At 45.9% G+C, this 121,896-nt stretch overlaps 4 protein-coding genes across 16 annotated transcripts; 1 reads left to right on the plus strand and 3 right to left on the minus strand.

Moving 5' to 3' along the window:
* The first annotated feature begins 2,692 nt into the window (after positions 1 to 2,692).
* CSF3R (colony stimulating factor 3 receptor) lies at positions 2,693 to 49,996 on the plus strand. Of its 3 annotated transcripts, XM_058196154.1 has the most exons (17): positions 2,700 to 2,840; positions 3,758 to 3,880; positions 7,646 to 7,745; positions 7,865 to 8,167; positions 10,999 to 11,122; positions 11,384 to 11,568; positions 12,580 to 12,734; positions 13,050 to 13,200; positions 13,817 to 13,893; positions 14,598 to 14,811; positions 29,500 to 29,688; positions 30,794 to 30,895; positions 32,827 to 32,973; positions 36,952 to 37,092; positions 40,900 to 40,990; positions 42,391 to 42,472; positions 48,013 to 49,996. In XM_058196154.1, exons 3-17 carry the CDS (start codon positions 7,676 to 7,678, stop codon positions 48,523 to 48,525), a joined length of 2,544 nt encoding a protein of 847 aa, XP_058052137.1. In that variant the 5' UTR covers positions 2,700 to 2,840; positions 3,758 to 3,880; positions 7,646 to 7,675; the 3' UTR covers positions 48,526 to 49,996. The 3 variants fall into 3 exon arrangements, with proteins under 3 accessions (XP_058052136.1, XP_058052138.1, XP_058052137.1); XM_058196153.1 differs by lacking the exon at positions 3,758 to 3,880 and having other exon boundaries at positions 2,693 to 2,840; XM_058196155.1 differs by lacking the exon at positions 3,758 to 3,880 and having other exon boundaries at positions 2,693 to 2,840; positions 7,868 to 8,167.
* A 12,098-nt stretch (positions 49,997 to 62,094) lies between these two features.
* On the minus strand, positions 62,095 to 83,394 carry DCDC2B (doublecortin domain containing 2B). 7 transcript variants are annotated; one of them, XM_058195726.1, is made up of 11 exons: positions 81,901 to 83,394; positions 79,637 to 79,694; positions 77,423 to 77,499; positions 75,876 to 76,007; positions 71,085 to 71,231; positions 69,364 to 69,403; positions 68,458 to 68,511; positions 66,870 to 67,047; positions 64,778 to 64,881; positions 62,748 to 62,810; positions 62,095 to 62,246 (listed from the first exon to the last, which is right to left on the minus strand). In XM_058195726.1, exons 1-11 carry the CDS (start codon positions 82,473 to 82,475, stop codon positions 62,211 to 62,213), a joined length of 1,464 nt encoding a protein of 487 aa, XP_058051709.1. In that variant the 5' UTR covers positions 82,476 to 83,394; the 3' UTR covers positions 62,095 to 62,210. The 7 variants fall into 7 exon arrangements, 2 of the variants coding, with proteins under 2 accessions (XP_058051709.1, XP_058051710.1); XM_058195727.1 differs by lacking the exon at positions 64,778 to 64,881; XR_009156600.1 differs by lacking the exons at positions 62,095 to 62,246; positions 62,748 to 62,810; positions 64,778 to 64,881 and having other exon boundaries at positions 66,971 to 67,019; positions 69,364 to 70,701.
* A 145-nt stretch (positions 83,395 to 83,539) lies between these two features.
* Positions 83,540 to 89,197, minus strand: IQCC (IQ motif containing C). Of its 2 annotated transcripts, none has more exons than XM_058195728.1 (5): positions 88,817 to 89,197; positions 87,198 to 87,341; positions 86,372 to 86,684; positions 86,033 to 86,151; positions 83,540 to 84,145 (listed from the first exon to the last, which is right to left on the minus strand). In XM_058195728.1, the coding sequence occupies exons 1-5, from the start codon at positions 89,009 to 89,011 to the stop codon at positions 84,107 to 84,109; spliced, it is 810 nt and encodes a 269-aa protein (XP_058051711.1). In that variant the 5' UTR covers positions 89,012 to 89,197; the 3' UTR covers positions 83,540 to 84,106. The 2 variants fall into 2 exon arrangements, with proteins under 2 accessions (XP_058051711.1, XP_058051712.1); XM_058195729.1 differs by lacking the exon at positions 88,817 to 89,197 and adding an exon at positions 87,913 to 88,801.
* A 529-nt stretch (positions 89,198 to 89,726) lies between these two features.
* CCDC28B (coiled-coil domain containing 28B) lies at positions 89,727 to 105,485 on the minus strand. Of its 4 annotated transcripts, XM_058195996.1 has the most exons (7): positions 105,350 to 105,478; positions 101,781 to 101,858; positions 101,109 to 101,294; positions 99,355 to 99,524; positions 95,510 to 95,664; positions 92,606 to 92,628; positions 89,727 to 90,950 (listed from the first exon to the last, which is right to left on the minus strand). In XM_058195996.1, the coding sequence occupies exons 3-7, from the start codon at positions 101,264 to 101,266 to the stop codon at positions 90,896 to 90,898; spliced, it is 561 nt and encodes a 186-aa protein (XP_058051979.1). In that variant the 5' UTR covers positions 101,267 to 101,294; positions 101,781 to 101,858; positions 105,350 to 105,478; the 3' UTR covers positions 89,727 to 90,895. The 4 variants fall into 4 exon arrangements, with proteins under 4 accessions (XP_058051979.1, XP_058051978.1, XP_058051977.1 ...); XM_058195995.1 differs by lacking the exon at positions 101,781 to 101,858 and having other exon boundaries at positions 105,350 to 105,485; XM_058195994.1 differs by lacking the exon at positions 105,350 to 105,478 and having other exon boundaries at positions 101,781 to 103,961.
* Between the last annotated feature and the right edge of the window lie 16,411 nt (positions 105,486 to 121,896).

Below are 121,896 nucleotides of genomic sequence, written 5' to 3' on the forward strand. Positions count from 1 at the left end.
TTAAAAATTTAATGTATGAATGTTAGTTTTTTGAACTATACCTTGTGTTTGCTCCCGGAAGTCTGGGGTGGAAGGGGGTTTTTGAGGGAGGGGGGAGGGAGGGAGGATGGGGGGGGAGAAAAATTTATTTCTTTTTGTAAAACTTCAAATTAAAAAAAAATATCAGTTCAGAGATCGTTATTTCAGCCAAAGAATTGTTTCCCCCTTCCGTCACATGAAACATTTCTATTTGCTAACAACTCTTGGACACCTCTGAGGATCGTACCCAAGGCTTGGAGAAATTGCCCATAACTTCTCCATCACACATTCAAGAGATTAACGTTATCCACAATACAATTTCTGCATTGTATTATCTCATCATCTGGGGGGGGGGGAGCACATTTTAAAAATCAGAGTTAAAAGAGTGTAGCTAAAAAATCTCTAGAGTGATTTCTATGAATCACTCAGGACAAATAACAGAATAACAGAACAGAATAACAGAAGACTTGGAAAGGACCTCAGAGGTCCCCCTTTTGTCCAACCCCCTGGTAGGAGCAGAGTAGTTCTAGTGACTTGAAGCAAATCAGATCAATGGAATACATGCTGTCTGCACACCCCCAATTTCAACAATCGTCAGTGAACGAGGAAGTGTTTTAGATTACACGTAGTCCTTGACTTACAATCATTTGTTTCATGACCGTTTGAAGTTACAACATACTGAAAAAAGTGACATGACCGTTTTCCACACTTACAACCATTGCCGCGTGCCTGTGGTCACATGATCAAAATTCAGACCCTTAGCAACTGGCTTGTATTTACGATGGTCGCAGCGTCTGGGACTCACGTAATTGCCTTCTGTGACCTTCTGGCAAGCAAAGTTAATGAGGAAGCCACATTCACTTAATAACCATGTTACAGCAGTGGTTCACTTAACAACTGTGGCAAGAAACGTTGTAAAAGGGGACAAACTCACTTTTTTTTTTTTTATTAATTTACATTTATATCCCGCCCTTCTCCGAAGACTCAGGGCGGCTTACAGTGTACACTTAACAATGTCTTGCTTAACAACAGAAATTTTGGGCCGAGTTGTGGTCATAAGTCAAGAACTAATTGTATAAAACTGAGGTTCAATTTAGGCCTGCAAATTGATGGACTCTGGCCTTCAGGTTCTGGGAATTGCTCCTCCAAAAATGTTGAAAGTCCCATTTCTGTAAAAATTTACAGAATTTTTTTCCTTTGAAATTGTGGGTAAGAGAGGACCCGAATATCTTCTGCATGTGCATTTTTTTCAGTTTGACATATCGGGGCAATATTTAAACCAGCCCTCATTTCTCCAACATTCTGTCCAGCTGCCTGGTGTTTTCTTTCCCTTCTGTGACCGGCGGTCTAAGAGAGATTGTCTCAAAGGGTCTGGCATTCCTGCCCCTGATCCACGGGATCTTGGGAAAGACCTTTGCCCTAAAGGTCTTGTACAGAGTTCGCCTGATGAACCCAACATTTCCTTGGCCAGGGCACCAGCTGACTAGCCCCGAAGAGTAGTCAATGAGGACTAGCTTCTTTTCTCTCAAAGGCTAGTGGAAACCACTCCTGCCTGCAAAGAGCGTACCAGCAAGTTATGTAATAAACAACCTCTTGTTCAGGAAGTGAAAGTTTGCCGGTCGTGTGGAATTGGGCAATGAGCTTGTTTTTCCCAATCACGACCCATCCTTTCCACTGAGGGCCCTGAGGAGAAGGGAGGCTTCGCCTTCTCTTGCCTTCTGCAGCCACAGCTCTCTCCCGGCAGGACAGGGGTCAGCTTTGCATCTTGCCTCTGAGTAACGGCTTTGCATTTGAGGGCAGCCGAGGCTCCATTCACACGACAGACGCAACCAGGTTTCTGAATTAAATCTTTTTTCTAGACTGACCAGATAAGAATCAGAGGGACCCGATTCTCCCAACGTCTAAAAGAAATAAAAACCTTTCGGTTGACACCTACTGAGCCAGGGCAGATGGGCAGAAGCCTCGGCTGGATCCAGACTTCTCTTGGTTAAGGGTGTCATTTGAACACAACCAAGTTATAGGTGGTCCTTGACTTACAACCGTTCATTTAGTGACTATTCAAAGTTACAACAGCACTGAAAAAAGAGTCCTAGGACCGTTTTTTACACTTACAAATGCTGCAGCATCCCCGCGGTCACATGATCAAAATCCAGACCCTGCCCTGTGATGACCTTTTACAACCTTCTGACAAGTAAACTCAATGGGGAAGATAGGTTCACTTTACAACTGTGTTGCTAACTTAACAGCTACAGTGATTCACTTAACAACTGTGGCAAGAAAGGTAGTAAAATGATGCGAAACTCACTTAAAACTGCCTGACTTAGCAACGGAAATTTTGGGCTCAATTGCGGTCCTAATTTGAGGACTATCTCTCTTCCGGTCATATTTTTAACCTCTGTGAAATATTTGGGCTTTTGAGGGAAAGGACAATTCCAGCCCACCCGACCTCTTCCTGGGCACTAGACACGTGGCTCCCGATTTCTGAGCAGGCCCAGCCGGTGGGGGCCACAAAGGTGTGGATTGCTCCACCAGTGACGCTGGGCCAGGCTCTGTGAAAGCCGAGAGGGAGGGGGGAAGCCGAAGGAGGAGTGTGCGCACCCCTTGTGTGAGCTGGTCAGCCACAGAGTTCCTTCCTTCCTGAGAGTTGGGCAGATAAAAGCTTTGAGCAGCATTTTGCAATCACCTTGCTCGGAGAGAGAGAGAGAATAACGACAGCTTTTGGCGTTGGGAGGATCATTTTTCGTCCAAGGGGAAGTGGGGCGGCTCACTGGCAGAGGAGTCCTCTCCAGGGAGCAGAGCTGTGGCACCTGAGCTCGCCGAAGGTAAGGCCTGGGCATCCCAGCCTCTTCCATCTTTCCAGGGTCCCTCGCATTACCTTACGTGCCGTGGCTACGCGCAGAATGTAACTGTGTGCCAGGTGGGGGTGCCTTGCGTGCCTTTTGCCTGCAGCTGCCGCTCAAGTGTTGCCAGACTCAGGAATGGCCAGAGGGCAGCGGTTTGGCAAGATCCCACTTCCTGAGTGCCCAGCCACAGCCACATGGGGATGAAGGGCTGGCGCTGCATGCCAGGAGGCCAGATTGCAACTAAAATGGCTGGCAAGGAGCAGCCGGGAAGTTGCTCTGGCGTCTGGCTAGATCACCAAACCTAGCCAGACCCTGGAGGTGCCTGAGCTCCTTGTGTCCACTGGTTCAGCTTGGGGACTGCTGCTGCAAGGGCAGGATGCTGGGGGCAGGGGGGGGGCTCAGTTTGACAGCATTTTCAGGGGGAGGGGTGATAAGCGTTGCTCGGGATCCTCCTAGTTGATATGTAGAGAGTCAGACTTCCAGGCAGACGAATCTCCAGATCATCTAAACTGGAAAGGTTGGTTGATCCAATCAGCAGTCAAATTTTCTTTGCTTTTCTTCTCTCGTTTTTTGTTAAGATTGTCATAATATAAAATACAAATAAAAACAAAGGTAGTAGAAAAATTGGAAAGGGAAAGAAAGGAGAAGCGGCATAGGTTAAAGGGGGAGAGGGGAAAAAAAGCTTTGACTCCCAAGCTTTTTTCAGCACAGTAAAATACAAAGTAGAATTACTTTTATATACTTAATAAGTACTATCCATTTGCATAATAACAAACTAATTTAACAGCAAATCTCAAAGTCAAGATTTCAATTTTTTTCTGCCTCAAGCCCAAAGTCTACAAGTGCTTTCCAGACAAGAACAAAACTAGATACATTATTTTCTCTCATTAAAACAGTTACAAGACTCAACATTCAGAAGGATCTTGGCAGACTTGAGCACTGGGCTCTGTGCAACAAGACGCCATTCACTCTTGAGAAGAGAAGGTCCTGCACTTAGGCAGGAAGAAGCAAATGCAGAGGTATAGAATAGAGGGGACCTGGCTCAATGTCAGTAACTGTGAGAGGGTCCTAGGTTTCCTAGTGGAGCACCACTTTAGTATGTGGCAGCAGGTCCTGCAGCTGCCAAAAAAGCCAATGCAGGCCTTAGGCAGCCTCAACAAAATCAAGATCACAAGAAACGATAGACTGCTGTATAATACACTACTCAGGCAATACTTGGAACATATTGGAATATATCCAATAATACAAAAAAGATGCTGAGACCCTAGCAAGAGTAAAGAAAAGAGCAACAGAGATGATTAGGGGTCTGGAGGTTAAATCATATGATGAACTTTTGAGGGAGCTAAGTATGTCTATCTAGAAAGAGAAGAATTAGGGGGACCCGATAACTGTTTTCAAGTACTTGAGGGGCTGTCACAGGAAGTCAATCTATTCTCCAAAGCACCAGAAGGCAGGACAAGAAGTAATGGGTGGAACCTTGTTAAAGAGAGGTCCAATCTAGAAGTAAGGAGAACCATTTGACCAGAATGGTATAAGATCTTCTGCCCTGAGCAGCAAGTTGGACTAGAAGACCTCTGAGGTCCCTTCCAGCCCTATGATTCTATGTTGATGTTGGCACCTCTGCTAACTAAAATTCTCTTTGCTTTTCTGCTCGATGACTTGGGTGACTCTTGGGAGCCATTGACCTTTCTCACCATCAATGGGCCAACCTCTGACTTCCAAACCCCAGCAGCCCAGCATTTACATCCAAGCAGATGGACAACCCATCACTCTGCTCCAGCAGTTCAGCCTCTTCTTCTTCTCCAGGGTAGAATTGACACAGGTGTCTAGCCTCTTACCCATGAGGCTGGAGCTCACCAACTCATAATGGGGTTGGATCAGAGTATGTAAGACCAGGCACTGATCCCAAAACCCCTTTCCTGGAGGATGGTTGGCATTTTCATAGCAGCTTCCATGCCAGGTAGCAGTCCCTTAATAATAGCCATCATGCATCAAAACAGCAAGTTGCCCGCAGGTAAAGGGTGAACTGCCCCTTATGCAACAGAGCAGTGCGCAGTCCACCCACTTGTCCATGGTTCAGGTTTCCATGAAATACGTGTATACACATAGCCGGCTGCTTTCTTGGAGCTTGAGCACCAAGATGATGCCAGGATGAAGATCCATAGGCCACAGGACTATGTACAGGTCAGGACCAGGTGAGATAGCTTCCCCAAACAAACCACTCCTTTGAATTCACCTTTGTACGTCAAACAGCAGGAGGGGAGGAGGGCCCTTTCCTGCACCCAAAAGCTGCCTTTGGTGAAGAGTCCAGTCGTCCACCTGTTTAAGCTCCCTTCCAGTCACTACAGCAGTCCTGCAGGTGCTGAAGAGCAGCCTTGGCAAAGGGAAGGATCTCAGACAAGCAACATACTGGCACTCCAGCCAGAGTTGCTCTGCAGACTGAGAAGGGTAGCATATAAATTTAATAAATAATAATTTAATCACCCTTTGGGGCCATACTTTGGTAACAACAAGTTGATTTACTTAACTAACATTTACATTTACAATGGAAAGCAACTTGAAATGCCTGGTACCACATACAGGTAGCCCTCGACGGACAACAGTTTGTTTAGTGACTGAAGCTTCAACAGCACTGAAAAAAGTGACATGACCGTTTTTCACACTTACAACTCTTGCCGCATCCCCATGGTCATGTGATCAAAATCTGCATGCTTCTCAATGGACTCGGATTTATGACGGTCGCAGCGTCCCTGGGTCACGCGATCCCCTTTTGCAACCTTCTGACAAGCAAAGTTAATAGGGATGCCAGATTTGCTTAATCATTGTGTTACTAACTTAACAACTGCAGTGATTCACTTAACAACTGTGGCAAGGAAGATTGTACAATGGGGCAAAACTCACTTAACTATCTTGCTTAGCAACAGAAATTTTGGGCTCAATTGGACTGTAAGTTGAGGCCTGCCTGTGTATACGGGTACATGGAGATGCACATAATAGAGTTGAAGCAAACTTCAGTCCCTCCATTGTAGCCCTTCTGTTAGATTTTCACATTGCATTTCCTTGTTTATCTTTAATGAACACTTCAAATGAATTGTGCCCCATATTGTAATCAGAAGGGCTTCACCAACCATTCAATCAGCATCACTGCCAGGTGGGATCAGGGCGCACCTATTGGCCACTTCAAGTGAGTGCTGGCTTCTCCTTCCCTTCCTTCATCTCTGAGCCTGGTCTGAGCTGGTCTCCCTTCCCTTTGGGGCAGTGGGAGGACTCAGCTCAGAGAGGTGGTGCCTAGCTTGGCCCAGGATCATGCCAAAGGGTTGGAGGGTTTTTTTAAAAAAAATATGTTTTATTAATATATTTTTATATCACATTAAAAAATCAATATATATATCTGAACAATGTGTTGTCTGGGCACAATTAATTTTAAGTAGAACACAGATTATGTGTTTATGTTATATATGTATGTTTGTTTTGTGTTGTGTTGTCGTAATAAAACCAATAAAAACTTTTTTTTAAAAAAAACTTAAGTAGAAATGCCATATTGATCAACATTAATCATAATAATAAACATAATAAACGTATCAGTAATAATTGCAAGATAGTAATACAATTAGTTTATCTATCTTACAAAGTCTTCAATACAAAAGTTCTTAACTTTTGGATCTTTTTAGATTCTAATCTCTGATTCTGTTAATTAACCATTGGTAAAACAAGTCCCATGTCAAAATGTATTCTGTTTCTTCCTTTACTTTTATTTTTAATGTTAATCTGTCTATCTCAGCATATTCTAATATTTTTTATAACACTTTTATCTATTTTTCCATTGTTGAGCAAACACAATTCTTGCTGCCATTAATACATATAAAATTAAATATATTTTCCCTTTGTCATATTGTTCCGGTAATATACCCAACAAGAATGTCTCTGGTTTCAAATCTATATGTTATTTTATCATTTTTTATAGCCAAGTATGTATTTTAGTCCAATATTTTTTCGCCTTTGAGCATGTCCACCACATATGATAGTATGAACCTTGTATCTGATTGCACTTCCAACATTTAGCTGATAAATGTTCATGCATCTTTGCTAATCTCATTGGTGCTAGATGCCATTTTATATAAGTTCTCCTTATAGGCCGTTGACATTGTTAGCTTACAATTTCTATCCCACAGTTTCTGCGGTTTGGAGAGCTTATAAGAGGCCACAAGTTGTCCCTGTGAGGCAGGGACTACATAACTTTCATCTCAATGGACGTGGTTATGGTACACTATTCTGTACATTCTGATTCATCCTTCCCTGGACAACTCAGCATAGCTTTAGGAGCTCCGTTTTGCTGCCCAAAAGTTGGAAACCAGACAAAAGGGATCAAGGCTCAGAGAAAGAAAAGCAAGTTGGATACGTTTAGCCTAGCTGGTGACAATGTTAAAATTCTAGTCAAATTTTTTTAAAAAAATTATTATTTGAATGTGCAACGCCAAAATGTATACCCACCAACTGAACAATATTTTTAGTGTACTGAAACTTGATACCACAGCAGGCAGAGGCACACAGAGAAGGCCAGGAAGTTGTCGAGAAGGTGTTAATGCCCCTTTGTGTGGTACACAAAGAGAGGATGAAATCCTAGCCTTTCGCCACCTTCCTCTTTGAGGCCCCACAGTAAGCCAAGCTTGTGTTCCTACCGATCATCCACCTTCAGAGCCAACCAAATCCCGCTCGAGGGGCAGGCCGCCCCCTTAAGGCGAAGGGCTGGAAGCTGCCTGAATGTCTCTTTCTGTAAACTGCAGGACTAAACGTTGCATTGCCTGAGCCAAAGCATGAGGAGCCCATGGGATTCCTGGGCAAAGATGCTGGGATGCACTCTTTGCCTCCTCTTGGTGCCAGAAGGTAGGTGCTCGTGGCCCCAGCTGGGGTAGCCTTGGGGAAAGGGCAGGGCACCACCTTTGTCAGCCAGCCAGCCAACCGCCCTGCCCTTCATTGCTTCCAAATCTTTTCTCCCTCTTCAGCAGGGTCCCTCTCCTGCAGTCACTTGGCTGTCAACTCCTCAGTTGTCGTATTGGGAGGAAACATCACAGCTTCATGTACCATCTGGAGAAACCACTGCCCCATTGCAAAGGATAGCAAAATCCAGATTATTTGGAAATTGAGCAACCAACTACTTCGAGGATCCCAGTACAGCTTCAGCGATGGAGTGGAAGTTTCCAACATCACTATCGGCCCCTTCAAGGAACCCGTGACTCCCCTGAGCTGCTACATGCAGGAACATGGCCTCCTACAGGTTATGAACCTTACCCAGATCTTGGCTGGATGTAAGTCTCACTGCAGGAATCCAAACGAGGGTGTCCACCATACAGTGATTATAAAGAAACCTTTGTACCGCCTGTTTATGAATCATAACAGGCAATAATCAATAACATCATTAATGATCCAACCCTGACCAAAATCCCTTATAAGCAGGATGTGATAAAAAAAAAGTCAAAATGGTCGCCATGAAAGAGTTTGGATCACATCTTTGCAGCCACTATCTTTTGTGACCCTCTGCAAACACTCCTACTCACTTATACTGCATCCAGATTTGATCACCACATTACAAAAAAGATGTGGAGACTCTAGAAAAAGTGCAGAGAAGAGCAACAAAGATGATTAGGGGGCTGGAAGCAGGGGTGAAATGTAAAATTTGTTACTTCCGGTTCTGTGGGTGTGGCTTGGGGAGGTAATGTGACTGGGTGGGTGTGGCTAACTTTTTTTAAAAAAACTTTTAAAAGCATTTTTTGTACAACTTCTTCGGCTGAAGAGATTGTAAAAAAATGCTTTTAAAAGCCTGTGATGATCAGGCAACTCAGTTGGGATCGCCAGAGGAAAAAAAGCTTTTAAAGGGTTCTGATGATCCCAGCTGAGTTGCCTGATCGTCAGAACCTTTTAAAAGCATTTTTTACAAGCTCTCTGGCCAAAGAGGTTGTAAAAAAATGCTTTTAAAAGGTTCTGGCGATCAGGCAACTCAGCTGGAATCGCCAGAGGAGCCTTTTAAAAGCTTTTTTTTTACAACCTCTTCGACCGAAGAAAAAATGCTTTTAAAAGTAAAAAAAAACCTCCGATGATCGCGTGGCTCAGCTGGGGCTGAGGGGGAAGGATTTTTGCTACTGGTTCTCCAAAGTGCCCGCTGCCATCGCTACCCTGGGCTGGAGGATGAAACATATGAAGAACAGTTGCTGGAATTGGGTATGTCTAGTTTAATGAAAAGAAGGACTAGGGGTGACATAGAATAGAATAGAATAGAATAGAATAGAATAGAATAGAATAGAATAGAATAGAATAGAATAGAATAGAATAGAATTTTTATTGGCCAAGTGTGATCAGACACACAAGGAATTTGTCTTGGTGCATATGCTCTCAGTGTACATGACAGCAGTCTTCCAATATTTGAGGGGCTGCCACCAAGAAGAGGGGGTCAACCTATCCTCCAAAGCACCAGAAGACAGGACAAGAAGCAATGGATGGAAACTAATCAAGGAGAGAAGCAACCTAGAACTAAGGAGAAATTTCTTGTCAGTGAGAACAATTAACCAGTGGAATGGCTTGACTTCAGAAGTTGTGGATGCTCCATTCTAGAGGCTTTAAAGACGAGACTGAACAGCTATCTGTCTGAAATGGAATAGGATCTCCTCCTTGAGCAGTGGTTAGACTGGAAGACCTCAGTCCCTTCCAGCTGTGTTATTTTACTGTTATAAGCCAAAGAAGAAAAACAGAAGCAGCTACCCATCTGGAGTATAAAAGGCCCCATCTTTGCTCCTCATCTAAAAGGGGCCAGGTAAAAGGAGACTCCTCTCTTGGGAGACTGTTCCCAAAAATTGCAGTATAAAAAGTGACACATCCCTTCTCCCCAAAACCTCTCTCCCGGGGGCGGGGGGGGGGGCGGCTAAAAAAAACCTTGGGCTGGTTGTTTCTAACACATTTCCTTTCTTGAAGCTCAAAACCAGCCTATTGCACTGAGCTGAGGAACAAACAGGCTAACAGAGAAGTTGAGAAAGAATAACAGTGTAGCAGGAAGGGAAGGGACCTTGGAGATCATCTAGATTCGAGACCAACCTCCTGCTAAAGCAAGACACCCTATTCCATTTCAGACAAATGGCTCTCTAATCTCTTTTTCAAAACCTCCAGAATTGGACCGGTGTTTCCAGTCACATGCTGGATCCAGCTTGTACTGGTTTGCAACAGAAAATGGATATATTTTCTAGAATGTGATGATTTGGTTGAGAGCACAGCTGAATTACAACCAGTAGTGCATGGATCCGCTATTCTCCAGGTAGCAATGAAACCAGCAGAGATAACTTCAAACATTTACCATCGTCCTAATCTTGGCAACTTTGTGAAGTGTGAAATTCAACTCCCAGAATTTGCCCACCAACGTTGGCCATTGCTAAGAATTCTGGGAGTCAAAGTCCACATCTCTCAAAATTGTTGCGGTGGAGAACCACTAGTTTGGTGTGCGATGAAATCCCTATTCTAACCAAATCCATGGAAAAGCATGATGTTGTTTGAGATGGCTTCAACAAAGAAGCGAAGCTACATTCATCAGTGACAGGGAGATGTCAGTTAAAATGCTGGATAGCCTTTCCTTCCTTCAAGAGAATAGAAATCAAAGTTCAGCCGTTGGCCATTAGTAAATATTTTAAGTTAATGAAATGACTTCGAAGTAATGCCACATAAATGCATTTTGTGGTTTGTTTTTTGTCCAATAAATCTAAAACTGAACTTAGCAACAGATTCACATCCTAACAAGCTGCCTGTATTCAGCAGAAGAGAAAGCCTGCCCTTTCACTAGGCACGGGGCTCTGGTTTCACAAGACCAAATAGGCATCTCTGCTCTCATTGACGGATGTTGTATAATAGAGAAGAAATTCTGGCTCATAAAAAAATACCAATGTTGATGGTGGGAGGGACAGCAGAAGTGAGGAGGCTTGTGTGTTTGAACGAGTCACCAGTCATGAACATCAAATTTTGAGACTTAAATTGCATTATGACAAATCTAATTCTCCACCGTTCAGTGTAAATCCCTCAAAGGACTGTTTCTGCCTGCAACATTGTCATTGAAAACTTTTTCCTGCTTCTTTTTTCCTGTTGCCCTGTGAATGCCAAACAGACCCTCCACGCCAACCTCAGAACCTCACCTGCATCTTCAACATTACCTCCAAGAGCCTGGCGTGCCAGTGGGACCCTGGCTGGGACAGCCTCCTCCCAACCCGTGTGGCCCTGAAGGGATTCAGGTGAGAACAGGAGATGAACTGTTGCAGTCAGGCTAGGGCCAACGAGGGAGGGGGGCAGTCTGCTTCTCTTCATTCTTATTCTTTCTGATCTTTAACTTTTTTAAAAAATCTGAATTTTTGGCTTAATTTTTCCCTTCCTCCTCGGAATAAGGTCTGCAAGAGGTGAGCCCTTTCCCTTTAATATGATCTTGCATTCTGTTAGCCTCTCTGTGCGGCGCTGGGAGCTGTGAGCCCCCCTGATAGCTCTTCTTGGTGTTTCAGGAGCTCAAGGGAGTGTAAGGCCCTGGACCCCATCACAGATTGCATTCCCGAGCCTGGCCAGAACTCCTGCATTTTTCAACGCCTGGAACTGCAGCTGTATCAAAAAATGCTTTTCTGGGTGTCTGTGGAAAATGACCTGGGCAACGTGACCTCTGAGCACTTGTGTGCCGACCCCATGGATTTAGGTGGGTGCCAACAGCAGGAGTGGGTCTCCCTGCCTTCTTTTCTAGCGAATGGGGCTGAATCCATAGGTGCCGGTGAGAAGCAGGGAGAGTTGCAATATGTTCATTCAGAGGCCAAAATGAGAAGCAATCTGTCTTGCCTAGAAGGTTTCTGTCCCTCCCTGAACTGGGAGAAAAGCTGCTGCTTGCTTGCAAGTCACTCAGCACAAAAGGGCTGCCCAGGGAGCCTCTGGGTCTCTGGAGCTTCATGGTGGTTGTCCCAAAAATGCTTTTTCAAAAGGGACCTGGACTTCCTTGGTTTGTCCTTGGGGGCGTCTCTCTTCTCATCCAGAAGCTTCTTGTGTGAGAAGCAAAACTTCTTCAAGGAAAAACCAAGAAAGTCCAGTTGCCTTTTGAAAAAGCATTTCTGGGATGCCCAGGAGAGAGACTCCAGCCTCCCTGATCCCCAGCCAGTCAAAAAAAAAAAAAAAAGCACCTCACCTTTGGGGAGGAAGAAGGAGGGAGGACTGATTGCCAGTGTCCTCTTTTCTCCCTATCCTGCCATCTCATATCAATATCGAACAATAACGACACTTTTTTGAATGGCACACAGCTTTTTTGGGTGGTCCATTCTTCATTCTCTAAAGAAGAGTGGAACGTCATTAAAAGGCAAGACTTTGAGCAGGAAAAAGGACATGTTCAGTTTCCAAAGGTCAAGGTGGGGAGAAAATCTGTTCCAAATCACCCTAAAGATCCAAGATCTCACTTTTGATGGAGGCCACCAAAGGTATCATTGGTGCGGATGCCTGTCAGGCACCTGGCACAACTTTTTTGGCCCCTGGGAGAAGCCCTTCCCTTCCCCTCCAATGATCTTTCGTGTTACTGTTTGATATAGGTCGCCTTTTAATTTTATTGTTTAGGGTGGTGATTTGACTCTTCTGGCTACCTCCCCTTGGGATGGCTTTGGAGGTTGGCATTAAGATACTTTAAATGAAGGATCAATCTCTCTCTCTCACCTCACGTTGTTCCTTCCAGCCTGGCTGGAGCCCCCGACCATCTGGGACATCAGGCCCCTCTCTGAGGAGAGCAATTGTCTGGTGGTCAAATGGGAGGCAGGAAAGGACAGCAAACTCCTGGAACAGGCCTGTGACCTGCGCTACCAGATGGAAGGCAGCCTGGAGTGGAGCCTTGTGAGTCCCCCTTTGCCTTGACAACCGAATGGCTTCGCTTGGTAGGACCCCTCTGGGGGGAACAGTCAAGGCTCCTTTGGCGTGGATTTCCCTTCTGCCCCTGTCCCCAAGCCCTCTGCTTCAGGCTTTGGGCCCTTTCTGGTAGCCACCCATAACACCCTGGCCTGTTTCCTCTTCCGTCCACTCAAAGGCCTTTTTACTCAAAGCAGTTCTGGCCTCTTCCTGCAAGTTGGAGGGTCCTGTGGGCTGGGGGAGGGGGTCAAAGGAAGGAGCCTTTCCATGGGCCAGCTGCTCCCATTCTCCCTTTCGTCCCAGGTTCACAACATCACCACCTCCAGTCGGCAGATCCGGCAGTGCGGTTTCCTCTTTGGCAGCCTCTACCATTTCCAGATGCGGTGCAGGCGCCTGTCTTTCAGCTACTGGAGCAGCTGGAGCCCGACCAAGCTCTTCACTACACACGAGAAAGGTGGGGAAGGGGAAGAATCCTATGGCTGCCCCCCACAGATGGCCAAGCCCTCTAAGTCACTGGGATAGCCAGGGCATTGAGACAGGTCCGGCTATGAAGGTGGAGGAACCGCTGCCTTTGGCCGTATCTGGAGTGCATCGTCCTCAGTGAACTACTAGAACACAGTAGCCCATGAAGCATCATATCACGTCTGCTTACAATCAAATACATTTAGTGAAATATGCAGGGGGGGGGACTTTCCAAGCAGACACTCCAACTAACGTTACCTGATCTTGAAAAGTTAAGGCAAGACTAGCTATGCAGCAGAGGGAACCCCAGGATGAGTTAGGAAAATGTCTATGGAGATTCTCCATCATCCAGGTCACAGCTGTCCCAAAGGTGCTTTTTCCAAAAGGCAACTGGACTTCCTTGGGTTTTCTCTTTGAAAATGTTTTGCTTCTCATCCAAGTGCCAGAAGGGAGCCGTGGCAAACCAATTTCTGAAGTGTAGCCCCGTGACTGACGGCAGTGGAGGTTGAGCGAGGCTTCCCGTTCCTGGGCTGCAAAGCTCGGCTGCTTTGAAGGAGAAGGCCAAGAGCCAAGTGCCGATGGTGCTGAAGCCTCTTTCTCTCCCACAGCACCTTCAGGAGTGCTCCATGCCTGGTGGAAACTGCGAGAGGCAGCGAATGGGACAGAGGTGCAGCTACTATGGAAGGTAAGCAGGTGCCTCACTGGCCAGGGCTCAAGGCAACTGGATTCCAGGAACTGCTCTTGGGAGGAGACCACAGCCAGGTGAACCAGCAGGAGCAGGAGGGAGATGGGTCATCGTATTAGAGGCGGTCAATGAACAATCACAACTGAGTCCAAAATTTCTGTTGTTAAGCAAGACAGTTTTGTCCCATTTTATGACCTTTCTTGCCACAGTTGTTAAGTGAATAACTGCAGTTATTAAGTTAGTAACATGGTTGTTAAATGAATCTGGCTTATCCATTGACTTTCCTTATCAGAAGGTTGCAAAGGGTGATCACATGACCCCGGGACACTGCGACCGTCATAAGTACATGCCGGTTGCCCAGAGTCTGAATTTATGACCTGTAATGCTCATGAAAAAACGGTCATAAGGTTTTCAGTGCCATGGTAAAATGGTCAGGAAGCAAATGATTGTAAGTCAAGGACTATCAGTATTGCATTAGTCCATTTTTAATCTTGGTTCATACAAACAAATTAGTCAAATGTCGTGAACTCTCAAAACCTACTTAGCCACAAAAGGACTGGCTAAAGTGAAAACAAAGGTTAGCGTGTTGTACAAATGCAAACTCTAAGCTCTTTTGCTGCTCTGATTGTGTTGTGTGAACACAGGCAATATGGGCTGTAGATTTCATGTGCTGCATTTCCACCTGCCTTGATCTTGTTCTACAGCCGATGAAGCCGCACGAGGCCAATGGCAGAATCCTGGGATACTGTGCAGCGCTCAGCGCCAGTCAGCACCCGGCCAGTTCACTCTCTCTGTGTAACACCACCAAGAGGCAATGCACATTCTTGATGCCGCCAGGAGCCGAAAGGATTTATCTCTCAGCTTACAATTCCAGAGGTGCCTCTCAACCCACAGAAATCTTCTTGCTGGAGAAAAAAGGTAGGAAGTAGATTCACTCAGTATCCCATTTCTGTGAATCTGCTATTCCGTTTATTTTATTTTAGGTCTTCTTTTAAAAAAAAGAAGAAGGGGGAGGGGGACTGTAACTTTTGTCTCTATTTACAGATTTCCCCAAACATATATATATTTATTCATTTTTTAATATATTTTAATCAATTTTTACAACCAATTTTCCCTGACATAACTGCAATTTTCATGAATGCCTCCTTTTTTGAATGTAGGCATTATTCAAATAATATTTTATTGAATTAATGAATATTGTAAAATTAGTAGAAGTGTACATTTTGAAGAATAACTAAATTTCAGATCAAATAATGCAGCCCTTCCCAACCAAAGAGATCTCCAGTATTTTTCTCACAGAATTTGTCAGCTGGCAACGCAGCCATGACTGAAAACCCCAGAAGTTGGTCTTGAAGATCCAAGTGCTGAATGAGCTGCTTGAATGTTCCTTCTTCAGCTGTTTTGTTCTGTGGGTTTCAAATTAGGTGCCTGGCTGATGGATTCCAACTCATTGCTTCTGCTAGTGGCCCATTTATTTGAGCAACAGGCTCTAGAAATTCTCTGGCTGGCTTTATTGAAGTTTTGTGTCCCTTAATTCTTTGTTGTAGCCGATGTCTTGTGTGGCCTGTGTCGTTTTGATTGCAACCCTGGCAGTTGTATACAATATTGGTTCGGGGGTGGGAGGGGGATTGCAGTCTTTCGTTTTGCACAGAGTTTGCAGGGAATTCTGGGGGCCACCTTTGATCCCCAGTGGGTGTAAAAACCTCCTAGTATCTTCTGACACATTCTATGGCAGCATTAGAAACCTAGAAACAAGGATACATTTCCTGACAGTGAGAACAGTTAAGAACAATTAAGTGGACCGGCTTGCCTTCAGAAGTCATGGATGCTCCATAGCTGGAGCCTATTTAGAAGAGTCTAGGCAGAATGGTCTAGGGTCTCCTGTTTGGGCAGAGGGTTGGACTAGAAGACTTCCAAGGTCCCTTCCAACTCTGTTATTCTGTATTCTGTTAGTATACTAATTCTTTCTGTTCTTTGTTTTGTGTCCTAGTACATTGTTTTATGAAATGGGGGGAGATAGGGGGCCTTGAGTGTACTTAAATTCGGTCCTTCAAAGCAGGAGTCTCCAACCTTGATAACTTTAGCTATGGCTTGCTGAGGAATTCTGGGAGTTGAAGTCCAGAAGTCTTAAAGTTGCCAAGGTTGAAGCCCCTTGCTTCAGAGTGTTCCTGAGCTATGTAGGGTGCCCTAGACCTGAGAAATCTTACTCTCCTCATTCTGCGGGCTGAGGATGGTTGCTGCAGATTTTAACATTTGATCAGTGTGTACCAGTTTTCTGTAAACTTGAGTTTGTGATATGGCCTATTTTTTGTCTGGGGATGAGGGTGATGAGGGTAAAAATGGGACGGGCAGCTGTGTTTGTTTGCTTTCTCAGTCTCTATGTGAACTTAATCCCTGGGTACTGAGTGCCCTTTTCAATTTGATTTTCTAGGAGGATTAGAAATGGCTTAACTTTGTTTTTACTTTTTGCACCTTTAAGCGTGTGTTGACTACTGGCAACTGCCTGGACAAGTCCCTGCAGTTTTCTTGGCAAACTTTTCAAAAATGTTTTGTCATTGCCTACTCCAAGGGCTTAGAAAGCCTGACTCTACTATAGTCACCCAGCTGGCTCTACGTCTAAAGCTGATGAGAATTCAGGGTCGAATCGATTCTAGCTTCGTGTTTTCACCATTATACCAAACAGGCTTTCTCTTATTAACACAGTTGATCATATTTTGAGTTTGATTCTGGGAAGGGCAATCTCCTCAGGAGCATGGCTGCTTCTGCCTGGGAAGTGCAGTTCATGAGTATTCTTGTGATCTGTTGGAGTACTCAGTTGTTAAACTGGATGTAGGTAGTGAGGCTTAGATTAATTACAGGTGCATTCAAAGGGATTTTCTCTCTTGGAAGAGTGTGAAACCCACATCCAAAAGATTATGAGGCTAGAGAAATACTTGAGGCAAATCAGAGGGGTTTTTTGGACACGGATGAAGTGCTGTTCCTGAGGTTCCCTGAACCCATATTCAGAAGCCACTGAACAACAGTTGACCGGGATAGAGAGTTGAGTTGGCTCTCTCCTGCTTCACCAAATAGTCCCCTACTGCCCCTGTTGATTAGCTGCTCTTTGAGACAATCCAGGCTGGACCGTGGATTTTCTTTCTAGAAACCAAATGGGTTCAAGAGAAAGAAGCTGATATAAAAGAACCAGACTCTCTTTCTGCCCAAAGCAGGTAGAGATGCTTGGAAAAACACCATGAACAGCAAGGAAACAAGGGGCCTCTTGCACCCACCTCCAGTGCCCAATACCTTGGCAGAGATGGGATTCAGCCAGTTTGCACCACTTTGGGAGAACCGGTTGTTAACTTTCTGAGCAGTTTGGTGAACTGGTTGTTGGAAGAAATCATTAGGGCAGAGAACCGGTTGTTAAATTACTTGAATCCCACCACTGGACCTTGGACTGATGCTGCCCCCTCTGATAAAACACTTGGCAAAGTACGATTGCAGTGCCTATGCACATCAAAAGTCCCACAGTTCCTTACCACTTAAAAAGGGAGAGACTGGAGGAGCCACAGATGAAGGAAGAGTCAAGAAGAGGTTGGGGACAAGAAGAAGGCAACCCGCTAAGACCTTGGCAGAAAAAAGGGCTCGACCTGTTCCTGCCATAGCTAGGTGCAAATGAAAAAAAGGCCAAAGGCAAGCAAAGCATGATTTTCCAAGAGCCTCTCTCTGTGGGGGAGTTTTTCTACCGTGTGTTTTGCGGGAGGGAACAATTGCACAATGCATGAGAAGGAGCAGAAGCAAAACAGGAAACTCAGCCCTTTTCTTTCGAAACAAGCCGATCTTCCTAGATAGTATGCAGGCTCTTTGTTGTTTGCAAGCTGGGCTTTCTTTCAGAGTGGGGAGCCTGCTTTGCCCCGTGTCAGTCTATGCTGGAGCCAAACATGCTCTGCCATCTCCCCATGACATTGCCTTGATCTCATCCATAAGAGAGGCAGCCATTATTCATACTAAAGTGGCATTTTCCCTTTAAGCCAATAGCATCTAACACCAGGCCCTGTGGCTTATCCTTGACCAGCCTGAAGGCAAAGTCCGATGATCGGGAGTGGGGGAGTCAATCTCTATTGGTCACCCCAAAGCATGCCCCTCCCCTCCCCTCCATCAATCAATCAATCAATCAATCGGAATAGTGGTGGAAGGGACCTTGGTGGTCTTCTAGTCCAACCCCTTGCTCAAGCAGGAGACCCTATACTATTTCAGACAAATGGCTGTCCAGTCTCTTCTTAAAAGCCTCCAGTCATGAAACATCCACACCTTCTGAAAGCAAGCTGTTCCATTGGTTAATTGTCCTCACTGTTAGGAAGTTTCTCCTAAATTCCAGGTTGCTTCTCTCCTTGACTAACTTCCCTCCATTGTTTCTTGTCCTGCCTTCAGGTTCTTTGGAAAATGAGTTGACCCCCTCTTCTTTTTGGCAGCCCCTCAAATATTGGAATACTGCTATCATGTCACCATTAATTCTCCTTTTCTTTAAAGTAGCCAAATCCTGCAAACGTTCTTCATATGTTTTAGTCTCCAGGCCTTTAATCATTTTAGTTACTCTTCTCTGTACTCTTTCTAGAGTCTCAACATCTTTTTTGTATTGTGGTGACCAAAATTGGATGCAATATTCCAGGTGTGGCCTTACTAAGGCTTTATAAAGCAATACTAATACTTCACGTGATTTTGATTCTATGCTTCTGTTTATACAACCAAGTATTTTATTAGCTTTTTTGGCTGCTGACGCCCACAGCTAGCTCATGTTTAAGTGATTGTCCACTAGGACTCCAAGGTCCCTCTCACAGTTACTGTTTTGAACAGGTTTTTCCCAATTATAATTATAGGGTTGATGATAGGAGATTCAATTTTCATGGAACAGAACCAACCATCTGTAGACCAGATAGTCAATCCAGAGTGGTATGTTGTCTCCTTGGAACAAAAATCAAAGATGTGGCTGAGAACCTAACCAAAATAATAAAACCCACAGATTACTACCCTTTTCTACTACTACATGTAGGGAGAAATGACACAAAAAAGACTTGAAAACAATATTGAGTGATTATCAGCAGCTAGGCAAGAAAGGAGTTAGTTGCTCAAATAACTTTTTCATCTATACTGCCAACGTAAGGTCAACATCCGATAAGGGAACAAAGGATTCTAGAAGTGAATCACTGGCTAAAGGATTGATATCAGCAAAAAAACTTTGGGTTCCTGGATCATGGTCTGCACTACCTCCATGATGGGCTTTTGGCAAGAGATGGGCTACACCTCACAAAGACTGGGAAGAATGTTTTTGTGGAAAACAACTGGCTCAACTTATCAGGAAGGCTTTAAACTAAAATTGAGGGGGAGGGTGACCAATCTCCAGGACCTAATTCCAAGCAAAACCCCTAGAAAACAAGTGAAATAATGAGGGAAGGAGGGAATGGAAGGAAGACAAACTGGGCCGCGGTGTGGCTCAGGCTGTAAGAAGCCTGTTATTAAAACACAGCTGCCTGCAATTACTGCAGGTTCTAGTCCCACCAGGTCCAAGGTTGACTCAGCCTTCCATCCTTTATAAGGTAGGTAAAATCTACCTTATAAATCTCCCTTTGCTGCGTCACCTGCAAAGTCATGGAATCAATCATCAACCAATCCATTACCTCACACTTAGAAACTAACAACCTACTCTCCAACAAACAATTTGGTTTCAGGAAAAAGTTATCATGTAACTTACAACTTCTCCACTGCAAAAACATATGGACTTCAAATCTAGATCAAGGCAAATCAATAGATGCAATCTACATAGACTTCTGCAAAGCTTTTGACTCAGTAGTACACGATAAACTTCTCCTTAAACTAACATCCTATGGCATCTCAGGACCCCTCCACAAATGGATATCTGCTTTTCTGTCTAACAGACAACAAGTGGTCAAAATTGGCAATGCTTTATCAAATCCTGTTCCTGTCAAGAGTGGCGTTCCTCAAGGCAGCGTCCTTGGACCAACACTCTTTATTCTATACATTAATGATCTTTGTGACCATATCTCAAGTAATTGTGTTCTCTTTGCTGACGATGTCAAACTATTTAACACCACAGACAACACTTCTATCATTCAAAACGACCTTGACCATCTAACTGCTTGGTCTAAAAATTGGCAGCTCCAAATTTCAACCAGCAAATGCTCAGTCTTACATATAGGAAAAAAGAACCCTAAAACTAAGTACATACTAGATGGACATTACCTTACAGACGACCCCATCCCGTTAAAGACCTTGGAGTTTTCATGTCAAATGATCTAAGTGCCAAAGCCCACTGCAACTACATAGCAAAAAAGCTCTAAGAGTTGTAAACCTAATTTTGTGTAGCTTCTTTTCCAAAAACACCACACTACTAACCAGAGCATATAAAACATTTGCTAGACCAATTCTAGAATACAGCTCACCTGTTTGGAACCCTCACCACATCTCTGACATCAATACAATTGAACGTGTCCAGAAATATTTTACAAGAAGAGTTCTCCATTCCTCTGAAAACAACAAAATACCTTATCCCACCAGACTTGAAATCCTAGGCTTAGAAAACTTGGAACTCCGTCGCCTTCGACAAGACCTAAGTTTAACTCACAGAATCATCTATTGTAATGTCCTTCCTGTCAAAGACTACTTCAACTTTAATTGCAATAATACAAGGGCAACCAATAGATTTAAACTTAATATAAACCGCTTTAATCTAGATTGCAGAAAATATGACTTCTGCAACAGAATCATCAGTGCTTGGAATACTTTACCTGACTCTGTGGTCTCTTCCCATAATCCTAAAAGCTTTAACCAAAAACTTTCTACTATTGACCTCACCCCATTCCTAAGAGGACCATAAGGGGCGTGCATAAGCGCACAAACATGCCTACCGTTCCTGTCCTATTGTTTTTCTTTTCTTCTTCCTATATATGTTTATATGTGTATATACTATATAATCTTTTTGTATGATGTTGTGACAAAATAAATAAAATAAAAAATAAAATAAATAAATGAGGACCCAGATTGTTGGGGGGGCAATAAGTTGACTTTGTAAATATACAAATAGAATGAGACTATTGTCTTACACACTGTAAGCCGCCCTGAGTCTTCGGAGAAGGGCGGGATATAAATGTAAATAAAAAATAAATAAAAAATAAAAAATACCAGACATAGGAAGCATACCCAGAGTCAGACATAAAGACCTCAAGTGCCTATATACACAAAGTTTGGGGAACGAACAGGGTGAATACATGAAGGTAGATATGATATAGCTGGAATTACAGAAACTTGGTGAGACGAAACCCACGACTGGAACATACTGATAGAAGGATACAAACGGTTCAAAAAAAACCAGACTCCATAAAAGAGGAGGTGGAGTAGCACTGTATGTAAAGAACCACTATATTGCTATGAAAATGCACGAAACCCAAGACGAAAACCTCCTAGAATGCATATGGATCAATATAAAAGAAAAAAATAGAACGACATTGTCATAGGTCTATACTATAGGCCAGTGATGGTGAATCTTTTCGCACTGACTGCCGAAAAGGGAGTGCTCACACGTCTGGGACACAACCCGGAAGAGAAGCAGCCCAGGGCGCACGCACATGCCTGAAAATGAACTTCTGGTTTCAGCAAGCTACTCTTCCGGGTTTCTGGCACACATGCACACACAACAATCGGCTGACCGGTGCGCATGCTCACGCAGGAAAACAGAAGACCAGCACTTCTAGTTTCCAGCACTACCGCATGCAAAAACGCCAGCTGATCATCACTCGTGCATGCACCCCAGAAACTCGGAAGAGGAACGGGTAATGCCGCACATGCCAGATGACATGGCTCTGCATGCCACTTCGGGCACACGTGCCATAGGTTCACCATCATGGCTACAGGCCATCCAAACAAGCCAAAAAAAATAGATGTACTTTTTGCCAACCAACTAACAAATATATGTAGGAAACACCCTACAGTAGTAATGGGGGACTTCAATTACCCTGACATCAATTGGAAGACTAATTCTGCACCAAGAGAGAAATCAAATAGGTGTCAGGAATAAGTGCCTGACAATAGGTATCTGACCAAATTAGCTGACAACTTTGTGTCTAAAAGGTAGAGGAGCCATACTGAACGTAATTTTTACAAACAGAGAAGTGATAGGGGGAATTGAAACTGCAGGAATCTTGGGTGAGAGCAACCATGTCATGCTAGAATTCAACTTAAGACAAGCACAAGCAATAGAACATAATGATACCAGAGTCTTAGATTTTTAAAAGAGCTGATTTTAACTAACTCAGAGAGAACCAGGGAAATATTCCTTGGATGAAAATCCTAAAGGGGAAAAAAACTCAAGAAGCTTGGGAAACTCTGAAAATTATGATTATAAAAGCCCAGTCCAGCCACAATATCACTGAAAAAGAAAAACAAGAAATCCAAGAAGAAACAAGCATGGCTGCACAAAGAACTCTTAAGAGACAAATTGGACAAGTACAAAAAATGGAAAGAGGGACACACAACTAAGGCAGAAAATCAGCCAATAGGCAGAATCGGCAAAGATGAGGTCAGGAAAGCAAAGACTCAGAATGAACAAAGACTTGTAGTAAAAGTCAAAGATCATGTTATGTATTGACAGTTGTGCCTTTAAATATTTGAGCGGGAAATCAGCACGTTGCTGATTGGACGAAGCCTCCAGCAGAACTGTATAAAAGGAGAGGTTTTTCCCCCAGCCTGTTGCTGGGTTCACCATATATTAAAGAGCTGTTGTCACTACCCTGGTCTCCAGCCTCGTTACTTCCCGAACCTAACATTGGCGACGAAGGTGGGATCTCGAGGCTAAGGAGAACCAGAACCGAGCTGAAGCACACGATAGTTCGAACCCAGCAAAACTCAGGGCAGAAAGCGGAAATGGCAAACCGCCACCCGCACCCGTACAACCCGGCAAGGAGAAATGGGAACATATGACCCGTTTGAAAGCTTTCTAGAAGCCAACGAACTGCAGGATCCCTGATAACCGCAAGGGCTTCCTAAGCCATTGCGGGCGAGGATCAGATTGCGGAAGCCCTGGCAGAGCCAACGCCCGATACAATCGGTATCGTGGCCGACTCTGCAGACTTTGCTGAAGAACCATTTCGCACCGACGCCGCCCAAATACGTGCAGCGGTTTGAATTGGAGAACGAGACAGATGGAGGCGAGTCCATCGGTGACTACATGGCGCTTGAAGAAGAGCGCCCAAGGACTGTGGATACCGAGACTTAGACGAGTGCTACTCGAGCAACTCATCCGAGGGTCAAGGACATCCGCCCACGGCGACGACTGCTAGCCAGGAGCAACCTGACACTAGCCACCGCTCTGGACGAGGCCAGAGCACACGAAATGTCTACTAAAGCAGCAGAGACTCTGCAAAGCCTCTTCAATCCAAGGCGGCGCAAAGCCAACGCCAGTACACCAGGAGGAGATTCAGTCCGAATCCGAAGGTGAGGCGAGGATGAGGAAGGGTCTGCCGGACCGAAGCGCGACACTGAGGACCGTGACGAGTGCGGAAGCTGCGGAGGGCAGCATCAGCGCCAACGCTGCAGGTTTAAAGACGCAACATGCCGGCGGTGTGGGAAGAAAGGACACTTAGCTCAGGTTTGCAGAGCGCCCAACCTTCCCGCGAAAATTCAAATCGGCCAATCAAAGCGGAACCGGAAAGGCGGCCCGCGATTGGTTCAAACAAGAAAGGCGCCAAGTCTAACCAAACGACTGTCATTATAGGCGCCTACCAACCAAAGTGGAAAAGAAGATTTTACAAAGCCCAAGATCGAGGGAGTAGGGTGCAGGCTTGAAGTAGACACGGGATCAGCGATCACCATCATGTCCTGGGACACCCTGGCGAAGTCACTGCCGTCCGTCATGAAGCGCCATTTGCAAGCACAGCGGCTACGAGTGCACGACTACCAGGGAATCGCATCCCTGTTCGAGGACCACCTCCGTCCGAGTCGAGTGCGGCCCTCACAAAGACCCTGCCCATCACGATCGTCGAAGGAACTCTGCCCAGTCTGTTGGGACTAGACTGGTTTCGTGCCCTGGGCATGGGAGTGACTGGCATCTACAGAAGTGACTGCAATTTGAAAGACATTCTCTTTAACGAGTTCAAGATGTCTTCAAGGACTGCCTGGGCAAGTACAAGGGACCCCTATTTCCTTCAACTTAGACCCCAGGTAGCCCCATTAGGCTTAAGGCGAGGAGAGTCCTTTGCCCTAAAACCAAAAATTGATAAGGAGCTGGACAAGCTCATAAATCAGGGGTTTTGGTGCCAGTCGATCACGCAGTGGAGACGCCAATCGTCACCCCAATCAAGTCGGACGGGTCAATTAGAATTTGCGCTGACTACAAGGCGACGCTTAACAAAGCCTTACAGAAAAGCGACCGGTTCCGTGGTGCAACATTTATTGCACTCCTTGGGGCAAGGGCAAGTCTTTGCAAAGTTAGACTTGGCCCAAGCCTACCAACAACTGCCAGTAGACGCCCGCACAGTCAAGCCCAAACGATTGACGACAGGGGGCATTCAAGTGCACCCGATTGCAATTTGGGGTTAGTGTGGCACCAGGGCTGTTCCAAAACCTGATGGAACGACTACTGCAAGGGCTCCAGGGGTAGTTCCCTACTTCGATGATGTCCTAATTTCAGGGGAAAACATGGAGGAATTGGGGGAGCGGGTAAGAAAGGTCTTGAGCATTTTCCGGACAGCCGGATTAAAAGTCAAGACAAATAAATGTCAGATAGGGGTCGAATCGGTCGATTTCTTGGGCTACCGGATAGACAAGAAAGGAATTCACCCTACTGAGAGCAAGGTTAAGGCAATTAGGAAGGCTCCAGCGCCAAAAACAAAGCAGAGCTGCAGGCATTCCTGGATTGGTTAATTTTACGCGGTCTTTTAAAGAACAAAGCAACTGCTATGGAACCGCTGCATAGGCTCTTAGGAAAAATACTGTTTGGTCTTGGGGAAAGTCAGAAAATAGGGCTTTTGAAGCAGTAAAGAACCTGCTCTCAAGTGATAGCCTGCTCATCCAATATCACGACTCACTACCCTAGTGCTGGTTTGCGATCGTCACCTTATGGGGTGGGGCTGTACTCAGCCATAGACTTCCAACGCACAGAAGCCCCTATAGCGTTCTACTCTAGAACGATGTCCTCCCAGAGAGGAACTACAGCCAATTAGACAAAGAAGCATTAGCCATTGTATCAGGGTCAAAAAATTCCATGAGTATGTCTTTGGGCGGAATTTTGAAATTGTGACTGACCACAGACCGTTATTGGGACTACTGGCTGGCGACCGGCCAACACCTGTGGCACTGTCGCCACGTTTGACTCGATGGACTATATTTTTAGCCGCTTACTCATACAAGCTGCAGCATCGACCCGGAAAGAAGTGGGGCATGCAGGCGCTTTGAGCCGATGCCCACTGCCGGGGCGACCGAAGATCCCACTCCGGGACACCCATCCTCCTTATTGACTCGTTGGACTCTGGCCCAGTCACATCAGGAAGTGGCTCGGGCATCATGCCGGGACATTGTGTTAAGGACTGTACTCGGTTGGGTACAGAGAGGGTGGCCGCTGCGCGGCGAGCAGTTCAAAATTTGTTAAAGCGTGATGAGCTCTCGGCTCAAGGGGTGCCTGTTATGGGGTGATCGTGTAATAATTCCTGTTAAGTTAAGGGCAAGGTATTGGACCTCCTCCACGAGGTCACCCAGGCATCGTGAGGATGAAGGGTTAGCTAGAAGCTATGTATGGTGGCCACTCATGGGCAGAGATTGCTGAGAGGGTAGGGAAATGCCAAGCTTGCCAAGAGTCCAGACCGCTACCCCAACAGCCCCAGTCAGAGAATGGGAAAAGCCCCAAGGGCCTGGTCAAGAATCCACATTGACTTTGCTGGCCCTTTCACGGCCAAACATTCCTAGTGGTGGTGGACGCATTTTCCAAATGGTTAGAGATCATACTTATGAAGTCCACCACAGCCGAAACAGTAATCGCAACCCTGCGCCACCTATTCGCAACTCACGGGTTGCGGACACTCTGGTGTCCGACAATGAGCCCCAATTCACGGCAGCCCAGTTTGAAGAGTACCTGGCAGAGGAAGGCATCCGACATGCCTCTCTGCACCTTTCCACCCTCGTCGAATGGCCTTGCAGGCGTTCCGTCCGGGCGCTAAGGAGGCATTGTCCAGGCTCAAGCCAGGTGACTGGCAAACAAAATAGACTTTTTCCTAGCCGTCCAGCATAGGACCCCAAGCACAGCCACTGGGAAAAGCCCAGCCGAATTGCTAATGGGACGAAAACTCGGTGCCCACTTGACCGTTTGAACCCCATTACACACCGAGGTTACAAGGGGGCTAGAAAACAAGGAATTGAACATAGGCGACGGGTGTGGGCCCGAAACTATGGGGACGGCCCTAGTTGGCTCGCAGGACAAGTAACAAGAGTAACAGGGCCAAAATCGTATGTGGTAGAGCTACCAGACAACCGAATGTGGCGGCGCCACATAGATCAGTTAAGGAAGCGAATAACTGACCAAACCGAACCAACAGAGACAGGTAATGACCAATACCATTTGAATCCACAGCTGACAATGACCGGGAGGCGCAAGACTTAGCTGAGGTCCCAGAGTTCCAGCGACGCCATCAGGTCCCGAGGGAAACAGCAAGGAAAATCCCAAAATTAATCCAAAGCCGGATGGCCAAGAAAAGAGTCGGCCAATAATCCAGAGCCCGGCCCAGAGAAAGAGCTGGGAGGAGAAAACAGCCCTCCGACCAGCTCGAAACACCACCAGAACTGAACCGCGCAGGTCAGAAAGAACTAGGAGACGCCCAGGTTATTTGCGTGACTACGTCGAAAAATAACATGTAAATAAATATGTAAATAAGACCAAGTGTTTTCTGGGAGGGGAGGAGTGTTATGTATTGACAGTTGTGCCTTTAAATATTTGAGCGGGAAATCAGCACGTTGCTGATTGGACGAAGCCTCCAGCAGAACTGTATAAAAGGAGAGGTTTTTCCCCCAGCCTGTTGCTGGGTTCACCATATATTAAAGAGCTGTTGTCACTACCCTGGTCTCCAGCCTCGTTACTTCCCGAACCTAACAGATCATAAAAACAAGTTTCTTCCAACATATAAATAACAAGAAAAAAAAATCAAGGAAACAGTTGGTCCACTAAAGAGAGAAGACAGCAAAGAAGCAGCAGGCAACAGAGAGAAAGCAGGGCTGCTTAACTCATTCTTTGCATCTGTCTTCCCACAAAAAGAAACTATAGCTCAACCTACCAAAAACAAAACTCTAAAAGACAGACTAGAAATAAAAGTTACAATAAGCAAAAAAAATGGTAAGAGAACACCTGTCTGATCTTGATGAATACAAATCACTGGGACCTGATGGATTACACCCCAGTGTTCTAAAGGAGCTGGCAGATGTCGTCTCAGAACCACTGTACCACATCTTTCAAAATTCCTGGAGCACCAGGGAACTACCAGAGGACTGGAAAAGAGCTGATGTGGTTCCCATCTTCAAAAAAAAAAAGTTAGGGGGGAACAGACCCAGGAAAATACAGACCGATCAGCCTACCTGGGAAGATACTGGAAAAGATCATTTAAAAAACCGATCTGCCAACATCTAGAAACAAGTAAAGTAGTAACTAGAAGTCAGAATGGGTTTGTTAAAAATAGATCATGCTAAACAAATCTTATTTCATTCTTTAACATAGTGACTGAATTACCAGTAGTAGACCAGCAAAATACTGTGGACATAATATATTTTTATATACTTTGTCAAATGCAAGGCATTTGACAATCTACTTCTTGGTAAGCTTTAAAAAATGGAACAGACAGCATCACCACCAGAGGGACTTGTAACTGGCTGACAAACTGTACTCAACAAGTAGTCCTTAATGGGACTACATCCACGTGGAAAGAAGGAAGCAGTGGGGCGCCACAAGGTTCCATCTGAGGCCCAGGACTCTTCAATATCTTCATAGATGATTTAGATGAGGAAATAGAAGGGGAACTTACCAAATTTGCAGATAATACTAAGCTGTCAGGAGTAGCCAACACCCTTCAGACTGGCAGCCCGCGTGCAGGATGTGTCACGTGCAGGACACGCCCACCCCGCAAATTTTACACCCGTGCCCTAGAGGATAGGCTGAAGATCCAGGTGGATCTTGACAGACTTGAACACTTGGCCCTCTCTAACAAAATGAAGTTCCATGTAGAGAAAAGTAAAGCCTTACACTTAGGCAAGAAAAATCACACACCATACCACCGAAACCCAAGACGAAAACCTCCTAGAATGCTATGGATCAATATAAAAGAAAAAAATAGAACGACATTGTCATAGGTCTATACTATAGGCCAGTGATGGTGAATCTTTTCGCACTGACTGCCGAAAAGGGAGTGCTCACACGTCTGGGACACAACCCGGAAGAGAAGCAGCCCAGGGCGCACGCACATGCCTGAAAATGAACTTCTGGTTTCAGCAAGCTACTCTTCCGGGTTTCTGGCACACATGCACACACAACAATCGGCTGACCGGTGCGCATGCTCACGCAGGAAAACAGAAGACCAGCACTTCTAGTTTCCAGCACTACCGCATGCAAAAACGCCAGCTGATCATCACTCGTGCATGCACCCCAGAAACTCGGAAGAGGAACGGGTAATGCCGCACATGCCAGGTAACATGGCTCTGCATGCCACTTCGGGCACACGTGGCATAAGTTCGCCATCACAGGTGTAGGATCCTCTGCTTGGGCAAGGTGTTGGACGAGATGACCTGCAAGGTTCCTTCCAACTCTGTTAATCTGTTAATCCTGTTAAATCTGTTCTTGTATCTTTGATTTTTCCTGCCTAGGTTTTTCCTTGCTTCTTCCAGCCCCAAACCTCCATTTCCTTTTCCATTCACCATTTTAGTAGTAGTAGTATTTATGCTTATTATTATCTTTACTCCCTCCCCCTTTTATTGGGATGACGGTGGAGATTCTGTTGCTGTGTATGTACACTGAGTGCTTCTGTAGCACAGACAAATTCTTATTCTTATTCTTGTCCTCCTCCTCCTTTTCCCCTAGTCCTCCTTTTCTTCTTCTCCTCTCTTCTCCTTTCCTTTTCTTTTTCTTTTCCTTCTTCTCTTTTTCTTTCTTTTTCTTCTTTTTTCTTCTTTTCTTCTTTTTCTTCTTTTCTTGTTCTCTTCCTTTTCTTTTCTTCTCCTCCTCCTTCTCCTTCTCCTCCTTCTTCTTCTTGCAAGCCCTTCCACTGGTTAATTGTTCTCACTCTTAGGAAGTTTCTCCTTAGTTCTTGGTTGGTTCTCTCCTTGATTAGTTACAATTCATTGTTTCTTTCCCTCCCTTATGATGCTTTAGTAAATGGTTTGAATCGTTTGTAGGAGCCCCTCAAATATTGGAACACTGCTGCCATGTCACCCCTTCTTTTTACCAGACTGGACATACCCAATTTTTGCAACCGTTCTTCATATGCTTTAGCCTCCGGCCCCCTAATTCTTTCTGTATTTAATCGCACTTGGCTAAGTAAAGTATTCAATTCAATTCACTTCTACTACATTCTCTCATACTGTACTCAGGCCAGCCTGTGCTCAAGGTCCAGGCCTCCCCCCACAATGAGGAGAGCTTCCAGCTGTGGTGGGATCCTCCAAGGGCCCCAGCAACAGGCTACATCGTTGAGTGGCACCGAGTGACCTCTGCAGCAGAAGGAAGCAACGTTGGGTGGCAAAAGCTACAGAATGGGAGCATCAGAGAAACCCTGATCCAAGGTGATCCACCCCCAGGAGAAGGAGGGGGCACCCTTGGGGAGCGAAGGCAAATCTGCTCTCTGACATTTATCTCGCCAAAGTTTCCCCAACTTGGCTGCACAACTTTGGTCAGATCTGAACCAGGTGGATTTATCATGTTACTTTGTTAACTATGTCTTACCTTCAGACTTTGCTTTTACCCAAACTAGGAAACCTTGACTTTGATAGCTAAGGAGATCCTCCATCATCCAGTTTGTGGTGGTCCCGAAGGTATTTTTTCAAAAAGGCAACTGGATTTTCTTGTTTTTTCTTAGAAAACATTTTGCTTCTCATCCAAGGAGCCTCTTCAGTTTCTTCAGGAAGGAGAAAAACTTTTCCTAATATGTTTCTGAAGAACTGAAGAAACTTCTTGAATGAGAAATAGAACATTTTCTAAGAAAAAAAACCAAGAAAGGTTTTCCAAAACCTTTTGGAAAAAGCGCCTTTGGGACTTGACTTTGAGACGTCTTCCATCTGGCTTTGCACTCTAGTGACAGTGAGATGATCCCCTGCCTACCACTGCTTGGATCCATTGGTCCAGAAAGATGTAAGACATATAAGATGTACTTATATTCAGATGTATTTTAGATGAGAGTTGTCTCTATTCAAGCAGCATTTCATATGGATCCAGTTCTGAGGGGGCATGCAAATGTAACATATATATTTTTTTCACAAGAATAATTGCAGGTTTAGCAGGGCAACATTTTGAAAGGGCACAATCGAGGGCCTCTGTGGCTCAGACTGGTAAGACAGTCTGTTATTAACAGCAGCTGCTTGCAATTACTGCAGGTTCAAGCCCCACTAGGCCCAAGGTTGACTCAGCCTTCCATCCTTTATAAGGTAGGTAAAATGAGGACCCAGATTGTTGGGGGCAATAAGTTGACTTTGTATATAATATACAAATGGATGAAGACTATTGCTTGACATAGTGTAAGCCGCCCTGAGTCTTCGGAGAAGGGCGGGATATAAATGCAAATTTTAAAAAAAAATCAATAGTAGAGCTAACAGCTAAATAGGTGGTGGGAATGTACCCCACTCGACCGCAGCCCTTCAGTCACTACTAATATCTGCCCCTTCTCTGTTTCAGAAAACATTGAACCTTTCCAGCGCTACCAGATCTCCGTCTACCCCCTCTACAGAGACAGAGTTGGGGTGCCCCAATCCATAGAAGCTTACACAAGGCAGAAAGGTGAATCTTCCATATAGGGGCTGCTTCAGCTCAGCATCCACCCAAAGCAGAATTGTTTCCAATTGAAATTTTACATTAAGGGAGGAGAAGCTGTATAATTTCCAATCGTCTCTGGAGGTATTGTTGTTTGAGGAATGGGTTGCAGAAGAAAAATAGCAGTGCAAATTAAGCCTAATAATCAACTTAAATTCCAAAATTATAATAATGTAAGCATTCCACCTTCCCTTCGCAATGCTGTTATCAGAGGATGGTCTGATGAGTCACTATTAGTAAGTAGAATCAGTCAGTAGAATCAGGAAGAACTTTTGCTCATCCAGTTTTAAACTGTTCTGTCTCCTTCCCCGCTTCAGACCCACGAGCTGGCCTTCAGCCAGTGGATTCACGGCTCTTATCAGTCCTGGCAGAGAAATCGCAGCTGCCTGCCAAAGTTCAAACAAATGACTCACGGAGCAAGACTTTCAGCTCTTTTTGAAAGGTTCAGCTAAATTTTTGCTTCCCATGGAGTGAGAACAGTCCCAAAGCTCCTTATATATCCTGTGGGGTGGGGCTCCTGCCCCACCCTTCCTTTTGATGACACCGCCTCTCTAATCTTCTGAAGCATAGGTCAAGCCAAGCTTGATTATTATTATCAGCTGGGTCTGAAGGGGACCAGGGGAAGGGAGGGGAAGGGAGGAATCAGGGGATGACGGCCTCATTACATCCTCCGACTGGTCTGGTTCTGGCTCCTGGAGCCGAACCAAAGGAATCAGTGCTCCTGAGGTAAGCCTTACCAGCCCTTCCCCCTCACTTTTGGATACACTTTTGGGCATGGGGCCAAGTTCGGGGGTTGGAGTCACAACATAAACTTTTTGAGGGGTGACCAGAAGCATTTCAGAAGCAACAAAGATGATTGGGAGCCTGGAGGCTAAAGCATATGAAGAACCATTACAGGAATTGGGTATGTCTACTCTAAGGTGGTGACAGGATACCAGAGGTGACAGGAAAGCAGTGTTCCAATATTTGAGAGGCTGCCACAAAGAAGAGGGGATCAACCTTATCTCCAAAGCACCTGAGGGTAGGACAAGAAGCAATGGGTGGAAACTAAACAAGGAGAGAAGCAACCTAGAACTAAGGGAAAAATTTCCTGGCAGGAAAACAATTAACCAGTGGAACAGCTTGCCTCCAGAAGTTGCAGGTGCTTAAAAACACAGGAGGTTTTTAAGAAGCAATTAGAGAACCATTTGTCTGAAATGATATAGAGTCTCCTACCTCAACAGAAGGTTGGACAAGAAGACCTCCAAGGTCCCTTCCAACCAGGCGTGAAATGCTCTGAAGTCTGCTACCAGTTTGCTTGGCGCGCATGTACACTTTGGTGCATGTGCACTTTGCGTGCTTTGCGCACATGCGCACTGCAGGCACTAAGAAGCCTTTTCTGAGTCTGCAAAGGTAAGTAGAACAGCGAGGGGAGGAACAGCTGTGCCTCACAATTTTAATTCGCTGGAAAGCAGGATTTCCTGCCTTCTAGCAGATATAAATCGTGTGACACAGTTGATTGTCACAATTTTTTTTACTTTTTTTAGCATTTTTTTTATTACTGGTTCCAGTGAATTGGTAGTAAAAAAGTGCTTAAAATGTTTTTAAAAAAACTTCCGAGGATCAGCTGTGCTGCGCGATCGTCAGAACTTTTTTTTTTAGTTTTTTTAGCATTTTTTTATTACTAGTTCTAGCAAACCGGTAGCATTTTTTACTACTGATTCGGGTGAAGTAGCCCGAACCGGTAGCATTTCACCCCTGCTTCCAACTCTTCTATTCTGTTATTCTGGTCCCAGAGACTGCTCATGGGAAGCTGAAGCCTAGTCTCTTCTGTTTACCCAATGGCTCCACCCACCCTCTGCATATTCTTCACTTTGACCTGCAGTTGATCCCCCTCTGATTCCTTCCTGTCTCCACAGCTCCAACCAGAAGCCCAAAACTTCATCCCCAAAACATTGGGGTGTCCACAGCTGAGGTTTCGTGGAATCCTCTCCCTGTTGAAGACCAGAATGGGTTCATCACTGGCTATACTCTCTTCTGGATCGATCCCAGTGAAGAAGCTAGAAGTATGTTTGGCCCCTCTCTGCAATTATGGGGGTAGTGGGTGATTTGTCCCCTCAAAGCAGGGAACCCCTCTGCCTCCATCATTAGCTGCAACTGGATTTCAGCTAAGCAGCCACTGCCTCTAGAGATGCCATGCCCCTGTCAGAGTCTGAATCGGAAGGGGAAGAGGAACGGCTGACAAGAGAGTGAGAGAGTGGATCCATTGGCTGAGGAAGAAACTGGGGAAGTGCAAAGTCAGGCTGGGCAGAGCAGGGGAGAGGTAGAACAAGGGAGAGGGGGTTCAGATGAAGACCAAGGCCCACCCCCTCCTCATCCTAGGCAGCGCAGTGAGGAACGGAGAAGAGAGCAACTTAAGTTGCGTGGCTTACAAGGGAAGAAAGGGACCCGATCCTCTTTACAAGGCACAGCTGCTGATGGAGTTTAAAAGGAAAGGCAAATGGGAGAGGCGGTTGTCGGGAACAAACACTGAGTTCATCTGGTGTTTATTTTAAGTCCTGGCATCCTCCCAACTGGTTTGATTTACTGCTGTGCTACTTCAATTTTGGAATATCCTATTTTGCTTGCCCTGCCAGATTAATTACCTGGTCTTGCCTTGTTGGATTTTTTGTTGAAAGTTTTCTTTTAGTATTGCCAGCCAAAGACTATAACAGGTTGGTGGAAGAGCTTTTTCTCCAGGCCGGAGAGTTGAAAGGGACATTGGGGGCACAGTTGGTGATTATTATTATTATTAAGGGACTCATATCGGTTTTCTGGCTGTGTTGCCTTTGTGTCACACCCAGGGTCATCACAAGATAAGTTCTGGCCCCTTTTGTCTGATGGGACTAGAGCAGGGGTCTCCAACATTGGCAACTTTAGGACTTGTGGACTTCAACTCCCAGAATTCCCCAGCTAGCATGGAGTCCACAAGTTTTAAAGTTATCAAGTTGTCCTAGAGGAAATGGGATGAATCAGTCTCTCTTTCCCTCTCACTGAGAAGGGTTCCAGTGCTGCATCTTGTTTATATCTCTTTAGAAATAAACTCAGAACCCCTCCCTCCATCCTGCCCTCTCTCCACTGCAATAGAAAATTATATCCGAGCCTCTGACCCCAAGACAACTAAAGCTGTGTGAATTGTGCAATAATCTGCAAACCACACATTTGTGTTCAGAACGAATAACAAGCGGTATGGAGAAAGAGGGGAGAAGGCAGATTGTTTAGAAATCCTCTGCACAGGTCAAGATGGCATTTATTCATCCAAAGAATAGGCTCCAAAGGGATATGTAGACAATCCTAGGGGCCGGAATAGCTCAGGCTGTTACGAAGCCTGTTATTAGAACACAGTAGCCTGCAATTACTGCAGGTTCAAGCCCAGCCCAAGGTTGACTCAGCCTTCCATCCTTTATAAGGTAGGTAAAATGAGGACCCAGATTGTTGGGGGGGCAATAAGTTGACTTTGTAAAAAATATACAAATAGAATGAGACTATTGCCTTATACACTGTAAGCTGCCCTGAGTCTTCGGAGAAGGGCGGGATATAAATGTAAACAAAAAAAAACAAAAAAAAATCCTCATTGCTCCAGGGATGAACATCTTTCATTCAATCAGACCTCCAAGTTGGTTTAATTTAAACCAATTTCCACCTCCTCAGGCATTGATCAATTTAAGGAGGAAGTTGCAAAAGAGTTCCCCTCCATCACTTGCTTACTAAATATATTGTTTGCAACTTATGAACATGCTGTACTTGATAGCAATATATTTGTCTCCCTCTTTTAAAGAGCAGGAAGAAATTGAATTCTTCTTTTCAAAAAGTGAACTTAGAAAGTGCAATGGCTCATTAGATCTATTACGGACAGATGAAAAACTAATTTAAAAATGTATAGCTATTATTGAATATCAAAATAGAAGAAGAACAAGTGAAAGAAACAATGCTAGCCTGGGCCAAAAACTTTGGATATGCCATAGAGTTAGATAAATGGCAGAAATTGTGGGACAGAAATTATAAATTAACAATGTCAACTGCCTACAAGGAAAATCTATATAAAATGTTTTATAGGTGGCACTTACCACTAGCAAGACTGGCAAAGATGTTTGAAAACATGTCCGCCAAATGTTGGAAATGTAATCAGAAACTGGGTTCATATTATCATATGTGGTGGACATGCCCAAAGGCAAAAAGATATTGGACTAAAATACACACACAGTTAGAAAAAATGATAAAGCAACATACTGATTTTAAACTAAAAATATTTTTGTTGGGTATTTTACCAGAACAGTATAATAAAGGGAACACATATCTAATTTTACATGTGTTAACAGCAGCAAAAATTGTCTTTGCACAACAGTGGAAAAATGAAGAGATCCCGACAGATGAAAGTGTAATAAATATTAGAATGCGCAGAGATGGACAGATTAACACTAAAAATAAAGAAGAAAGAAACAATACTTTTTAACATGGGACTTGTTTTACCAATGGCTAATTAATAGAAACAAAGGTTAGAAATTAAAAAGATTAAGAGAATGATTAATTATATAATGAAAGTTTTCTAGTATGGGCAAGCTAATGCCACTATTACTGATTATTATTAATGATATATATATTATGATTACCATTATGCTTATTGTCTTTTTGTTGTTCAAAACTAATTGTACTCAGACAACATGCTGTTCATATAGATATTGAGAGGGGTGGGTTTCAGCCGGTTTGGGAAAACCGTTAGTTGTGACCTGCAGGTGGCCACCACCCCTCCACCCTCCCCAGCGCTATGCCGTCCTATTTAGCTGCGTTTTCTAAGCCATGTACATGTGTGCAAGCATGCGAGAGAGCAAAGTACCTGCGCAGAAGCCCCCATGTATGTGCAGAAGGCGTGCGCACGAGTGAAGCGAGCGTGCATGTGCACACACATTTTCTGTGGTGGTTGTTAATTCATGTGCCGCCCACCTCTGGATATTGAGTTTTTTATGTTTAAAAAATGTATGTATGTATGTATGTATGTATGTATGTATGTATTAAATGCAATGGTTCAGTGGTTAAGATGCTGGGCTTGTCAGCTGGAAATCTAACAATCCAGGTTCGAGACCCAAGCACCAGGCAATGGGGTGAGTTCCTGTTCTTTGTTCCAGCTCCTGCCAAGCTAGCAGTTCGAAAACATGCAAATGCAAGTAAATAAATAGGTACCACTTCAGTGGGAATGTAACAGCGTTCTGGGCGCTTTTGACATATAGCTATGCTGGACAGATGACCACATAAAGGCTCTTCAGAAAACGCTGGCTCCTTGGCTAAGAAACGGAGATGGGTAATGTGTCCTAGAGTCAGACATGACTGGACAGGGTGAATGGACAGGGTCAATTACCTTTAAGAAATTGGACCTTTCTTTTCAAAAAGTGAACTTAGATGAAAAGCAGCCTAAATTCTGACAAGATGGAAGGATCTTAGTCCAAATAAAATATCTTCAGTCCAATAAGCAGGAAATTGGGTAGAAAAGATTTGCAGGGAGGAGCATTGGGGAAGCAGCTTATCAGGCCTCCCACCCGGCCATTTGGTGTGCCTGGAGCACACCGAAAGAGACAAGTCGCACTCTTTTTGATAATAACTGATTTGACAGTAAAAACCTGTATTGAATATCTCCTGGATAGTGAGGTGGGCAGTATATAAATTAATAAATAGATAACCGAGCACTTCTAAATACTTTTGCTGCTTGGGTCAGTAATATTCAAAGAGAAAGAATAGTGTCTTCTAGATGTGTTAGAAGATACTAACTAATATGGCATTGCCAGTGGTTAAGGAATGATAGGGGTTGATTTTAACAGACAATTTCCTGGAGTGCTACAGGTTGCCCTGTCTTTGCCAAGGTGCTGATCAGCAATACCTGATCACCACAAGCACAGAGAGAAACCTTTAGGAGGAGTCTGAAGAACAGAACGGTACCTCCCATCATTATTGTTCTACTGCCTTCCTTTTCACTTCTGAAACAATAGCAAAGTATGGCCAACTTTTTTCTTCAGGTGTTGCTGTGAATGCTTCTGTAAACATCCTGACCATCTCAGGTCTTCGGCCTTCAAGGATGTACAGCCTGCACCTCATGGCCTCTACAATGGGTGGGAGCACCAATGGGACCAGCCTTGTGATCACCACCAAGGACATGGGTAAGGAAACTCCTGGCCGTTTGGGGTTGGGAAACTTAACTGGGGCCGTGGAAATGGAAAGCCAGAATTATTAGGCCTTATAAGTCAATAAGCCTTTTGAGAATGTAGGATTTTCCCAGAGGTGTAAAGGATGCAAGTAGTCCTAGGCATACAACTACAGTTGGGACCCTAACTAGGTCGTTGAGCAAAGAGATTGTTGACAGACATTACATGTGCATTTCTCTCTGTGATTGCTACCCCAGCACTCCTGGTGGTGACGGTTAATAATCTTGCAGATGGTTTAGCAGAGTCCCGGGCAAGGAGCATGGGGCTCTTGGGGGGTGCGGGAGATGCTGTGGGAGGTCCCGCACAAGCCGCCTGTGAGCTGGGGGTGCTGAGTGTGGAGCAAAGCCACCCCAGCCTGACCCTGCAGTACAGCACCCACCGGGGGCAGTGCTGGGGGTGGGCCTAGAGGGGAGACCTGAGGCCTTCCGCAGTCTAGGCCATTTGCCATCACCTCCAGCGTTCCCGCAGTGCTTTGGACGCCTCATTCTCCAAATCGAGCAAAGCTTGGGAAATCTGGCTGGGATTGCGGAAGGTCCTGGGCCCTGGTTCAGCCCCAGCCTTGACGCTGCCAAAGGCTATTGTGCAAGGCAGCCTAAACTGGGGGGAGACTGGGGGGGTGGAATTGCAGCGCCCCGCAGTTATAAATGTGGGTAGGCTGCCAAGCACCCAAATTTTGCTCACATGACAGCGGGGCTGCTGCAGCACTGAACAAATGGTTGTAAGTTGAGGACTGCCTGTACGTCAGCCCTACAAGGTAGACTAGACTAAGAAATCAAGGCCACTTTGGCAAGTGTTACTTTTACTGTAACAGCTCTAGGAACAGAATCTTGCAGTTCGGAGTGCGTTTCTTCCTCCCTCCCTTTCTCCTCATGGGAACTAAGGAAAGCCTCCCAGAGGTGTCTTCTCATGCCCCCCCCTTCCCATCGCTTGACTGGTGGCTGTTCTGCCTCTCACCCTTCCCAGACATTCTTTTTGCCCGCTGCAGCAGGGCTTCTTTGAATATATTTCTTAATTTATCAAAATACAAAATGCAGATATAAAAAGAAAAAAATAAAATAATGGGAAAAGGGGGAAGGAAAGGGGTAAGGAAAAGAAGAGAAAGAAAAGCACTGACTTCCAGCTCTTTTTGGCACAGTAGAATAAGGTAATAACATACACAACAACTTTTTACTTACAGATAATATATACTAGCCATTTCTATAATAACAACAGCCAAACCCAAAACCAAAGTTTATTTTTTCCCCACCTACATGTGTTTCTTAAAGTGTGGTCCAAGCAGCCCTGGAGGTCCCTCCACACCATCTCACAGGTCCACAAAAATCTAAATAATAGAATAGAATGGCATGGCATGGCATGGCATGGCATGGCATGGCATAGCATAGCATAGCATAGCATAGCATAGCATAGCATAGCATAGCATAGCATAGCATAGCATAGAATAGAATAGAACAGAATGAGAGAATATAGCAGAAGTGAATTGAACTGAATACTTTACTTAGCCAAGTGTGATTAAATACAGAAAGAATTAGAGGTCTGGAGGCTAAAGCATATGAAGAACAGTTGCAAAAATTGGGTATGTCTAGTCTGGTAAAAAGAAGGGATGACATGGCAGCAGTGTTCCAATATTTGAGGGGCTCCTACAAATGATTCAAACCATTTACTAAAGCATCATAAGGGAGGGAAAGAAACAATGGATTGTAACTAATCAAGGAGAGAACCAACCTAGAACTAAGGAGAAACTTCCTAAGAGTGAGAACAATTAACCAGTGGAAGGGCTTGCAAGAAAGAAAAGGAGGAGAAGGAGAAGGAGGAGGAGGAGAAAAGAAGAAAAAGAAGAGAACAAGAAAAGAAGAAAAAGAAGAAAAGAAGAAAAAGAAAGAAAAAAGAATAGAATAGAATAGAATAGAATAGAATAGAATAGAATAGAATAGAATAGAATAGAATAGAATAGAATAGAATAGAATTCTTTATTGGCCAAGTGTGATTGGACACACAAGGAATTTGTCTTGGTGCATACGCTCTCAGCGTACATAAAAAGAAAAGATACCTTCATCAAGAATCATAAGGTACAATACTTAATGATAGTCATAAGGTACAAATAAGTAATCAAATCATAATAAGCAATCAAATCATATGTTGGCATTATTTGCCAGATATTGAAGATAGCAATAGCACTAGACTGCTTCACATTGTTAATTTTATTTTATTTAGTAACTATTCTACAAATGCACAATTTAAAATTTTAACACAGTATACTGTATATTGATAAATATAACCAGTACAAACAAAAGCTCTTTTGGGGTCCTTCATAATTTTTTTAAGTGAGAAGGGGTCCTGAGATTAAAAAAATTAACAAAAACAGATATACAGAATGGTTGGCTAAAGATGGCTCATTGTTCTGATTCAATGCCTCATAATAATGCCCCTTTGTCCTCCCTGGCCCGGAGCCTGATTCTCCCATTCTCCTGGTGCTTTTCTGCGGGGGTCTCCAAACCTGGTCACTTTAAGGCTTGCAGACTGGCAGGCTAGGGAATTCTGAGAGTCTGTCCCCAAGTCGTCTTTTTTTTTAATAGTTTTATTAAGCTTTTTACTTTTAAAAAAACAGAAAAGAAAAAAAAAGAACAAAGACAAAACAGAAAATATTGCTGAAATAAAGAACTGTATATTACCAACTATTATTAACCTTATAGTATTGATTGTGTACATAAATAGAATGTTAATGTTTGTATTTAGTAGAAGAATTGAACAAAAACATGCATGTCGATACAGAAGGCTGTAGAAATAGCATATAATGTATTGTTATGGTCCCCAAGTCTTAAAGTGGCCAAGTTTGGAGACTGCTGCTTTTGAGAACTTTGGGAGGCATCAGCAATTCACAAGATTGAAACCTGCTCATCCTTTTGCCTTCAAAAAAATATTTTTATGTTGCTGTTCTTACTGTGAAAGGAACAACCAAAGGCCTTAGGAGAGGCAAAGGAGATTATTTCTTCTCCCTGAACCCTCCAGAGAGACGGCATCCTTGAAGAGTCATGGGATTTTCTCCATCTGGGGACTCTCCGCCTCAAAGGAAGTGGTTAGTTGGGGCCAATTCCTTCAGGGCTTCCTACTCCCATCCATCAGTTGTTACAAGCCCATCCGTGTAAATGCAAATAGCCCTCGACTTACAACAATTCATTTACTGACTGTTCAAAGTTACAACGGCACTGAAAAAAGTGACTTACGACCGTTTTTCACACTTACTCGTTGCAACATTCCCATGGTCACGTGATCAAGATTCAGATGCTTGGCAACTGGCTCATATTTATGATATGCCAGGATCACGTGATCACTTTTTGTAAGCTTCTGACAAGCAAAGCCAATGGGCAAGCCAGATTCACTTAAAAACCGTGTTACTGACTTAACAACTGCAGTGATTCATTTAATACTCGCCAATTGTGGCAAGGAAAGTTGTAAAATTGGGCAAAACTCACTTGAGAACTGTTTCATGGCCACATAAATATTGGGCTCAATTGTGGTCATAAGTCAAGGCCTTCCTCTAAATTGCACAACCTCATTCTTCCACATCCACTTACAAAGTATCACTTGGATGAAGTGCTAGTTCATTTTTACTTTGATCAAAGACCAGCAGACACAACAATGCAGCCAGTTGGCTTATGGGCACAGACTCTCTGAACCGGGCACACCGCAGGGTTCCACTTTAGTTCCATGTGTGGGAGATGGTCACTAATCCACCCATACCCAACACCTTGCTCTCTCTTCCAGAATACCTGGACATCACCATTGTGTACTTACTCATTGGGCTGCTCTTGGCCATGATAATTGGCATGGTCATCTGCTTTCAGAAGAGCAAAAGGTATGTGGAGGAGCAAGTCAGAAGCTGCAGAGGGTCACTTTGTCGCCTGAGTTTAGACTCCCATGGACAAGTACAGGAGGCAGCAGAGAGACCCAGCCAGGGACAGGGGGGTGGTGGCCAGAGGCAAAGCAGGGGAAAAAAATCCTATGGCAACAAAGGAGGGGGGAGGGCAAAGACCATAGCTGTCTAAGAACTTTGCACACCTTTGGATGTGAAGGTGAAAGGTGGCAGGCAGAGAGGATTGGAAAAGTTCTTCTTTGAAAGAGAGGGAGGGGGCATGCGTGAACTTCACTCCCACATCCTCTCTAAAGGTTTTTGTCAATCCATGCCAGAACATTTCCGTTTCATGGGGTACTTAGGGTTAGCCAAGTCCAGGAAGGAAAGGCTAGCAGCCTGGGGGAAGGGAACATGATGGTGTTTCCTTCAAACTGAGATCAGCTCCTCTTGACATCTAATCATGAAACAAGGCGAGGAGGAGTTTAGAAGAGGCTCCAACAATGAGCAACAACTGGTGCCACGATTTGGGGGGAGCACTAAATGCCACTAAATGTTTTCAAGAATGTACTTATCTAAAAACTAAAAAAACAAAAGATGCTAGTATGAAACAAAAGAATGCTTGCTGAACCAGAGGTCACATGTAGGACCCAGAATGTGTAAAGACCCCAAACTCACCCAATCACGTAGCTGCACAGATTCCACTTTTATTATTTTATAAGGCAGCAAACATACTGAATAGCCCTTCCTCCTCCTGTTTTCTCCACAACAAAAACCGTAGGAGCTGGATTGGGCTGAGAGAAATGACTGTGAGAGTGACTATATATATAAAGAGAGAAATGACAATATAGATTGGGGGTCTCCAACCTTGGTCCCTTTAAGACTTGTGCACTTCAACTCCCAGAGCCCCTCAGCCAGCAAAGCAAAGCTGGCTGAGGAACTCTGGAAGTTGAAGTCCACAAGTCTTAAAGGGACAAAGGTTGGAGACCCCTGATATAGATGATGATATACCTGACTGGCTCAGGAATTTTGGGAGTTGAAGTCCACAAGTCATAAAAGGGCCACAGTCCCCCACACCTGATCTAGCTTAAGATATAGTGTATGTGTGTGTTTGTGTGTGTGTATTGCAGATTGTGTGAAGACAAGATCCCAAACTCATATGTATGAGTTTGTATGTATGTAGGATAGAATTTCCCTCCTAGGGAGCTATTTCTCCTGAGAGAAAATTCCCTGACCCACGTTCCAGATATCTGTGTTGATGTGTTGTGTTGACAGGTTGTGTTGATTCACATATTAGACAGGAGCACAACAGGGAATGACCAAGATCAGGGTGTAGAGCTTCTCTCTGGCCATCAGAACTCCAGACTAACCGGGTGCTTCTCTTTCCCTCCCCAACTCACCCTCAGGATGAAGACGCAGTTCTGGCCCAGTGTCCCTGACCCAGCCAACAGCAGTCTGGGCAAATGGGCCCCCGCTGTTCTGCAGGAGGTAAATCTGGAAGCCGCTGAGACAAACGGCTGCTCTTCCTTCTGCAGCAGCTGCTGCTTCTTTATGAACCTTCCATCCAGACAGATGTATCGGCACCACTGCATGAGCGACCCTGCCCACTTTCATTTGCAAATGTGTGTTCTGATTGACAGCTCACTTAACCTCGTTTCCTTACTACCGGCCAGGTGTTTTGCACTTGATGTATCCACTCCTTAAGGGAAGGTATTGTGGGTTCTTCTGCTGGTAGTTCTGGCATTGGGTTGAATTCCTGGCCGGTGGCAACTCTAAATGGGGTGAATCCAGTGCTGAAGTGCACTGCGTTATTATAAGCAACCTCTGCAAAAGGCAAGAGGTCGGTACAATTATCTTGTTGGTAGTTGATGAAGCAATCTTGGATACTGCTCTAGAACCCCATTCATTCGTTCTGTCCCCCCATTCGTTTGAGGATGATGACAGAACTCAGGCGTTGATCAGTACCCAAAAGGCTTAGGAAAGCTCTCCAGAACTTTGATGTGAATTGGAACACACACACAGGGTCAGATATAATCCTCTGGGGGGATCCATACAATCGATATATCTGGTGGAGGAACATTTTGGCTAGAGTTTTGACAGTGGGGATTTTCTGGCAAGGTATGAAGTGGACCTGCTTGGAAAACAGGTCTGTCAGTGCCCCAATGGCAGGGTTTTCTACACTGTCCAGCAGTTCTACTATGAAATCCAAAAATCTCTCTCCATGGTGCTGACGGTTCGGCTACTGTTTGCAGCAGCCCTGGCAGTTTTTCTTGCCTTCTCATTGTGGCTACATAGACAGTACAACTGGCCACATAGTTTTCTAATCCAAAGTGGCCGCCTAGCTTTGAATTGGGACAGGCTTTCATGAGGTTGGGTCTCTGGCTAGCTGGGACATACATTTTCCCTCCCATCTATGTCAGGCCGTCTTTTAGCAAGCAAGTGTTCTTATGAGCCTGGAACCAGTCATCTGTGAGGAGTGCCTGTTTAAATGCTTGTGTGGTAGCATTGTCAGTTGGTAGGTCCAGTTTTTCTTGCGCCCTGGTCATTACTTTAGCGGCTAGCTGGGAAGCTGGGAGCAAGAGCTTGACTATCTCTGACTTGGTGCTATTGTACTGGGGCATTCTGGATAGGGCATCGGCTAGGAAGCTCTTTCTCCCAGGGAGGTATTTGAGAGTGAAGTCGAAGTGCTTGAAATACTGGGCCCAGCATACTTGCTTTGGGGACAGTTTCCATGGGGTCTTAAGGCCTCCAGATTTTTGTGGTCAGTCCAGACCTGAAAGGGGATTTTATTCCCTTCCAAGAAATGTCTCCATGTAAGAAGAGGCCATGGAACAGCATATGCCTCTTTCTTCCAAATGGCCCATCTGCATCTGTTAGTTTTTTGGAGGTGTATGCACAGGGCTGTAGTTGGATGGCCTTGACTGCTACATTGCTCGCATCTGCTTGGATGACAAAAGGTTTTTCTGGGTCTGGGTGCTTCAGCACTGGTTCTGCTGAGAACAACCACTTTAGGTTTTCAAATGCCACTTGACATTCCATAGTCCAATTCAGTGGCTGCCTTGATTTGGGTTTAATCCCCTCCCCCACCTTTTAGTTTTTAGTAAGTTGGTGATTGGAAGTGCAATTTGTGTGAAAGCCTGGATGAATTGCCAGCAGAAATTGGCAAACCTCAAAAAACTCAGCCGTTGTCTACATGTGCAGAGAGGGGCCCATTCCACCACTGCCCGCACTTTTCCAGGGTCCATTTCTATACCTTTGTGGGAGATTCTGTATCCTAGGTAGTGTATCTTCTCTTTGTGAAGCTCACATTTTGAAAGTTTTGCATAAAACTCGTCCAGCTTCGAGAAAATCTTTCCCTTGGAGAGGTGAGCCAACATGTCCTTCATCAGGGGAAGGGAGTATACATTTTCCATGCTTACTCCATTCAGATTTTTATAATCCACTCATAAGCAGAAAGACCCATCCTTCTCCCAGAACAGTACTGGGGCTGCAATTTTGGGTCAAGCCGGCTCAATGAACCCCCAGGCTAAGTTCCTATCTATAAATGGCCGCAGTTCCTTGAGCTCCCTTGGAGACACAATATAAAGCTTTGGTTTTGGTAGTTTTGTCCCCAGGAGTAGCTCAATGGCACAACCTGTGGGGCAGTAAGGGACCTCATTGGAGCTCTTTTTGCTGAACACTTCAGCTAGGTCTCTATACTCCCGGGAGATGCCCTGCATTGACTTGCCTTTCCCAGCAGCTGCCGTTTCTTTCTTTGGGCTCCCCCACAGTTCCTCCCCTTGGTCATCTGGTCCAGTTACTCCCCACTGGAATCTCAGGATCCCCTCTTTCCAGTTTACTCTGGGATTCCACTTCTTTAGCCAGGGGAGCCCTAGGACCAATGGCCACTCCATTGTCACAATGAATGGGAATCTTCTGTTGTGGGTCCCCATAGCTATTTCCAGGGGCTCCATAGTGAAAATGGTCAGTTCCCTGCCCACGACTGACCCATCTAGCTGGTAAAACACCACTAGAGTCCTTAGCTTTCATAAGCAAATGCCCAATCTCCCCACCAAAGTCAAGCTTATTAAACACCAGGTGCCCCCCAAGTCCAGGACGGCTGACAGTTTTACTCTCCTTTTCTGGCTGGGGATGAATAGTCTTAGGGGCAGTGTGACCGGTTCGACCAGTTCACTTACCAGCGGGTCGTCTCCTGAGTCATTTTTGAATGGGCTGGGGTCCTCTCCTGGCAGGACCGGAGTTCCCTCCCCCAGCTTTGCTAGTGGGTGAAACTCCATGGCTTCTCCGCTTCTCAGTCCGATGTCTTTTCCACGTGGGGTGGCTTTCGCTGGTTTTCCACTTGACAAGCGTTCGGACTTCCAGGCCAGGGTCTTTGAGCATTACTCAGCTGTGTGGTGCCCATCTTTTCCACACTTGAAACAGGTGGCTGACTGCGGTGGGAGGGCGGTTTGCGGCTTGAACAGCTCTTGCTTCCCTTGGATTGGGGATCTCTTCCAGGTTCTCCCAGCTCAGTACTGGTTTCTGGTAGGTAAATCTCCACCTCTTCTGCCAAAATATACCAATTGTGGAGGCGGTTTGGGATTCCGCGGGCCAGGTAGGCATGGTAGAGGTCATCATTCAGCCCATCTTTAACCAGCTCACCAGGATGTCTTCTGGCCAGTCTACTTGGCAGGTGAGGTCTCGGAACTCTTCAGTGTGTTCAGTCACCAGCCGGCGACCCTGCTTCATGGTCCTGATCTGGTCATGGGCCTTCCGATCTATTAGGGGGTCTTCGAATCAGTGATGGAGTGCCATCATGAAATGGTCAAAGTTTCGCAACTCTGGGGCATCAACATTGTGGAGAGTCACCATCCACCTGGCTGCTGCTCCTTCCAGGGCCAGGATGACGATTCTGACTTGGGCGCCCTGCGTTTGGAAATCCTGCCTGTATTTCTGCATGTATGTCTACTGCTGCGGGTTGCAGTCATACTTCATATCCAGCCTTCCGTTGTAGGGTGGGGTTCTTGCCAGCCCCGGGGCTTTTGCAGGGACCGGTGCTGTGTGTGGTTGGTTCACCGGTATGGCTGCTGGCCCCATTTCCCCATCTGCTGGGTCCATGGCCACTGGACCAGGGGTGGCAGTTCTGGCTCCATCAGCAGCTGCTGCTGCTTCGCCTCCTCCCTCTTGGCAGTCCAATTCCCCCTGAGCTCTCAGGTTCTCAGAAGCCTCCATCACAAACTGCATGAAGTGTCTTTTAAGTTGCTGATCCCTGGCCGGTTCCTCAGCCAGGTCCTCTTCATCCCACAGGGCGTCCAGCTCACATTTCCAGCCTGGTTGCCAGCCACCTTGGGTGAGGGTGACACCTTTAGTTCTTCCATCCCAATTGTCTTTCTTCCCCACTCCAATCAACCATCTCGGTTTTGTGGGATGCTCCAGAGTGGCCTCATCTTCTATAGGGCCTTCGAAGGTTGCATCTGGCTGGGTGGTGTTAGAAGTGTCACCCCAGCACTCTCCCTCTCTGTGCTCGCCGCTTTGCTCGGACATGGCTTGCAGGGTCCTCTCGGTAGAGCAAGTGCTTCTCCGGGCTGACCACTTTTGCAGATCCTGCTTTATGTAAGGACTTGCCTTTCCTCTCAGCTCAAGAAAGTCGAACTCTTGAAGCACTTGGCATTTCAAAAGGAAGCTTTTATTGAAAGGAAAGTGATAGCCAGACAAAGAATGCAAGATCTGAGGATTCCCATGCAATTCCATTAAATTAAAACGGTTAGAGACCCCTTCCCTCAGTCCTGTATTGAATAGGCCAATCCACAGGTGTGAAATTGTTTTGAGAATCGCAGGCTGAGAAGGTGATAAGAAGCTGTTCTCAGGCTCGCTGGAGGCTCCGGAGCTGAGACAAAACAGATGGTCCTCCCCCCTTTCGTTCCCAGGAAGGTAAATCAAAGTATAGGATAGACAGGCACCAGGAAGAAGGTTATAAACTGGGGAATGCCTCCAGGCCCCCTCCCCACCAGAATGGCAGCATCCCCATAGGGATCTATGAGACTTGACAGATTCTCAGCTTCAGTAAGAACTGGAGTCTCTCCAGTTTCCCCAGAGCCATTCCAGGCAACCCGTCTCTTGAAGACTGCTTGCTGGTATAGCCAGAGGGTAAGGTAATGGCTTGGGACCAATTGCTAAGTGCAAAATCATGTGACCATGACAGACTTATGATCTGATTTCTTGTTTGGTCACTAAGTGGAACATTACAAGACCACAATTTATGATTTTATTTATTTGTTTGTTTCTATCCCATCTTTATTATTTTTACAAATAATTCAACGTGGGGAGCATACCTAAGAGTCTTTCTCCTCCGATTTTCTCCACAACCACCACCCTGTGAGGTAAAATGAGATAGAGTGACTGGCCCAAAGTTACCCAACCTGCTTCCATGCCTAAGGTGGGACTAGAACTCACCATCTCAAAGTCACCCAGCTGGCTGGCTTTCATGGCTAAGGAAGAATTCACGGTCTCCCGCTTTCTAGTCCAGGGGTCTCCAACCCTGGTCCCTTTAAGACTTGTGGACTTCAACTCCCAGAGTCCCTCAGCCAGCAAAGCTTTAAGCAAAGCTGGCTGAGGAACTCTGGGAGTTGAAGTCCACAAGTCTTAAAGGGACCAAGGTTGGAGACCCCTGTTCTAGCCTGCTACATTCATCACTAAATCAAACTGGCTTTTATTTCGGCATTCTCTGTTAACTTTGCTTGTGGCAAGCTAGTTGCAAAGCACACAAATAGCCACCATGTGAGTATTGTACGAGGACAGATCACAAAAGTATTTTGTCTACTGTTGTAACTTCAGTCACTAAATAAGGCAGTCAGTAAACAAGGACTACCTCTAAAGCCTTCCTGACCCATGATAGTCTACCTCTGAATGAAGATGTTGGAAATGAACATCCCCAACAGAAAGTGTTTAAGGACAGAACCCACCCACCCCTTTGGACTCAGCCAGGACTAGGTTTCCTTAGTGGCCACCCTGCCGTCACTCATCGTCCCTTCTCCTGCCTTTTTCCTCAGGAGACCCTGGAGGCCCCCAAGGCATGCGAACTCAGCCCCATCATCGTTTCTGCCATCCTAGTGATTGAAGCTGAGGAGAAGAAGTGCCTCTCCTGTGGGAAGAGTGAGCCCAGCCCAGCCATGGAGGACAGCCCAGGAGCCCTCTCCGACTCTGGTGCCCATGAAGCCAAAGGAGCTGTGCCAACTGGGGGCTCGGGGCCAACCTCCTACATGAATAACCCAGAGCCTGTTCAGTATGCCAAGGTGCTGGGGGGCAGCTACCGCACTCAGCAAGAAGCCTCGCCTACCATCTATATACGCTCCAGCTCCAGGCAGCCTCTGCTCCACAGCCTGAACCCCAGCCCAAAGTCCTACAAGAACCTGTGGTTCCACAGAGACCAGCCCGAGCGAGTCACCCCCTCCAGCTTCCAAGAGGAGACTGTTTTCTTGGATGGGGCCTTGCTGGATTTTCCATTGCTGCAGGGGCTCAAAATTGATGGCGATGAAGACCTCTGCGACTTCCGACGGCTTTAAGGACCCAGCTGGAGTCACAGGGCTGCAAGAGAGAGCAGCCTACTCTTTTTTGGCTTCTTCTCTTCTTCCTTCTCCTCCCTGAGAGCCATTAGTTTGTGTTTGAGACTATAATGAGGCCAGGAAGCTGGGAAAGATAGGCGGTGATCCTAGGGAAGAGCCACGTTTCTGCAGGCTCGGAAGCAGCCATGCTTTAGTTTAGAGCAGGGGTCTCCAAACTTGGAACTTTAAGGCTTGTGGACTTCAACTCCCAGAATTCCTCAGCCAGCCATGAAGTTGAAGTCCACAAGCCTTAAAGTTGCCAAATTTGGAGACCCCAAGTTTGGAGATGAGTAGAAGGCAACCTCAGGGAGGTGTGAATTTTGGATTTTCATTTCTGCTGCTTCAGAAGCTGCCAGAGGCACTGAGGTGACCTGAGGGCTTCTCCAGGGATGGGAACCAGCCTATTTGGAGGTGCTAGAACGAAGTTCGGAGATTAGGTAAAAATTAGGTGTCTTGACATTTAACATTTTTACAGTTTTAAAACGCTGCACCATTCCCAATCTGCAGAACTCCTGGTGCTACAAGGGCTGTAGACGCAGCTCAATGTCTGTAAGCTCCCCACCCCAACTTTTGCGTCATCTTTTTGCAACTGTTAGATACTCAGCCTTGCTGAGTATCCTCTGTTCTCATGACTTCTGCTCCAATCTGAATAGATGAGCCACAGCCCTTATTTCAAGCCACTCCTGTAGAATGGACAATCCTCCTTCCCAGTGGCTTCTTTTGACACTGTGTGTCAACGAAGTACGTTGACAGCCTGGTGATGCTGCCTAGCTGGGTAATGTCTGCAGGCAAATAAGCCAGCTCAGAGAATACTAAGGACTCCACAGTTCAACCCTGAGCTATAAATTCTATTGATGGTTCCAATGTTTACTGAACTCCCCAATCTGGAACCCCAAAAGAGAGTAATCTTTCAGTTCAGTAATCTTGGCAGGAAGGCCCATGTCTCCATTACTCAGGACTTTGGTACCATTTTGGCTACTGGTCTTTTGCCACCCAGCACCATGCAGACCATCCCCTAAACTGCCAAATGTCCACAGAAGAATCCTCTCAGCTATTGAAATGATGTCGATGCTCGTGGAGAAGCACCAGCTGAGAAAGAGCCACAGCTTAGCATGCCCACAGCAGCAGGGATACAAAGGAAGGAGTAGAAGGAAGCGATGGGCACGAAGAAGGGTGAGAAAGAAGTAGGTGTTTCTGGGCCGGGCTACGGCTGTTGCTATGATGGTCTCTGACTGACTTGCAATGAGGACTCAGTCAAAGACACAGGATGGCTGCAAGAGGACACCAAGGAACGGAGAAGAGACGGTTCATTGGGAGAACTCCCTCATCCCTTCGAAATGCTTTTTCCACAACTGCTGCTATTATTTATCATGTATATAAAACACTGTACATTAAAGGTGCTCTTGTATTGTCCTCATCTGAACTCCAAGGAAAATTCCTTGTTCTTTTCTTCCTGTCACATAGCCAGAAACTAACTGACACATCACTGATTTACATAGATTTGCACGGCTGCTCATATCACCATAGTGACTTTGGGCAACAAAATATGCAAAATGTTTTCGACATTGGTGGGATCCAAATTTTTTAACCACCAGTTCTGTAGGTGTGGCTTATTTTGGGGCGTGGCTAGCTGGTCATGTGACTGGGTGGCCACGGCTATGTGCATAGAAACTACTCAGAGAGCTAAAAAAAGTCATTCTGACTGGTCCTCGCACTTTTGACTGGTCCTCGCACTTATGACCATCCTTACATTTATGCCTGTTGCAGCATTCTTAACAACTGTGTCTTCATAACTGCTTCTCTTCACCACAGTTACAAGATAGGGCGCAAAATGTAAAATGTGAGGACAGTCGTAAGTGCGAGGACAGCTCAAAAATAACTTTTTCAGCCCTCTGAGTAGTCCCTATGCACATAGGGACTATCCAGAGGGCTGAAAAAAGTGATTTCTGACAGGTTCTCCCACTATTGACCACTCCTCACATATATGACCAGTCATCATTTATGCCTGTTGCAGCACTCTGGCGATTCCTCCTCCAGATGCAGGATCGGCCTGACCTTGACCAACAGAAAGAATGCTATTATGTCTAAAGACAACCCCTCTACTAAATCCCCCCTCCTACTTTCCCACACAGGAGAAGGTGGCAGCGTGGAAGCTTCTGGCCTAATATGGCTTCCAAAGCTGACAATGATATATGATATATTGTATGCTCTTCTGGAAGGTCAGGAGGCTGGGGGTCTGCCTTGTGTCTGGGGCTGGGCTTACAGCCACAACTGAGCCCAACAATCAGAGCCTTGGCAACTGGCATGAACTTATGACGGTTGCACTGTCCCGGGGTCACATGATCCAGAATAGAATAGAATAGAATAGAAGGGACCATGGAGGTCTTCTAGTCCAGCCCCCTGCTCAAGCAGGAGAACCTGAAGCATTTCAGATAAGTGGCTGTCTAGTTTCTTCTTAAAAACCTCCAGTGATGAAGCACCCACGATTTCTGAAACCTGGTATTCCACTGGTTAATTGTTCTCACTGTTAGGAAGTTTCTCCTTAATTCCACTCTAGGGATTCACTTAACAACGGTGGCAAGAAAGATCATAAAATGGGGCAAAACTTACTTAAAAACCAACTCGCTTAGCAACCTGAATTTTGGCCTTGATTGTGGTTGTAAGTGAAGGGTTACCTGCATTTCAGTTTCGTTGAAGACCATCCAGAATCTCTTCCTTTGTGAGATGGACAACCCATTAACTTAATAAAGAAATAAAGTTTGTTTTGAAGTGTGCGATTTTTGTGATTCAATGCAGCTTCTGGTTTCAGAGCTGAGTTTGCTTCAGTGGCTTTAAACACCAGCAGCTTTTTAATTTTTGCGTTTCTAGCCCTCTTCAACTTTGAACAACCTTCATGGCATCAGATCACCCTACAATCAGTTTTGCACCTCACAATTCCTCCTTTCTTATGGGGTCACACAGCATATCAAGGTGTCTGCTGTTTCTCTAGAGATTTGAGCTACCATTCACTTGCTGCATGTTTTCTGGATTGGACAAAATAGTTTCATTACTGGAAGAGACTTTAGACATGAAAGAAACGATAATAAGTCAAACAAGAATATGAGATTGTGTTACGTTCAGGGTCCCCGTCTGTTAGAAATAAACCATTTTAATAATGTCCTTGGATATTTTGAATGCCTTTGCTGAACATAATTATCTGCTGTTTCCACAGTCACAGCTATTGTCTTAATCAGATGAACTTTGAACTGAGTAGAATTCTCCAGTTATTTCAGAATAACAGAGTTGGAAGGGACCTTGGTGGTCTTCTAGTCCAACCCCTAGCTCAGGCAAGTGACCCTACAATCATTTCAGATAAGTGGCTGTCTAGTTTCTTCTTAAAAACCTCCAGTGATGAAGCACCCACGATTTCTGAAACCTGGTATTCCACTGGTTAATTGTTCTCACTGTTAGGAAGTTTCTCCTTAATTCCACTCTAGGGATTCACTTAACACGGTGGCAAGAAAGATCATAAAATGGGGCAAAACTTACTTAAAAACCAACTCGCTTAGCAACCTGAATTTTGTCCTTGATTGTGGTTGTAAATCAAGGGTTACCTGCATTTCAGTTTCATTGAAGACCATCCAGAATCTCTTCCTTTGTGAGATGGACAACCCTTTAACTTAATAAAGAAATAAAGTTTGTTTTGAAGTGTGCGATTTTTGTGATTCAGTGCAGCTTCTGGTTTCAGAGCTGAATATCCCTCAGTGGCTTTAAACACCAGCACCTTTTTAATGTTTGCGTTTCTAGCCCTCTTCAGCTTTGAACAATCTTTAATGGCATCAGACCTCCCTATAATCAGTTTTGCACCTCACAATTCCTTCTTTGTTATGGGGTCACATGGCACATCAAGGTGTCTGCTGTTTCTCCAGAGATTTGAGCTGCCATTCACTTGCTGGAAGTTTTCTGGATTGGACAAAAATAGTTTCATTACTGGAAGAGACTTTAGACATGAAATAAACGATCATAAGTCAAAAAAGAACATGAGATTGTGTTACGTTCAGGGCCCCACCGTCTGTGAGAGATATACCCTTCTAATAATGTCCTTGGATATTTTGAATGCCTTCGCTGAACATAACTATCTGCTGTTTCCACAAGTCACAGCTATTGTCTTAATCAGATGAACTTTGAACTGAGTAGAATTCTCCAATTATTTCAGAATAACAGAGTTGGAAGGGACCTTGGTGGTCTTCTAGTCCAACCCCTAGCTCAGGCAAGTGACCCTACAATCATCTCAGACAAATGGCAGTCCAATCTCTTCTTAAAAACTTCCAGTGTTGGAGCACCCACAACTTCTGAAGGCAAGTTGTCACACTGGTTGATTGTTCTAATTGTCAGGATGTTTCTCCTTAGTTCTAGGTTGCTTCTCTCCTGGATTAGTTTCCATCCATTTAAGAAGAGACTAGACAGGCCCTTATCTGAAATGGTATAAGTTCTCCTGCGCTTGACCAATGGGCTGGATTCGAAGACCTCCAAGGTCCCTTCCAGTCAATTGGGGGCTAATTTTCCACCAGCTTATCAGCTACTTAGGAGCCGAGGGCTTGGCAGCACAAGGAAACAACAGCCAATCGCCGGCCATCAACACACCAATCAACCAATAGGAAGGCACCACATAAATACAAAGTGTAGAATATCCCGAAGCCCTTATTCTAGCAGAGAGAAGTTCCCTGAAGATGGGCTCCAGCACGGGTCCAAAAGCTGGGAAGACTGACCCAGATCGGATCTTGCAACATTATCCCGGGACTCCCAAAGCTGCTTTTTCAAGAGGCAACTGGACTTTCTGGTTTTTCTTGGAAGACCTTTCACTTCTCATCCAAGAAGCTTCTTCAGCTCTCTTGGATGAGAAACATCTTGAAAGAAAATCTGAGAAAGTCCAGTTGCCTCTTGAAAAGGCACCTTTGGGACAACCATGACCTGGATGACAGAGAATCTCCATAGACATTCTCCTGGGACACATATATTTGTCTTCATTTAATCAACATTAATCTTTCATTTCCTTCTCTTTGTCTTTCATTAGCACCGGCAGATAAGAAATTAGGGAGAAACGGAAGACACGCTTCGTATTATATGCCCTAAACTGGCCTGATATAGGAATTGTCCTAGGAGACACCCCAACATTCCTCTTCCGAGCAGTTGTTCTGAAATATAATTTGGTTTCCAAGTGGTCTCTTTTTCAGCAGATGGCAGCACCGATCTGCCTTTTTCTGGTCTTCTAAAATCCTAGCATGCTCAGGAAGTCTTCAAGGGCTGAGAGACCAACAACCAGGAAGTAGGGGAAGAGGTAAATTAAAAGAAAGAAAGAAGGAAAGAAATCCTGGAAGGAGGCAAAGAAAAACCGATCATGCTGAGAAACTGACCGGGACATGTTCAGAAAGTCCAAACAAGGTATGCCGTATATATTGGGAAATTCCAAAATTGCAAAATCAACTTCTGATTTATTTATTTTTTTACAGAACTTATCTGAGGGAAGATTCATAAGATTATGCCACCGTCTGCTGGAAAAATTTGGAAAGACTTGGCAGAAAGTGGAGAACGAAAGGAAAGGAAACCCAGGCCGATATGCAGTAAGGTAGTCCTTGATATACAACACTTCATTTAGTGACAGTTCAAAGTTACAACAGCACAGAAAAAGTGACTTCGGGCCTTTTTCCACAGCATTTCATGGGATCACACGATCAAGATTCAGAGGCTTGGCCACAGATTCACATTTACAACAGTGTCCCGGAGTCCTGCAATCAACTTTTGTGACTTCCTAAAAAGCCAAGTCAATGGGGAAGCTGGATTCACTGAACGACAGTCTGACTAATTTAACAACTGCAGTGATTCAGTGGCCAGTATGGTCGTAAAATGAGGCAAAACTCACTTAACAAATGTCTCACTTAGCCACAGAAATGTTGGGCTCCATTGTGGTCATAAGTTGAGGACTACCTGGGTTAAGTATCAGGCAGTTCTCAACTTACAACCATTCATTTAGTGACGCTTTGAAGTTAAAACAGTAAAAACAGTGGCTGATGACCATTTTTCATCCTTATGACCATTGAAATATCCCCACGGTCAGATAATCAAAACTCAAGATGCTTGGCAACTGGCATGTACTTATGACTGTTGCAGTTTCCCGGGCTCACATGATCCCCTTCTGCGACCGTCTGACCAGTAAAGCCAATGGGGAAGTCAGATTCACTTAACAACCTTGTTACGGATTTAACAACTGCAGTGATTCATTTAACAATGGTGGCAAGAATGGTTCGTAAAATGGTACAAAACTCACTTAAATATATATTTGATTATTCATGTATTAATTGCAGCTAGAATTGTATTTCTACAACATTGGAAAAGTGGAGACATTCCCATTGATGAGAAGACGATAAGGAAAATACTAGAATGCGCAGAAATGAACAGATTAACATTAGCAATTAAGGAGAAAGAACAAACTGAATATTATGTGATATTGGAGGTATTTTATCAATGGCTGGAGGGAAAAAAGGAGTTTGGAAATGAAGAAGATGAAAGAGAAAGTAAAAATACATTAATACAAAAATACATTAAGATTGCAGCTGCGCGGGTGATAGAGGGAGCTCCGCGTAGCTCCCATATAACACCGCTCCTGCGCAGACTGCACTGGCTGCCTGTGGCCTTTCGAGTGCACTTTAAGGTGCTGGTTACGACCTTTAAAGCGCTCCATGGCTTAGGGCCTGGGTACTTACGGGACCGCCTGCTGTTACCACATGCCTCCCACCGACCCGTACGCTCTCACAGAGAGGGACTTCTCAGGGTGCCGTCCGCCAAGCAATGTCGGCTGGCGGCCCCCAGGGGAAGGTCCTTCTCTGTGGGGGCTCCCACACTCTGGAACGAACTTCCCCCGGGTTTACGCCAAATACCTGACCTTCGGACATTCCGTCGCGAACTGAAGACGCATCTTTTTATTTGCGCGGGGCTGTCTTAAATTGAATTTTATTTTTTATCAATTTTTAAACGGGGTTTTTAGTATGGGAATTTTTTAATTTTAGGCTAATTTAAATAAGTTTTTTAAATGGTATTTTAATCTGTATATTGTATTGTTTTATCTTGCCTGTACACCGCCCTGAGTCCTTCGGGAGAAGGGCGGTATAAAAATCAAATAAATAAATAAATAAAATAAAAGATAAAGATGTAAATAAAAAGGAAATTGTTAGTATATATATAATGAGAATAAGGATGTTTAATGTTAAAATGTATTATTATAATATATTAAGAAAAAAGGGAGAATGTTATAATGTTTAAATGTTTAATATACTATAATATTAAGCTTAGCGAAATAATGTTATGTGAATGAGAATGAGATGGAAAATGGTGAATGATGTTGCACAGAGATGTTTTTAATCAGACGACACACTGCAGATGGACAGGTGGAATGTTTATGTTTGTAATTGAAAAATAAGAAACTTTTTTAAAAAAGAAGAAGACATTGAGGCTGTCCTGGAAGGCCCCAAGCTCTGGTGGTCAATTGGAGTGGGAAAGAAAGACAGCTGGGATGGGAGAACCCAGGCGCACAGAACTGGCAGAAAAAGCCGCTCCTGTGGCCTCTCCCTTTATGGTCCCACCTCCCCCCCCCCCGGTCAAAGTACCTTAAAGGGACACCACAGTCCAGCTGCCTTCCAAGCAGCTCTGCTGCTACGCCGTCCCTGAGTGTAGAAAATGTGTACCTCCTTCCCCTTATGAAAGATATGCTAACCCACCTCTCTAAGGGAAAAATCTTCTCAAAACTGGACTTAAGAGACGCCTATTATCAGATCAGAATAAGGGAAGGGGACGAATGGAAAACCGCATTTAATACATCCCTGGGCCAATCAAAGTACTCCCATTTGGACTACAAGCCGCCCCAGCAATTTTTATGCAATGAATAAATGAGGTGCTTCATGAACATTTGTACAAAGGGGTCCTTGTTTACTTAGATGACATTTTAATATACACTGAAACAAGTGGAGGATGTGAAGCGTGTAAAGCTGGTCCAAACGGTCCTAAACAAACTCTGCTCAGCGAAGCTCAATGCCAAACTGTCCAAATGGAGACAGTCTTCCCAATCGGTCTCTTACAAAGTGTTGCTGAACCTTCAGCACCCTGGAGAGAAATCTTCATGGATTTCATTGTCGAACTGCCAGAAAGTGCAGGAAATACTGTCATTTGGGTAGTAACAGACCTATTCTCCAAGCAGGCCCATTTTATCCCTGCCAAAAAATTCCAACAGCCAAGGCACTGGAAAAAATGTTCCTAATCCACATTTATCACTTTCATGGAGCCCCACAGAGAATTATTTCGGACTGGGGGTCCAATTTATTTCAAAATTTTGGAGGACATTCCTAAGCCTGCTAGGAACCGCCCCAGGCTTAAGCTTCTCCCACCACCCCCAGACAAATGGGGGGGGTGTGTGTGAAATGAGCCAATGGTGTTCTAGAACAATATTTAAGAGCTGCAGTGGTGCAGAGATTAGAGTGCAGTACTGCTGGCTACTTCTGCTGATCATCGGCTGCCAGCAGTCTGGCAGATCAAATCTCACCAGGTTCAAGGTTGACTCAGCCGTCTATCCTTCCGAGGTGGGTAAAATGAGGATCCAGATTGTTGGGGGCAATGTGTAAATCGCTTAGAGAGGGCTATAAAGCACTGTGAAGCAGTATATAAGTCTAAGTGCTATTGCTAGTGCTATTAAGATGCTTTATTAATTACCAACAGGACGACTGGACTGATCTTTACCTTTTGCTGAAGTAGCATACAATCAGTGCACTCCGGCACAGGCTTCACCCCATTTCGGGTAGCAACAGGCCTAGACTTCACCCCAATGCCTGAACTACCCACAGAGGAATCTACCATCCTCTCCCTTAAGCAGTGGACGAAAAACCTACAAACCACATGGCCAGTTGTCAGACTAGCCCTGAAAGAAGCCAGAGCCGCATTCAAAGCTCAAGCTGACAAGAAAAGAATGGAACCAAAACCATCCCAAATAGGGGATAGGGTTTACTTATCTACTAAATTCTTACAGTCACTGCAACCCTCAAAGAAACTGGGACCAAAATTTATACGGCTGTTCCCCATTACCAGGGTTATTAACCCAGTGACTGTAAAACTACTTCTTCCCAAAATACTTAGACAAGTCCACCCAGTGTTTCACTGCAGCCGACTCAAACCAGAAGTCACCTCTTCTCTCAGACTACCTTTACCCACACCTCCTATACCCATTATGGTGGAGGGAGAACAACACTTTGAGATTAAAGAAATCCTTGACACTCCTGCACTCACCATGGCTCCACTCAATACCTGGTTGCATGGAAGCATTTACCCAAATCCCAAGACGAATGGGTAGCCAAGAAACATATTAAAGCCTCTACACTTCTAAGGAAATTCCACCTCCGATACCCCAACAAATCATGTTAACTTACTATAATCATTTTCCTTCTCTTGGCGGGTGAATTTTCCTTTTTTCTACAGAGGGCAGCATGTCAGATCCCTATCGTGATGCTGTCATTCTTCTGGGGAAGGGGGGGACCATGGATCTATGACTTAGTTTATTGCTTTCTTCCTCATCCCCTCACAACCTGTAGCCTTGCATTTTATAACCTTTATCCTGGTGTCTAGTCACCTTGAGATTTTCTCACCTTTTGGGGAATGTAAGAGAAGGGAGGGCCATGTGGGTTGTATTACTCCGAAAGCCGGAGGAAGATGACTCTGAGAACGCTTGTTTATCACGTTCTCAGGACAGCCATTACAATAACATCTCCACACCTGTGGATTGGCTGAATCTACATCAACTGAAGGGGTTTCCAATTCCTTTATCCTAACAGTATTGCCTGAAGGAAACTCAGAGTCTGCTTTCCTTTTGTCTTGCTATCACTCCTGTTCAATAAAAGCTTCCTTTTTGAAATCCTAAAGTTTCAAGAGTTTATACTTTCTTGAACGAGGAGGAGAGGCCGGACCTTACAAATCGCCTTCCTCGTTTTTTGGGTGCTCACAAATCTACTGCTTGATTATCTTTTCCAGGATCTTCCCAGGTATTGATGTCAAGTTGCCTGATCTGCAGTTTCCTGAATCTGTTTTTTTCCCTTTTTGAAGACTGGAACCACATCAGCTCTTTTCTAGTCTTCTGGTAGTCTCATGACTACCATTTTTGTTCCATCTACCTTTCCAGTGAATACATCTGATTCCATTATTATTTCAGTGCAGGGTGAAATCTAAAAAATTTCCCTACCGGTTATGTGGGTGTGGCTTAATTGGTGGTCAGATGACCGGATGGGTGTGGCCAATAACAATAAATAATAAAAATAATAAACAAAATACACAAAACAATTAGAGGTACCAAAACCAACTTTCACACTTCACACACACACAACACAACACAACGGACTCTCACACACACACACAAAATGCCATATACAGCTTTGTGAGATTTTGTGCGTTTGTGTAGTTAGAGTGAAACACTACAGAAACACACCAAATCTCAGAAAGCTGCACAAATATTTTATTTTATTATTTTATTTATATTTTTAGATAAAAGCAGCTAAATTTAAAACTTCCTTAACTTTAAAACTTCCTTAACTTTAAATTGCTATGTCTAAAAAAAAATAAAACTCCTTAACAAAAAACCAATTAACTATTTTTTTAAAGCTCCCGCCCCCTTACTTACCCAATTCAAGGGACAAGGCAGGCAGAGTGAGTTGCTCACCAATGAGATGGATTGCACATAGGCAGATTTAGTTGCTAACTGATGCAATTGATTGCAGCAGTGAAGCAAGGCCGGAATAGTGAGCGAGACCAAAAGAAGCAGGAAGCTGCCAAGTAGGCAAGTGGGGACCAGGCGATTGGGTGGGCATGGGTGGGAGGGGGGGGGCATGGATTTTGCTACTGGTTCTCCAAACTACCCATCCCCATCACTACCAAATTGCCCAATCCGGTTCAAACCGGGAGCATTTCACCCGTTTCAGTGTATTATTTTTAAATGAAAAATATTTATTACTCTACTGATTGTTCTGGGTTTTTTTTCTTTCTGCATCCTGAAGTCGGAGAATGTGAAACTCATAACGACTTCCAGCATTTTGTCTCAGGGGCCTTCAATGTGACTTCTCCACAAGTGCCCCACCACCACGGGGGATAAATAAGACTTTAATGATGCATCTGAGTGCAGGGCCTTTTTCCCTCACTCCTTCTGTGCAGTGAGGCATCCAATTCACAGGCATTCCTGCACTCTAGCACTGAAATTGAACCAAGAGAGGAGGCTAGTGGCAATGGAGAAAGTTGCTTTTCCATTCCAGCCTTCTGTTTAACTTACCTAGAACATAGGTATTCTTCACTGGTTCGTTCTTTTTCTTTAAAGCCCTTTTGCCTATGTGGGCAGAATGGGACTTTTTACCTCCACCACATGCTCGTGCCTTCACCCCTGCCCTCCAGCCACAGCAAGTGTTCAGACTCAGCGGAACCTCTGTGTTGTGGTCCACTAGCAACCTGCAGAGCTGGCAGCTGAGTCGGACAATGAGGAGGCTGGGGAGGACAATGGGCCGGTCCTGGGCTCTGCATCAGAGGCAGAGATGGGGGCTAGGGCCATCTAGGAGCGATGCACGGACTTTGGAGCCTCAGAGGCAGACAGCAAAGGCAGACACCCTCCAGAGGCAGAGGAACAGGAGGAGCCTCCAGAGGCAGAGGAACAGGAGGACCCTCTTCCTAGTGCAGGCCTGCGAAGAGCTGCCAGATGGCAAGAGCAGCTAAAGCAAAAAGGACAACTCGGAAGTAAGGCCAGGAGATAATTGGCCCCTCCCATAAGGCTTAAAAGAGCAGCAATGGCTCTTGGGCTCTTTGTAGGAAAGCAACATTGCTACATTTGTTTCTAGTCAGTGTCTCTTGTTTCTGAACTTTATGGGGCTTTGCCAAGAAAAGCCTTTGGCAGGGTGCCAAAGAGGATAAAGGTTTGTGATAAGGCCGAAGGACATTTTCTGAAGGATTTGTTTTGGAATTAATTTGGACTAAGCTGAGAATGAAATAATTCTCAGCTGTTCTAATAAAATATGTTTGTTTAGGACTGATTGTGTCTGGTAATAACTGCATGGCCCTAGGTCACAACACTTTGCCAGTGTTTCTCTGACACAGATGGACCCCTGGCCCTCCACCTGCTCCATCCCCCCCATCACAGATGCTTCGCTGAGGGATCATTGTACTCCACCGATTTGCCTCAAGGACAAGCCGACACACCTGCCAGCAGCCAATCGGGGCTCCGAGGGATGGGCTTCTGCTGAGTCATGGAGGCCAGTGGCACTGGCAAGTGGCACAGTGGTAGCGGGATGCTTGGCCCAGGGTTGGGCCCTCTGTGAAGGTGCTGGGGAGGGGCCCGTGTTGGCAGGCAGTGGCATTCTCTCTCTCCCCCCACACATACACTCCACTGCAGGATTGGGCAGGTGATCCTTTTCTGTGGGGAGGATCACACATATATACAAACAAACACTAATGCAGTCCCCTCCCCCCGCCCCAGTACCTTCACAGAGGGCCTGTGTCAGAGTGTTGTCTGCTTTCTTTACATCACCAACCACTAACAAATCACGATGCACAACTACTCTGACTCTGGTGCAAGCTCTCACTGGGTTTCTCTTCTCTCTGGTTTCTCTAGTCACTCTGGCCTTCTCTCTGGACTGGGCCCATAACCTGTCAAAGTGCAGATAGTGTGACTATTTTGAGACAACCCAGGAGCAAAATACAGTAAACAGAGGTTTGTTTTTCAAATAGTGGTTTATATACAAGGAATATATATGTATACCTACTAGGCAAAGTCAGGCAATCAATCATCAATTACAGCACAGAAGCACAGAGAGAGAGAGAGAGAGAGAGAGAGAGAGAGAGAGAGAGAGAGAGAGAGAGACGCCCTCACAGGGCCTCTCTTATATTACAGCCTCTTAAAGCGGTAGCAGTCAAATAAGCCTGCTGACTCATTGCTATCATTGCATCATCATTTCAGTGTTACAGTATTACATTACAGCAGCTGGTCAGCTATTAAATCATCATTACCCTGACAGCCCAGTCCTGGGCTGAGCATCCTGCTACAATGATCCCTCAGCGAAGCATCCATAACAGAGGGTCGAAGGACGTGGAGGGCCAGGGGTCTGTCAACATTGGAGAAATACCAGCAAGGAGTTCAGCTGAGTATTAACGCTCGCTGTGAATTGGCTGTGGCTGGAGGAGTGAAGGGGGCGCAAGCATGTGGCGGAGGTGAAAAGTCATAACCCATCTGTGGATTTCCTGTTGCTCCCTTCCTTTGGTATATGAACAGTGTCAGTTTGCTTGCATAACAAGCCCTTTCCCACTCTAAGATCTGCAATTTGTTAGCACCTTTTTTACCTGATGCCATATTGTTGGTCTCTGTGTTAAACTTGGAACAGCTGTCAGCCCTTGGTCACCATGCCTGTTTCTCCCCTGGACCCCCCACCCCTACTGGCCCCTTACCGAAATCTTGTCTCAGATAAGCATTTCAAATCAGAGAGACGGAGCTGGAGTTTCTACATTTATTGTAAGAACAAATTCTGTAGACAAAAATTGTACAAAACTACCACGTTTGGTTAAAGATATTCCCTCTGGCAAACCTTGCTTGGCCTGTTACATTAGAGTCACTTCTCCGATCCAGGAGAGCTTCTCCTCGGTGGCTGCAAAAGGAATGAAAATGTCAGAGCATCTGTTGACTTCAAAGGCAGATGAACATGTGTATTTAGAGTGTTCTGGGAAGGAGCTCCCAGATGATGTGGGAGCAGGCCGTTGCTCAATCTCGGAGAAGAGCTTATGCCGGCACATGCACCATGTATGGTTTGTTTTCTCCTGAATAGATTGCACTTCAGTAGAAGAGACTATGTGTAGCTCAATTAAAATCAATAGACTAGCTTAAATTGCATATAACCAAGAAACAAACCTGGTCCCTTCTATACTGTGAAGTACCTTGCCAGGCACTGAAATATCTGCAAGAAAACAATCGAGCTCAGAGAGTACCAGAGACCCCAAAGACTGGCCTTCTTTTAAGTTGGCTTGTTTTTACATAAATGCAGATTCATTCCCTACAGTAAACTAAAATGAACCAGTTGTTGTGTAAATCCCATTCTTCTTTCTTCTCTCCAGTGCTTTGATTAAAGTATTTATTAATACAAGCTAATTACCTTCTTGGACGGCCCTCCTTTGGTCTTTGATATAACTTCCTCTTCCACAATCTCTGCAGCTTTCTGGGGAAAAAGGGGAAAAGGTACAAGCACTCAGGCCATGTCCATTCAAGGCCACGAGCGAATGCTGCCCTTGTGGTCAGCCAGCACTACAGAAAAAGGTTGTAGAGAGGAATCCTCCACTCTTGCCAGGCAGGAAGTCAAGTAACTAGAGTGACTAGGAAGGAAAGAAGCATCTGACCTCCGCTAGCTGCAAAGACCACTAAACTCTGGGGAAAACAGTTTCACAGGGAGAAAAGCCCTGGGAACTTCTTTGAGGAAAGCAAAGAGTCTTTTCCAAAGTTACTAAGCTCTCCTACCCCATTAATACTTGATCTCCAGACCATGTTCCGGGTGCTGCATTTCAGCAGTGAAATCCGTCCGGATCTATCCAGCTCGTGTGAACCGGTAGGGCTGGCAACGGGAAGCTCCGTCCACCCGCCGGGATGTCATTACGTCCCGTTTCTGACCCTCTATGCATGCGCACAAGGCTCTGCGCATACGCAGAAGAGGCGCGCACGCTCACATTCCAAACTGCTAGTGAAGGTAAGTGCATTTCACTGCTGCTGCATTTGTATACTGAAGCAGGTCACTTCAAGTGCTTTTGATAATGTTAATTTTAAATTTGTAGTTATAGTTTAAACCAGGGGTCTCCAACCTTGGTCCCTTTAAGACTTGTGGACTTCAACTCCCAGAGTCCCTCAGCCAGCAAAGCTCTGACAATCCGACTCCTATGGTTAATCTGTGATTGTATTCTACAGTGGATATAAAAATTCTACACACCCGTAAAAATGTCAGGTTTTTGAGATGTAAAAAAAATCAGACCAAGGTAGCTCACTTCAGAATTTTTTTCCACCTTTAATATAACCTATAAGCCAGGGGTCTCCAACTTTGGCAACTTTAAGCCTGGCGGACTTCAACTCCCAGACTTCTGGGAGTTGAAGTCCGCCAGGCTTAAAGTTGCCAAGGTTGGAGACCCCTCCTATAAGCTGTACAATTCAATTGAAAAACTGAAGTCTTTTAGGAGGAAAAAATAAGCTTATAATGTGTCCCAAAGGGGCTTTTGTTTTTCCTTCAGGATGTTTTGGCTGATCTCAAATCAAATAGGAGGAAACCTGGTTTGAGCACTTGAATGGGAGTCTATCAGGAAATTGGGAAATTGAAATTAGATTAAATATGTCAAAGAAACATCCGGGAAGAAGGTGGAGACAATCGCTTGTCATTCCTTGTCAACCAACCAGCTTCAGGAGTCGTGGCTGACCCTCAGCGCCATCTAGCCATACAGCAACCAGGAGAGTCTTGCAGCCTAGAAAGTGCCAGATCCTGTTCAAATCAATGGCTTTTTGCCTGTCTTTGGGGGCAACTCAGAGGCAGCTATATCGCTCCTGAAACCACCCCTGAACCAAGGAAATACAGGGCACACCTAGAATCCTGCATCCAGTTTTGGTCACCACACTATAAAAAAGATGTTGAGACTCTAGAAAAAGTGCAGAGAAGAGCAACCAGGATAATTAGGGGACTGGAGGCTAAAGCATACGAAGAACGGTTGCAGGAACTGGGCCTGGTTAGCTTAGTGAAGAGAAAGACCAGGGGAGAAAGGATAGCAGTGTTCCGATATTTGAGGGGCTGCCACAGAGAGGAGGAAGGGGTCAAGCTATTTTCCAAAGCACCCGAAAGCCGGACAAGGAATAATGGATAGAACTGAACAAGGAGAGATTCAACCTGGAAATAAGGAGGAATGTTCCGACAGTGAGAACAACCAGCCAATGGAACAGAAGTTGCCTTCACAAGATGTGGGAGCTTCATGACTGGAAACTTTCAAGAAGAGACTGATTGGCCAGCCACTTGTCAGGAATGGTATAGGGTCTGCTGCTTGAGCAGGGGGGGTGGACTAGATGACCTCCCAAGCCCCTTCCAACTCTGTTATTCTGTATTCGGATTGCTTGCACATGCCAGGAGTCTAGAATACATGCACTGAGAGACCCTCCTACCTGGTCTACAGGCAATTCAACCTGCGTGTCTTCATCTTCTCCAATTTCCTGCGCATCCACCATCTCCTGCCTTGCCCCTCTCCTTTTATAAACACTTTCATCTTCTGAAAAAAATAAATAAATCACAGGGCAACATGAGATCCTTTGTGAATAACATGCATTTCCCTCCTTGCGTGAAAGCTCCAGACCCAGACGGTGGCTAAAAATTAGCTTTCATGCCTTTATGACTGATCTGCAGAAGAAAGCCATGCCTGTGTTTACAAAACAAAACATCCCATGATTAACAAAGCTATAGTTCACTGAAGACATTGTGGGAGGAGCCCTGTGGAGTCTATGCTAGCCCTACTCCAGCATTTCAGGCCTTCGCTTTCGTGGGCTGCTGCGGACATCATCTCAGGCCTGGAGCCACTAGTCCGGGGTTTCTCAATCTTGGCCAGTTCAAGATGGGAGGACTTCAACAGCTGAATTCTCTAGCTGGCTGGGGAATTCTGGGAGTTGAAGTCCACCCATCTTGAACTGGCCAAGGTTGACAAACACCAGACTAGACTGAAGTAGAATCTACCAGAGTCAAGCCCTGCAGCCCACCCTCTCAAGCTCTCTGAATGGAAGAGATGCGGATGAGGCATTATATCGTGTCTCCATAGACAAAGTTAGCCATGACTTCTCCCTTCTCTTTGAGGGCTGGAGGAATTTCCCCCTTTTGACGCAGGGCATATCCTGTGTGGGGTCCTTGGAGCTCTCTGAACTTGGAGGTTTTCATGATGATTAAGGACCTAAAGACTATAAATATATGAAGAACGGTTGCAGCAATCGGGTATGGTTAGTCTAAAGAAAAGAAGAACAAGGGATGGCACCATAGCAGCGTTTCATTATTTGAGGGGCTGCCACAAAGAAGAAGGAGTCCATCTATGCTCCAAAGCAGCAGAAGGCAAGAAAAGGAACAATGGATGGAAGCCAACCAAAGAGACAATCATCCTAGAACTAAGGAGAAATTTTCTGACAGTGAGAACAATTAACCAGTGAACGGCTTCCCTTCAGAAGTTGTGGATGCTTCATCACTGGAGGTATTTAAGAAAAGATTGGACAGCCATTTGTCCAAAATGGTCTAGGGTCTCCTGTCTGAACAGGTTATTGGACTAGACGACCTCCAAGGTCCCTTCCCACCCTATTAGTCTGTATTATTCTATATAAATTCCTATTTACAGGATACAGCAGTTCAGTCACTCCCTGAAGCAAATGTGGCTCACGAAAGCTGCTGCCTGTTAACCAAATGGGATCATTGGCAAAAGGCCTCCAGACTCCTCCTGACTGGCATTTTACCAAAGTCATCCAAGGCTTGGCTTTGCCCATCACAAAGCAGCCCGAGTTTAAAAGTCTTCCTCCTATCAAGCATGCTCCATGTGCAGTGGCCAGGGCATGGCTGGCTGAGGAATTCTGGGAGTTGAAGTCCCCACATCTTAAAGTAGACAAGATTGAGAAAGACAGCCCTAGTGACTCTGCGGACAGCTGATGGGGTTTTTGATAGCAAAACAGAAGAATTCTGCCTCTGGCTTCTTCAATAATTTTCTGGTCTTCCAAATTTGGGAAGCCCTGGACTTCCCTGTGTTCTTCAAACAAACCCAACCCAATCTTCCCTTGTTTTCTCCAAGGACACCTGAGGCCACCAGGTGCCGCCATCTGCTCTACACAAGCCGCATGGGAGCCAAGCACATTGTAGCGTATCCTTGTGTGGAAACTCAGCCTGTCAGATGTTCTAATAATTAAGTATTATCCCATATGTAATCTGCCTGCTTAACAAATTCATTTGGCAGCTTCCTCTGGAAAAAACGTCTGACCAATCAGCCCAGCCTGATGGGCCTTGAAACTTCCCAGGGACCCTGGACTGAAGAATCAGAGGCCTGTTGCTTCAGCCCATCCTTCCCAATTTCCTTGGACGGTCCTATTGGTCAACAGAGTTTAGCAGTCTGATACCCTCCAGGGCCCAGGTTCACAAGGAGCATGGCCAAAGCCACCATCACCATAGCACCCTCACCCGTTATAGTCCACCCTCTGTCTCTCAGGCCTAGAGACGCCTTTTCCATTTATTTTTTACCTCGGGCAGAATAGTTGCCAGGGACCTGGTTCACTTGTCCGACCTGGCTTGGCTTGGCGTGGAAGACGGATGTCACTTTGTCTTGGTGAGGATATTTCTTGGCTGGCTTGGACTCAGGGGGACTTGGAGGGTCTCTTGCAGGCACAATCCCTGTGGAATGCACCCGCCAAAGTTTCAGCTGGAAGTTCAAGGAATGTTCATCAGGGCCTTCAGATATCAGTCCTGGCCAGTTCGAATCATCTCCAAACATCAGCAGCATCTCCCATTTCCATTCTCTCAAAGTCCCCCCTCCCCATCGCTTTTCATGCCAAAAAAAAAAATATCGATTTCCTGCAGAAAAGGTACGGCAGCCGCCCTGCTTTTGGATCCGTAGCCATTGGGAAAGTGGGGAGTCTCTGGCGCACACCCAGCACTGCGAGATTTCAACTCGTCCCAGCTCCATCCAGGCCAGGAAGGACGGCAAGAAATCCAAGCCTTGTTTGATGGGAAGCCACTTCCCCATGCTTGCTCTAGGGAGACTCCCCAGGACAGGCTCTCGCCCAGCGCTTTGGGATTTAAGGCCCGGAATCCACCAGGCCCAAAGAAGCGTGTCTGACTTTCACAAGACTCCACGGTTTGCAAAAGGCTAAATTATTACAGATAGTCCTCAACGTATGATCAACCACTTAGCAACCATTTAAAGTTACGATGGGCCCCAGAACAGGTACTTAGGACCCAGATTTGAAGTTACAATGACTGCCTCTCTCCCCCACAGTCACACAATTGTGTTTTGGATGCTCAGCAACCGACCTGCATTTATAACTGTCTGCAGTTATAATGATGTTTACTTCCAATTTCCAGCATAAAATGCCCATTGTAAACAATGAGTCTACTTAACAACCACAAATCATCTTAAAAACCATGATTCTCTTAACAACTGCCAAAAAAACCCCTAAAATCAGGCTGGTGATGTGATGACCCTCTTAACAATGTAAAATCTTCTTTTCATAAAACTTATTAGAAGACAAAAGCGGGACATCTGAAAAAGTCAAAAGGGCAGCTGTGACTACAAAATCCAAACCCTTTCATGTGCATTGTATTTTTTAAAAGGGTGGAACTTTGATTAGGCGATTGCAGCCGCTATCTTCACTTTTTGGACACTCACAAATTCCTGCAAATGCCCCTGCTGATTACAAGTTGAACCCAAACCAACACAGTAGGATGGGTGAAAGGTTTTAGGCTAGGCTGATAAGAGATCCTGCTTCCAAAATCTCAGGAAATAGTGTTTCTGCCTTATTTCCTACCAATCAGCTGAAGGTTTTAAGAGGCAGGCAAGGCAACTTGCCAAACTTTGCTTGGGCTTTCCGGTACATACAAGTGGGCCACAATATTCATGAATTTAGCACACTGAGCCTTTTATTGTGGAGAAAAATATATATATTCCTCAAAATGAGATTTTTATTGCAGAAGTTTCAGTGTTTTATGTATGTATAATGTAACTTAGAGGTATTTGAGAATACAGAATCCCACTTTCAGCCAACATGAAACATTAAAATCCTGAACTTCTTGATTTAAGTTTGGCAGGCTAAATGCTCCCAATTCGCTTTACCTGTTGCGCTGGCTCAAGGAGTGCCGAGTCACTGGCTCCATCCTCACAGACCACCTGGAGAGAACAGAAGTTATAATAACTAAATAGGTAAATAACTTTATGAGATTTTGCTGATTCTGATCTTGACAAATGATCACTGTAGGTGAATTTTCTTCTTTCAGCACAACTTAGGTCACCTATGGGGAATTTTGGAACAGGCAGAGGGCGTTCTCACCAAACGGCAACCATGCATGCCTAACCCATCTACCATTACACAGGAAAAATAACAGACGCTCACTTGTTTACTAGCCTGTGTCCTGCCTCCTTCCCTCCGCCAAAGGCTCCGTGCTACCACCCCTCCTCACTTTACCCTTTTTCTAGGCAAGGGCACATAGAGCCAGATGCTACTCTAGTTTACATTTGGGGCCCGGGGGCATCTGCGGTGAAAGAGGCTGGCACTTTGCTTTGCAGAATGCTGCTTCTCTCCAGACTTCATAAAAACATTTAGGCCAGTAATCGCCTTTTGCCTTCTAAGGGAACAATTACAGCGTTTTAATTTGGTCCCTGTTAATGAATACCAATTGGCAGCATTATTAGTAAAGGGAAGAAAAAGGACCCTCTTCTCTGGGATTTGTCCAAGAAGTGGAATGTCTGCTCCATGGTCTCCTCGGAGGAGGTGGGGAAAAGAAGCTACTTGAGTGGAATTCCTCCACGGTCTGCTCAGCTCAAGCCACAAGAATTTTCCCTCACTAGGAGGCCTGGCCATATCTGACCCATCTGTTAACCGCAAACACAGCAGGAGACATTTTATTTTTAAAAAATATAACAGGAACATTTACACATCACACATCTTCTCACGAGGCAAAGTATCTTTGCTCCTTTTCAGACAGGGGCTGCCTTAGGAAATCCGCCATCGTGGCTACTTACCCCCCGATTGCAGCTCCGTCTTCTGTTAGAAGGAAAGTTCCTATGAGCAGAAAAGCAGCACGTTCATATCCACAGCACCCAGAGAGGCTTTTCCTACCTTACTGAGATACCTTGCAGGGTAGCGGGCAGAAGGGATCCCCTTGAGGAACAGGAAGGAGAGCTGCTGCCCAGACAACAGCTAAGAGAAATCTGAGCGTGGCCTGAGAAAGCATCTCAGACAACCACCTCTCTAGTTCTTCTGAAGAGAAAAGCAAGGGGCAAGGGAGCATATTCACATTTGCAAGATCCTTTTACTGTGGCTGTTACAGTAAAAACAGCTGACCCGACACCCCATCCACCCCCAGATGGCCTTAGTTTCTTAGCCTCGATTACCTTGACACGCAGAGTCTGTAGGCCCAGCACACTCTGCCTCTCAGATGGGGTTGGCTCTCTTTTTATGTGCTAGTGTCGTCATGGCAAACCTGTGGCACGCAGCACCCTCTGGGCATGCAAGCCGTCGCCCCAGTTCAGTTCTGTCGCGCAAACGCATGCACCTCCCGCCAGCCAGTTGGTAGTGGGGTCTCTGCCGTGCATATCCGGGGGGCGGGGCACGGGCAGGGGGGAACATACGCATGCACAGGGGTGGGGCGCATGCAGGGGGTGGGGCACCTGCGGGGGGTGGGGCTCATGCAGGGGGTGGGGCACCTGCGGGGGGTGGGATGCTGTGGGGGGCCACATGTGCATGCGCAGGGGGCATGTGAGCGGGGTACATGCATCCACGGAGGGCGTGCGCACATGCGCACATTGCATTTTGGGTGTTCAGGCGCGCACACGCACTTTGGGCACTCAGTCCGAAAAAGGTGAGCCATCGCTGTGCTAATGTCTTGCTCTGGGAGTCTGGCTCTCTTCTAGGTAGTTCCTTGGTTAGACTGTCATTTTTTTGCCAATGGAGATTCTCAGTCATCCAGGTCATGGTTGTCCCAAAGTTGCTTTTCCAAAAAATAAGTGGACCTTCTTGATTTGTTTCCGTGAAAACATTTCGCTTCTCATTCAAGAAACTGAAGAACTGAAACTGGAAAAGCTGCTTGGATGAGAAGCGAAATGTTTTCAAGGAAGTCCAGTTGCTTGTTTGGCATTTCCTCATTGGGGTATTCTTTGCTTCTTGATTGTTGAAAGAACCTGATGTTGATCTGTTTATCTGGGTATTGACTGCTGGCAAGGAGATGTTTTGGCCTTTTTGTTTTCTTTTGGGTTTTTTTATTGACTCTGACAGGGCAAGCCCCTGGTATATAAAAAGAGACCAAAAGACACCTCCCCCTTCTAGCACTAATGATGTTACCTAGTTGAGTAATGAAGCGTCTACAAGACAAAAAACCAAGGTCAGAGAGCACCCAGGACCCCCTGGTTCAACCCTGAGCCCCAAATATTCTTTTGCCAGTAGACCCTGTTTCACCTTCAGAGAACACAAGTTATGACCTATCCCAAGTTTCCCCAACATCTCATTTTGTTTCTCCCAAACAAGGAAGAGAAGATGGGAAGCACAGGGCTATTTGGAGAATGTCTTTGGACAACACTGCTTTTTTTGCTGTTCTAAGGGATTGTATTCTGCACAAAGGAGCCTCCTGCTGCATTTTAGTCAAATTGATTCAGCCATCTGGACGTGTGCCAGACTGGCTGCTATTTAAATCAATCGTTCCCCAACTGAAAAAGCTGAGCTAAGCAGAAGCACTTCAGTTGCCTACCGAAAGGGACGATGAGGGATTTTGGGAGGCACCAGTAGTTCAAAGTAAGGCAAGTCTTTGTATTTCTCCAGCCCCACAGCCACATAATATTCGCCGTTCACCAGTTCCTCCCCCCGGGAGATGAGGTCACCGTTCAGCTTGCAGAGCCTGGCAGGAAAAGCATAGCAGAAACAAGTTCATGAAAAGTGGGAAGAATCTGAGGACGGAGCAAGGCTGGCTGGGGAATTCTGGGAGTTGAAGTCCACCCATATTAAAGTTGTCAAGGTTGAGAAGCAGTCTTAAAGAAAGCTTCTTTGAAGTACATGGGACGAGTTTCCACGAAAATATGTACAAGCTTGCAGCCAAATTGCTTTATTTTCTGTAATTCTAAACTTAAATATGAAGCACAATGTTTATCAGTTTTTAGACCCTACACGGTGCTGCCTAAAATGGAGAGTTCAATTGGACAAACTTTAAGACGAACTTTGCAGCATAATTGTACGCACGTGTTACATACAAAATGGTTATATGTGAACATACCCTTAACCTGGTTATTGAATTTAACGATTGCTGAATTGGAGCACTATATTACCCTGTTTCCCCCAAAATAAGACATCCCCTGATAATAAGCCCAACCGGGCTTTGGAGCGCATGGCAATCAGGCCAAGCGCTTATTTCAGGGTTCAAAACAATGTATTTTCAGGGCAACAAGGTCAGTTGTACCCTGGGTTCCCCAAGCCCTGAATCAAACCAACCGAGATGAACAGGAGGCAAGTTCCTCACACGAGCAAAGGCAACTGCTGAGTAAAACCTCTGTGAAAACATAGCCAGAGAATTGTAAAGGCTGCGACATCTTCTACAAATTTCCTCGTGTTTAAAGACCAAAGAGGAAACCAAGAAAGTGTTGGGTCAGAACAACCCATTTGTAAACTAAACCCATTGACCCCCTTCTGTTTTGGGTTTTGCAGGTGGACTTGGCTCCCACAGCCACCATTATGCAAAACTTCGTTAACCAAACCCCTGATGGCCGTTTCTGCCAATGAGCTTGTTTCCTCTTCACCCAGACTTCTGACATAACGTGAAGCCATCCGGTGGTTTTCTTTCTTTTGGCTCCGGCTTTTCTGGGAGGAAGGTGTGTTGCTAAAGCCCAGCCGATCCCAGGAGCTTCTGCTCTGGCAACGGGCTTTGGAGGGAGCAGGGAAGGTCCAGTTTGCTCCAGCCACCTCAGCTGATCTGCCTGCTTTCACAATAAGTTACTGTATCATACATAACATAACATAACATAACAACAGAGTTGGAAGGGACCTTGGAGGCCTTCTAGTCCAACCCCCTGCCTAGGCAGGAAACCCTACACCATCTCAGTCAGATGGTTATCCAACATTTTCTTAAAAATTTCCAGTGTTGGAGCATTCACAACTTCTGCAGGCAAGTCGTTCCACTTATTAATTGTTCTAACTGTCAGGAAATTTCTCCTTAGTTCTAAGTTGCTTCTTTCTTTGATCAGTTTCCACCCATTGCTTCTTGTTCTACCCTCAGGTGCTTTGGAGAACAGCCCGACTCCCTCTTCTTTGTGGCAACCCCTGAGATATTGGAACACAGCTATCATGTCTCCCTAGTCCTTCTTTTATTAAACTAGACATACCCAGTTCCTGCAACCGTTCTTCATATGTTTTAGCCTCCAGTCCCTAATCATCTTTGTTGCTCTTCTCTGCACTCTTTCTAGAGTCTCAACATCTTTTTACATCGTGGCGACCAAAACTGGATGCAATATTCCAAGTGTGGCCTTACCAAGGCATTATAAAGTGGTACTAACACTTCACGTGATCTTGATTCTATCCTCTGTTTATGCAGCCCAGAACTGTGTTGGCTTTTTAACAGCTGCTGCACACTGCTGGCTCATATCTAAATGGTTATCCACTAGGACTCCAAGATCCCTCTCACAGGTACTACTATTGAGCAAGGTACCACATATACGGTACTGGTGCATTTTGTTTTTTGGCCTAAATGTAGAACCTTACTTTTTCACTGTTGAATTTCATTTTGTTAGATAGCGCCCAATGTTCAAGTCTGTCAAGATCTTTCTGTAACTTGAGCCTATCTTCTGGAGTGTTGGCTATTCCTGCCAGCTTGGTGTCATCTGCAAATTTGATGAGTTCCCCATCTATCCCCTCGTCCAAGTCATTGATGAAGATGTTGAAGAGTACTGGGCCTAAAACAGAGCCTTGGGGTACTCCACTGCATACTTCCCTCCATGTGGATGTAGTTCCGTTGAGGACTACACGTTGAGTGCGGTTGGTCAGCCAGTTACGAATCCATCTGGTGGTGGTGCTGTCTAACCCACATTTTTCTACTTTATCTAGTAGTAGGTTATGGTCTACTTTATCAAATGCTTTACTGAAGTCCAAGTAAATTATATCGACAGCATTCCTCTGGTCTACTAATTTTGTCATTTTGTCAAAGAATGCGATAAGATTAGTCTGGCATGATCTGTTTTTGACAAACCCATGTTGGCTTTTGGTTATTACTTTGTTTGCTTCTAGGTGTTTGGTGATTCGTTGCTTGATTATCTTTTCCAGAATCTTCCCCGGTATTGAGGTCAGACTGATAGGTCTGTAGTTTCCTGGATCTGTTTTTTTTTCCTTTTTTGAAGATGGGAACTACATCAGCTCTTTTCCAGTCCTCTGGCAGCTCCCCTGTGCTCCAGGATCTTTGAAAGATATAGTTCAGTGGTTCTGAGATCACGTCTGCCAGTTCCTTCAGAACCTTGGGGTGTAATCCATCCGGTCCTGGTGATTTGAACTCGTCTAGGGTAGACAGGTGTTCACTTACCATTTTCTTCCCTATTTTAACTTGTGTTTCTAATCTGTTTTTTGTAGTGCTGTTTTTGATAGGTTGGATTGTTTTTTCCTTAAAGACAGATGCAAAATATGAGTTAAGTAGATCTGCTTTCTCCCTGTTGCTTGTCATCTTCTTGCTACTTTCTCCCAGCAGTGGGCCAATTGTTTCCTTGACTTTTTTCTTGTTTTTAACATGTTGGAAGAAGCTTTTTGTTATTTTTACTTTTGTCGCTAGCCTTTGTTCATTGTGAGCCTTAGCTTTCCTCACTTCATCTTTACAGGCTCGGGCTGTTGCTGATATTCTGCCTTAGTTATTTGCCCTCTTTCCACTTTTTATATTTGTCCTTTTGTCTTTCAATTTGTCAGATAGTTCTTTATGCATCCATGCTGGTTTCTTTTGAGATCTATTATTTTCTTCTTCATTGGTATTGTGTTAGACTGTGCTTTTATAATCTCACTTTTCAAAATTTCCCAAGCTTCTTGAGTTGTTTTCCCTCTGAGGATTCTCATCCATTGAATCCTTCTCAAGCTCTCTCTAAGTTTATTGAAATTAGCTCTCTTAAAGTCCAAGACTCTAGTTTGACTTTGTTCTACTACTTGTATTTGCTTAATGTTGAATTCCAATATTGCGTGGTCACTTGCCCCCAAGGTTCCTGTAGCTTCAACACCTTCTATCATTTCATCTCTGTTAGTGAGAATTAAGTCCAGTATGGCTGATCCTTGTCGCCTTCTCTATTTTTTGGAAACAAAGTTGTCTGCTAGGTTTGTTAGGAACCTGTTGGATCTTCCACTTGGTGCAGAGTTTGTTTCCCAGTTGATGTCAGGGTAGTTAAAATCCCCCATTACTACTGTGATGTGCTTCCTACATACCTTAGTTAGCTGACTAGCAAAAAGTTCATCTACTTCCTCTGTTTGGTTGGGTGGCCTATAGTATAGACCTATGGCAATATCGTTTTTCACCCCTTTTATATTGACCCAAATACATTCAAGATGATTTTCATCATTGTTGTGCTCTATTTCTGTAGAGATGTAGTTATTTCTTATATATAGTGCAATTCCACCTCCTCTTTTATTTGGTCTATTTCTTTTAAATAATTTATATCCCTCTAGCTGTATGTTCCATTTGTCAGTTTCATCCCACCAAGTTTCCGTAATGGCAACAATATCATATCTGCCCTCATTTACTTGAATTTCTAATTCACCCTGTTTATTCCTCATACTCTGTGCATTGGTGTATAGACATTTGAGTCCATTTGGATTGACCTTGTGTTTACTGTCTACATAACCTGTATTGACTGCCCCTACTTTCTTGCCACCTGAATGGCAGGTAGGCAAAAGAGATCAAAAGAATGGCATCTGCCTTAGAACAAATGTTTTGTTTACAGGATTTTCCCTTCGCTGAAACTGAGATTCCTTTTTCAGACTCAGTCCTTTTGCCAAAAACCTGGAATTATTTAATTGGAAGCTGTGACCATTGAGGTGGTATAAATAGAGCCAGTTTGATCGACTGGTTAAGGCACCAGACTAGAACGTGGTTCAAGTCCTTCCGCAGCAATGAAAGCCGGCCGGGTGACTTTGGGCCAGTCCCTCTCTCTCAGCCCAGCCCACCTAACAGGGTTGTTGTGGCGGGGAAAATATGTTCAGTGCCTTGAGTTATTTGTAAAAATAGTAAAGCCTGGATAAAAATACATAAATAAAGCTAAGCTGCTTTTTGGCATAGAAAGCTCACAATTGTGTAGCAACCTTACTGGGCACAGAATTCCCCAAATGATACCCAGCTGGCTCATTGCCAGGACCCCTGTGCAGAGAGAGCCCCAGGAAGCAGCCCCCTCCAGACCTTAAGCCAGAGAATTTGGGGAGGGGGGACTAGCCTAGTTCTGGCCTAGCAAGGGGGTGGCAGAGCCTTTGATTCCCACCCACCCCCAAAAAAAAGAAATAGCCAAGGATAATAAAAAAAACCGCAGAGAGCACTTACTTCTTCACCGCTCCAGTGCGCAGGTTTGCCTTTTCTGACAAGCGGCCGAGGACGATGCCCCATTCCTGCAGGACGCTCCTGGCCAGGACCATTCGGAAGGGGGGACTCAGCAGGTCTCCGTTGCGGAAAACGCTGGAATGGCAGAAGCAGAAATCCCGGCTTCCTTCCCTGCGGAGCTTCCTAAGGGAAGACTCCCAACTCTTCCTATTTCCCTCTCATTCAGCTGTGGGAGGATCTGGACTTCATAAAATTATATGAATAGAGCAGAGATGAACTTCTGGACTCCACCACAAGCAGAGAGATTTTCAAGTCTTCTGTGAGTCTTTATTTATTTCTATTTATACTTCAGATTCTGGCAGAATTTTACCTGGAGGAGCGGACAAGGGTTTGGTCCCTTGTTCATAGCCCTGCCTGCATTTTCCAATCACTTTGGCCATCTTTTTTCTTATCAGGAAAAGCTTTACTGGCATTAAGGGCCGGATTAAGACTGGGAAGGCCTCTGCTGAAGACATCCCTCCTCAGCACTGCCTCCTTCCAGGGCTCTTGGGGGCACTAAGGATGTAGGTCCTGGGGATATAAATTGAACAAACTTCAGAGACTAAGAATGGTGCCAATTCTGCCTTTAGTTAGTTGTTTGTTTATCAGATTTTTATCCCACCTTTATTATTTTAAAGTACTTCAAGGCAGCTAACATACCTAATACTCCTTCCTCCTACTCTGTTGTGGTCCACCGGCAGCTTGCAGAGCTGGCAGCAGAGTCAGACATTGAGGAGGTTGGGGAGGACAATGGGCCAGTCCTGGAGTCCGGGGAAGGCTCAGAGGAGGGCTCTGCATCAGAGGCAGAGGTGGGGCCATCTGGGAGGTATACGTGCTGCCTCTGGAGCCTCCAGAATCGGACCTCAGCGAGGCAGAGGAACAGGGGGAGCCTGTTCCCAGTGCGCGCATGCACAGAGCTGCCAGAAGGCAAGGACAGTTAAGACAAAAGGAACAACTCCGGAGTAAGGCTTGGAGATGATTGGCCCCTCCCGTAAGGCTTAAAAGAGGAGCAAAGGCACATGGACCTTTGCAGGAAGCAGCATTGTTAATTCTGTGCAATTTAAAGTCTGAAGCTCTGCTTGATTCTGGAATCCATGTGGCTTTGCCAATTAGGTCTTTGGCAGCGTGTCAAGGGAGATAAAGGTAGTTGATTATCAGCCTTATCTCTTTACAACTATATGGGACTCATCTGTGAATGAACAGAATTCACAGCTGTTGCAATAAAAGAGGCTTTTGGGACTACTCGTGTGTTTTACTGACTCAGGAAGCCTAGGTCAGAACATACTCTTTTTCCCCACAACAACTCCTCTGTGGGTTAGGCTGAGAGAAAGTGACAAACCCAAAGTCACTTAGCCAGCTTTCATGGTTAAGGCAAGAATAAAACTCACTGTCTTTGGTTTCTAGTCTGCTATCTTAACCTCTGGACCAAAGTGGGTCTCCTTCCCTCAGCTTCCCCATTTCTTTGTTCACTAATCTGAGAAGGAATTTCCAAGGACAGAAAAGTCACTTACTAGATAACACAAGGAAGGTTCGTTTGCCGCTTCCATCCTACAGTAACCATCATCTTCTGAGGAATACCTGGATAATTCTGAATGCCAAAACATCATCATCATCAATAGCAGCAACAATAACACATCATTATCTGTCCTTTGTAGGATCTAGCACTATGTTTCTTAACCTTAGCGCCTTTAAGTTGCATGAACTTCAACTCCCAGAATTCCCAGCCAGCTCCAAAGTCCAAGCCCAATTTGCTTGAGGCCTTAGAAGTGTTCTGTCCCCTCCCTTCCTTCCCAAAACAATACACCAGCCAAGACGGTCTGCCAGCAATTTATTTACACTTGGCTGGGTTCCTTCTGGCAACAAAAATTCTGGCAACATTTCTTCACGTGCCAGCCAAGCCCTTAGCAAGTAGCTGCGTGCCAACAGATCGTTGCCAAGGCAACCAGGAATCTGCAGGATGATCTAAAGCACTCACAAGTAATCCCAGACTTCAGTCCAAAGCAGTCAAAGAGCCAGTAGTTGATAACTTTGTCCAACACAAGGGCCTACGGAGCACTCTCCCTGCTTTTATCCCCTGTAGGGTGTGGCTCCATGACTCAGCACTCCCTGGGCCTGCCCCACCTCTTCCTCTGCTGCGCACATTTTTCTCGGCGTCGCTGTTTCGCATCTAGCCAAGATTGATTCTCAGCAGCTGGTTCTTGGGGTGTTGTCAGGGAAGAGGAGGGGTCGGGGGAAAGAGGCCTTGTCAGCTCCTCCTCCTCCTCCTGGCCTGCAGCTGGAATCTAGGATGGTGCCAGGGAGGAGGAAGATCCAGGGGGGGAAGGAAGCCTTGCCAGCTCCTCCTCCTCACTCTCCAAGTCGTCTGGCTCCAGGAGGCCCGGCCCGGGGGCCGCAGCCACAACAAGAAGGTTCTCGCTTGCCCCTCTCTCCTTAGGCAGAATACACTCTTTTAGGTTGCTTACAAAGTTTTGACACTAGCCAGACGATCAAAAGCTTCTCCTGGTAGTTGAGCCCTTTGCAAGTATTTCTCTGAAGAGGCCCCAGAAGGGTCTAGATCTAGGGCCACTCACTGCGGCCAACTCAGTGTAGGGCCCCATGGGACAATTCAACGGGGGATGACTCAAGAGAGAGAGAGAGAGACCAGTGAATTGCAGCGGGCCTTGTCTTGCTTTAGCATTGAACCTTCCCAGGTGGGAAGTCCTTGAGGCCGGGATGAGCTGCAATTCTACTGGTCCCTCTCGAGTTATCCCGCATTGAATTGTCCCAGGGCAAGTTGTCCTGCGATGAGTTGTACGCAGAGAGATGGCTGGGGTGAGCTGGCCGTGGCAAGTTGTCCCCTTCCACCCCAGAATGTGACATGGCTGCCTCTCTGTTCTAAATTGGGGTACCAAAGCATTTAGCAGCTGGAGGGAGGTGAGACAATTATTACACACAACATGCTGCAAGCAAACATTCATTATGGTTATACATGTAGTCCTTGATTTACAACCATTCCTTTACCGTCTGTTGAAAGTTACAACAGCACTGGGCCTCTGGTGGCTCAGCAGACTAAGTCTGTCTGTTATTAACACAGCTGCTTGCAATTACTGCAGGTTCAAGTCCCACCAGGCCCAAGGTTGACTCAGCCTTCCATCCTTTATAAGGTAGGTAAAATGAGGACCCGGATTGTTGGGGGCAATAAAAGTTGACTTTGTATATAATATACAAATGGATAAAGACTATTGCTTAACACAGTGCAAGCCGCCCTGAGTCTGCGGAGAAGGGCGGGATATAAATTCAAATAAATAAATAAATAAATAAAGTGCCTTACAACGGGTACTTAAACTTACAACCACCACAGCAGCCCCATGGTCATGCGATCAACATTTGGGCATTTGACAATTGGCCACATAGTTGCCATTTATGACCTTCCCAGCCGGCTTCCCACAAGCAAACTCAATGTGAGGAACCTGGATTTGTTTAATGACCATGTGATTCACTTAGCGACTGCAATGATTTGCTTAGCAACTGTGGAAAAAGGTCGTGAAAATGGGTGGGAGACTTAAGAAGCACCTTATTTACCAACAGAAATTCTGATCCCAATTGTGGTTGTAAGCCAGTGCCAACTTGTAATTGTCTAACGGGCGGCACTGCGTAAATTCCGCTCAACCTAGGACCTTTCTAAAGCAGAACTAGACTGTTCCATTCTGAAATCAGTTTTGGCCAACCCATGACCACCTACTCACCTGGGTTCCATTTTTTTTCTGGTGCTTGTTCAGCTGCTTCATTCCAGCATTTGCATAGCTGTCAAAAGTGATTTGGGAAGAAAATGAGCCATTGAGCCGATTCAGGGGACTGTACTGGGGAGTTCGTCTCAGTTCAGAGCAGACTCCCCTACTTCTACATCCAACTATTTCTTCCATGAATGCAGCAAACTTCAAATTCCATAATCCCTGGTTGTTGCAACTGGCTGACACATTCACATCTCTGGAAATGGCCAAAGAGTGTGGCAAAATAACTCTTAAGAGATGTTTCCCAGTCAAACAACCAGCATATTCTTTGCCATAGATATGGATTAGATTACAACTTCCATCACCTTCAGTGCCATTAGATATCCTCCAGATCCCTTTCAGGGAAGAAAAGAGGAAAGGTATGTGGACTTCAACTCCCAGAATTTCCCAGCCAGCCATGCTGTGACTTGAAGTCCACATACTTCAAGCTGCCAAGATTGGGAAACACTGAGTTGGGTCAACCAGAGAAGACAAGCAGTGCTGCCCCTTCAATTCATCTTTAATTCAAACAAGAGTTTGAATTTATTTTTAATTCATCTGCCCCAATAAAACTTTCTTCTCTAGAAGGAAGATGAGTTGCACGTGTGATGCATCCTTGAAGTAGGAAGCAGAGTTCCACCATCCCCTACCCCCAGTCTTATGATTTTAATGCAGTTCAAACAATTGGCCAGCCAAAGGCAACCACCAAAAATTCTGCCCAAGGAAACAGTAACTAATCCCACACCGTAGCTAAGAAATGGCTGTGAGGCCGATATTCCTTAGCTTTTGCGCATTAAGCACCCACTGCAGGTTGGCCTGTGCCGGCTGGCAAGCCCAAAAATGGCTCTCCGGTGGCTGGTTGGAGAAAGAGGTCCAAGGGCCAGAAGTTCAAACTTTTCTTATTTTTTGAAAACAAAGCCAGAGGCTCCTGGTGCAACCAGTAAAGAGACTCAAGGCAGTTCTTTGTCTTGGGACAGGAGAACCAAATGAGATTTAATGGGAGGTGTTGTCCTCAGGACCTCAAGTCAAATGCCAGAAAAACCCACAAAAATAGAAACGTTCTACTACATCTTTTCCCAACCTGGTTTTCCAGATGTGCAGTATAGGGGCTATGAATTCTCTAAACTCCGAATTCTGGACTTTGAAGTCCCAAGATCTATGAAGGATCCCACCACGGGGAGGACTTCTCTGCACTATTCCAGGCATTCTGTAGAGCTGTGACTCTCTTCTTTAAACAAAGCCCATTTGAATCTTGTGCTGGAGAAGTTGCCACGTATCTTCGCAATTTACCTATTGGCTTGAGTGCTGGGTGCCGGGAGCAGCCCTCCGCTACTCCCACAAGGACAAGGGCTGCTTGAAGACTGACATCAGGAGGCTGGTGGTGTCATAATTCAAGGGTCCTGGTCCTCCCTTGGAGTCTAGAACAGACGGCCAGCTCTAGAGAATGGCCCAGAGCTTCAAGAGCCTGCTCAGGCTGCCTGTTCTGCTTTGACTCAGGCCTTTGACTGCAAGGGGGAAGGGAAGTACATTGCTGAGAATGTGCTTTGGTTCCCGTGCCAGGGCCAGATTGACGATTGGCTTGGCTTGGCTTGGCTTGCCCTGGAATTCTGGGCCATGGAAGGGTCTCTCTTTGCCCCACCCGCAGATTCACATTCTGTCACAACCTGCAAGGAATCTACATCTTTACCTTGAACTTTCCTGCCACTGAATTGGTCCCCTACCTCCCCACCCACCCTGCATTGGCAGTTCCTAGCACAGAAGGGCCTCCATTCCGACACCCCCCCCAGTCAGTCCTTGAGGAAGGCACCTTTGACTTGGAGTGGCAGCTCTGGATGCAGAGAAACAGCCTGTGTTCCTCCGGTGCTCACACTGCAGAGGCATTTGGGCTACTCTCATTCTACCATGACTACAAGGACTCCCAGAACAATTGTGCACCTCTGCTGCTCTTGGATATTCACCCTGCTACATCATTCAGCACTATCAGAGTCGAACTTCGTCAGATAATTATTGTGCTTTAACATAATCATCATTATGAATTAAACTGAGCTTACCATATTTAGATACCTGTAATCTAGTATATTTTCATTTATTTTATTTGTACATTTTCATTTCTATGTTAACTCTTTTAACTCTTAGGCCTCTTTTTTTAGATTCTCATCTTGTCCTTGATGACTCATATATACTTTTAAATTTTTATGACTTATGACTGTAATAACAATGGATTGGGCTCGGTTACTTACTCAAGCCTTTTGAACCGCTCAAAACCTGCAGCCACGTATCGGCATCCGTTCTGCAGTTCGCTCAGCTCCACGATGCGATGACCCTCTCGAGGTGTGTAGATGCTCCTAACAGCCACCGGGGCTTGGATGGTGCTGGTCACCTCATTCAAAAAGGCGTCAAAAGTCAGGAATCGGCGCTGGCTCACAACAAATTTCCGGCCAAGGAAAAAGGGGTCTCCATTGCGAAAGACCACCACATTCTTGGCAAGGGGTGCCACTGCCACAGTACCTGAGACCATCTCTCCTGGGCTGCGGACCCCACGCTGCTTGTCTGAGAAAGCTCCCTGGGGGCTTCTGCAGCCAAACAGCACCACTCTTCTGAGTGTCCCAGGCTGCCTTCTGAGAGGAGAACTATGCCGTTTCCATAGAGCCGGTCCAACAAGGAAATAGAGAGGGAGTGCCCTCCGCTTAGTGAAAGACTTGGGTGTGTCTGTGGCAGCAACTCCTCTTTTCTGGAGGTATTCGTAGCATCTTCCTAGAAAGGGAGCGGAACACCCCTCAGTCCTGGAAGCAGAGACGTCAGCTCTGCTGTCCATGAGATCAGAGGTTGTGCCGTAATGAAGGAGGGACTACAAAGACAATAACATGCTCCTCTCTACTCTTCTGCCTTGGCTCGATCCAGTGCACATGCTGGGAATTAAGCCAGGGTTGCCCCAGTCGAAGGACAGTTATTGGGTGAAAAACGTAATAAACCCCACCACACAGAGTGAAGCGCTTTCCAGTCAGTGGGCTTTTCACATCTCACCCAAGTACGATGAGCGGCCTTGGGCTGCCACCAGGGTGGAAATGCAAGTGATGCAAAATGACTCTTAATTTGTGGTGAGCAGCTCGCATAAAATGCAAATCTGTTTTGCAGATACTGTAAAACCCACAAGTGGATTTGGAAGGAAATAAAAAAGGTAACAAAGCAACAGTGCCCAGTGTGTAGGGGTCTCTCTCCGTTCTTGCCCCCACTGATCAACATATTCATTGCAGATCCTGCAGTTTCCCAAATCCCCTTAAAAAACTAAAGATTATGAGACTGACTACTCCTGCCAGAGAAGTTGTTACTCCTGGCTCTGCTGCTAGTTCCATTTGGAGAGCTTCTCTCTTTAAATGCCTTCTTTTGCTTTCTCTCTTTTAGTGTTCAAGCTTGCACGGACGGGGCCGTCTTTTGTTGTCTAATGTAATCCACCCTGAGGATCTTTGGCTAAAAATCACACTACCGTATTGCTACTGCCTTGTTCAATTCAGGGCAACGTTTCTCAACCTCAGCATCTTTAAGACATCTGGACTTCAACTCCCAGAATTCCACACAGTAAAACTGAAACTTTCCAACAAGCTAAGTCAACAGGCGAAGCTGGATTTCCTCAACAACCATGTGATTCACTTAGTAACGGCAGTAATTTACTTAACAACCGTGGCAAAAAGGTCTTAAATCAGGCATGACTCATTTAACAACCACCTTGCTTAGCAACAGAACTGATCCCAATTGTGATTGTAAATTGAGAAATACCCCTAATGTCTCTGGCAGGTTCGTACTGCCTAGCACAGTTGGAAAATGTGGGGTACTGCCTAATTTTACAGTCATGGGTCAAAAATGGGGCATGGAAGAAAAAAATGTTTATTTAATTTCATAATAATTTATTAATAGAGAGCATCCAAATTTTTAAAAAACAAGCCAGAAAAATAGCAGAAACAATCATGCAGTAAAGACTTTTAGAATAAGCAAACAGCCAGGAGGCACCAAAAGCAGATGTGAAGAAGAAAAAGGGCTCCAGCTACAATACAGGACCCTGGAATAATCTCCAGGAATTGAAAACTTTCTGGTCAAAGCTGCTCTAATGTAACTGACAGGGGAAAAAGCCTCACACAGACGACAGCTTCCATGGCCCACTGATCACTAGCTACTGTAGCTTTGCAAATGCTGGTAAAACTGATGTTGCTCCACCAAAAGTGCCCAAAAGGAGCTTCTGCGACTGCAATTCCAAAAAGTCTGCCAGCCTTGAAAAGCTTTCGCAATCTCCAGCTTTTACAGTTCCTTTTGTAAGTCTGAATGGTGACTTCAGAATGTGGCCTCTCTAAGGAAACAGGGCAGACACCTTGCCTGCAGCCCCGGGCTTCCTTTCTGGAGGTAGCGGCTCAGTGTCAGCTTCCAGTTCAGTGTGAAAAGATTGCATGGGAGCTCTCAAGCTGGATTCCCCAATCTCTGCTTCAGGATCAAATACTATAATGGATGACAGAATAAAAAGGAAATAAAAACAAATGAAAGCAGACGAAATCTACATCAACGGTTGCAGCTATCCTAATAAAATTATATGAATCACTATATTCCAAAGGAGACCATTAATCCTTTCCTTGATAGTTTTAACCCCTGTCCAATGCAACTATTAGTACAGTTCTGAATTTTAAAGATGCACATTCTTCCACATCCTGAGGGATCCTGCCAAGGCCACCTGCTTTTGCCCAAGCCCGGGACAGTGCTGAAATACCTCTTCTCCCCATGCCATCTATCAGCTTATATAACATATAACATAACATAACATAACATCAGAGTTGGAAGGGACCTTGGAGGCCTTCTAGTCCAACCCCCTGCCCAGGCAGGAAACCCTACACCATCTCAGTCAGATGGTTATCCAACATTTTCTTAAAAATTTCCAGTGTTGGAGCATTCACAACTTCTGAAGGCAAGTCGTTCCACTTATTAATTGTTCTAACTGTCAGGAAATTTCTCCTTAGTTCTAAGTTGCTTCTTTCTTTGATCAGTTTCCACCCATTGCTTCTTGTTCTACCCTCAGGTGCTTTGGAGAATAGTTTGACTCCCTCTTCTTTGTGGCAGCCCCTGAGATATTGGAACACAGCTATCATGTCTCCCCTTGTCCTTCTTTTCATTAAACTAGACATACCCAGTTCCTGCAACCGTTCTTCATATGTTTTATCCTCCAGTCCCCTAATTATCTTTGTTGCTCTTCTCTGCACTCTTTCTAGAGTCTCAACATCTTTTTTACATCGTGGCGACCAAAACTGGATGCAATATTCCAAGTGTGGCCTTACCAAGGCATTATAAAGTGGTACTAACACTTCACGTGATCTTGATTCTATCCTTCTGTTTATGCAGCCCAGAACTGTGTTGGCTTTTTTAACAGCTGCTGCACACTGCTGGCTCATATCTAAATGGTTATCCACTAGGACTCCAAGATCCCTCTCACAGGTACTACTATTGAGCAAGGTACCACATATACGGTACTGGTGCATTTTGTTTTTTGGCCTAAATGTAGAACCTTACTTTTTTCACTGTTGAATTTCATTTTGTTAGATAGCGCCCAATGTTCAAGTCTGTCAAGATCTTTCTGTAACTTGAGCCTATCTTCTGGAGTGTTGGCTATTCCTGCCAGCTTGGTGTCATCTGCAAATTTGATGAGTTCCCCATCTATCCCCTCGTCCAAGTCATTGATGAAGATGTTGAAGAGTACTGGGCCTAAAACAGAGCCTTGGGGTACTCCACTGCATACTTCCCTCCATGTGGATGTAGTTCCGTTGAGGACTACACGTTGAGTGCGGTTGGTCAGCCAGTTACGAATCCATCTGGTGGTGGTGCTGTCTAACCCACATTTTTCTACTTTATCTAGTAGTAGGTTATGGTCTACTTTATCAAATGCTTTACTGAAGTCCAAGTAAATTCATACATAACATATAACATAATAACAGGGTTGGAAGGGACCTTGGAGGTCTTCTAGTCCAGCCCCCTACCCAGGCAGGAAATCCTACACCATTTTAGACAAATGGTTATCCAACATTTTCTTAAAAATTTCCAGTGTTGGAGCATTCACAACTTCTCCAGGCAAGTTGTTCCATTTATTGATTGTTCTAACTGTCAGGAAATTTCTCCTTAGTCCTAAATTGCTTCTCTCCTTGATGAGTTTCCACCCATTGCTTCTTGTCCTGCCCTCAGGTGCTTTGGAGAATAGTTTGACTCCCTCTTCTTTGTGGCAACCCCTGAGATATTGGAACACTATAGAAGAAGCGGTGATCTGTGCCAGACCAGCTGGCATTTTGGTTATGGCTGCTACCCAAGACAAAAGTCTGACAAGCGACCCAAAGGCAGTGTCCTTACATTCTTGCGGCTGGCAATTGCCTGTTGCAGCCAGAGCAGCTCCATAGCCAGGTGCTTGCGGTAGTTCTGCAGGCCAGGCATCCCTCTGAGCATTTCCGGTGCTTTGGGGAAATGAGACTCTGGGAAAGAAAAGAAAAAAATGGTCAGAAACAAGATTGCCTCGCTCTCCTCAAGCCGGGCAAGGCAACCGACTATTTATAAACGAACACACACACACACAATGCTGCTTCTGTAAAGTTGTTAGGAAGAAGATCGATGCTATCCAGGACTTGGATGTACAGATGTAGTAACTGCCTCCCAGTTTACCAAAGTCCAGGGTTCTTCCAGTGCCTAACTTACCGTGTCTCATCCTGGGAGACTCCATCCCCAGAACTGTGCTGCTCCAGTCAGATGAGGCATTGCTGGATTCCCCGCCTTCCTCGTTTTCTCCTGACAGGCTGCAGACATTCCCAGAGTGAGCATCCACAGCTTGCTGTCCTACCTCACTGATCTCGGGTTCCACTTCAGCCAATAATCGGCTTGGAAACTGCATCTCAAAGTCACGCATTTGTTTAGACTGTGATACCTCTTGAAAATATTGTGCATCCTGTTTTTGTGGCTTGTCAATTTTAACCTCTTCTCTGTTGAATTGCTTTATTGATTTCTTGGCAGACTGTAAATAAAATATAAAAATAAAATTTATTAATATAAAACAACAATACAAAACAAAAGATTACCTTTAAAAAGAGAATGATCATTATGTACGAAGCAAGGTATTTTCAAGTTGAATGTGCAGCTCTGTGTTGCACAGAGCACTGCACATCCTATTACACATCAAACAAAAAGCAAACATTTATAAGATAAGCAAAAGCAGCATTCTCTATACTGAATGCCACCAGGCTGTTAGTTTTGTTAAAACAATCCATGGAGTCTGAGGGAGACTTGCATTCCTCAGTACCTGGCTAAATTCAAGCCCTCCTTTTAGGTATTACACTAACAGCCACAGATCAGCTGTAAAAACAAATGGGCATATTGGTTTTTATGCTTAAGGTAAAACTAAAACTCACAGCCTTCTGGTTGCTAGCTGATGCCTTAACCTCTAGGCCTTTAATTCCCCTTTGGAGCAATTCAAGAAAGGGTCGCTACTCCCACTTCTGCCAAGAGTTGAGCCTATCAACAGTACTACCTTTGAGAGAAACGCTGGTCTTGGGAAGAAATGGCCAGTCCACTGAACCCAATCCAAGTCCCCTTCAATTTCCTCGACGATGCTCTCGTACTTTCTCCTTATGCTTTGAAGCCTTTTCCTGATCAGGTAACCCCTGACAACAGCCTAAAAGGGAACAAGTTGTTAAAAGCACAATCACAGCAGCACAGAAATGACCAGTCCTGGCATAGAACAAGGATTGATTTCTCCAGTATTACAGGATGTCAGATCCATGTATCTGCCATTCTCCGTGAAAGAAGGGGATTTGGATTTGTCACATTTAGTTCTCTTTCCTATGTAACCTAAGTATCCTACTTCCTGCCCGGTCCTCTTTATATAAACTTTAATCTGATTTATAACCGTTGCCTGGCGCCAGGAGTGCCTGGAGAATTCTCACCTTCTGGGAAATGGGTGTGTGTGTGTGTGAGAAAACATCCCTTTCAAGATGGCCCTGAGAAGCTCTTCTTATCTGCTTCTCAGAGGCTGGTGCGAAATCACCTTCACACTGGCGGATTGGTGGGAATCCACATTGGACGGTGGGGAGTGGTTCCTAATTTCCTTTATCCTGAACTGCATGCCTTGAGGCCTGCTTTGAGTTTTGACTTGCTTTCATCCCTTTCAATAAAAGGTTCCTTTTGAAATACAAAGTTCTCAAGAGTTTGTACTTTCTTGTAAGAGGGGAGAGGCTGGTCCTTACACAGGAGCTGATAGGAGACATTTAACAGGTGGTTTTTCTCCCTCACATCTTGTTCGTCCAGCTGCCATTTGACAGGGGAGCGAGGGCAAGGAGGAAGTCAGCGCTTACTTGTGCCCATTCCAATTCCAGGAAATATTGAAGATGAGGAAGGAAGCCCAGAACCCTTTTACGTTTATCGGAACCTTTTCACTCCTCACCGTTTCTATTACAAGTAGTCCTTGACTTACAATCACAACTGAGCCCCAAATCTCCATTGCTAAGCAAGTTCAATGAGTTTTGCCCCATTTTACAACCTTCCTTGCTCCCCTTGTTAACCGAATCCCTGCAGTTGTTAGGTTAGCAACACGGTTGTTAAATGAATCCGGCTCCCCCATTGACTTTGCTTGTCAGAAGGTCGCAAAGGGGATCACGTGACCCCGGGACGCTGCAACCCTCTTACACACACGTTGCCGAGCGAGTTAACGTTCATCACGTGACCACGTAACTCTGAAAAACGGCCACGGGTCACTTTTTCACTGTGGCTGTGCCTTCGAACGGCCACTAAATCAATGGCTGCAAGGCGAGGCCTGCCTGTACCGAAACCAAGGCCTTCCCCAGAAGGGTCCCCTCTCCGCGGGGACCCTTCTTCCCCGCTCCAGGGCCTCGGAGGCACCGCAGGGGCGGGCGCTGCTCCCGAGCCTCCATCTCCCGGGCCAAGGGCTGGAGGCCCCCGCCGTAAGAGCCAACGCGCTCAGCGCTGCCTTTGGCTCGGTCTCCGCTTCCCTCCCTCCCTCCCTGAGGCGGCCGGGAAACAGCGCTTCCTCGGCGCACCCCCGAATCGAGGCGGCTGGGGATCGCGGGCTCAGGCCGCCCGGGGCTTCTGGCCACCGACCCCGGCGCCCGCCTCGGCCGAGCCCCCGCCCACCTGCAGCCGCGCCGCCGCCGCCGCCTCCCGCATCCTGCGGCCAGAAACGGCCATCGCGTCCTCTGATGACGTCAGCGAAAAGCGACTCGCGCCGCGCCCCACCCCCACGGCCAGAGGCTGGCAGGGGGAGGGTCCGTTTTCCAGCTGCTCCGAGTTCCAGGTCCCATCATTTCCAGCGGGGCTCCACAGAAACATTGTGTGCCCGACCCCCCACCGATCGGTCAGGTTCTTTGGGCTAAAACGGGGGAGTGTGAGGGGTCGATCCCCTCAGTCAGGTGGGCGACGGGGCGTCGGCTGCGTTTGACGTCTTCACTGCGCGACGCCGCGCCACAAAGCAGAGGCGGCTCGCCGGCTGTAAAATGGGGGGACTTTGAGTGTCAGAATTCCCCCGCCAGCAACGCTCCAATGCCGGCCGAGCCCTTCGTGTCCCGTCCCCCACCCGCACCACCGTCGACGTTCCTAGCCATAAAAACAGAGAAATGATCAAACGCCGCTCCTAAAGCTTTTATTCTACAACGGGTGGAGAACTTTGGCCTTTTCACTTGTGGACTTCAACTCCCAGAATCCCCGCTCCAGCACAGCTGCCTTAGAAGTTCTGGGAGTTGAAGTCCACAAGTCATGAAGGAGCCATAATTCCCCACCCTTCTACAGGAAGATCTCAGAATGAGCAGCACCCTCCCTTTCAATAAAAGTAACCAGAAACAGAGTGTGTAATTTCAAACGTGTTCTTTTATGAACAAGAGTCATTGTTTAACCACTCTCAGCACCACATCAATGGTTCATGAGAATCAAGAGTCGGCAGTTGGGAGCGAACTCAACATTCTCTCTAGAGCAGGGGTCTCCAACCTCGGTCCCTTTAAGACTTGTGGACTTCAACTCCCAGAGTCCCTCAGCCAGCAAAGCTGGCAAATAATAGAGCAAAGCTGGCTGAGGAACTCTGGGAGTTGAAGTCCACAAGTCTTAAAGGGATCGAGGTTGGAGACCCCTGCTCTAGAAGTCGCTTACCAAGGAATTAACCACCCCCAATTCCAGCAACAGACAAAGCCTTCTGGAAATAGGCTAGTAGTAGATCCAGATAGTTTTGGGGATGGAGTTCCCCGCTTCCCCACTGCCAAGCAGAAGGTCTCTCCGTCTGTTTGTGAGTCAACCTCTGGTTCTGCGGTGGCTGAAGGGGCTTTTCTGACTTGACAGCCTGTGACAAGCAAACCAAGCAGCTCAGCCTGCTCCTCCTTCTGCACATCCCCAGCCGGGGAGATTGGAGGGCAGGGTGGGGGGGTGCAGGGATAGATCATGTTCTCAAGAATCATCTCAGCACAAATGTCCCCCAGTCGGTTTGACGTTTGATGCTGTTGGAATCCATCTGTTCCCCAGAGCTATAGATCCAAGTGAAAAAGGAGGAATGTAAAAGTATCATCATGAATAATGGGGGCTTTTTCCAAACTCTCCCCAAAACAATTGTCCCACCCCTAATATAGTAATGGTGTTCTTGGAAAGAATAATATATAGCTCTCAGACTAAGGCCATGTGCAGAGCAGGCACAGGATGCAGGAGATCAAACTCATGCAGCGTTACGAAAACAAAACTATTTAAAATGAGAGGTGCCCAGCTCACACAGCAGGAGGAGCGAGAATGCAGGGCCGCCATTGGTGTTGCGTCTGCTGCTCATCACAAATTTCCGGAGAAGTTTGTCAGTTATGGAACCTGGAGCAACACTGCAAGAGGAAGGAAACCAAAAGCCTCCTTCTCTTGCTACACCTGAGCAAAAGGGGGGGTCTCTCAGCTCAACTCGGGGCTCCAATGTGGAGGATCAGCATCCTGGCCGGTCCCGGCCTCTCCTTTGCCTTCCTTGCTTCTTTTTTTTGGTAGCCATGCTGCAGAACAGGCTCTTTTCCCTTGAGCTTCCTGCCTCCTGCCGATGTTCAGTCCTGCTGCTTACGTGTCGCTGCCTCTTTCCATCCAGCAGCCCCTAAGTTTTTTACAGCACAATTCAGAAGTAGTTGCCTGCCGGACATCCTTGTGGGACATCTTTCTTGAGGCCTCATCAGAACGGGGCCGGCCTGGCCCTTCCCGATGCCTCTTCTAGGCGTTGGGTGCTTCTTCCACATCAGGATTTTCAGCCAGGTGAAGCTTTTGTCTAAGGTAAAGGGTTAAGAAATGAGTAGGAGGAGGTGGAGAGCAGCCATTTATCTGGGCTTCTATAGCTTGGATAGACCAGCTGCCTGAAGTTTTGGACTTCAGCTCCTATCAGTTTCAGTCCAAATGACCAACAGCGATGAATCTTGGCTAACCTTGATGCAAGATTGCATCTTGGGATGAAAAAAGCCAAAGTCCCACCCTGTTTTTACAGATGCAAATACATGTAAACAAAAGGGCAAGGCTTCAACCGTGCAGCTGCAGTCCTTGTCTTGACTAATGTTCCTTAACCTTGGCAACTTTTAAGATAGGTGCACTTCAACAGACTGGCTAGCTGGGGAATTGTGGGAGTTGAAGTCCACTATCTTAAAGTTGCCAAAGTTGAGAAATGCTGATCTTGCCTTTTTTGACTCCCATCTACCCAGGGACGCCTCTGCCATTGGTTCATCCTATGAGGCATAATATTATTATGAACATCAGCCATGCTGACTTAGTTTAGATTGCAGCTCTCTATTGAATCTGCAGGATGCAACATGAACATTGAGGAACCTGGAAGTGTACACCCACACCAACCTGTCTACTTGGAATGATGGGCACAAACATCTGTTAAGACTGCTGGCTCAGACTTGGGAGGACCAAGCAACATAGATGTGGCTCATGGAATGTTTGCATACTGACAATTCTCAAGATCAGTCTGTGACTTCATGACCGAATGTGGATTTATGCAAGGTGCAAAATTTAGCACTCTTGAACCAGGTTGGCTCTCGTAACAATTGAGTGGGTGGTTTCACAGCATACATGAGCCACTGAGGGCCATTTTAGTGTGGATTGCTATGTTTTTGTTACCAAAATTCTAAGATAAATCAGCATTTTTGTCTAGAGGCTGTTGATGGGAGAAAGGAGCTCACTTATAATACAAGTAGTCCTCAATTTAGAACTGGTTGCATAGCAACTGTTCAAAGGTACCAGGGCCTTGAAAAAGGTACTTAAAGACCCAGATTCGGAGCTCCAATGGCCATGTCCCTACCTGCAGTCACATGATTGCATGTTGGATGCTCAGCAACCAGCCTGTATTTATGGCAGTTTGCAGGGTCATGTGACCATGATTTATGATGTTCTTTCCTGGAAAACGGAAGTAAACACCAGTTTGTGGACAATGAATTCTCTTAACAGGCACAGCATCTGTTATGTATGGAATATATATAGTTGTGTTAAGCCCTGCTAAAGTGAAACTAACCTTTAAATGACCTTGCCTACCGCAGCCCACAACATCATAGCATCGGCTTAGCAACCGCTTCAAAAAATGTTGTAAAATCAAGGCGATCCTATGGGTGTCTCAAGTTATAACCATCATGAGATATGGAAATTCTAGGCTCCATTAGGGTGGTAAGTCAAGGACTACCTGTACTTTGTACAAGTCATCCAATGGCAGGGATATTGTATTATATTATCTTAGAGTTATTGTAGACAAGAGATTGGCTGTCAGTTGGACTTAGGAGTCCAGGACAAAGCACAACAAAGTCCTATACACAAGATACCACCACCCCATGCATAGCCTCCCCATAGGCCAACAGCACCCTATTCACATCCTTCTTCCTTTCCCACCTCCGGACCAATTTGTCAGGAGAACCACATTGGGCCCTACAAAAAGGATACATGGAATTGCTGAGTTCTTCCAGCTGCAAAAAAAAACAAAAAACAAAAAAAAGCATTATGAACATATGCAAGAGGCACAACCCCAGAAGCCTTGTCCAAGATCACGTCATGCCAGGTGCAGGGACAGCATTGGGGAAGCTGCCAACTACCCTTCCAAGAGCTTAATTTAAACATCAAAACAAGATAAAGATATGTGATAGCCAGGCTAGGTTTGGAGTAACCAGAATTAACTGGAGAGGAGATGCAACCTCATCTCAGTGCCCTTTTTTTTTTTTTTTGAATTTATATCCCGCCCTTCTCCGAAGACTCAGGGCGGCTTACATTGTGTAAGGCAATAGTCTCATTCATTTGTATATTATATACAAAGTCAACTTGTATTGCCCCCGCAACAATCTGTGTCCTCATTTCACTCCATCTCCGGAGGCCTAGAGAAGGGCCCTGCTGCAGGGCCTGTCTAAGCCCCCCATCCTCGGCTAGACTAACCTGGGGCACGTTCAGTGTGTTGTGGGAACCCAGTCAGTCTCATTGCATCCCACTTGTTCTGGCCAAGGACACAAACGCACAGCATTGTCTCTGGGCTCTCTCTGCCTCAAAGGGAGCCATTCAAACTCTGCTTTAGCTTCATTTCATTGGAGATCGCATTCCTCTCACATCTGCAGAGGTGGGTCCCCTCCTTCCAGCCCCTGCCTACTGTGCCTCCCACCACCACCATTTCATCCTGAGCTGCTGGATCCATGCAGCAGTGAACCAAACTTAATGTTTTAATGCGTTGCATTCCTCCTAAAGGACAAAATACCAAGCCGACTTCAGGCTAGGCATGTGATGGAAGGGAGGGAGGAGGTGGGTCCCCAGGAGGCTGGGTTGCGTCCCAGAGGAAGAAGAGGCAACTCAGCCCAGGTATCCTGTGTGAGAGAAAGAGGGGGAAGACAGCCCCTCCCTAAGAGTTCTCAGATGACATGGTAGATGCCGATAGCAGAGTCCCGAGTCTGGCAAGATTGATGTCAAGTCCAAGCCCAAGAACGGCATGTGGCAATTCTCCCAAGCCAAGTTCTTTATTGAACTCTATTGATTCTATGGATGGAATCTTGCCAGACCGAGGTGTCGTGTCCCACTCCTCCGCTGGCAGCTGGGTCAGGGAAATCTGAATCAGGCGTGCCTCTGCAGCTCTGCCAAAGTCCTAGCAAAGTTCTCAAGGCAGGCAGGAGACCAGAAAGTGACTTCAGCAAGATAAGGTAGACTTTGCCTGACTCAGAGAATGCTAGAAAGCAGATCCTTTATATAGGCCATGGGGTGTGGCTCCATGACTCAGCACTTATCCAGGCCTGCCCCTCCCTTCCTTCTGTCGCCGCCGCCTATCAATTCTCCTGAAGCGACGGTCACTCCAGTCTGCAGCTGTTGGTAATTGACCTCCCTCAGGCTCACATGCTGTGGGGGAGGGGGAGAGGTCTAGTTGCTCCGTTTGCCTGGGCGGGAGGCACTTCTTCTTCTTCGGCCTGTCTGGGCATGGAGCCAGGGCTGGGGCCGGGAGGCATGCTAGGACATTCCTCAGCGTTCGGAAGCAGATAAGATGGGCCCGGCTGCGGGGAAAGCGGACGAGGCACAACACGAGGACTCTGCAAGCCCTCGGCATCTACCATTTGCTCTGTGAAGGGAGGGGCTGTCTTCACCCTCTTTATCCCACACAAGATAACCGGACTGCCTCTTACTCCTCCGTAATGCACCCCCTCATCCTGGGAATCCGCACAATATTTCATCACAGGTGGATCTTCTGAGCCTTTTGCCCCACTCCCATTCCTGCTGCAGGCTAAGCTGCCTTTTACCTGGTTGCTGTCATGGCTGCGTCTGTTTGCCGAGGTCGTTTCCCCCTCCCATTATATCTTCTCATCGGGGGACAGGACTTTTGGGGGAACTTCCCTGCCTACACGTTATCTCAAGGCTCCAAGGCACCTGGCTCCTCTGGAGCACGCCCCCTCCATCCTGGGCATCCTGCTCACCACATCCCATCAGAAGGCTGGATTTTGGACAAACCCGGCCTGTAAACCACCACCAATTTAATAGCTCAGAGAAGGCAAGTAAAGGACCCAGAGGGAAGTGGTGGGGTTACTTTCCCCCAGATGCATTGCTGATGGGGTTTCCTGGGTCGGTTGGTTCTCTCCAGGTTGGGGAGGAACTAGGAAATGCTCATCAAAAGAAGGCACTCCCAACCCTTCCACCTATCCAGGAAAATCTCCACTTTCATTTCCAATTGCTCTCCCCATCAAGTCCCCAGGTCGTCCTGAACCATGCAACTTATTTTAGTCCCCAGCAGAAGAAAGGAGGAGGACAGGAAAGGCAGGAGTCCTTTGAAGAAGAGTTGCTTGGGTCTGTTCTGTCCCCCCTCGCCTCCGTCCGAGCGATGGCTTAATTAGCCGGCGTATCAGCTCTGGCAGCAAAATAGCGAGCATCTGCCAAGAGTCTCTGTTATCTCCCTCAACGCTGATGAGTCACCCAGGAACAAACAGTACTTCAGCTCTTAGTTAAGCAGTTGATTTGCTTGCTACGAAGAGGTATAGCAGCCCTTGCTGCCTTTATATCCTGTGGGGTGTGGCTCCATGACTCAGCACTTCCTGGGCCTGCCCCACCCCCGCTTCTGTTGTTCCCACCTCTCCTGCCTACGATATCAGGGTCCAGCCAGGCCTGATTGCCATCAGCCGGGTCTGAAGACATGGCCTGGGGGGGGGGGAGAGTCAAGTGCATGGAGGGCTCTTTATCTCTTCCACTTGGCCTTCTTCTGGCTCCTGGAGCTGAGCCAGGGAAGCCGGTGCTCCCGAGGTAAGTCCTGACCACCCTTCCCCCTCACTTTCCAAGTCACTTTCTGGCAGGAGGCCCGGCTCGGGGGCGCGCAGACACAACAGGGTCACTCACATTGGTCAGCAGCTGGTCCAGATTCCTGTCAGCCACGGTTTTCTTCTGATCTTCCACAAGTTCCTCCACATAGACATCCAGGCTGAAGTGGAGGCGGGCGAGTTTCTCCTGCATCTCCCGCACGTGTTCCAGCTGCTCAAAAGAACATTCTCTGCCTGCAGGCCCAGCCGAGGACAGGGGTGCAGAGCAAAGGTGAGCCAAAGAGAGAAAAAAGAAGGAAAAGGTTAACTCTGCTGGCCTTACCTGGCCTTACCAAGGTATTAATGGCAGCAGCCGCAGCATTGATTAATGTTTCCAGCAGCTAGGAGTTTCTTTGATTAATGTTTCTAGTCCTTGAGGGAACAAAGAAAGCTCTGTACAGCCCAATAAGAGAACTGGTTTAAATCTGTCAGGGACCCTGACTTAGTTACTTGCAATCTTCTTTATGCTTCATTATAATGTAAAAACCTCCTCAATATGAGGATATGCATTAACAAGATCATACTAATGATATTACGGGATGCTGTAGAATACAACATGCTACCTACTAAAAGTACTGAGCATGTGTACTGCATCAGAGATGTCTCAAATGATGCTAACCAAGTGAAAGAACTCATTCTGAACCCACTAAGTTTGAACTGTATATAAAGTGATTTTCTACTTTTCTAAGCTGCTCATCTCCTCTCTTGGGTGAGGTGCCTCTTCTTACTTGTGTATATAATTAAGACATTTTAATCCACTTTTCTGGCTCGGGTTCTATTTGGGCAAGGTACACTGGGCTAATGGATCTGCCAGCACTGTGGTTCCATTATCCACAGTGTGGATAGTCCTACCCAACTCGATTGTGTTAAACAGACACAATTTCATCACAATTTCTTCCAAATCAAAAGCATCACAGTTGGTAAAAACACGAACTATATCTATCATTGGGATACTTAGAACAGTGATTCTCAACCTTGACAGCTTGAAGATGTGTGGACTTTAACTCTCTGAATTCCCCCACCAGCATGGTTGCCAAGGTTTAGAAATGCAGCCTTAGAAGCACAAAACCAAAGTATCAAAGGAAGATAAACCTTGCACTTAACTGAAATTTCGTTCTCCCTCCCCGCCTCCTCCAACATTGGAGCTTATATACATGGCCATCTATAATCCATATGTAAGTTGCTAAGGAAAGCTTTTCTGTCACATCTTCTGCAGAAAATCAAAAGAGTTGATACTGGGACAATTTTTCTATCCCTTTCAAGTCTGAGGAGCGTTAATTGTTGCAAAAAGAGAATTATTAGAAAGACAGGACAGCCTTCTTCCATGTAGACAAGCAGGTTAACGATGGAGCCGTTTGAGATAGAAATGCATCTAGCCAAGATTTGGGGCATCAGTGGCCAGGGTCTGACAAGCGGATGCAAGATTTAACATAAGAGAGACAAGAGAATCGGTAGGGGAGGAACTAAGGAGGAGGAGAAACCCAAATTAATTATCCATTTAATTCATCTCTGATTTCACAAATGGCTAAGAGCCTTTCTTGACAGCTAGACGAGATTAGTGATAATTTAGGATTTAAACCCGCCTCTGCTCTCTCTGTCCAGCATAACACAGTCTAGAGATATTCCACCATCAAAGACATTATCAAAAGCAGGACTTCTGCTTGCAACCTCTGCAAGAACAGCTGGAAAATAGCAGGCTCTGCTGAGCCTCGTGAAAATCCAGCTGGTAACCTGGTAACCACTGCCAGGAGACCCTTCAGGGTAGCAGCCATCTTGTAGGGACGGTGAAGGAAGGAGAGACGCTTCGCTGACCACAAGGAATCTGCAAATTCCTCATTAGGTTCGAAGCAAGCTCTCCCCAGACGACAGCAGGCACAGCTGCCATTGCTGGCAGTCACAAAGCCAGGACAATTGGGAACCGAGATTGTGCAGGAGCGGTGTATGGACAGAACATTGAAATTGGGTGAGAAATTTACCAACTTTTATTTTAATGACTTGCAATAACAAAAAGATTATGAAAACTCCTAAGCTTAAAATAGTGGGGAATTGACACACGGAGAGAAAAAAAAACCGAAACGAAAAGGCGGGGGGGGGGGAGCCCAAGAGAAGCTATAAAACAGAGACAGCATGGAAAGCCCAAATAATCTGAAAGCGACTTTAGGGAGAAAATATATTTTTATTTGAATTTCGAACCCCCTTGGATTTATCCCACAATCAGCTGTTTTTGACAGATTGCTTATGTTGGATGGGGCGTAAGAGAGCCATCTACTGGAGAAAGAGAAGTACTACAACACTATAGCCACAGTATATTTAATGAAAATAATCTAATACACACAAAGTCTGATACACAGAACAGAAGTAACAACATCTGGTGAATGGTCTGACCTTGACTCCATTGTTAGAAGATGACTGGGAAAATTCGAGAACATTCAATAGTGGGTATTTTTTCTTTCCTTTTGAAGAGTTACAAAAGGAACTAATTTACAAATAACTAAATCTTACTAAAATTGACTATTGGATTATGGATTGGAAAGACTGGAAGAATTTGGTGGATTAACCTGGATAAATTTGGACTTTTTTTATTTGAATTTATATTAATGTTATTGAATAGAATATTCTAAGAGGCAAAAGAAGAAAAGGTCAGAAGAAAAGACAGAAGAAGGAAATAAGACTTTAACATTTGGACAATTGGGGAACTATAGGGCTGTAAACTATTATGAAATAAAATGTGGGGTTTTGGAGGTATAACTATGGGATTCATGTAACTTGATTAAATAGAAGTTTCTTAAATATTGAGATATTGGAATAATAGAAGTATATTTTTATAAGCTATATTAAATCACTATAAAATGGATCTCGATACGTGTGAAGAAAAATTGTGCATGTTGAAAAGTCTGCGTGAATCCTTAAGAAATTACAAAGACAAAAGAATAGTTTAAAGATACAGAAATGAATGTAGAAGCTACTCAACAATTGGGGGGGAAAGAGGACCACAATATTCAAGAAGTAGATGAGAAACTAGAAAAAGCAGGGGAAGGGAAGAATAAAAATGAGAAGCAAGAAGTTAGGAACAAAGAGGAGAAGAGACTAATAAATAGAAGACAAATATATAACATCATAATTTATAAGTGTACAGAGAGAAGAGAGAAAAACCCCTTTAAAAAACAAAAACGAAAGGAAGTTTTGTGGATGCGTGTTCAAAAAATGTAGCAGAAAGAGGCAAAAGGCACCCAGGAGGAAAAGTTTTGTAGATACAAAAAAATTAAAAAGAGATACAAGATTTCAAGAGAGAGAGAGATAAAAGACTGACCAAAAAATCAATAAACAATGGAATTTTATAAAGACTATTATGGATAATGAGGAAATATATTAATAAAATGGGAAAACCCCAATAGATTTTAGGTTAGTAGATGGTAATTTAAGACTAGACAATTTAACTGAAGTACTAATATTAACAGTGTGTTAAAAGATATTGTGAAATTAAAATATTAAGGATTAGAAATGGGGATTTTGAGATAAACTCTGTGATGGATTGAATATTGTTAATAATTGTTATTATTTGCAATCCTATACATCTGGAATATTGACGTTATGGTGGAATAATGAGTGATTTTTAAAATATTGAATGACAACATTTACTAAGGGATAATATACACAGGGTGCGAAGAAATGTTATTTATGCTTAAAGGAATGAAAATGTAAAAGGAATATGAAATGAGACTAGTATTGTTTGAAGCTGGAAGATTAGAATTCTACATACTATTTGTATTATTATTGTTAACATTGTATAAAAAAGACCTGACCCAATCAATGTACTGTCCACGAAACATGTATGTTTATATTGGTAAAAAATAAAATACTTAATATTAAAAAAAAAGACATTACCAAAAGCTTGCAACTTTCCTGAATGGAAATCATTCAGCAGGTTAAGGAGACCCCCTTCCATCTCATACACGTCAGAGACGTCGGTCAGGAACGAATGCTGCAGGGGGGTGCCCACCACAGACCCCGCATTGCCCCCAAGCTGAGGAATTCGTGACGTCTCCTTGCTTGCTCTGCAACAGAAAATAAGGAAAGGTAAAACCTAGGGTGATAATGGCAGGAAGCCAGCCAGCCTTCAAGAAAGATTGGCCAAGCAGTCACCTGGTGGGCACAGCAGCTCTCCTCTCTTGCGGAAAAGGCTTTGGCATTGCCTGAAGGGAGATCTGCAAGGAGTGGCATTTTGGCTGCCCTCTAAATAGCTGCTGATGGGGTGTTTTATCCTGCTGGCTGAGACTCTTCTTCCCGCCCACTCTCCTACAACTCTGCACCATAAACGTGGTGGTCCCTCAACATGCTATATACATATACCTGCATTTGCACAAACCTAGGCTTGGCTGGTTATAACTCTGAATAGTTTTTTGTGACTTAGGGTTCACTGCACTGTGCAAACTCAGAAAGAAAGCTAGCTTGGTGACCATATCAAGCATGATGTGTGAATACAGCTGGACCCGACTGGCCCTATTAAAGAGTTTTCTTTTATGAATTGTGGTCATATAATGCTAGGAAGATGTGAAAGAACTATCTTAACTGAGCTGAGGGGCCCCATCAAAGACCCTTGACTCAAACCTATCACTGCATGATAATTTATTATTTATTTATTTATTTATTATTTAGATTTTATACCGCCCTTCTCCCGAAGGACTCAGGGCGGTGTACAGCCAGATTAAAAACAGTACAATATACAAATTAAAACAAAAGTTAAAATAACATATTCTATAAATGGCCGAAAATTTAAAACCGTCAAATTTGAACCATAAAATTCATAAAAATACCCCAATTAAAATTATTAAAATTCTAAGCTTTCTAACCCCTGATCACTCAATGAGATCCAGAGTAGATCATGCTGGCATCCCCATCACTAAGACAAGAACTCAAGTGCGAGACCCAAAACAGTTTAAACCAGAGGTCTCCAACCTTGGCAACTTTAAGCCTGGCAGACTTCAACTCCCATAATCCCAAAGCAAAGCTGGCTGGGGGATTCTGGGAGTTGAAGTCCGCCAGGCTTAAAGTTGCCAAGGTTGGAGACCTCTGGTTTAAAATGCAAACGGAGCCCCTTCGGGTATCACAAATGTGAGGAAGGATGCACATGGGCTCAGCTATGTGGTTTAATCATTAAAGTCTCCCCCAAGTCAAGGTTGTCTCCTGGTGACTTCATCAGCGTGACTAGGAAGTTTTCTTAGTGGCAAGGCTGGAGCAGTCTTTTATTGGCTTTTGAGAGGTTTTTGCCAACTCTGAAGTTTCATCCCAGCTCTGACCCTGCTAGTTTTCCAAGCTCAGATTCCTACCACATGCCACCCCCAGTTGAACAGTCCTAATACTGTTTCTTATTGTTGATTTTTTTTAAATAGTCAAATGTTTTTCCCTGTTGCCTTTTGTCATCATTTTTATTTGCTGGGGTTGGTTCAAATGCTTTATGATGCTCTGAGACAGCTTCTGACATGGGCTGGAGCGGCGACAGAAAATAAACAAATCTCCCATCCATGTGAGACTCAGATTCTGCCTTCTCTTCCCAAAAGTGCTTCCAGAATGCCAACACCTGGCTCGGTGCCCTTAGGCCTTGCCCTCAGAGGCCCGCTCTGCCCTGTCCTCATGCTGACCTCTTAAACTTGGCTCTTGGCCTTGGAGACGGGAGGTGCGGCGTCCCCAGCGAGAAAGAGGCACTCTTGCTGGCTGGGCCAGGCAGCTTGCGCAGCGCACTTGCAGGCACCGGTTGGCTGAGGTGAGCCTTGGGGCTCTTCTTCTTCCTCTCCTCCATCGTGGGGTCTCCCTCTCAGCCACCCAACCTGCAAGAGAAGAGCAAGCAAGATGGAGGAGGCCACGCAAAAGTTACCATCAAGCAATGACTTTGGAAAGCCCTGCACTGAATTCCATACTTGAGGAAAACCTCACAGGCCCTGGAAGAGAAGGACAATGAGGACTAGAAATGTTATCTAAACAGGAAAGGTTTTGATAAGTAGAATGACTTTGTTGTTATAGAAATGGTTTGAAATATTTAGGAATGTAAAAGAAAAATTGAAGATGTAATTTTTTTTTATGTTACTGCACTGAAAAAAGTTGGGAAAAGTCACTACTTTTTGTCTTTCCCTTTTCATCTCTTTTTTCCCTTCTTTGACTTCTCTAACTTTTGTTTCTTTTTTCTTTTTATTGTATAACAAAATTTAATAAAATTTGAAAAAGAGAGGGAAGTCCACTCATCTTAATGCTGACTAAAGAAAACAGCAGGATATGAAGGCACTTATACAATTCAAGGAAGTCTCACACATACTGACATACACACCCCTCTGGTCCCCTGAGCTCCAGCTGGCAGGCGCAGAAAAACAACCCCTGACCCTTTCCTATGAGAGAAACTGAGAGAAAGGTGACAGAAACAGAGCAGGGTATGTGAAAATAGCCAACTATTTTGGGACCTGTTAGCTCTCATGTGCAGAAAACAAGCATCTCAAGTAGTTGGAGATTTTTTATTACCAATTTAACCATAATCAAAGTGTTTGTTTTATGCATGGATTATTAACTCAGCCTTCTTAGCTTACAGCTCATAATTTATGACAATTTATCTCTTAAACCCAGTTAATAGGGATTCATTCTGTAACCTACACTGGAGAAAACCATGGCTTAACACAGTGGTTCCCAACCAGTGTGCCGCGGCACTAAGGGGTGCTGTGAGATCTTTTGAGGGTGCCGGGAACTTTTGAGCTACGGAGATTTTAAATATCTATTTCCTTATAAGGGTGCCGGGAACTTTTGAAAGGCTTTCCAAGGGTGCCTCAAACAAGAAAAGGTTGTGCCTCAAACAAGAAAAGGTTGGGAACCACTGGCTTAACATGTACTTGGAAACAGGTTAAATGCCATGGAGCATCAGTTAAATCTTGGAAGAGAGTCTGGTGTCATTTGCAAAGTTTGGAATGAAGTTGGAGAGCCTTATTTATTGATTTATTAAATTTATATGCAGCCTTATCTTGTTGAAGCAAGGCTTAAGATGTTTAAAGACTGACTCCAGCCACCTCCCTCTATGGAGTTTTAGGGGAGGGGCTTGTAGCAAACACAGCTGAGAGAGCTTGCATGGCAAATGAAAGGGCTTCTTTATCTCTTCCCTGCCCATCTCCTTCCACATGATGGTTTTTCCAGGGCAGCAGTACACCAATCTGAGGCAAGGGCTCTTTCTCACCAGTGAGTGACCAGTGATTTGGATGCAGTGCTTCATGTTTTGGGCTGAGGGCTACACAGGATGGGTTTTGTAGTACCAACATTAACTTTGTACTATTGTTGTTCTTGCTAACTAACAGTTATTTTTGTATTTTAATTTGACTAACCCTAACAAATTTTACACCCCGCTTTCGTCAGACCTCATTTAAATGGGCATATGTGTTGTCACATGTTATGTTTAACTACATGTAACTGATTTATGGTGCAAAGGAGGGGGTTAATTTTTGCCCGTCCTGTGTAATCAACTTTTCTCTTGCATTTTCTTTGATGAAAGGGACCAAAAGCTGGCCTTTGGGTTCCCTCTTCGAATGAGAGAATCTGTTTATTTATTTATTTATTAAATTTTTATACCGCCCTTCTCCCGAAGGACTCAGGGCGGTGTACAGCCAAAATAAAACGAAATATATACAGTTAAAACAACATTTTAAAAAAGCAAATTATAAAGGCTGATAATTAAAAATTTAGATTTAAAATTTTAAAATATTAAGAAAACCCAATTAAAATTCATTGCTAATTATGCCAGTCCCACTTTAATGAATAAATATGTTTTGAGCTCACGACGGAAGGTCCGAAGATCAGGCACTTGACGCAGGCCAGGGGGAAGTTCATTCCAGAGCATCACTGCCCCCACAGAGAAGGCTCTACTCCTGGGGGCCACCAGCTGACACTGGCGGACGGCACCCTGAGGAGATCCTCTCTGTGAGAGCATACGGGTCGGTGGGAGGCAAAAGGTAACAGCAGGCGGTCTCGTAAGTACCCGGGTCCTAAGCCATGGAGCGCTTTAAAGATGGTAACCAAAATCTTGAAGCGCACCCGAAAGACCACAGGAAGCCAGTGCAGGCTACGGAGCAGCGATGTCACATGGGAGCCACGAGCGGCTCCCGTTACTACTCGCGCAGCCGCATTCTGGACTAACTGCAGCCTCCGGGTGCACCTCAAGGGCAGCCCCATGTAGAGAGCATTGCAATAATCCAGCCTAGACGTAACCAGAGCGTGAGTGACCGTGCATAAGGCATCCCGGTCAAGAAAGGGACGCAACTGGCGAACCAAGCGAACTTGGTAAAAGGCCCTCCTGGAGACGGCTGCCAGGTGTTCATCAAAATTCAGATTCTGAATTTAATAACAGCAGCAAGACTGTTGATTGGACAATACTGGAAGAAAGAAGAGATACCTACAATAGAAGAATGGATATTGAAAGTTATTAATTTGGCTGAGATGGCTAAAATCTCAGCGTTTTTAAAAGACAATACGCAGGAAAGATATTTAATTGAATGGAAAAAATGGATTGATTATCTACAAAACAGATATCAGATTAAGAAATATCAGATTGCCTTTGAATAATTAGAAAGTTATTTTATGTAATGGGGAGGGGGTTGGGAGATGAAAAGCTTTGGATGTGGTTATTTGGACTGGAAGGGAAAATTTTATTCTATGTTTGGTTTATGTATAACAATACCTTGTGATTGACCCGGGAAGCGGGGGGGGGGGGAGGGAGGGGGGAAGGGGTTTTTTTTGGGAGGGAGGGGGAAAAAAGGGGGAAAATGTTTTTGTTTTTTAAAACTCTTTCAATAAAAAAAAAAAAAAAAGACAGCCGTCCATCCAGGAGGACGCCCAAGTTGCGAACCACCTCCTTTGGGGCCACTAACTCGCCCCCAACAGTCAGCTGCGAATGCAGCTGACTGTACCGGGATGCCGGCATCCACAGCCACTCCGTCTTGGAGGGATTGAGCTTAAGTCTGTTTCTCCCCATCCAGACCCGTACGGCTTCCAGGCACCGGGACAGCACTTCGACCGCTTCGTTGGGGTGGTCCGGGGTGGAAAAGTACAGCTGAGTATCATCAGCTCTGTTTTAGGCAGAACGTTCAAATTTAATCAAATGATCTTCCTGTCTCGATCGGTTTCACTGGAAAATATGCAGGCCCACAGCTCCGAAAGGCAGCCCGGGGTAGGAACCCTTCAGGAGGGGCGCAAGGCCGATTCCCGTTAACCAGCAAAGGTTACAAATCTCTTCCCCAGCCTCCTTTCCCAGCGGAACCTGCCCGATTTCTTCTCCCTTCTGTTTCTTTCCGCAAACAAAGGAGGCGCTTTGCAAAGGCAGGAGCCCGGAGGAATCCACGGCCGCCTTCGGCCCCCGCTGTGGAAGCCCAACCGCCAGCCGGGACTCCCCAGCTCCAGCTGCTTCCCGGGCCGGCGGCGCCTGCCAGCCGGGGCGACGGGAGCGGGAGGGGTCCCGAGGGGTTCCCCGCCGCCACCCGCCTTTCGCTGCGCGGAGAGGAGCCTGGCGGCGCCGGGCCGGCCTCCACGAGCGCGCATTCGGCGCCAGAGCCCTCCGGTCGGCGTCCAGGCCGGGCCGGCTCGGGGCAGCCCAGCCATCCCGTGAAGGGTCCGGGAGGGCGAAGGCCGGCTCAAGCGGCGCGCGACCCTCCAGCCGCTTCTCCGCAGCGCCCGGCCTCCCTGCTGCCCTCCGCCCGGGGATTCGGCCACGGCACCGCCCGCCGGAGCTCCGCTGCACCCGGGGCGCGCTTGTCGGGCGAGGGCAGCGCAGCCGGGGGCGCGGACGGAGCGGAGGAAGCCCCCCCCCACGCTTCCCCCGGCCCGAAAGAACAAAGGGACCCCCTCCCGCCGCCCGGCCAACCTGGCCGGCCTCTCCCGCGGCGGCTCTCCGGCGCCGAGCCTGGGAGTCCCTGGAGGAGTCTTCCTTCCCCCGCTGCAAGCGCCGCCGGCTGGGCTGGAGCCCGACGCGACGCCCTTCCGCCCGAGCCCCTCCGAGCGCCGAGTCGGAGCTGGCCGTCCCGGCCGTCCCGGTTGCTTTCGAAGGAAGAGGCAGCTCCTCTCTCGGGCTCCGCCGATCCCCGGGCAGCGTCGGCGCAGAGCCGGTCCCGAGCCCGCCGACCCAGCGCGCGGGATGCAGGAACTTCGGAGGGGGGGATCCGGTGCGGGTCTGGCATCTGCTCCGCCCTCGGCGGCGGAAGGCTTTGAAGGGGGGCCCGAGCGCCTTTCTCAGCCCTCGTCGCCGTTTTCAGATTCCCCGAATTCCCCGATCGGCCGAGCCCTGCAGAATGATGGGTCAGCCAGATCGCTGTAATTCTATCGCACAAGCAGACCGTCCCTAGACGGAGCCAAATCTTCTCCACCAAACGTCAATGATTAAGAATGCTGGTTTTTTCCTTGGTTTTACTTCTGAAGCCCATGAAATTTGAGTTTGGCAATAAGCAAATGAAAGCACCTTAAATCCCATCTTCACAATTGATGAGCACAACTGATAAACGAGAGGACATGAAACAACTTTTGTGAAAAGGGTAGAAATGATAGGAAGAGCACAATGGATCTGGGGGACCATTTGCCCTCAGCTGGATGGCAACTGCTAAAGGACCACCTGGGTGGACTGACCTTCCCCAGCATGACCCGGCCTTTTGGGTGTAACCCCCACCCAGGGCACATGCGCACACACACATACAAACACACCACACTGCTGCTCCTCCTCTTTCTTCTTCCCTCTTTCTCAGCATTAAAGATGGAAGAAAGATAGATCTTCACATAAAGTGTTCAAAGTATGATAATCTGATCATTTGTGGCTCAGATAAGAACTCTGTTTCTTTTCTTGGCTATCCATGGTATTCTTGGTCATCTTCTCCATTACAAAAGTTCCAAAACATAAAAAGGCATTTTTCTTGCATCTTCTAAGATCAACTTTTGCATCCATACACAGTCTTCACAGCTGCTCTGCCAAGGGCTAGTCTGTGGTATAGGTAGTCAATCAGATCAATCAATCAGAATAGAGCTGGAAGGGACCTTCAGGGTCTTCTAGTCCAACCCTCTGCTCAAGCAGGAGACCCTCTATCACAGTGATGGCTAACCTTTTCCAGACCGAAAGCGCGCATGTGTGCACCAATGTGTGTGCACACTCCCAAAATGCAATGTGCATGCAGCCCTCCCCCATGCAACCCGCCCCCCATACATGCGTGGCAGAGACCTGTAGACCAGCTGGCCAGGGGAAGGCGCATGTGCACATGCAGCAGAGAGGGCTCTGTGTGCCACCCGTGGCACGCATGCCATAGGTTCACCATCATGGCTCTATCATTTCAGACAGGTGACTGTCCAGTCTTTTCTTAAAACCTCCAGTGATGAAGCACCCACAACTTCTGAAGGCAACTTCTATTCCACTGGTTAATTGTCCTCACTGCTAGGCATCCCAAAGATGCTTTTTCAAAAGGCAATGGACTTTCTGTTTTTTCTTTGAAAATATTTTGCTTCTCCTCCAAGAAGCTTCTTCATCCAAGAATTCTTCATTCTTCAGAGCTGAAGAAGCTTCTTGGAGGAGAAGTAAAACATCTTCAAAGAAAAACCAGAAAGTCCAGTTGCCTCTTGAAAAAGCATTTTTGGGACAACCATGACCTGGATGACTGAGAATCTCCATAGTCATACTTAGGAAGTTTCTCCTGAATTCCAGGTTGCTTCTCTCCTTGATTAGTTTCCATCCTTTGCTTCTTCTCCTGCCAGCAGGTGCTTTGGAAAATAGCTTGTTCCACTCCTCTTTATGGCAGCCTCTCAAATACTGGAATACTGCTATAATATCCCCACTAGTCCTTCTTTTCTCTAGACTAGCCAAACCTAAATCCTACAACTGTTCTTCATATATTTTTGTCTCCAGGCCTTTAATCATCTTAAGTGCTCTTCTTTGCACTTTTTTCAAAGTCTCAACATCATTTTTGTAATATGGTAACCAAAACTGGATGCATATTCCAGGTGTGGCCTTACGAAAGTTTTATAAAACGATACTAACACTTCACATCAGTGGTGGGTTTCAACATGTTTTACTACCGGTTCTGTGGCTTGTTTTGTGGGCATGGCTTGGTGGTCATGTGACTGGGTGTGGCTTGGTGGTCATGTGACTGCTGGTGCGGCTTGGCGGTCATGTGGTTGATCATGTGACTGGGCGGTCATGGCTTGGTGGTCATGTGACTGGGTGGGCATGCCTGGTTGGTTATGTGACTGGGTGGGCATGGCCAACTTGACATCACTCATGCCAAGGGTTAGGGTTCGGGTGCCGGGCCTCTCCTTGCCTCAAAGGCCTCAACAAGATACAGTTTCCCTGTCTATTTGCTACTACTGAACATCCAAAATATACTATTTAATCCTATGTATGTATGCCCTATGTGTATATACATATTACATAGTATAGTGTATATAGGCACACAAAAAGATACATTATCTAGTATATATACTGTATGTGTATGTAGATGCACATACATACAAACAGCTCTTCTAAAACTAAACACATTCAACCTCACTTACATTTGGAAAAACACACCTAGAGTCCACTTTCTGCTACACATTTAACTACTGTACATTAGAACATTACACACGCCTTCAGATGTTCTTCCCTAGCTTTCACATGACTGTTAGAGCCAGGAGAGGCCCTGGATTGAGTAAAATGTGGTGAAACTCATTTAACAACGCTCTTGCTTACCAACCAAAATTTTGGGCTCAATTGTGGTCATAAATCAAAGACTATCTGTGCCTTCCTCTGCATGGCATCCTTGTCCTAGTAAATGCCTTCTCCTTTCTGACAATTTTCCTCTGTTAGAGGCATCAAAACAATCCAGACAATGTAAGGTTTCCTGCTGCAGCAGGGCATGACCTTAGATGACCTCCGAGATCTCTTCCAGCCCTAGATTGCTGTGCTGTTTCAAAGCTTCTTCTGAAGCCACATCTAGTGCCAGGGTTTGTGGTGCTTCCTTCCTCTTCCTTTTCCTTTTTTTTTTCTTTGTCTGTCTTTCTGTCTTTCTTTCTGTTTGTCTTTCTTTCTTTCTTTTCATTCATGTAATCTTTCCTGGGGTCTCTCTGAGTTTGTTAAAATCAGCTCTTTTAAAGTTTAAGATATGGTTGGATTATTTTCTATTGCTTGTTTTCATTATATTGAATTCCAGTATAACGTGGTCACTTTCACCCAAAGTTCCATCAACTTTCACTCTATCACTTATTTTTTTATTTTTATTTATTTGTCACAACAGCATATAAAAGCATAAGCATGAAATAACTATACAACATATAAGCATATATATAAGTATAAGCATGAAATAATTATACGAGTTGGATACAATCAAGGGGAACATTAGGACAGGAACGGTAGGCACGTTGGTGCTCTTATGCACGCCCCTTACAGACCTCTTAGGAATGGGGTGAGGTCAATAGTAGATAGTCTTTGGTTGAAGCTTTGGGGATTTTGGGAAGAGACCACAGAGTCAGGTAGTGTATTCCAAGCATTAACAACTCTGTTACTGAAGTCATATTTTCTGCAATCAAGATTGGAACGGTTCACATTAAGATTAAATCTATTGTGTGCTCATGTATTGTTGCGATTGAAGCTGAAGTAGTCTTCAACAGGAAGGACATTGTAACAGATGATTGATTCTGTGAGTTAAACTCTGGTCATGTCGAAGGCGGCGGAGTTCTAAATTTTCTAAACCCAGAATTTCAAGTCTGGTGGCATAAGGTATTTTGTTGTAATCAGAGGAGTGGAGAACTCTTCTTGTAAAATATTTCTGGACACCCTCAATTATATTAATGTCTGAAATGAGGTGTGGGTTCCAGACAGGTGAGCTGTATTCAAGGATAGGTCTAGCAAATGTTTTGTATGCTCTGGTATGTAGGGTAATTGTTCTGTTTCCCTCCCCCCAATACTCCCAGCAAAGAGTCAGTCAGAGGCCTTCTTTTCTCCTTTTATTTACATAAATAGATGTCCTGGCCACGTCTACCCACGGGCCTGCCAAGTTTCTGGAGATAACGAGGAAGTTATAGATAAGGCCAGAATTATTCACGAATATATTCTTCCCTCCATTGATACAGTTTGCTCGCGCAAATTCATTGCTTTGTCCAAGACAAAAAACCAGGAAGTCCTGCCTCCTATTTATAGTCTCTGCAGATGTCACTGCATGACAATTATGACTTGGCTTTATCCCAAAGCTGCTTCTGCTGCGCGCGCCGGTCACGCCTGCGCAGTCTTGCATCACTCCAAAACTGTTCTTGGGGCGTTGCCAAATCAGAAGAAGGCTCCAGAGAATCAGGTCTTGCCAGCCCCTCCTCCTCCCTTTGAGTGGGTGCCAGGGAGGGAAAGGGCTCAAGAGAAGCAGGGCTTGCCAGGTCTTCTCCCTCACTTTCTGAATCATCCGAGTCCAGGAGTCCGGGTCCAGGAACCTGGGTCACAACATTATTCCTCACCGCAGGGCCCTTCCCCCGGGGCTGACGATCGGGATGCGGTCGGGCTGGGTTCTGCTCATGGAAGGCCTGCACCAGGTCAGGGGCATGAACGTCGGAGGCATCTACCCAGGAGAAATCAGTCCCGTATCCCTTCCACACGATCAAATATTGGAAACGACCCTTCAGCCAGCGGGAGTCTCGTACGCTGTGGACTTCGTATTCCTCCGACCCGTCCTCGGCGACAGTGACGGGTGCTGTTGGGCACCGAAGGGGACTCGGTGTGGCCTCAGGAACCAGAAGGGACCGGTGAAAGACGGGGTGGATCCGCATGGATCGTGGCAGGGTCAGTCGGTAGGCTACCGGGTTGATGACTGCCTCGACAGGGAACGGGCCGATGAATCGGTGGTCCAACTTCTTTACCGGGCGGTCGGACGGGAGGTGTTTGGTGGAGAGCCACACCCGGTCTCCAACTGCCAGCGGGGGCGTTGCCCGTCGGGAACGGTCGGCGGATCGTTTGTAGTCCTCCTTTGCCCGATCCAGCTGCTGACGTACCAACTGTTGGACCGCATGCAATTCCGTCAGGAAGGTCTGCGTTTCGGGAACAGGAGAATCCGGTGGTGCCAGAGGGAAGAGCCGCGGATGGTACTCCACATTGGCAAAGAACGGGGTCGTCTGAGTAGAGGTGTGCTGAGAGTTGTTAAAAGCAAACTCCGCCAGGGACAGGTAATCGGCCCAGTTGTTCTGTTGCTGGTTGATGAAGCAACGGAGATACTGTTCCAGGATACCGATGACCTTCTCTGTACCCCCGTCGGTCTCCGGATGGTGCGATGACGACAGACACACCTGCACCTCCAACGCGGCCATCAGGCTCTTCCAGAAGCGAGCTGTGAACTGAACTCCGTGGTCCGAAACCACCCTGTCCGGTAGACCATGGAGGCGGAAGATGTGCTGCAGAAAGAGACGGGCCGTTTTTGCGGCTGTGGGCAGTCCGCGGCATGGGATGAAGTGTGCCATCTTGGTGAGCATGTCCACCACCACCAGCACCGTGGTGAACCCAGAGGACGGCGGCAGGTCCGTCAGGAAGTCCATGGAGATCGCCCCCCAGGGTCTGTCGGGTGTCAGCAAGGGCTGGAGGAGCCCGGGAGGGGCCCCCGTGGCGGCCTTGGCTTGCCGGCACAGTACGCAGGATGTCACGTAGGCATGTACATCATGCCGCACTCGGGGCCACCAAAAGGTCCGTGTCACCAGGTGGAGGGTCTTGAAGAACCCAAAATGTCCTGCTGCAGGGTTGTCGTGGCACTGGGTCATGACGAGGGCTCGGAGTGGTCCTGTGGGCACATATAATCACCCCCGAAACTTGAGTAAGTCCTCCTCCAAGGTCCAAGGAGACGTGGGGCCCACCTCCGCTCTCCTTTGCTGCGACCAGGCGTCCTGGCGCTGCGCCTCTCGCACCTGGGCCCGCAAGTCCACTGGTTCCCATGCTGCAGCCAAGGCTTCTGCCGGCAGCACTGTCCGTGGAGGAAGGGGGTCTTTGGCGCAGAGGTACTCTGGCTTGCGGGACAGGGCATCCGCCCTCCGGTTGTGACCACTGGGAATGTAGGTCACGCGGAAGTTGAACCGGGCAAAAAACAACGACCACCGGATCTGCCGCTGGTTCAACTTCCAAGCTGTGGTGAGGTCTTGCATCACTCCAAAACTGTTCTTGGGGTGTTGCCAAATCAGAAGAAGGCTCCAGAGAATCAGGTCTTGCCGGCCCCTCCTCCTCCCTTTGAGTGGGTGCCAGGGAGGAAAAGGGCTCAAGAGAAGCAGGGCTTGCCAGGTCTTCTCCCTCACTTTCTGAATCATCCGAGTCCAGGAGCCTGGGTCACAACAGTAATCTTTCGGGAGAAGAAGCTACGCAAGATTAAGTTTACAACTCTTAAAGCCTTTTTGGCGATATAGTTGCAGTGGGCTTTGGCACTTACATCATTTGATATGAAAACTCCAAGGTCTTTAACGGGGTGAGGGTCATCTACAAGGTAATGTCCATCGAGCTTGTATTTAGTGTTCTGATTCTTTTTTCCAATGTGTAACACAGAGCATTTGCTGGTTGAGATTTGGAGTTGCCAAATTTTTGACCATTCCGACACAAAGTCAAGGTCTTTTTGAAGGGTAGCCGTATTGTTGGTAGTGTTAAATAGTTTAACATCATCAGCAAAGAGAACACAATTACTTATAATATGGTCACAGAGATCATTAATGTATAATATGAAGAGTGTTGGTCCAAGAACACGGCCTTGGGGAACGCCGCTATTGACAGGAACAGGATTTGATAGGGCACTGCCTATTTTGACCACTTGTTGTCTGTTTGACAGGAACGCTGTTATCCAATTATGGAAGGGTCCGGAGATACCGTAGGATTTTAGTTTTAGAAGAAGTTTGTCATGTACCACTGAGTCAAAAGATTTACAGAAGTCTATGTGATTTGTAGTCCATATGTTTTTACAGTGAAGAAGTTGTAAATTACAGGATAAATTTTTTTTAAACCAAATTGTTTATTAGAGAGTAGGTTGTTTGTTTCTAGGCGGAGGGTGATGGATTGGTTGATGATTGATTCCATTACTTTGCAGGTGACACAGCATAAAGAAATTGGTCTGTAATTTTCAACTAGGCTGGGGTCTCCTTTTTTGAAGACAGGGATGATCATGGCTAGTGACCATAGTTTGGGAAGGGAACTGGTCCTGAAAGATTTTTCAAAGATTATGCTTAGGGGTTCTGCTATATTAGTGGAAAGATTTTTAAGAAGTATGCACATAGACCATCAGGTCCAATAGATAGAGATGGTTTCAGTTTGCGAAGGGCCTTTTCAACATTATCTTCTGTGAAATCTATTTTTGTTAGGTCGTTGTAATCATTGGTGGTATGACTGGGGAATGTTGGGTACGAGCCATTGCTGTTAACAAAGACTGAGCTGAAGAATGTGTTAAAGAGGTTTGCTTTAACTATTTCATCATTATATTCTTTACCGTTAGATCCTTTTAGGGGTGGGATGGATCTTGAGTCTTTAAGTTTGTTGTTCACAAAATTATAGAAAGCCCAATTGGATTTTGTACGCAGAAGGTCTTCTTCTTGTTTGATGTGGTAATTGGTGCATTCAATCTTTATTTGGTTGCATATATTTTTGTAGCGGTTTCTGAAGTTGGCTACATAGCCAGTTTTGTTTTTTCGCCAGAGGGATTTTTTTTGGATTGGAGCTTTTTTATTGATATGGGTAATTTGTTTTTTCTGATTTTTGTGGTGGTTTGTGGTACGTATAGTTTAATGACTCTATTGATTTCAAGTAGGAAAACTCTTCAGCAGTGATACAGTTAGAGAATAGATTTTGCCAGTCAAGAGATGAGAGGTCGGTGTTTATAAGATCATAGTTGGCTTTTTTAAAATTGTAGTTTGGAATACCATTATTATGGAGATTATTGTAAGGGCATATATTGAGACAAAAGTCAATCATGCTGTGGTCACTGTTGGAAAAGGGTTCTTTTATTTGTAGTTCATAAATTGAGTTTTTGTTGTTGCAGAAGATGAGGTCAAGGCAGTTGTTGAGTCTTGTATTGTTAGTTACTAGTTGATCAAGACCTAGATTTGTGACGGCATTGTACCGGGTACATTGTACACTTCCTCTCTATTAGTAAGAATTAGGTCCAGTATAGCTTTTCCTTTAGTTCCCTCCTCTTTTGTTGTCAGCTAAATTGGTTAGGAAGCTGTTCAATCTCCCACTTGCTGCAAAGTCTGTTTCCCAGTTGATATCAGGGCAGTTAAAGTCTCCCATTACTACTGTAGCATGGTTCCTACATACATTTGTGAATTTTTTTATTTCTTCTGCTTGGTTAGGCAGCCTGTAGTATACACCTATAGCAACGTCATTCTTTTTTCCTTTTATATTGACCCATATGGATTCTAGATGATTTTCATCCTTGGTTTTGTGGATTTCTGTAGACTTTTATCTTTGATATACATTGTGTGCACAATTATTAAGCAAGCTGTATTTTGGAGAGTTAATTTTATTATTGAATAATCACAGTGCTCTCGGTCAATCAAAAATGTTAATAAACCTCAAACCTGAATATTTAAGAAAGTAAAAGTGAGGTTTGGGCTTTCTTAGGAGAATATCTATGTGTGTAAAGTTATTGGGCAACTATTAAGATGCAGAATTATCATGCAACTAAATGAAAATTTGCCCATTTCGTTTGTTTGCATCTGTTAAAGTGAAAAAAATAAACAACTCAAAATGTACAAATAAACTTTTCTGACATTTCAAAAAAAAATATCAGCCACCCTTCTTTTCAATAACAGTCATAAGCGTTCCATTCATGGAGTCTGTCAGTTTCTTGACCTGTTGACGATCAACTTTTTGTGCAGCAGGAACCACAGCCTCCCAGACACTGTTCCGAGAGAAGTTCTGTTTTCCTTCACCATAAATCTCCCGTGGAAGAAGGGCCGACAAGTTCTCAATAGGATTTAGGTCAGGTGAGAAAGTGGGCCATGTCATTATTCTTTCATCTTTAGGGCCTTTTAATGGCTAGCCATGAGTGGAGTACTTCTATGCATGCTACGGAGCATTGTCCTGCATAAAAATGGTTGTCTTGAAAGATGCAGACTTTTTCCTATACCACTGCTTGAAGAAAGTGTCTTCTAAAAACTGACAGTAGGTTTGGAGGTTGATTTTGAGTCCCTCTTCAACCCCAAAAGATCCAACTAGGGTTCTTTCATACTACCAGCCCATACCAGTACCCCACCTCCACCTTGCTGGCATCTTGAGTCGAAGTGGAACTCTGTGCCCGTTACTGATCCAGCCATGGGCCCACTCGTCTGGTCCATCAAGAGTCACTCTCATCTCTTCAGTCCATAACAGGGGTCCCCAACCTTTTGGACCTCAGGGACCACTAAATCCATAATTTTAAATCTCGCGGACCACTAATATGATCTGCCTAATGACTAGGTGGTCATGTGACTGGGTGGGCATGGCCAACTTGATGTCACTCACATCAAGGGGCATCTCGCCGGCCTCTACTTACCCCCCTTCCCAACCACTCCTCACCTGCCTGTCTTGGCTCCTTAGGGCCCCAACAGGAAGCAGTTGTTGGAGCTAAGCAGCCACCACGAGAAAAGAGTTGGCAAAACAGCTGGCTCAGTTCAAATTGGATCTGACCGAGAAGGCTCAGCAGAAGCACCTCACTGAGAATTATGAGCATAGGCTTTCCAAGCAGAGGGAAGGCCTGTGGGAGTGAAGGCAAGGTACTGACGCCTGGAGGCTCAATGGGCTGAGAGGGTCAGCCAACTCCAGGCCATGAGGCAGCCCCACTGGAACAAGGCCCTCCGACTCCTTGCCACCAGCAGCGCTTCCCTCCAGCCTTCGGCCAAAGCCCCGCATCAGGAGGCTTAAGCAGACCCCAAGTCTGAATTTCTGCCCCCTTCTGACCCACACAAAAAAACCCTGAAGGGGGAGACTCTGCAGCAACACAAATGTTCATTGCATGTACCTGGCCCAGGGGCCATAATTTGAGGACCCCTGATTTAGTGCAATATAAAAAATGCAAACAATTTTTCTGCGGACCACCAAAATTTTCTTGCGGACCACCAGTGGTCCACGGATCACCAGTTGGTGACCGCTGGTCTATAAAACCTGTGAAAAATCTGTCTTCAGATATTTCTTGATCCAGGCTTGCTGTTACAAACTTATGTGTCTTGTTCAGTGGTGGTCGGGTTTCAGCCTCCCTTACCTTGGACATGTCCCTGAGCACTGAACACTTTGTACTTCTGGGCACTCGAGGTAGGTTCCAGTTCTGGAATATGACAGCACTGGGGGATAATGGGTTCCTGGTAGCTTCACATTTGATTCTTCTCAAATCTTTGGCAATTAAGATGCATCTTTTTTTCTCAACATTGACTTTGCAACAAAACGTTTGACGGTTCTGTGATCACACCCCAATATCTTAGCAATTTCAAGAATGCTGCATCCCTCTCTTTTTACAAGACTTTTTACAAATGTTGACTTTTCAGAGTCAGTTTAATCTCTTTTTTTAGCCTATTTTGCCTGAGGAAAAGCTGCCGCCTAATAATTATGCACACCTTGATGTAGGGTGTTGATCTCCTTAGGCCACACCCTCCCTCATTACGCAAATACACATCACCTGATATGCTTATAGCCAATAAACATTCAAGATTTAGGCTCTGCGCATGCGCAAGATGGCAGCCTAGCCGGAGTTCGGAGACGACGAGGATTATGTGAGGAGGGGGATGGCGGCGCCCAGGCGGCCTGCCGAACAGCTTGCGCCCCCCGGTTAGCCGTATCATCTTCTGGGCAGCCGTGGGGGAGGTCTTGGGACCTCCCTGGACGCGCGGCTGCCGAGACCAGGGCTGCGGAAGGGCGAGCTACGAACGGCGGCCATTTTACCATCTGGCCGGGCAGGAGCCGAAGAAAGTAACAACTGGGTAATGGAGGAAAGGACGCCGGGACCCAGATGGCTTGCCGAGCGGCTTTCGCCCCCCGGCCAGGTATACCATCTTTCGGGCAGCCGGGGGAGAGGCCTGTGGGCCTCTCTGGCCTCCCGGCTGTCGGGAATGAGACCGGGGATGGGCGAGCGGCGAATGGCGGCCATTGGACAACGGACGAGGCCGCGGCTTGTATTTAGTTGCTGGGAAGCCGCGGCTGGGTTTCTCTCCCTGACATTCAGCGTTCTCGGGCTATTTCGGATAATTTGGGGGCTTACCAGCTCTCCTTGGTTCCCCTGGTCCTGTTTTTGGATTTGGTGGATGGCCATGGGGCGAAGGGCTGTGAAGGATCCCCCTGGTGGCCCCTGCTGGAGGTGTCCCGGCCTAGTTTGGCCTGGTTGGGCCCAGCTAGGCCTGCTTCTTCCCGGATTAGGAAGTTACATTGCCATCTGTAACATTGTCACCTGCATTTGTCATCTTGCACTTTGTATGGCCGGCCGGAGTTTTCTGGGTTCGGCCATCTTTGGAACTTCCCGGGAGGATGATTGGAGACCGACTGTTGCAGTGGGACTTTATCTTGAAACATCTACTGTGGAACCATCTACCTTGGAAATAGCTGAGACGCCATGGACGGAGAGAGGAATACCACCTCTATTAGATTATGGATTTTAGGACTGAGCTTGGTGCAGAGTAGTAATAACTTTCTACCATCAGACTACATCTGCTTATTGTACTATCTTGTGTCAGCGTTAAGCCAGCCACCATCCGAAGATATTCTGGCAGATGGGTATCCATTAGGATTTGGCATTACATCCTGCCACCCCAGACATTATACTACTACCTCTCGCTGTCTTCTTTCTCCTGCTTATGCTTTTGAACATTTATGCGATATTCTGCTTTGGAACTCTTGCGCCTGCGAGGTGCCCCCGCCTCGCAGGAATGGCCCGCCGCATTATCAAGGGCCGGCCTCAATGACGGGTCTTGGGACCCACAGAGGTGGCATGCGAAAAAAAAGAGCCTTTGGGGGTTTTTAGATAGGGCTTTTTTAAGGGGTGGGAGGGGCAGGGCGGGTGTTGGGGGTAGCCCGTCGGGTGGGGAGCCAGTCCTTGCGCGTGCTCGCGACGGTTTTTTAATGGGTTCGGAGGTTAGGGGGGGAGATTGCGTTCCTGCTGGTGAGGGTGGTCTGATTAGCACGGTAAGTGGGAGGGGCAGATATGGCGGAAGGGGGGGACCATATCGTTTTGGGGGGTCGCGCGGTCGATGTTTGCAGGCGATCGCGCGCCCCGATCCCCCGTCCTTTTCCCGTTCCCCGGATGGTCGAGACCCTCAGAGCCTGGGCCTTCGGCTGATGTTATGCAACGCACGGTCCGTAGTCAATAAGGCCCCCCTAATACACGATCTTATTCAGGGGGGCGCTGCGGATCTTATAGGCGTTACGGAAACCTGGCTGGGCACGGAAGGGGGTGTGCCCCTTGTTGAGATGTGCCCGCCAGGTTTCCGTGCATTCCATCAGCCGAGGGCCCAGGGCAGGGGTGGAGGGGTGGCGGTTGTGATTAGAGAGAGCCTAGAGCCGAGGGAGACCACTGTTCCTCAGATTGCTGGGTGCGAATCCCTCTTTGTGAGATGGGGTCATAGGTGTCAGGTGGGATTACTGATCGCGTACCTGGCTCCTTGCTACGTGACAGTCGCCCTGCCCGAGCTCCTGGAGGTGCTGGCCGGGGTGGCAGTTGAGACCCCCAGACTTTTAGTCATGGGGGACTTTAACTTGCCATCTTCCGGCTTGTCATCGACAGCAGCTCGGGAGTTCATGGCTTCCATGACGGCCTTGGACCTGACCCAAGTAGTTGATGGCCCTACTCACATTGGGGGTGGCACTCTGGACTTGATTTTTGTCTCTGGTCAGTGGTTGAGAGATCTGGACTTGAAGGAAATAGTCATTGAACCTTTGTCATGGTCAGATCACTCTCTTCTTCGCCTGGACTTTCTGACCGCTACTCCCCACCGCAGGGAGACGGAGCCGATGCGTTGGTTCCGTCCCAGGCGCCTGATGGACCCGGAGGGGTTCCGGACGGAGCTTGGGCCATTCCCTGAGGGTCTGGCTCACGGCTCGGCTGAGGAACTTGTTGCGGCCTGGGAACAGGCCACGGCGGGGGCCTTAGACCGAGTCGTGCCTTTGCGGCCTCTGACCCGGCGCAGGTCCCAACCGCCCTTGGTTCTCCGAGGAGCTGCGAGGATGAAGCGCCAGAGAAGACGCCTAGAGAGTTCCTGGAGGTCTAGCCGCTCGAGGCTGATCGACACTAGTGAAGTCCTATACTAGGACTTACCTAGTGGCATTGAGGGAAGCGAGGCGTAGCTACGCCTCCTCCCTCATTGCATCGGCAGATAACCGCCCAGCCGCCCTGTTTCGGGTGACTCGCTCCCTTTTACATCAGGGGGAACGGGATGACCCATTGCAGGGACGTGCTGAGGAGTTTAACGGTTATCTATACGATAAAATCGTTCAGCTTCGGGATGGTCTGGACCAGAATTGTAGTGACGCGGTGAGACGGCTGAGGCGGCCTTGGTGACATTTTATGGGATGAGTTTGACCCTGTGGCTCCGAGGACATGGACAGGTTGTTGGGTAGGTTGAATGCCACCACGTGTTTACTGGACCCGTGCCCTCCTGGTTGGTGCTGGCCACTCAGGAGGTGACACGAGGCTGGCTCAGGCAATTACAAGTGCTTCTTTGGTGGAGGAGTCTTCCGGCCGCCTTGAAAGAGGCGGTGGTGAGACCCTCCTCAAGAAGCCTTCCTGGACCCGGCTGTTTTAGGTAATTATCGTCGGTCTCCAACCCGCTCGCGAAGGTTGTAGAGAGTATGGTGGCATATCAGTTTCCCTACACCTGGATGAAACTGTCTATCTAGACCCGTTCCAGTCCGGCTTCCGGCCCGGTTACAGCACTGAGACAGCTTTGGTCGCGTTGGTGGATGATCTCTGGAGGGCCAGGGATAGGGGATGTTCCTCTGCCCTGGTCCTGTTAGACCTCTCAGCGGCTTTTGATACCATCGACCATGGTATCCTGCTGCGCCGATTGGGGGATTGGGAGTGGAGGCACCGCTTATCGGTGGTTCTCCTCCTATCTCTCCAATCGGTCGCAGACGGTGTTGACGGGGCAGAGGTCGGCCCGCGGCGCCTCACTTGTGGTGCCGCAGGGCCCATCCTCTCGCCTTTGTTCAACATCTATATGAAGCCGCTGGGTGAGATCATCAGTGGCTTCGTGTGAGGTACCAGCTGTACGCTGATGACACCCAGCTGTACTTTTCCACACCGGCCACCCCAACGAAGCTATCAAGTGTTGTCCCGGTGCTTGGAGGCCGACGGGTCTGGATGGGGAGAAACAGGCTCAAGCTCAATCCTCCAAGACAGAGTGGCTGTGGATGCCGGCATCCCGGTACAGTCAGCTGAGTCCTCGGCTGACTGTTGGGGGCGAGTCATTGGCCCCGATGGAAGGGGTGCGCAACTTGGGCGTCCTCCTGGATGAACGGCTGTCTTTGGAAGATCATTTGACGGCCGTCTCCAGGAGAGCTTTTTACCAGGTTCGCCTGGTGCGCCAGTTGCGCCCCTTTCTAGACCGGGATGCCCTATGCACGGTCACTCACGCCCTCGTGACGTCTCGCCTGGATTACTGCAATGCTCTCTACATGGGGCTCCCCTTGAAGGGCATCCGGAGGCTGCAGTTAGTTCAGAATGCGGCTGCGCGGGTTATAGAGGGAGCCCCTCGTGGCTCCCGTATGACACCTATCCTGCGCAGACTGCACTGGCTACCTGTGGCCTTCCGGGTGCGCTTCAAGGTGTTGGTAACCACCTTTAAAGCGCTCCATGGCATAGGGCCGGGTTATCTACGGGACCGCCTACTGCTACCGAATACCTCTCACCGACCTGTGCGCTCTCACAGAGAGGGACTCCTCAGGGTGCCGTCAGCTAAACAGTGTCGTCTGGCGACGCCCAGGGGAAGGGCCTTCTCTGTGGGGGCTCCCACCCTCTGGAATGAACTCCCCCCAGGACTCCGTCAATTTCCGGACCTCCGAACCTTCCGTCGCGAGCTTAAGACGCATTTATTCACCTGTGCAGGACTGGCTTAGATTTTAGATTTTAAATTTAGATTTTAAATTTATAGATTTTAAATTTACAAGGGTTTAAATTTGGTTTTAAGATTTATATTTCTATTTTTTAATATTTGGCATTAGAATAAGTTTTTTAATAGTTATTTTAATTGTATATAAATGTTTTATGTGCCTGTGAACCGCCCTGAGTCCTTCGGGAGATAGGGCGGTATACAAATTTGAATAAATAAAAAATAAATAAATAAAAGTTTATACAGCTTGGAGGTGGAAAAGATGCATAAAAATATGATGAAAATACACACTCGCCTAATAATTGTGCACAAATGCAACCATTTTTGTTAGGTCTGTTTCTTTTGAATAGTTTATATCCATCCATCAGTACATTCCAGTCCTGAGTTTCGTCCCACCAAATTTCAGTAATGGGCAACTATATCATATCTGCCTTCATGTACTAATACGTCAAGTTCACCCTGTTTATTCCCTGAAGTTTGAGCGTTTGTGTATAGGCATTGGAGTCCTTATGGATCTTGGGTAGGTTTCTTATATCTCCTGCTTTGTATCTGGGTTTTCCATCATTTCCATCCCTCCCTACTTCACTGTGCTTTTCTTCCTCCTCCCTCTTCACTCCCCACCTCCTTATATGATTGATTATCTAGTGGTTTTTGGTTCCAATTAGGTTCTAAAGGTCTTGAAGATTGCCTCCCTCACCCCTCAATTTTAATTTAAAGCCCTTCTGATAAGATGAGCCAGTCGGTTCCTTGACTTACGACCACAACTGAGCTCAAATTTTTTGTTGGTAAGCAAGACAGTTGTGAGTTTTGCCCCCATTTAACAACCTTTCTTGCCACAGTTGTTAGTAGCACAACTGTTAAGTGAATTGGGCTTCCTCGTGGTTTTTGCTTGTCAGAAGATCACAAAAGGTGATCACATGACCCTGGGATATTGCAACTGACATAAAAATGAGTCAGTTGCCAAGTGTCTGAATTTTGATCACATGAGTGTGGGGGCGGGGGGGGCTGCTGCAACAGTCATGAAAAATGGTCAGGTCACTTTTTTCAGTGCCATCCTAATTTTAAGCAGTCACTAAGCAAACTGTTAAGGCGAGGACTAGTTGCATGTTTTTTGACAGCCTGTTCCTTTACAGTTGATGGGCGATGCTAAAAGGCAGAAACTCTTCAACCATTCCTAAGATTGGTTGTTCTAATTGTTGCTAGTGCATCAACTGGCATCTTAGACTCATTTTGTTCTTGATTTTTTACTTTCATTACTAGATCTGGCAGTTCTTTTGTGTCTTCAGCTGTCCGTGTAGTGTTATCAACCCAGTCCAGGTTAATGTTTTTTCCTCCAGCTTCTTCCAGTCCAACTTCCCTTTGTGTATATTCAGCATACAGGTTGAATCCATCAAGGGA

Source organism: Ahaetulla prasina, chromosome 10 (genome assembly GCF_028640845.1).
Source record: "Ahaetulla prasina isolate Xishuangbanna chromosome 10, ASM2864084v1, whole genome shotgun sequence".
Taxonomy (NCBI): Eukaryota; Metazoa; Chordata; class Lepidosauria; order Squamata; family Colubridae; genus Ahaetulla; species Ahaetulla prasina.

Excerpts from the sequence above, each read along its gene's own strand:
- DCDC2B (XM_058195726.1), bottom strand. The coding sequence starts at position 82,475 with ATGGACAGCAGAGCTGACGTCTCTGCTTCCAGGACTGAGGGGTGTTCC. Across the intron at positions 76,008-77,422 it reads AACCTTCCTTGTGTTATCTA|CGTTTTCCGCAACGGAGACC; the intron begins GTAAGTGACTTT and ends CTGCCATTCCAG. Across the intron at positions 71,232-75,875 it reads CGCACTGGAGCGGTGAAGAA|GCTCTGCAAGCTGAACGGTG; the intron begins GTAAGTGCTCTC and ends TTTTCCTGCCAG.
- IQCC (XM_058195728.1), bottom strand. The coding sequence starts at position 89,011 with ATGTTTCTGTGGAGCCCCGCTGGAAATGATGGGACCTGGAACTCGGAG. Across the intron at positions 86,685-87,197 it reads GACCAGCGTTTCTCTCAAAG|TCTGCCAAGAAATCAATAAA; the intron begins GTAGTACTGTTG and ends TTTTATTTACAG. Across the intron at positions 86,152-86,371 it reads GTCTCCCAGGATGAGACACG|AGTCTCATTTCCCCAAAGCA; the intron begins GTAAGTTAGGCA and ends TTTCTTTCCCAG.
- CSF3R (XM_058196153.1), top strand. The coding sequence starts at position 7,676 with ATGAGGAGCCCATGGGATTCCTGGGCAAAGATGCTGGGATGCACTCTT. Across the intron at positions 11,123-11,383 it reads GTGGCCCTGAAGGGATTCAG|GAGCTCAAGGGAGTGTAAGG; the intron begins GTGAGAACAGGA and ends TTGGTGTTTCAG. Across the intron at positions 29,689-30,793 it reads CAGAGAAACCCTGATCCAAG|AAAACATTGAACCTTTCCAG; the intron begins GTGATCCACCCC and ends TCTCTGTTTCAG.
- CCDC28B (XM_058195995.1), bottom strand. The coding sequence starts at position 101,266 with ATGGAGGAGAGGAAGAAGAAGAGCCCCAAGGCTCACCTCAGCCAACCG. Across the intron at positions 95,665-99,354 it reads AGGAAAGTTGCAAGCTTTTG|GCAGAGAATGTTCTTTTGAG; the intron begins GTAATGTCTTTT and ends CTGGGCCTGCAG. Across the intron at positions 90,951-92,605 it reads GAAGAACTCAGCAATTCCAT|ACAAAAGCTTCACCTGGCTG; the intron begins GTATCCTTTTTG and ends CCTTTACCTTAG.